Source organism: Pongo pygmaeus, chromosome 6 (genome assembly GCF_028885625.2).
Source record: "Pongo pygmaeus isolate AG05252 chromosome 6, NHGRI_mPonPyg2-v2.0_pri, whole genome shotgun sequence".
NCBI lineage: Eukaryota > Metazoa > Chordata > Mammalia > Primates > Hominidae > Pongo > Pongo pygmaeus.
The window spans coordinates 31,101,885-31,237,446 of NC_072379.2; the positions used below are offsets into that span (position 1 = coordinate 31,101,885).

General features: G+C 46.3%; 1 protein-coding gene across 1 annotated transcript; it reads left to right on the forward strand.

The window, feature by feature from the left end:
* The first annotated feature begins 5,876 nt into the window (after positions 1–5,876).
* On the forward strand, positions 5,877–107,557 carry VOPP1 (VOPP1 WW domain binding protein). The gene is made up of 5 exons (XM_054495017.2): positions 5,877–6,264; positions 57,200–57,258; positions 80,649–80,726; positions 86,012–86,148; positions 105,115–107,557. The coding sequence occupies exons 1-5, from the start codon at positions 6,211–6,213 to the stop codon at positions 105,303–105,305; spliced, it is 519 nt and encodes a 172-aa protein (XP_054350992.1). The 5' UTR covers positions 5,877–6,210; the 3' UTR covers positions 105,306–107,557.
* Positions 107,558–135,562: the final 28,005 nt, after the last annotated feature.

Genomic DNA, 135,562 nt, shown 5'->3' on the forward strand with positions numbered 1-135,562 from the left:
AAACCGCTTGATACTAGTACCAAAACAGAGATATAGACCAATGGAACAGAACAGAGCCCTCGGAAATAATACCACATATCTACAACCATCTGATCTTTGACAAACCTGACAAAAACAACAAATGGGGAAAGGATTCCCTATTTAATAAATGGTGCTGGGAAAACTGGCTAGCCACATGTAGAAAGCTGAAACTGGATATCTTCCTTGCACCTTATACAAAAATTAATTCAAGATGGATTAAAGACTTAAACGTAAGACCTAAAACCATAAAAACCCTAGAAGAAAACCTAGGCAATACCATTCAGGCCACAGGCATGGGCAAGGACTTCATGACTAAAACACCAAAAACAATGGCAACAAAAGCCAAAATTGACAAATGGGATCTAATTAAACTAAAGAGCTTCTGCACAGCAAAAGAAACTACCATCAGAGTGAACAGGCAACCTACAGAATGGGAGAGAATTTTTACAATCTACCCATCTGACAAAGGGCTAATATCCAGAATCTACAAAGGACTTAAACAAATTTACAAGAAAAAATCAAACAACCCCATCAAAAAGTGGGCAAAGGATATGAACAGACACTTCTCAAAAGAAGACATTTATGCAGCCAACAGACACATGAAAAATGCTCATCATCACTGGCCATCAGAGAAATGCAAATCAGAACCACAATGAGATATCATCTCACACCAGTTAGAATGGCGATCATTAAGAAGTCAGGAAACAACAGGTGCTAGAGAGGATGTGGAGAAATAGGAATGCTTTTACACTGTTGGTGGGACTGTAAACTAGTTAAACCATTGTAAAAGACAGTGTGGCGATTCCTCAAGGATCTAGAACTAGAAAAACCATTTCACCCAGCCATCCCATTACTGGGCATATACCCAAAGGATTATAAATCATGCTGCTATAAGGACACATGCACAGGTATGTTTATTGCAGCACTATTCACAATAGCAAAGACTTGGAACCAACCCAAATGTCCATCAATGATAGACTGGATTAAGAAAATGTGGCACATATACACCATGGAATACTATGCAGCCATAAAAAAGGATGAGTTCATGTCCTTTGTAGGGACGTGGATGAAGCTGGAAACCATCATTCTCAGCAAACTATTGCAAGGACAGAAAACCAAATGTTCTCACTCACAGGTGGAAATTGAACAATGAGAACACTTGGACACAGGGTGGGGAACATCACACACTGGGGCCTGTCGTGGGGTGGGGGGAGCGGGGAGGGATAGCATTAGGAGATATATCTAATGTAAATGATGATTTAACGGGCACAGCACACCAACATGGCACATGTATACATATGTAACAAACATGCACATTGTGCATATGTACCCTAGAACTTAAAGTATAATAATAAATAAAACAAAAACAAAAACTGAAGTCAAATTAAATTTAAATGAGTTTAATTGAGCAACGAACGATTCGTGAATCAGGCGGCCTTCTGAGCCAGGGTAGGCCCAGAGACTCCAGCGCAGCCACATGGTGGAAGATTTATGGATAGAAAAAGGAAAGTGATCTACAAAAAACAGAAGTGAGGTACAGAAACTGCAGGATTGGTTGCAACTCAGCGTTTGCCTTATTTGAACACAGTTTGAACACTTAGTTACATTTGATTGGCCAAAACTTGTTGATTGGCACAAGTGTAGGCTATGGTTTGTTTCCACCTCCACTTGTTACAGTTCACCATGAACAGAAAAATCTTTAGGTTGAACTTAAACATGTATGAACTTTAGGCTAAACTTGATTTAACACAACAAGTCACCTCATCCCTTGCCTGGAATCTAATTGGAGAAATAGCCACTTAAACAACTATGATACAGAGTGCTGAATGCAGACACCAGGGAGTGTGAGTGTAAATCAAAAATAAAATTCTAAGACTCCAACTAACTGAATGGATCCCTCCTCTCAGCCAAGGGAATCCCAAAGGAAACCTAAAAAACTAGTTCAGGCAATGATGGGACAGGAGGTGGGACAAGCCTCATCTTAACCCAGACACGACTTTCTGTTGTTTCCGGGTCTTTAGATAATAACTTAACTTTTTCAACCAATTGCCAAACAGAAAATCTTTGAAAATATCTATGTCCTGGAAGGCCCCCTAATCCCCAGTTCAAGTTTTCCTGCCTTTCCAAACCAAACCAACGTACACCTTACGTGTATTGATTGATGTCTGCCTGTAACTTCTGTCCTCCTAAAATGTATAAAATCAAGTTGCAACCCAACTACCTCAGGCACATGTTCTCAGGACCTCTTGAGACTGACTTGGGCTTTGGCCACTCATATTTACCTCAGAATAAATCTCTTCAAATATTTACAAAGGTTGACTCTTTTTTGTTGGCACAAGGACCACATTGACAAAATAATAAAACAGGGTGATCACAGGAGAATAAAAATATTCCAGGCAGCAGTTTCACATGACTAGAGGCTATGGGCTGTTAAGACCCCGAAAAACGAAGGTGTGGACCAAGCTGGCTAAGACTGACTGGATCCAACATAGCACTGGGTTTGACCCAGGTTTCACCTAGGACTTCATTATACACTCATTAACATACTAAATCACACACTCACCAGTGTCATAACAGTTCCAAGAACACTCATATTTGGTGTACAAATGGGTTGCATCACAGTTCCAAGAACTCTCCACGTTTTCCCAGAAATTTTCATGAATATTCCACCTCTTGATTAAAGAAACCCATAAAGGTAGTAGCAGCCCCAAACTCCATTTGCACAACTCTCTCTTGAGTATGCCAGCTATCGCTTTCTTGAGTGCTTTTTGCTTTGCAATAAATCATACTTTCACTGTTTTCGACTCATCCTTGAATTCCTTCTCATGATGGTGTCAAGAGCCTGGACACTGGCTGAGGTCAAGGTCCCCTGGCATTTGGGGGACCTCCCCTAGCCCACTGGTATCAACATCACATCCATCTCCTCACTGCTCTTCCAGCCTCTGCCCTTCCCTCCACCCTTCCCAACGCTGCCCTAGTCTGTTTTCTACACAGCACTAGGGCTGATGCTTTGAAGGCTTAAGCCAGATTACATTACTTTTCAGCTCAAAATCCTCAAATGATATCCCATTTCTTTCAGAACTAAATCCAAGATCCTTATAATGGACTACAAATCTGAGCGTCCATTTCTTCTTTGAATTTAGGTTCTATCCCTGGTAAGGGAGCACAGAGCTCCAGCCTCACCGATTCCGTCAGGAAATTCCTCAGGCCTGTTTTTCCTGCCTCAAAGCTTTGATTAATAGTCTTGTTTTGCCCCCTTTCCTACCTTTGGGTCTCTGCTCCTGGCAATTTGCCATAGGGGCCTGGCCTGGCCCTCCTATTTTTTCTTTCTTTCTTTTTTTTTTTTTTTTTTTGAGACGGAGTTTAGCTCTTGTTGCCTAGGCTGGAGTGCAATGGTGCGATCTCGGCTCACCAAAACCTCTGCCTCCCAGGTTCAAACGATTCTCCTGCCTCAGCCTCCTGAGTAGCTGGAATTACAGGCATGCACTACCATGCCCGGCTAATTTTGTATTTTAAGTAGAGACAGGGTTTCTCCATGTTGGTCAGGCTGGTCTCGAACTCCCGACCTCAGGTGATCTGCCCACCTCGGCCTCCCAAAGTACTGGGATTACAGGCATGAGCCACTGCGTCCGACCGACCCTTGTATTTTTAATTACACTCAGTCTTACCTTCCAAATGTTTCACTCAATTTATTTTTTTTTCTGGCACTTATATACATATTTATTTATTTATTCTATTCTGTGTTACCCCTCACTAGATTGAAATCTGCATGACAGCAGCCACTCTGCCTTTTATGCCACTGCTTTGTCTATTTTATTCAGGGCTGTATCCGAAATGTCCAGAATAGTGCCTGGCCCAAAACAGATGTAGATAAATATTTATTGAATAAATAAAATACATGTTCATCATTCATGTAGACGCCACAGTTTTGCAGGGAAGCTACAGGTCAAGCCCAGGCTCTCTCTTATTTGTTTCCTTTGGCAACACACATGCCCCAGGCTCTGGGTCCTTACTCCTCAGGGGCAGCTGAGCAGACCAGGACATGTCCAGTCCTGCCCCAAACAACTCATCAAGAACTTTCTTCTAACCCCAAATCACACTCTAACAGTTGTTCTAGTGAATGCAGCTTTATCTTGTAACTTTTTCAGTGGTATCTGATGCCCTTATAATTTGTGCTCAAGGAAACAGCCTGGCTGGTTAGCCTACACCCCATCCTCCAACCATGCCAAGCAACCACCACATCATTCAGGACCAAACAGAGAGCACACAGGAGAGGTATCAGACTGAGGTGAAAGCAGAGTCACAGTTCTAATTTTATACCTGGAAAAAAATATGCACAAATTACAGGAAGTCGAGCTCAGCAAAACAATCTTCTAGGCAGAGATAGAGATGCAGGAGGGAGGTTATGTCAGACACTAGTAGGTTGCTCACAATGCAACAGAACCACAATTTGCACACGAATACATCGTGGACACATGTCAAAGTTCCATTTTAACCCATTAATGATGGAAACAGTGGGATGACAAAGGTGCTTCAAAGGAGAATGCAGGCAACTGACCTACACACACAGTCAAAAGCAGGGAGAAAAGAGAAAGGAAACGCCGGGAATGAAGTGGCTCAATCAGATAGGAAGCTGGTTATGATTCTCACCTTAAGCAGGGGTCATTTGTCTTATACACACACACACACTCACACACACACACGTTTTAATGGAGACAGGGTCTTGCTATGTTGCCCAGGCTGGGGTTGGCGAACTCCTGGGCTCAAGCAATTCTCACACCTCAGCTTCCCAGACTGTTGGGATGATAGGCATGAGCCACCCTGCCTGGCCCATTTGCATTTTTACAGGACGAGATCACTTCTGTCCCCACTGGAAAAACATTTGTCTTGCTAACACACAACAAGCTTTCAGCTTAGTTGTCCTCATTGTAAATAGTAAATCAAAACTACTAGAGTTCAATGGCGTTTGGCAGGCTTGTCAGATAGGTGCCTTAGCACGACTGAAGGCCATAGGCATTGTTTCTGTCTTACTTGTAAGTTCTGGCTCTGACAGGTATAGTCAGGTGGTGCATGCTCTATATTAATCAAATGAGGCTTTGAAAGCTGGGAAAGAGTTGGGGACTTGCCTCGGGTGACATCTGTGTGACCCCCTCCTTCCACCTCCTGTGCTGCGCAGTTCATGTCCTTTATGACCCTCTGTGATGCACCCACCTCCTGGTCTCCGCACTCAGCATTCTGCATCAGGTGGTTTAAGCGACTCTCTCTCCCTCTAGGCTACGGGAGCAGTTTTCTAGTCCTCCTCTCGGCCTCCAACTCAGGATCTGATATATCTTACAAGTTTAATAGTGTTTGTTGAATAACCTCATGAAGAAGGTGGGATCTGAGCTGTGTTGTGAAAAAATAGTGTCTGTGAGGACGTGGAGGTGGGGTCAGCGGAGGCGAGGACAGCGCGAGCTCCGCACAGTTTTCTGCTGCGGGAGGGTGGCCTGCAAGGCGGGGCCGGTTGCGGTCAAGTTCAAGTAGGGTCAGCGCAGGAGGACACTGGCATAAAAAATAGCCACATCCAAGGGAGCAGTGAGGTGTGGGGACCATCTATTTCGGTGGGCCTTCCCACCCCCAGGCCGGCCTTCCCATCACGCGTGGGTGTGCAGGCACTGCCCTCGCTGCGCGCAGGAACAGCAGGGACAGCTAGGAGCGCAGCAGCTTCGGGATACCAGACTGAGCAGTGGGTTCGTCTATGGCCACCTCTCAGGGAACAAGCTTCCCCCCGCGGAGACTCTGCTGCTTTTAAAAGCCTTCCTGGGCGTAGTCAAGGGCGACAGGACGACCTCCCTCGGGAAGGGAGAGCCTGGCAGTCCCCCTCCCATTTGCCAGGCGGTGCAGCACCTCCTCCCGCCGGGGGCGCGCGCACCTCAGCTCCGCGGGCCTCTCGCCCAGCAGCCGCGCCCCAGGCCGGGCCTCGGGTTCTGGGAGCCCGCGGGCGCGCGCCCGGCCGGGCGTGTCGGGAGCGCGCGGCGGCCGGGGGCGGAGCGCGGCGCGCTGGGGCTCCGCCCGCTCCCAGCCGGGCCCCCCAGCGCTCGCCGGGACGGCTGCCGGCTCCAGTCTGCCCGCCCGCCCCGCGCGGGGGCCGAGTCGCGAACCGCGCCTGCGACCCGGCGTCCGGGCGCGCTGGAGAGTACGCGAGGAGCCATGAGGCGCCAGCCTGCGAAGGTGGCGGCGCTGCTGCTCGGGCTGCTCTTGGAGGTAGGGGCCGGGGACCGGGCGCTGCCGGAGGCGCGGCGCCCACCATGCTGGCGGCTGGGGGCGCGCAGTTCCCAGGCACCCCAGAGGACCTTGCCTGAGAGCGCAGACTGTGGAGCGACGGGGACCCACAGCCCTGCGCGCCTCCCGGAGCTGGGAGGTGCGGGACCCTGGTGACGGGGAGGCTCCCGCCCCGGTCCGCGCCTTCCGTCGTTCCTTCGGTTTTCGCACCCCGCCCCCACCCTGCGGGTGAGCGCGTTTCCCGCGCCGGCCGCCTCCGTTAGCTCGGGGTGACCTTTGTGCACCGTCCGCCCCCTCTCCCCGCCGCTGAGGGCCGAGGATCGGATGGACCCGGGGTTGGGCGGGGGTGGTCCTCGGGCGCGGCGCAGGCGCGGAGAGCCCGGGGCGCCGGGCAGTTCGGGGTTAGGAAAGGATGGGTACCGAGCCGGGGTGAGGAGAGCGGGCGGAGGGGACTGTGGGGAAGTGTCGCGGGAGTGCCAGAAGTTGGGGAGGTGAGTAGCGGGAGGAGGCGTTCCCGCGTGTGAAAATGAAGTGCAGCCTTTAGGTGCGGGGAGGAAATTCCGCGGAGAGCCTGGCTGGGGGGGTTGCGGAGCCGAAGCCGGCGGGGAACTTGTTGAGCGGCTCCCGGGTGCGAGGGCCCGTGACCGCAGCCCTGGCGGGGACCGCGGCTGCTCCTGGCTGTGAAATTGCATCCTTGGATGCACCTTGGATCCACCTACTTCTCACTAAAGCAGGTTCCTTAAAATGCGAACTGGAGGAATTCTGGGGTGTCCAGTCTGAATCAGGGTTTGTTCAGCTTTCTCCTTAGCTTCATTATTCTGAAGGAAATTTGCATTAAATTAATGAAGTCAAAGTAAATAGGTAATGAGTCCCATGCCTCTGTTTTAGGAAGTTGTGAAACTGTCTTCCTTAATAGTTAGAGACTGGTGCTGGAAATTTCTAGTTTGTCTTCGCCCTTTATTAAAAAGTAATTATTACAAAATGTTGGCGGAAAAGTGTTTTCCTGAAAGGAAGGCTGGTGGACAAATTTCTCCTTGCTCCAGGCTCCGCCATAGCCGAGACTTCCTGTTTCTGTTCGGAAATATCCCCCTAGCTTGGTATTTAATGTTTTTGTGGAGTGCCTCTGCTTGCATTCTTTCCATTTATTCAGAATTTTAGAACCTTAGGAATCACATTCTCTGAGTGACTCACCATAGAGAACAAAGAAGTGAATCAGAGACCACTAATCGCATGAAAACAGATGTGCGTGTACCTTAATGTGTGTACCTATACTTGCAATCTTTATTTTTTATCTTTATTTATTTATTTCTTTAGTTTTGAGATGGAGTCTCGTTCTGTGGCCCAGGCTTGAGTGCTATGGCACGATCTTGGCTCACTGCAACCTCCGCCTCCTGGGTTCAAACTATTCTACTGCTTCAGCCTCCCCAGTAGCGGGGACTACAGGCGCCCACCACCATGCCCGGCTAATTTTTGTATTTTTAGTAGAGACGGGGTTTCGTCTTGTTAGTCAGGCTGGTCTCGAACTCCTGACCTCAGGTGATCCGGCCGCCTCGGCCTACCAAAGTGCTAGGATTACAGGATGAGCCACCGCGCCCGGCCCTGCAATCTTTTTTTAATCGGCACTTGATGAAATTATTTAGCGTTTCTTTCATTCTAGTTTGTGCCACCCATGTCTCCCAAGCCTTCTGTGTGAGTGGTTCTGTGCCCTATATGTAGCCTAGACGGCGTCAGTGACTCCATTCTTTCCCAAATAGCTGTTTCGTTGCATAGGAGTGTATCCTCTTAATAGGAGTTCAGATCATGTCTGCAAAGTTGAAACGACCTCAAAGGCAGAAGTGTGATGTAAAACTGAAACCTAAATGCCTCAGATGATACTTTCACAGTCAAATATTAGATGATTGTTTCAGAGGGGACAGTGCGATGTCACCTACTTTGACATGATTATCCTAAGTACCACCACTTTGTGCTGGAGAGGCATCTCTCTGAGGAGTTAAGGAGAGTTCTTGATCATTTATCACAAGAAATTTTATGTATGAGATTTATATTTGAGATTTTTTCATCTCTGGTGGGGTGCTCTGATGAATACCTGTGATGCTTCTGAAGTCCTGAATCACATACATGGATGTGCAGTCGCAGGTGTGGAGCATGTGCCATGGCAAATGGCTCTCTTCAGGTTGAGTGCATAAAAGCAACCCAGGGAGCTATTTGGTGGCTTCTGGCTTCTGACTGCCGGCTGCAACCTGGGACATTTGTCTTTGTTCCTTTGTTCTGCCTGAGCTGGTTTCAGTGTATAAATTTGCCACGTGGTTGATCATAAACCACCTGAAATTAAGGGGTGGCCTTGTGGCAGTGGTGACTCTGTTCCCACCCCCAGCACCCTGGCCCTATCTAGCACCATCCAGAATCTCACATGCACAGGGGTTTCTGTGTTAGTGAGAGGTCCTTGAGTAGGAAGGGCAATCCAAAGACTGTTTTGAGAAGGGCTTTCCTCCCCTGCCTCACCATCCCTTTATAGAAATTTACTTACCTGTTAGACATAGAACTGCATATTTAGGTTTGCTTAGCAAACATTCATAGAGTGCTCTAGGGTAACTGCCAGGCACTGTTCTATAAATGTTACAGGTTATCTCATTAATCCTGCTAGCAATTACTTTTATCTTCATTTTTGTTTCAAATGGGAAGTGAACATTTAACGCTGCTGTTAAGTGTGAGGGCTTAAGATGCTAACCCGGGCATTCTGGTTCCAGTGTGTACCCCGCCTCGATGCTCTGCTTCGTCTGCCGTCTGCGCACACAGGAACATGTTAGGAATTTGCATGCTGTACATCGCGAGGGCAGTGGTGGCCTTAGAAAGTGTATTCCCCTTAGAAACTCAGTCAGCCTTCCTTAGAAAGACTATGTGATTTAGCCTACAAATGGTGACACTTTGAAGAGTGAAATCGGATGTTGTTAAGAGCTGTGCCTGGACAGTGGGCATCACCAGGACTCTCCTGAGAAACCCTGGTTGTGTTCCCCTCCTGAAGCCCAGGTAGGGCTTCAGGGAGGAACCGGCAGCAGCTGACAGCACCATCCCTCTCCTAGGGAGGCTTCTTGGAAGCTCATTACTGGACTGACCTTTCTTTTCTATTAACTCAGAGTTTCCTGTGAATTACATGCACAGCCAGTGAGGGCCCTGATTTTATCTCCCTCTCCCCTGTTGCTCTGTGCCAGCTGGTTATGATCCAGGGACCCAGGCCACGAATGTGGCAGATTCTCAAGGGTGGCTAAGAGTAGGGAACCTCAGAGGCCTTTTTGGTTCATAAAATGCTAAGGTTCTATGCTTCTGTTCCGCCAGCTGGCTGAAGTGAGATCCTGCAAACAATCCTTACAGGAAGAGTAAAAATACTAAGCTGTCTCCTAGTAGCCCTGCTGAAGTTATTCCCAGTGGCCTTCACACAGTAACTCCTTAGAAACTAAAAGGAAAAAAAAAAGGTTTTAAAACTGACTACACTTCAGTTGAATCCTGAGAGTAATGATGCCCTGAGCATATGCACCTCCCTGGGGCTTTTTGTTGTGTGCATTGTTTTCTAGATATTGTCACTGCATTCTCTTTCTAGAGGTTTGGTTGGTTACACTTTTGAAATCTACTTAGTATTTGTTTCAAGGGCTCTGTTCTTACTGAAGTGAGCCCAGAAATGTATAGTATGCTATTTAGTGTAAAATTCACCAATACCAGTGCCTCTGCTTCCAAAGAGGTAGACTCATTTTAGTTAAGGGACTGCTCTCATTATCTTTCTGATCTTTCCCAGGAACCAAGAGCTGGAAACACTTAAGCCACGTTGCCTTGTGCTTCAATGCTGTTGGGCAAAAGAACAGTTCTTGGACTAGAAAAAGGAATGGTCGTCAGGCCGGGCGCGGTGGCTCATGCCTGTAATCCCAGCACTTTGGGAGGCCGAGGCGGGCGGATCACGAGGTCAGGAGATCGAGACCATCCTGGCTAACACGGTGAAACCCCATCTCTACTAAAAATACAAAAAATTAGCCGGGTGTGGTGGTGGGCGCCTGTAGTCCCAGCTACTCGGGAGGCTGAGGCAGGAGAATGGTGTGAACCCGGGAGGCGGAGCTTGCAGTGAGCAGAGATTGCGCCACTGCACTCCAGCCTGGGCGACAGAGCGAGACTCTGTCTCAAAAAAAAAAAGAAGGAACAGTTGTCTCTTAGAGAGGGTTGCAAAGTGGACATTATCTTTGAACTAGGGAAAAATAATAAGATTACTGAGTATTTTTCTGAAGTTCTGTGTATTTTGATGCCTGGGAGTCTGGAAATTAGAACCGAGTTATGTTTAAGAGTGTATTTTGTCTCTTGCCAAATGTCTTTTGTGCCCTGGAATTCCAACAAATCTGGCAGTCCCTGGCTGCCAATTTCCTGAAATAAACCTTTCAGCCCACCCACTCTTAGAGTTTTTAGAAACCAAGCAACATGCAATTTGAATGAAAAAGAATCCTGCAGGGAGTTTGCTGTCTCTGGAAACTCCATGGGAGGCCAGGTGGTCATGGGTGAGAAGTGGCAGCAATAAATGAACCGGCTGGCAAGAGCTCTGCTCTGAAGTGGGGAAAGCCTGGGTCCAGGTGTCTGAGGAGGCCTGTGGGCTTTGGGCCCAGACCTGGGGCTTTCCTTGGTTTTTGCTTTCTTTTACTTTGGGCACAGCTATAAAGGCTAATGGGGGGTAAATGACTTAGAAATACATGGCAAGGATAGGATTAGGCTAGTGCTCACTTGATTAGCTCTGCAGGGCAAGGACATTTCCTAGAACTCACTCTATCATGTCCTTTTAATGAAGCTTCTCAGATGTCACCTTCTCAGTGAGGTCTGTCTTGACCACCCTATTTAAAATTTCTTCTCAGTTCTTTCCCTAGTCTACCTTACTCTGACCAGTATCCTCCTCTTCTCATAACTGTCTTTAAAATATGACAGAATTTACTTTCTACCATGTAAGCAATTTAGGGGCAAAGGTTTTGCTCTGATTTATTGATTGACATATCTTTAGTTGCTGGAACCATGCCTGGCACAGAGCAGGGACTCAATGGAGACTTGAATGAGTAAAGCGGTCAGTGGTAAGAGCCCTGTGGGCAGGAGCTGAGTAGATCGGCAGTGGGAAAAGAAGAGGCAGTTGATTAGGGGCTGGAAGGCAGCAGAGCACCTCTAGTGATGGAAACCCACTGTGTCTTAAGACAAAGTATCACTTTTTGGGGCAACTTCAGTTGTTAAAGTTTTCTGTAATATTGAGGGGAAATGACAGTATTTTCAGCCTGGTCCTAGGTCTGCACTCATGGGCTTTTCAGAAATATCACAATGACAGGCCCTCAGTCTTCTAACACAGCTGTGTGGTCCCATTTTGTGTGTGTTCTTTTCCAGGCCTCACCTTCTGTTGTTTCAAAACATGGTTTTAAATCATCTCACCATCCTCATAGCTGCAGTTTGAAAATTTTGGACTGGATGGTGACAAGGATGTCCTCAATATCTGAAAATGATTGGTCCTACAAAAAGGCCACTGAGCCATTAATCCATGTGAATCAGGGATCAATATTTCCTAGTCAAAGTGGAAAAAAAGTTTGGTTGGGACTTTATTTTGAAAAAACAAATATCAAATTGTAAACATAAAAGTTAATTTCATCCTGAGTACTCATTTTATTTTATTTTAAATCTATTTATTTATTTAGAGACATGATCTCTCTCTGTTGCCAAGGCTGGAGTGCAGTGGCACGATCTTGGCTCACTGCAACCTCTGCCTTTTGGGTTCAAGTCATTCTCCTGCCTCAACCTCCTGAGTAGCTGGGATTACAGGTACACGCCACCACAGCCCAGCTAATTTTTGTATTTTTTTTTCTTTAGTAGAGACAGGGTTTCACCATATTGGTCAGTCTCTGAGTACTCATTTTAGAATGATGAGTCCATTTTGGGGGGACAGTGTAATTTTCCTGACAAAATTCTATAATGCACATAGGACAGTCTTCACTTGATGTTGGACTTCAGTGGCATGATCATAGTGAAAGTTTTTTCCCCAGAATTCGTTGCACTAATCTGGAAACTCCCACCACCCCCACCTCCAGCTTCTCTTTGTCCTTTTTATTCATATCATTCTCCTTTGGCCACCTTTTGGTTCATATTAAATGGCTTGACTGCCAGATCTTTTGTCACTTTCATTGGCTTCATGAGCTGCTGCACCTTTGTGAGGTCTGCAGGGCCTGTTTGCTGTCTGTTTGTGGTATTTGGGTTGCACTCTCCTGTGATCTTGGGATCAGAGATTGGTTTTGGAGCTGCCAGTGTTAAGTGGGCTGGGGTGAATCCAGTGTTTCTTGTGGTTTGTCTTGAAACCTTTGGTTCCCCTCCACGTCCTCCCCATTGGCACTTATTGAACAATAGGAAGCTCTGTTCTGTGGGTGTGGTCTGACTGGCAACATCAAAACCTTTGGCCCTTGTCATTAAGCAGATAAAATTATACTAGTGCGTCCTCCCACCTCCACCCCTGCAGCCAGGAGATTCACCCAGAGTTTGCAGTGAGACCGAAATCTTTTTAACATGTGCTGCTGCCAACCCACCACACCTCACAATAGTTGTAGAGCTGTTTATTATTTTTTAAAAACCTAAATTGAGGACTTTACATTGTTTCCAATTTCACATTAATCATTCATCTCATCTACTTAAGCCTGTCAACATCTGTCTGAACACTATTTTTTAAAATCCAGTGTCCCGTATTGTTTTGTACCATGGACTGATTTGATTATACTCCTGTTGGTTTTATCCAACTGATTAACAAACATGTTGAATAGAGCAGAGTCAAATACAGAGATTCTGGGTGGAGATGGATGACTGAAATTTTGACTTGGAGAGTAAGGATATCCTTAATTTTAAAAAGTCAGAGTTTAATTTTAAATGCTGGTTTTGAAGTGTTTGATGATCTGTCCTTGGTGAAAAGAGATCCAACAAATGAGTCTAGAATGCGGGAGGAGGGTGTCTAAATGCGAAGGTGATCTGCATTCAGATACTGTGGAGCAGTAGAGAAGAGGCCTTGCAGAAGGCCATCGGATTCGATAATTGGCAAACAGTGACCTTCCCTTGTCAGGGTTAAAGAATCAAATGGTCAATGAAGACAGGAAGGCAGTGACTAATGCATATATATATAAAATTTCAGGAAGTACAGCTGTATACTTCAAAACTGTCAACAAGAGAACGATGTCCTCAGACCAGAACAAAGAGATATTATCCTGTAAATCAGGTTTGAAATCAATCAATTGCTTGCTTCAAGCATAGGGCATATCTGGTGGTCGTTAGGAGTCACGTTTGGATGGTGCCATGACCATGTATTACAGAATCCCAACTCCTTCTGAGTTGCCTGGGAGTCTTTGAGTAAACCTAAGCTCCCACTGACGTTCACCTGTAAAGAGAAATCCCTCAGTGTTGCTGGAGGCCCTTTGGAAGATTCCCTACTTGGTCTGGAACTTGTGGCCCAGGGTGGATTAACAGAGTATTTATATTGTCAGTCATTCCCAAGCAAGTTTGCTGTGCCCAGGTGGCTGCACACCTCGGACAGGAGGGAGGGTTTCCTTATCCTGTTGATTAAAAAGTGGGCTTGCTTGTTATTATCTGTGACTAGATTAAGAAGAAACTGTGTCACAAGCGTCCGTAACAAGGGAAAGCAAGACTGTGATTATGATCATAGTTGGCTCTTAATTTCTGCCCTAGGTAAGACAAAAAAAGGGTCCGTAGCCATCTCTTTTGCTAGGATGGTTGAGCAGCCACTCAGGTGACGGCTTGACTTTTAGTACTGGGAGGAAAGATGAGTGAAACTCTTTAGCTCTTTAGTTGGCCTCATTCTCTTGGTGTTTTGTGATCTGAGTGTCATCAAGGGCCAAAACATGGCATTATGGAGAGGGTGGGGACAGATCCTAAACCCTTATGGGGAGTGGGGAGAAGAGGAGAGCGAGAGAGAGCGAGTGAGAGAGAGAGAGAGAGAGAGAGAGTGTGTTGATGAGATTATTATTGAAGAAGGTCCTAGTTCCTAGTTCCTCCTCCTTCCCTTTAGTTGGAGAGAAAAGAAGCCAGGCCTGCGGTGAGTGAAGCTGTGAAGCCAGGTTCCTATAGCCTAAGGGCAGCTGTGTAAAACAACATGGTGTTCCCTTAGATTAAATCTCTGCAACCTCTGTTCTTCTCTACTGCCCTCAAGATAAATTCCAAACACTGTTTTTCCCCCTTAGAATTTCTTCAGGAATTCTCCTTTCTTTCCTTCTTATTTCTTTCCTCCCAAATCGAGCAGCTTTCTCTAGCTCAAAGGTTGTCAAAATTTTGGCTCTTATACTCTTTTAGGGAATTTTCAAAAACTATATACCCTCTCACATAATTTTAAGTGGAACATACAGGTTAAGCAACCCTAATCTGAAAATCCAAAATCCTAAGTGTTGCAAAATCTGAAACTTTTTGAGCGCCAATGTGATGTTACAGGTGGAAAATTTCACACCTGACCTTGTGTGACAGATCACAGCCAAAACATTGTTCCATGCACACAATTATTAAAAATATTGTATAAAATTACCTTCAGGCTATATGTGTAAGATATATATGAACATAAATGAATTTCATCTTTAGACTTGGGTCCCATCCCCAAGATACTTCACTGTGTATATGCAAATGTTCCAAAATCCAAAGAGATGCAAAATCCAAAACACTTCTGATCCCAAGCATCTCAGGTAAGGGATACTCAACCTGTGTGATCTTGTTTATCATAGATTTTAAATGGTTACAATAGATTTGATTTCTCATGTGAACATTGTTAAAAATTAAACTATAATATCAGTCTTTTAATGTATTCAGTGGAATCTAAATACCGTTAGCAATTTGATACTGATTATTTTATTAAAAATATGCAAATAATCTTCTCTAATGGTTGCAAATATAGCATTCCTTTTTTGAATTTCTACTTTATAGAGTTTTCTTCTAATAAAATATATTTATGCTTGAAAGTCTAGTTTCGGTCTGTCGTTTTTTGTAACAAAATCTGTATCCAAGTTAATTTTTAAAACATTTCCTCAGATATACCTCCAAAAAATTTAAAAATGACTAATTGATTTATCATTTTTATTGCACATTTGATTGACGCTATACATGTATTACCAATTGAATATTATTAAACATAAACTGTAAAATTTACTGGAAATAAATTTCTGAGTGAGATGGACAAGGATGTTTCAAGTTAGGGCATGTATAACTGATGGAAATGGAAAAAGTTTCATGTTGAACTTCCGAGTGATGTGCCCAAACCGCATAGTAATCTACAATTAGGTCATCTTTCAATTTAATTGAAAGCAAAGAATTTGAAACCAGTTGAGATGCAAGGCATGCGATGACAGAAACTCTCCCCTTGACCAAACTTTGGTTAGGATCCTCTGAGCCCTCTTCTCACTAGGCCTCCACCTTGCCCTCTGTGTCTGTCCTCAGTGGAGCTCCGTTTCAGCAAGAGTCCTGCCAAGTCATCCCCTCACCCTTAATATCTGATCACCTTAGGCTCTCTTCAGCAAGAATTCCTCCTTACTTCTACCCATCATGCCTCTCCTCTTAGCAATTTTGTATCCGTTGACCCCCCTCACTCTGCTCCTTGGCTGTGAATTCACACTCATTTTGGTTGTATTTGGAGTTGAGGTCAGTCTCTCTTCTCTGTTGTGATAGATTGACCCCTATTGCAATAGTCTTGAATAAAGCCTTACCATTTTTGACAAGTGTCAGAACAATTTCTCTTTAACAGTGTCACTACCAGTATTTTCAGTGGCCTTAGATTGATACTTGAGAGAGTTTTTAGTTCTGGACCAGCACATCCCAGTAAGACTAGAAATGGGAGGGAGGTGTGCCTTTCTTTGTAAAAGGAGAGAAGGGTGACTGTAAACAGGGAATTAGCACTGTCACTTGACCAGCATCTGGACCAGGGCCTGTGTCTCAGGCAGTCAGCTTTAGGAAAGCAGACCCATGGAGGTTGAAGGTTTGGAATTCGAGTCCTTTAGCAGTGTGGAGGAGTGCCCTTGGAAAGCTTTCAGTATCTACAGAGACTTCCTTGCCATTCTCAGCTTTGGCTGTGCATTAGAATGAGGTAGGGAGTTTTGAACAATTACCTGCACCTGGAGCCTAGTCATCTTTATTTTTTAACAGATGCATATTTCTTCTGATGGATAGATGAGGATCAGAAGTCTTCATCCAGTCCAGCAGACTGAACCGACTGCTGTGGGTCCTGAAGGCACCATACTTTCACTTCCTGTTTTCCCATCCCTTTGACTGTGCCATTTCAACTCCCACCATACTTGAAGACCCTCAGGTGGTGTCATGGAAGGCTACTCTCATTGTCCACTTAGGTATGAGTTAAGTCCCTGACTTGGGCATGCTACTCCCCCGGCAAGCTACTCCCACGTGCTCTGAGCTCAGATACTGTAACTGCCTGGTTTTTTTTTTTTGGGGGGGGGGGGAGGGTGTGGGGGTCTGTGAATTATTCTTTTTTTTTTTTTTCTCCAGACAGAGTTTTGCTCTGTCACCCAGGCTGGAGTGCAGTGGCGTGATCTTGGCTCACTGCAACCTCTGCCTCCCCCTCTCCTGCCTCAGCCTCCCGAGTAGCTGGAACTACAGGTGCCCGCCAGCACGCCTGCTTAATTTTTGTATTTTTAGTAGAGACGGGGTTTCACCATATTGGCCAGGCTGGTCTTGAACTCCTAACCTTGTGATCTGCCCGCCTTGGCCTCCCAGAGTGCTGGGACTACAGGTGTGAGCCACCGTGCCTGCCCTGGTCGGTAAATTCTTTAGGCCTTAAGCTCCTAGAGGACCTTTCTGTTCCAGAAGGGTTTGGCACAGTGAGGGGATGGGCTTGGGAGCTTGGGTGTAGAGGTTAGCCTTTGGAAGGGGAGTGGGGATGTGAGGAAGGAGATGAGGAGGTCATCAAGAGGACAGGTGCACATAGACTTGAAGTTCAGTGGGGAAAGATTGGCGACCCGGGTGGGATGTCAGGAACTTTGCGTTGAAGTAAGCCACAGAGGTAAGCTGGGAAGGACCTGGGCCTCCAGGTCATGGTGAAGGTCACACAGCGGTTGTGATGAGGGTCCTGGGAAGCTGTGCATGTGCATCTCAGAACATCCATAGTTGGGGTGCAGAGTGAGCATTTCGGGCAGTCCTGGATACAGTCAGCTGCCCTGACTGGCCCCCTAGCAGCGTGGAAGCAGGGAGGTAGAAAGGTGGCTGCCAGACTGGGGATTGATGCAGGATGGCAGTGCATCATGAGTGAGAGGATTTTGGGGAATTATTGTTATGATGGCTATGTTAGGGTCATTTCTTGAGTGTGTAAAATTAGAAGAGGGTTGATGGATTGGAAAATGAACACGGCGTATTGGTAAAAAAGTAGAGGTTGACATGGGAGTGAGGTGAGGGTATGGGACAGGTGCAGAGAAGGGAGAGTGAGGCTACTGGCCTACTAGAGAAGAACTTGCTGTGACCTCTGTGTTCATTACCTGTTGTTGCTATAACAAGTGACTACAAACTTGGTGGCTTAAACCAATCCACATTTATTATCTTCCCTCTCTGGAGGTCAGAAGTCCTAAATGGCTGTCAGTGGGCTCAATTCAAGAATGTCAGCAGGCCGTGTTTCTTTTGGAGGCTCCGGGGAGGATTCATTACCTGGCCTGTCCCAGCATCTAGGGACTGCCTGTGTTTCTTGGCTGGTGGTCCCTTCCTCCCCTTCAAAGTCAGCGATTCTGCGTCTTCTAATTTCTCTCATGCTTCTCTCTCTGTCACTGTAAAGACTCTTGAGATTACATTGGGCCCACCTGAATTACCCAGCATAATCTCCTCATTGTAAGATCCTTAACTTAATCACGTCTGCAAAGCTCCTTTTGCCACCTAAGGTGACATTCCTGGTTCTGTGGATTAGGACGATGACACCTTGTGGGCAGGAGGTGGCATTACTTTGCTTGCCACAAGGTTGAAAAAAAATACTGCTTAAAATGGATATTTTAGTGAAATCACTGTTGTAAAGGTTTTTTTGTTTTCGTTTGTTGTTTGAGACAGTCTCACTCTTTTGCCCAGGCCGGAGTACAGTGGCATGATCTCGGCTCACTACAACCTCTGCCTCCCAGGTTCAAGCGATTCTCCCGCCTCAGCCTCCCAAGTAGCGGGGACTACAGGCGTGCACCACCATCCCCAGCTAATTTTTGTATTTTTAGTGGAGATGGGGTTTCACCATGTTGGCCAGGCTGGTCTGGAACTCCTGACCTCAGGTGATCCGCCCGCCGCGGCCTCGCGCGGTGTTGGGATTACAGGCGTGAGACACTGCGCCTGGCCAGTAAAGGTTTTTATACTCCATTGCCACGTTCTGAGGTTCTTCTTTGGGGCTGACATGGGCAGTGGTGTGAGTGAGAACTTGCCAGTTCCACTGCATGTGCCCTGGGTTGGGATGGAGTCATTAACATAGGTTGTAGGTCTGTTTCATGCTTTGAGTTCTTGGTAGAATGACACAGGAAAAATATGTGTTGGTTTTATTAATAGCTGGTCACCCCAGTGGAAGCTGAGATTCACCTCTGACTTTCTGAATTGCATGAGAAGTTAAATCGCAGATAGGGAGAAGGCTTTCTCTCATAATGAGAGCCTTGGACAAATTGAGATCACAGGTTACATGATACAATTGATGCTTTTATCACTTCCTGGCAGAAAAGGAGCTGGACTTCAAAATCACGACATCTGGGCCCTGGCCAGCTGAGTCAGGCATCAGAGTCCTTCCACTGTGGTGGCCTGTTGGTCGGCCCATTGGCACGGTCAGCTCTGGGGGCAGCGGCTGCTCTCAGGGGCTTGCTAATGGGCAGTGCTCACGTTCCTCCATAAGATGGGAAGGGTAGGTATCCTCATTAGGAGTCTCTGGTCCCTTTCTGAGTGTCAGCATGACCTAGTGATGTATTCAGAGAAGCTGCCAAGAGTGGAAGTGGATTTATTTAGTGATGATTGTCACCACTAGAATCAGTACCTTTTTAAACTCCACCCTGTTTATCTGAATTCCGTTGTGTGTATGGTTCTTGTTTTGATGGATGCCTCAGGATCTCATTGAAGCCATCAGTCCAGAGGATGAGGGACCAGACTAAAAAACCCTTACTATCCACTGGATACTTAGTGATTTATATATAGCTAAGTTGTTTGCAAAGCTTTGGGCACAAATAAAATTAATACAGTTAGGTCTTCAGAAGGAAATGCAGGATGGTATTAAACTTTTCAGTGAGGCTATCTTGTCACTAACCTTGAACACTGATCTTTCCTTTGCTTTCTTCTTTGGTTTTTAGCAACTCTGCATTACTATTGCTGAAGAGGTCTCAGAACACTAAAATAGCTCTTTGTCAGTCAGCTTTACTAATGATAATGATGCCAGGGTTTGGTGTTCACCCTGTAGCCATGCTGTGTTTGACGCTGTATGTAGTCTGAAGTTTTTACTCTGTCTTTTGGGTCTTTGTCTGCAAGGAGCCTGGGGTGGGATGTGGATGGATGGGTGGGTGGATCTGGGAGGTGAAGAGACTTTACAGCACCTGACACAGCACAGTAGCCTCTGGACAGGGATGCCTGGGCTCTCTGGAGGCTGAGCAGAGATGGTTGGAATTGGCATTAGCAGGGTGTCTCTGGGGTGGCAGGGTCCTCTCCCTGATTAAAGCATCATCTGTCACCCCTGCAGGTGTGCACACCTGAACAGGTTAGCAGGTGAGAAACACATTATTTGTATGAGTTTTCATTTAGTTGTCTGATGGAAGTTTAAAGAACATGTTAAAAATATGAAGGATATTCTTTTTCTTAAAATTCATTCTTTTGTATTTAATTGTTTTGACATACAACAAGCTGCACATAATTAATGTATACAGCTTGATGAGTTTGGAGATAAGTATGCACCCGTGAAACCACCTCCACAATTTATGCCATAAGCCTCTAAAAGTTTCCTCCTGCTGTCTGGTTATTATTATTATTATTGTGTGTCATAAGGTCTACCCGTTAGCAGATTTCTAAGTTCACAGTAGAGTAGTGTTAACTGCAGGACCTCTGTGGCACAGCAGCCCTCTAGGGCTCACTGATTTGCATAACTGAAACTTTGTACTTTTTGACAAATACCTAATTTCCCCTCCTCCCAACCCCACGCAACGCCATTCCACCCTCTGTTGAAGGGTTTTCTTGTCTGTCTCTACTTACAACGCCCCACAGAGTACTTACTAAACCGCATATTGATTAGAATGTTTTTGGCCTTCAGTGATAGGAAACCCAATTCAAGTAGTGCAGACTTGGAGGAAGTTCGTTATCTGGCATGATTAGGAGTCCTCCTGTTGGAGGCCCCGGGCCTGGGTTGTTCAGAGGCTCTACACACCCTCGCATTTGCTCCACCTTCCATTCTGCCATTCTCTGGGTCGGTCCTGCCCTTGTGGTCGTGTGTAGGTTGCAGCAGCTCCTCACAAAATGCAAATCAGTCAGCATCCAGCATGTCTTTCTTATGTATGTGTTTTGTTCTGTCATGGCTGGGCAGTGTTACTTGGCCCCTTCCTTTTCCCATCCCCACAATATTCCAATATTTTCTAATGGGGCACTCATTTTGGGTGGGGTTGGTGTTAGATGGGTCCTGAAGAATCGGAATTTTCAGATTGGAAGTCAAGCCAGCGATTGAAATACAAACAGACATAGGAGCCTTCTTGCTAGCATATGGGGTTTTTTTAAGACCTTTTTTTTTTTTTTGAAACATGTTATGTTTGAGTATTTTTTTTTAAACTTTCCAACCTTATTTTATTTCTCCAGATGATGGTGGCAATGTGATAACCAGCGCTTGGCAGGTGCTTGCTGTGTGGCAGCATTGTTTTAAGTAAGCACATGGTGTTTCATCTGTGCAGCCTTCCCACCCCTGCCCCAGGCTCCGTGCTGCCCTCCTGTCCATTTTGCAGATGAGTGGACTGTGGCTCAGGAGACTGGGGCTTTCTCAAGATTTTCTGTAGTTGGACCTAGCATTTAAACCTCAGCAGATTGACTTGCCAACCTAAAATAATGAAAGGGGTCAGAATGTGATTTAAAGAGCATTTAAATAAGTGCAAAGCGTGAGGTAGGCCACCCAGAAACACCAACTCCGAAGAAATGGAGTCAGTTTTCTGAAGTAGGAAGTGAAGGCTTCATTTATGTGGGCTGAGACAGTGGAGTTTTTAGCAGGATTACAACATTATTCATACAAGGTTGGTGTGTATGTTATAGCAATTTGATTGGCTGTAGGTGGTGTTTCTTTTTGGGGAGGGCATATTTAACATTTTCTTAACAGAGTGTGTAATAGTCCTGGGTTTTCTTTCATCTGGTCTAAGCGAAGCAAGGCAATGAAGGGGGAGTTAATCTACAACAAGGGTCATTAATTCAGAGGGCAGGAGGCTTTTGACCCTGACATGGTTTCTCTTTAGTCAATGTACGGAGCAAGAAAAAGAAGAAAATGAGTTATCTATAATCTGAGAAACATAAATTGTAACCATATGTGACTCAGATCACATTCACATTTCTCTCAAAGCTTGTTTTGGGGGGGTTCCAACAGCTTTTAGGTTTATTTGTTTTCACAGACTTCAGAGTATGTTCTTAAAGGCCCCAATGTGTAAAGTTTATATAATCATAGCATTTTCCTCTTTGAGGTTCCATCATGGCCTGTCCCAGAGGGAGTTCCTGTTGCTGGTTCACATTATGCATTTTGGTTATTAAGAGACTGAGAAACTCCATCATGTTATCCTAAGTAATGTGTCTTTATTATAAATAGGCTGTGGAAATTGGGAAGATGAGAATTTTGGCTCATGGAATCCAGAAGTGGATGAACAGGTTTGTGAACTGGAGGGTGGCTTAGGAAGGAACTGGCAAGGCTCACTGTGGCCTTGAGACCTGGTGGAATGAGTCAGGGTCATTGTCCTGCTGGTCTGAGCCCCTGCCTCTCCCACCTCCTCCTGCCTTGCTAGGTAGCCTGCACTTGCCCAGTCCTTTGTGGCAGGCTGGGCTCAGAAGGTCTCAGAGGAGCTCAGCAGGTGGCTGGGAGAGAGCAGAGGCTGCCCTTAGGGGCACTAGGTGAGTGCAGCAGCTTTCTGCTTCATACGTTGAGTGCTTGGGGCCCCTCATAGGTAAGCAGCAGAGGGGCTTCCAGCACACACCCATGTTCTCATTATCATATACAGGTTATTAGAGAGGGGAAATCTATGGGGAAACATCTTAGAACACATGGAAAAGAAAACAAGTGAGTTTTGCTGATGGCTATTGGGGTTATTCATTCGTTTATATTTATTTGCTTTGTGCTGTGTTCATCAACAGAGCTCACTGAAGGGAGTCCAGCATAAGCAGTCTCTGTGATACTGCAGTCCCCGAAAGGTTTTTGTAAGCAGGAACTATGTGAGCAAAATTTAGTTTATTGTTTCAAAATTCTCATAAAGAACTATGTTCCCAGCAGAGCCTCCTGCTGTGTCAGTGGTAATTGATGACTACTACCGTTTTCAATAATAATGAGGTGTGCGCTAGCGAAATGAAGAGGAGCCCATGCCTGAGGAGCTCTTGATACTTAGGAAAAGGAGAAGGGCTGCTTAGAATAATACCCTGGACCCAAATGGCATGCCCACTAAGAGCTGGATCTTACCTGGCACCTAAAATGTGCTGGGCAGTGTCCTAGTGGTTATCCCCACTGTGTCCCTCATGGTAGCCCCAGAAGCTACATGTTGCCGCTCATTTTACAGATGCACAAAGTGAGGTTGAGAAGTTAAGGGATTTAGCAAAGGTCATCTGTGCAGTGAAAAGAGGCAGTAGTTGTTCTTTCCAGCTTTCATGTGTGAGGAAACAGTAGTGCTAAAAGTGAGCGATTGTCATGCAGTCTGCTTCCCTGGGGCCAGCGATTGAGCTGGGGGGTGGTCGGGAGGGCAAGCTGTCCATGCAGAGCACCCTCCCTCTCCTGTCCCTTCCCCCTTCAGGCTTTGGTCCCCGTCCTGGTCCTGCGCTTTGCTTCCATCTCTCCTTTTCCCTCCACTACTTCTCCAAGTTCTACAGGCAGATTGGAAATTTATTTTAAGACTGGTTCCTTTTTAAAAAGTATATTTCTCTATGTAACTTAAGTTTCTGATGGATTTTTCTTTTGGCCTAGAGGCATGATTCAGTGTAGTGGTTTAATTTGTAAACAGCACCTTTCACCTGATTTTCTCTTTCGTGAGATGCGGCAAAAAGCAGCCACCTCGGAAGCTTTCCTTCTCCATTCCCAGACCCTCATCTCAGCCTCACATGCTGATATCTCCTGCGCTTGGGTGAGGTCTTCCTCCTCTCCTCATTCTGTGAAAAGTCCTGGGGAATCTCATCTACATCTAAATCTTCAGTGACAGTTGTTTATGTGAATGTCTCCAAAATCTATATTTCTGGCCCAAGAATTCCCTGCTGAGCTCCAGCCCCTGTCCACCCAGTTGTCTAACAGACACCTCCTCCAGGGTGGCCCAGAGGCCTCAGACAGTGTATCTGAAGCAGAGCTCACCCTTTCCCCAAAACTCCGCCCATTGGTACTATGTCAGTCCATGGCACTGCCTCCCATCCAGGACAGTGCTCCAGAAACCCCACCATCCCTACATCCTTGGCAACCCAAGTTCTGCGATTTTTTACTCAAAGTTTCTAGAATGTGCCTCTCCCAGGCCCCGTTTTCTCTATTCCTGACTCAGTCCAGGCCATTTTCCTCATGTACAGTCCTTGGGATGTTTCTTCTCCATTCTGCCTATGTGAGCTTTTGAAACCTTTCTCTGGTCTGTTACTTTTCTTCTTGAAATCCACTAATGGTACCCTATTGGCTGTGGGAAAAATTCCAGCCACCCTCAAGTTAGTTCCCAGTGCTCTTCAGTGCCCTGTGAGATCCTGGATGGAGCGAGATAGGGCTGCCCTCTCCCGACCTTGGCAACTCCACAGCCCTTGCCCTGAGCCAGGTGCTATATTAGATAAGGAGGCAGCAGGCATCACACATATGTATCCTTGTTTCATTTTAGGATTGACCAGCCACTTGGAAAGTTTTAGAGCCTATCTCTCAATAAGAGATAAAACTCTTACTGGCATACCTCTCTGTCTCTCTTCTTTACCAGTAATCACAATTTTGGATAAGCTTTTGCATTTTGGCAACCATGAAGGATGGTAAGTAAAGAGGTCTAATGTCGTTAAGTGTTGAGCAGGGCAGGTAGCAGCTACAGTTGCCACGATGGATCCCTCCAGGACATGCCTTCCTCAGTGTGGTCTTTGTAAATGTTGTCCTCTGAGTTGTGCACTGCAAGCCTGTGCCGCTGAACAGAAGAGACTTGGGAGCAGCCCTGCTGTGCGGCTGCAGTCTGAAAGGAAATGATTCCTGGTTGCTAGGCCTAGGAAGAGGGTGAGTGTCTGTGTGTGTGTGTGTGTGTGTGTAGAGTGCAGGAGAAGGGAGCACAGAGATATCAGGGGAACCAGGGCTTGAGGATGGAGCTCTTTATCTGGGATGTGATGGAAGGAAGCAGTCATGGTGTGTGTGTGGTAGGGGTGGGGTTGCAGGGATTGAGGTCAGGGAGTGGGGGCTTCTGGAAGGGTTGAGAAGAGTATTTACTTTTGACTCCTAATTTGTATCATTGGTTTCATTAAGGGATATATTTAAACCAAAACCAGAAATGTTAGGCCTAGATCTATAATCTAAATACTGTTTATTTTATGGTAAATGAGTTGGAGTTTATAGCCAAGCCTAGTGACCTTTGGGTCTGTATCATGGGAAAACAGCCCGTTGCTCCCCGGGCTAGTCTTTTTATTTTCCTCACTCTGGGAAGCAGTCCCCTTAAAGAGGTTTTTACTGGTGACTCCTCCCAAGTACTGCAAAAGTAGAAATGAAAATGTATCCCCAATAAAATCCTGTTAGGTGTTGGAACTAAAATATGAATCTAAAATATAAAAATAGCCTGTATGACAGACGAACTGCAGCTCCTTTCCAACAATGCCTCCTGCTAGGGCAACACATATATTGGAAATGAGATTATGAGATATAATTAACTTGTCTGCCTATACTGTTACTCTTTGAATGTTTCCAAGTTTATTTTAGGAAGATTGACAGTCATAATTATATTGTCAAGCATTTGTCATTTTTGCTGTAGCAATAACACTGAAACCCAGACAAAAATCTCCCACCTGACTTTGATTGGAATGGTGCAGCAGACAGATTTTGGTTGCATGTCTTTTCCTAAAGCGCCTTAGCATTTGTCAGCAATTTGCAGCTAGCAGCATGTATAATTTTTTCTTTGGGTTCAGGAGTTTAGTCTAGGAGGAAATCCTGTCGTGTTGCCATAGTGCTCCGTCACCTTTCTGGGTTGAGCATGGCTGGGTGACTCAGCCCATGGGAGGTCTCCTAGGAGAACAGGCTCCACTTGCTGCCTCTCTGCATGAACTCCGTGTGCCGGCAACCTGGCGACCAGACTCCTGCCTTCGGTAGGGCTGGGGCTCCAGGACCTGAGTGCCCCCCATTGTTGGAAGGCGGTGTCATGTGGTAGGAAAAGGGCAGCTTTGGAGCCACACAGACCTGGTTCCAGCACTTTCTTTTGAGGCATCAATCACTTAGCGTTTTCCTAGACTTCATTTGTCACCCTGGGAAAATCATGCTTGTGTTGCTGGGCATGTGTAAGCATGGAGATCCATCCTGTGTGAGTGTGTAGGTCTGAAAAATATTGGGTGTCTAATAAGGGGTAGCTGGCATCCTTAATATGTGTCATCTGCTTTCTGATAGAGGCAGCCATTTGATTTAAGCCAGGAATGGGAAACTATTTCCCACCCCATTCCTATGAAGAGAACAGCATTTTGCGATAGTCTGAGCTTCTTGGGAGGAGAGGCATTTTGTACGGAGGTTTTAAAATCAGCTAAATTACCTTCTTTCTGTCATTGCTGTTTCTAAATCCAAAAGGTGCTTATATTTGTCCATCTTACCCAGTCCCTCAGTGGACTGCCTTGCCCATGCAGTGCATGTTAATAACTAGCAGAGGCACAGACCTTGACCCTTGTAGGCCCACTGCTTCCTTTTCCATAGGGTCACTGGTCCCTGACCTGGCTAACCTGGCTCCTAGGGCTTTCCCTCCACCTCCACACCTTGTCAACACCTTTTTTTTTTTTTTTTTTTTGGACACAGTCTCACTCTTGTTGCCCAGGCTGCAGGCTCACTGCAACCTCTGCCTCCTGGGTTCAAGTGATTCTCATGCCTCAGACCCCCCCAAGTAGCTGCGACTATAGGCGTGCGCCACCATGCGTGGCTAATTTTTGTATTTTTAGTAGAGACGGTGATTCACCATGTTGGCCAGGCTGGTCTCGAACTACTGACCTCAAGTGATCCACCCGCCTGGGCCTCCCAAAGTGCTGGGATTACAGGCATGAGCCACCCCGCCCAGCCTTCAACATTTATTTTGTATTTGATAATTTCCTCCTTCAAATTTTTTCTGCTTTCCTTCCCACTGTGTGTAAGATGAAAGAGAGGCCCTCTTCCTCCACCTCAACCCTGACCGTGTTGAACCCTTCCCCACTTGGAGTTTCTTTCCCTTTTTCCTAAGGGAAGGGGGAAAAACAAGGTGACCTATTCCATTTCTAGAAATGGAATAACTAGACCAGAGCTTATTGACAGATTTCCTGAGGGAAAGAAACACCAAGTGTTTGTGCATTTAATTCTTTGCGTCTGATGGGAGAATTGACTTTCGAGGCATGCTTTGGGGAGCACTCAGAACCTGATTTTGAAGGGAAAGCATTTTGTGCTGTTTCAGCCCTGCCAGACGTATTTGCCAGCACAGGTGTACGGTGTGCACATGGGGTTCTGGTGCTCCACGTCCTAACATTCCAGGACATTACTTTGATGTCAGTGAAAATTTCCATTGACTCTAGGAGTGATGAAACAGCAGCAAGCATGGCAAATAGGTTTATTTCACATGAAGCCTTGCTCGTCTTCTTGGTAGCGACAGCCCGGAGTGCCTTGCTGTAGAGAAGTCTGGAAGAATGCCATGGCTGATGAGGGAAATTATGTCTGCAGGATGGTAGGGCTCATTGTTTGTTGTTTTCTCTGCGTAACAGGGAGATAATTTGCCAACCCAACCGGAGCACTCAGTGTCTTCATGCTGTCATGTCATGTGCCCCTTCGCCTGTCACCATGCCCTTCCCTCTTCTCAGGCTGTCCTCACTGTGTGTCTCTCAGTTCTCATTTTAAATACAGCCTTCTCCAGGAAGCCTGCCCTGATTCCTTCAAGCCAGTGTAGTCTCTGACTCTAAAATTTCATTGCTTTATTATGAAAATAAGCCTAATGCATTCTAATTATGGAATAATTGGAAAGTAGAAAAATATAAAGACACGAAAATAGGTCATGTTTTCCTTCCAGCCATTTTCTGCGCAGTTTTCATACACTGGTCGTTAACATATAGTCAATCGTGCATCCTTCTGTCACGAGCACTTCCATTCCGTTAAAAATTACCCATCAGCCCGTTAGCGGCTGTATAATACTTTGCGATAGGGCTAATGATGGACTCGCGAGTGCTCCTGCCATTGAATATTTAACTTGTTCCCATTTTTGTATATTGTGAGAATGCTGAAATGAACATCTTTGTACATTTTGGACTTTTTTAAAGGATGGATTTCTAGAAATGGAATGACTAGACCAGAGCTTACTGACAGATTTAAAGACATCTGATATATATTTCCAGACTGCAAACTTTCAGAAAGCTTTTTTCAAACCAAATTTATATTCCCTTCAGCAGTGTACGAGACCATGGGGTTAAATATTCTATCATTGCTTCTTACGGCAAAAATAACTGTTGCCTATGTTACAATGTTTGGATCTTCGCCCTTATTTATGTACACTTATGTACGTTTGTTTACAATCTGTGTTGGCAGATTTTCTCTCCAGACGGTGGCACCTGCCGGACTGCGGCACCTAGTGGCTGCTGTTGGGCTGGTGTCGCACCTTCGGCTTTTATGGTGGCTTTATTGCTATGCCAGGAAGTGGATTCTGCAAGGAGTCCTTGGACTGATGCAGTGAAGGAAATGCTGTTCCCTCTCCCAGGCGCTGGCGTTTCCAGGACCCTCCCTTGTTCTGGGGAGTAGCGCCTGTGCATGGCTGTGCAGTCCCCTTGGCCCGGCCCATGGTGGCACTCAGGCTATCATGCTGAGGAGAGGCCTGGCTCATGATGTGGATGACCAGGGACTGTTGGTTTTCCTGGTCAGGGTAGGCAGTCTCTGCAGTGACCATGATGGGGATGGGGGTGGGAAAAAGTCTTTTTCCAAGCAAGATTTGAGAGCACCGCTCATGGAGGAGGGGAGCAATGGCATTTTAATATGTGGGATTTTTGTAAAGGGGGATCTCTTGCAGAATGTGTGCATACTCTCTTGTCTGGAAAGAAGGAGGTGTTCTTTGTCTAAGTGGATGTGTGCCTAGAGCGTACTGTTTGGGGAAAGGAAGTAAATGAGCTTCTGCTCATTGCAGGTGCTTCCTCCGCTTGTTTCTGTTCCCAGGGTAACTGCCCAGGGCCAACGGTACACAGCTGGTCACACTGCAGAGTGTCCGCCAGTGTGTCCTGCTCCTGCTGGCCACCTGCAGCAGACGGCTGAATGTGGAGCCGAGCCTTTTTTTGACAGTGGAGAAAGGGAAAAGGTCTCTGTAGAATATTGAGGTCTGGTTCAGTCCCAGTTGCAGAAGCAGTGTTTCAGGTTCACTTGGTTCTCACCTTTTGTCCAGACTCCAGACTGGCTACAGATTTGGGGATCTTAGGAGAAATTAAGCCATGGGCTTGTGCATGTGCCGTCAGTCTAACTAGTCCAAGGGAGTCTGTATGCCTGATCGTGAGGGCCACTTCCCCTGAGAAGGGCAGATTATTGGGAAGCTTAGACCCCTTGTTCATCTTTTTGCCCCATGACTGTCTATGTAAATGGCCCTTGGATGCTTTCAGTGTTTTGGAGTGGTTTATGATGAACTGGTCCTATCTCCCCTGTCAAACCTTTAGGTAATTTAGGCACATTTGGAGTACCTGGTCTCTAGCTGCCTGGACTGCCCATTGTCTGTTGGCAAGCCTCTTGGAAGTGGTGTTTTCACTGCTAGGCACGCCCCTCCCTGTTTTTCTCCTGTGTTTAAATCTCCCAACTTCCATGCCTCATAGGTGGGTCTGCCCTCAGGCCCTGTGCCTCCAGATGGCCAGTCTCACTGTGGTCACCCTGGGCTCTTTCTAGATATAAATGATGATAAAACAACATCCCCCCAGGGTTGTGGATTTTGTTGGGTTTGGGAAATGCTGGGATCTCATGATCCTGCAATGCCTGTTATAGAACCCAGTTGCTTGCCAGTTTTCTTTCATCTTTCGTCTACTTATGATCTACAGAGCAAGAGTGCTGGTGATTATGGACTATATTTCCCAGATTTCTGAAGGTAGTCTTGGGCCAAGAGGAATGTGGTAAACCCAAGCACAAGGCTAATAAAAGTAAAGATGGTTAGAGCCCATTAGAAACTGTGCATGAAAGAGAGCTTTGTACTCCCCAGTAGCAGGCGTGTTCACCACACCCATGCATCTTGCTGGATGGCCTGCACAGAGCAGACAGCATGTTTGGGAGTGTGGGACTCATCTGAATGCTAAGTAAGTAGTAGGTTTGCCTCTCGTGGAACGAATGCAGGTCCCTGTAAGTGAGGACAGATACGCGTCCCAGCTCTAATGTGAGAAAACAGGGAGGCAAGCCAGGGATCCCCCGGGGTATCCCCGAGTCCTGAGGGGCAGAGGGCGGAGCCTCTGAGGACCAGGTGGTCAGCAGCTGCTCTTCTCAAATTAGTCATTGCGGTGTGCTGGGAGGAGGGGAAGACACAGGCAGCATAAACCTGGCAGATCTTCCTGGAGGCTCCATTTTATTTGACATGTTTAGGGGTTGGGCATTAAAGGCAACCTTTTAATTGATAAATAATTGAAAACATTATGTGTGAAATTTAATGCAAATATGTAATGGAGTAGAATACAACATGTGTAAACGAAATAGAATGCAAGGGCGTGAACTTCTAAGGTAAAGCTTGGGGTGTCAAAGAAATTTTGCATCCCACTGAGTGTGATTTAAGACCACGTCTCCATTCACCTGGCTCCCATTCCCAGAATCTGCGGTCACAGTCTTAGGTGACTGTCAGGGGTATTTTGGTGGAAATTTTTAGAAAGCCCTTGGAGGGGAATCAAACAGGTGACTGAAACTGCTGGTGTACTTTTAAGAGAAGTTGGAAGAAGAGACATTCTCTGTGCAGAGGGTGGTAAATGCACATGCCTGCAGGCTCAGGGCACAGCCTGCCCAGCCACATCTACTAGGGAGTGATGGGAAGTGTGGTAAAATGGAAAAGATCTCACCATGTGAAAGGTATGGCGTGGAAGAGGGAACCAGGTACCACTCAGGTCTAGCTGATTGTTAATGAGTCTTTGGATTTTTCAGGAAAAATTGAATATCTAGATTTTGTGTAAAGTTTCTTTATCTCAAAGCTATCATGGGCCAAACAAAACGTGTCTATTGGTAGCTAGTAGGAGACGATCATTCCCAACTCGACTGGTTTGTCAGTCAAGTAAAGGGTTGCATTGATGGGCATACTTAGTTCCGTGTTCCAGAGCTCTCTGTAAAAGGTGTGTTCCTGTTGTTTCTCAAGTTTACATGAGATTCTGTAACTCCCAAAAAGTTGGCAAGGTTTATTGGTACGCAGAGGCTTATGTTTAAATTAAAGATTCCTGTACTTACGTGTCGCTGTTAATTAGCCCAAATTTCACTCCCAGCCTTGGTGCGTGTATGGCATCAACCTTAGAAAGCCTTGGAGCCCACCTTGCCTGCTACTCTTCCTATTCATTTCTACATGAATGAATGTAGCCCCAGGGGGAAGGTAGCCTCAGTCCTGTTGGGGTCCTGTTATCTGTGGAACCCCTGGAGCCTCTTTGTCCGCCGTCCCCAGCCTCAGAGGTGGGACAGGGTTGGATCTGGATGTTAGCTGGCATTAGGTGAGAACAGTGGAATCAAGACCCAACCCACCACTCCCTCCTACAGCTCTGTCGGCTTCTCCCAAGTCTTAACAGCTGACCTGGGGCTGCTAAAATTCAGGTCAGAGGGATTACAAATTGCATGGCCTTCTGCCAGTCTGGGCGGTTGGCAGAATGTGGGTCGAGAGAGCTGTGTTGCTGAGTCATCTCTGCTCTGGCTCGCTCATCAGTGAAATGAAGGCTGTCCTTCTCCATGTTCAGGGGCACTGGGGACAAGGCCTGTAGCTCCCATTTGTGGAGGTGCTTCCTGTTGGTTTTAGGATACAGACCTGATCCGGTGGCTTAGTCTCCTAGGGTCTGCATGGCCTGAGCTCTCAGCCTGCTCGCCTCCGCTCCATTGCCCCTCCCTTTGGGCTCTGTGCTTCAAAGCTGGGGCCTTAATTCAGGGGTGGTGGTGGTGGTGCTGGTATCACTTATTTCTTGGCGGGGGAGCACAATATATTTGTATATTTTTTAAATCAACTTTTAATTTTGGAATAAGTTTAGATTTATAGAAAATTTGCAAAGCACATTTGCAAAGCAAATACAGAATTGCTGTATAACCCAGTTTCCACTAATTTAACAACTTACATTGCCATGCTGCATTTGCCTAAAAAGGAAACCAACATTGGTATATTGCTATTAATTAAAATTGCTTTATTTGGATCTCTCCAGTTTTTCCATTGACGTCCCTTTTCCTGTTGGGAGATTCAGTCCATCATGGTGTATTGATTTAGGCCAAAACTTCTTGCGTCCTACCACCTCACGGTCCATAGAGCATATAATTCCACCTTTCCCTTGAGTGCTCTCTTTGTACAACTATTCTCAACTTAGTGAGCTACCTGGGAATTATATCTTCATTCATGGGCCACATCCTGTCTACATCGCCCTTGACTGTCTTGTAGCTCAGGAGATGGCACCACCTCTGCCCTGCTCATGACTGAGTCCTTGGCTTCTAGCACAGGCCAGAGCTGTGGAGTGCTTAGTGAGTATCTGTGAGCTGATTGAACAGCTGGGCTCAGTAAAGCCTTCCTTTTTTTCACTTTTTCTTTTCTTTATTTTATTTTTTTTAATTGAGACAGGGTCTCATTCTGTCACCCAGACTGGAGTGCAGTGGTGCAATCACAGCTCACCGCAGCCTTGACCTCTCAGGCTCAGTTGGTCCTCCCACCTCAGCCTCCTGAATAGCTGGTATTACAGGCACGTGCCACCACGCTAATTTTTGTGTTTTTTTTTGTAGACGGGTCTTGCTGTGTTGCCTGGGCTGGTCTCAAACTCCAGGGCTCAAGGGATCTGCCTACCTAAGCCTCCCAGAGTGCTGGTGTGAGCCACTGCACCCAGCCAAATCATTCCTTTTTAAACACAAGAGCTGCAGCTCTCCACAAATGACAGATCTGTGAGCTTCCATGGGGCTTGCCAGACAGGGAGCCTTAGGCACAGAGCACGAGCAGGTGGTGTTCAGCTCAGTGGATCCCTCTTAAGTCCCGGGGGATGTGTAACCAGTGTGGCGCACAAGCTGTGATTCCAACTGCAGTCAAGCCTGTGTTATTTTTCTAGTCATACTGGAGTGTAGTCATACCTGTGTTTATCCTAAGGTGAATTCAGCCATGCATGCTGGGCCAGAAAGAGGAGGGGGAGAGCAGGCTTCTTCCCTCCTGGCTGCGCCTCTGAGTGCCTCCCTCCTGCCACGGGTCAGTTGTGTGCTGCTTTGTCTGGGGCTGGTGGGATCCTGACATCAAGACAGGCCTCCCAGGGGAGAGCAGCACGTTCTTGGACCTCAAAGCACTGGGGGCTTCAGTGACCCAGTGGGATGTCCCGCCTGATGAAAGAGTTTTCTTCTAGCATGGTCTTACCTGTGCCCCTTTGAAGAAATAGTGATCACAGGGAACATTGACCATAAGTGACTTTTCCTGTATTCAACAAGTTTATTTCATTTTTAAATAAAGTAATATATGCATATAAATGGAAAGTTTAATAATGTCAGAGCTTAACACAATCTTCCCCATGCCCCGCCATTGTGGTCTGCTTCTCAGAAGAACTACTTTCAACTCTTATTTAGCTGGTTCTTTTGCTATTTGCCTCCACATTTTAAAATAATACATATACCTTCTAGCTCTTGATTTAACAGTGCTAGACATTATTTAATCTCTCTTCCTCTATCCTCTCAGTATATATGTTTATATCAGTACCTATTACGAGAAAGTAAAATGTACATAAAATATCTGGTTAAATCCACATTTAGTATCATTATGATGACTACGTTTTGCTGACTGTTGAGCTATGTAGAACACTAAAATTGCGCTTTTATTGGACAACTTTTTTTATTTTCCTTGAGTTCAAAATGGCCTCGTGGTTTCATTAGCTTAGTTTATTTCAGATGTTTGCTTGAGTTCCACGGTCTCCACCAACTCTGCGGAAGCCTTCAACAACACTTTCCAGAGTTTTAAATGTTAGATTACATTCGTCAGTTTCAGTTTCCCCTCTGGTGAGGTCCTCCCTGAAACCCCCACTCTTCCACGCCACTTGGAGCTGTGTTCTTTTTGGGAAGACCCAAAAAGAAGTTTTCAGCACATTCCAGTATCAGAAAGACTGTTTTCTTAGGAAACACTATCTTTTCTCACAAGTTTTTTTCATCCGATGGACACCGTGATGTTGTGACTAACAGCGTTCCCCGTTCTGCCTTGGCCCTCAGGAGCCTGGAGCTAAGTGTGGGGCCATCTCCTTCCCCCACCAGCCCTACTGCCCCAAACCATGAAAACCATGCCATTGTGTGCATTTCTTTTGTTCCAATTTCATCATATTTTCTTCTTCTTGTGTCGCTTTTGGTCAGCTAAAATCTTTTAAGAATGTGTTTTACAGATTAACACAGAAGCATGCTGGGCCACACATTTACAGCCAGTTGATTTTTGACAAAGGGGCTGAGAACATCCATTGGGGAAAGGACATTGTCTCTTCAATAAATGGTGCTGGGAAAACTGTATATCCATATGCAGAAGAATGAAAGTAGACTTCTATCTCTCGCCATGTACAAAAATCAACTGAAAATCAAACAAAGACTTAAATGTAAGACCTGGAACTATGAAAGTACTTTGGGGAAATGCTTCAGGACATTGTTTTAGGCAAAGATTTCTTGAGTAAGTCCTCAAAAGCACAGGCAACCAAAGCAAAAATTGACAAATACGATTACATCAAGCTAAAAAGTTTCTGCACAGCAAAGAAAACAATCAACAAAGTGAAAAGACAACCCACAGAATGAGAGAAAATATTTGTAGGCTATTCATCTGACATGGGATTAATAACCAGAATATATAAAGAGCTCAAACAACTCAATAGCAAAAAACCAAATAATCTGATTTAAAAATGGGCAAATTATTTGAATAGACATTTCTCAAAAAAAAAAACCATATAAATGGCCAACAGGTATATGAAAAAATACTCAACACCGCTAATCATTAGGGAAATGCAAATCAAAACCATGAGATATCACCTCATCTCAGTTAAAATGGCTATTATCAAAAAGACTGAAAATAAATGTTGGTGAGGATATGGCGAAAGGGGACCTCTCAAACACTGGTGGTGGGAATGTAAATTAGTACTATGGAGAGCAGTATGAAGGCTCTTCAGAAAACTAAGAATATGGAACTACCTTATGATCTAGCAATCTCATTGCCAGGTATTTTAAATGGACAAAGGATTTGGACACACATTTCTCCAAGGAAGGACATGAGCATATTGAAGAGATACTTGTACTCCCATGTTTGTTACAGCACTGTTAATAGCCAAGATAAGGAATCCACCTAAGTGCCCATCAGTGGACAAATGGATAAGGAAAATGTGGTTTTATATACACAATGGAATATTATAAAGCCATAATAAAGAATGAAATCCTAGGCTGGGCGTGGTGGCTCACGCCTGTAATCCCAGCACTTTGGGAGGCCGAGGTGGGCGGATCACGAGGTCAGGAGATTGAGACCATCCTGGCTAACACGGTGAAACCCCGTCTCTACTAAAAATACAAAAAATTAGCCGGGCGTGGTGGCGGGTGCCTGTAGTCCCAGCTACTCAGGAGGCTGAGGCAGGAGAATGGTGTGAACCTGGGAGGTGGAGCTTGCAGTGAGCCAAGATCATGCCACTGCATTCCAACCTGGACGACAGAGCAAGACTCTGTCTCCAAAAAAATAAAATAAAATAAAATAAAAAAACAAAAAAGAATGAAATCCTGCTAGTTGCAGTAATGTGGATCAACATGGAGAACATTAAGTGAAATAAGCCAGGCATAGAAAAACAAATATTGCCTGTTCCTGTATTTTTTTTTTTCTTGGAGATGGAGTCTTGCTCTGTCTCCCAGGCTGGAGTACAATGGCACGATCTCGGCTCACTGCAACCTCTGCATCTAGGGTTCAAGTGATTCTCCTGCCTAAAGCTTCCCAAGTAGCTGGGATTGTAGGCGTGCACCACCACGACCGGCTAACTTTGTATTTTTAGTAGAGACGGGCCTTCACCATGTTGGCCAGGCTGATCTTGAACCCTGACCTCAAGTGATCTGCCCGCCTTGGCCTCCCAAAGTGCTGGGATCACAGGCATAAGCCACCATGACAGCCTGCCTGTTCTTAATCATAAGTGGGAGCTAAAATATTTGATCTCATGAAGGTAATGAAAAGAAGAATGGTTACCAGAGGCTGGAAAGGGTAGTGGGGAGACAGGGGTGGAGAGGGGTTAATTGATGGGCATGAAAATACAGTTAGAAGGAATAAGATGTGGTGTTTGGTAGCACAGTAGAGCAACTGTAGTTAACAAAAATTAATTATATATTTCAAAATAGCTGGAAGAGAAAATTTGGAATGTTCCCAACACAGGAAGTGGTAAATATTTGAGGTGGTAGATATTTCTATTACTCTGATTTGATCATTACACATTGTATGCTTGTATCAAAATGTCATGTGTAGCACATAAATAAGTACAACTATTAGGAATCCATACAAATTTGTTAAAAAAAAATACATGCTGGATTTGTCTTATGTTTTTAAACAGCTTTGTTGAGATGTCATTCACATGCCATCATCTCACCCATCTATATTGTATGATTTAATTTTTAATACAGTCACAGGGTTTTTCATTCATCATCACAATCCAATTTTGGAATATTTTGTTCCTCCTAGAAGAAACCTTGTACCTTTAGCAGTCACTCCTGATTCTAGCCCACCCTACCCAAGCCCTGAGCAACCATTAATTTACTCTCTGTCTCTGTAAATTTACTCTTTCTGGACATGTCATATAAATGGAATCATGTAACACGTGGTCCCTTAGGACGGGCTTCTCTTGTGTTATAGCATGAATCAGTACTTCATTTTCATTGCTAAATAACTGGATACACCATATTTGTTTATCCATTCAGCAGTTGATGGACATTTGGATTGTCTCCACTTTTTGGCTATTGTGAATAATGCTGCTGTGAACATTTGTGTACAGGTCTTTGTGGGCATATGTTTTCATTTCTCCTGGATAAATATCTACAAGTGGAATTGCTAGGTTATGTGATGACTGTTTAGCCTTTTGAGGAACTGCTAGACTGATTTTCAAAGCTGCTGCACCATTCTGTTCCCAACAGCTGCACCATTCTGCTCCCAACATTTGAGGGGTCAAATATTCCACATTTTCGCCAATACTTGTTATTGTCTGTCTTTTTTATTATAGTCATATTAGTGGGTGTGAAGTGGTATTTCACAGTGATTTTTACTTGTAATTGCCTAATGACTAATGTTGTTGAGCTTCTTTTCATTTGTTTATTGGCTATTTGCATTATCTTCCTTGGATAAATGTGTATCCAAATCCTTTGCCCGTTTAAAAAATAACATTTATTAAGATAGAATTTAAATATCATATAATTCATCCACTTAAAGTGTACAATTCTGAGGTTTTTCATATAGTCACAGAGTTATGCAAGTATTGCCACAATCAAGAATATTTTCATCACCTCACAAAGAAACCCTGTACCCACTAGCAGTCACTCCTTTGCCCATTTTTAATGGCTTCTGTTTTTGATATTGAGCGGTAAGACTTTAAATACGTTCCTTATCAGCTAGATAATGGGCAAGTATTTTTTTCCCATTTCTGCGGGTTGTCATTTTACTTTCTTTATGGTATTGTTTGCAGCCCAAGAATTTTAAGTTTCAATGTAGTCCACTTTATGTATTTTTTTCTCATTACTTTTGCTTTTGGTGTTGTTTTTTTCCTTGTATTTTAAAATGGTATTAATTTATGTAAGTCTTCTCAGACCCTTTTTGAGATCTAAGCCAGACATAAAAATAAACAATGCCGTAAAATGGTGGCATCGACTCTGTCTCAGTGTTGTCTTGGCGGTGAATTCAATAGTAAATTCCCTGCGTTGAGGCCGCAGCGGAGGTGAAGACCTGACGCTTAGGGGAAGCAGCCTGCAGGTGAGTGCTCTGTGAGGGCAGCGCCCGTGGTGTCTGGAGGAGCCCTGAGTCCATACACATGTAACTTATGCTCCACGTGTGTACTCGGCTGGGCACCAGGTGGAGGTCAGCCCTTGAAGCTGCTGAGAACAGAAGCACAGCAATGTTGATGATGGCCAGAGGTCTAAACAGGCAGCCTCCCTGAGGGCACGTGGGGTCTCCTCAGCAGACAGTCTGGGGCAATCAAGCACAAGGATGGAATGGGAGTTCATTTATTTTTATTTATTTATTTATTTATTTATTTATTTATTTTTGAGACGGAGTCTCACTCTGTCGCTAGGCTAGAGTGCAGTGGCGTGACCTCAGCTCACTGCAACATCCGCCTGCAGGGTTAAAGCGATTCTCCTGCCTCAGTCTCCCGGGTAGCTGGGACTACAGGCACGCACCACCACGCCCAGCTAGTTTTTGTATTTTTAGCAGAGACAGGGTTTCATCATGTTGGCCAGGATGGTCTCGATCTCTTGACCTCGTCGTGATCCACCCTCCTCGGCCTCCCAAAGTGCTGGGATTACAGGCGTGAGCCACCGCACCTGGCTGGGAGTTCATTTATTTTATGAGCTAAACAGACATGTGTTATCTAGCCAGGGAAGTTCACCAACATTTATACCATCATTTCCGTGAGAAAATGAGCCCTAAATTTTAAACCATCCCTAAGTTGGGGATTATCTGTCTTAATTCATGAGTGTTCTTGCTGTTTCCTTATTTGGGAGGCTGTGTGTGTGTGTGTGCAGCGCTCATGTTATGCGCCCGTTTGTTATGTTGTGTGTATGACAAATATGCATATATGTGTGTATATATAACATGTTTATCCATTGAGTCTTGGTTCCTGTCCATATAGTTGGTTCAGCAACCACTTACTGAGCCTGCCTGTGGCCACCTCTGTCCCAGGTCCACGCAGGAAGGCAGTCTCCCTTCAGCACGCCACCTCCAGAGGGACTCAACTCCATCCGTGTCAGGGGCTGTTGAGCTCACAGCGGGGCTGATGATCCAGTTGTGAATTATTCACATGCTTTGTTTCCTTCCCTTTCAGCCTCACATGTGGCCCTTTAACAGCTCATTAGTTTTGTTTTAAGGACAGGCAGAGAGAGAGGAATGGGGAGAAGCTGAATTCAGTTTGGTTGAATCTTTGGGGTAAAGGGGTGAATACCAACTGGAATGGAATTCTTAAATCATCTGGGGATTTCGTGTGTTGATCTTGTTCCTTATTCTCATAGATAATTGATTTGGTGGTTTTAAGTTTTTAAATACAATGAATACGCGTACTTTTTTTTTTTTTTGGTGGGAGGGATCGAGTTTCGCTCCTGTTGCACAGGCTGGAGTGCAATGGTGTGATCTTAGCTCACTGCAACCTCCGCCTCCCGGGTTCCAGTAATTCTCCTTCCTCAGCCTCCTGAGTAGCTGGGATTACAGACGTGTGCCACGATGCCCGGCTAATTTTTGTATTTTTAGTGGAGGAGGGGGTTTCACCATGTTGGCCAGGCTGGTCTTGAACTCCTGACCTCAGGTGATCCGCCCGCCTCGGCCTCCCAAAGTGCTGGGATTACAGGCGTGAGCCATCACACCCAGCACCCCGCCCCTCCCTTTTTTTTTTTTTTTAAAGGAATGAAACCTTTCCCTCCCCAATACCTTCTCAATCCTAGACCCTCTACAGAGAAAGAGGCATACCTCTCTGATAAGCTTCTTGTGCAACTCTTTTTTTTTTTAAGATTGTATACCCAAATATTTGGTTAAAAGTAGACAGATGGGTTCATATTATAGACAGTGTTCTGCATCTTGTTTCTCCTTTTTTTTAAAGAAATGTTGCTTGGAGATGTTTCCTCATCAGCAGCTCAAACCCAAAGCATTCCCCTTGGAGTTACAAAGCGTTCCTTTATAGGAATGGTCATGACTCATTTTAATCCACCCTCTCTTGATGAACAGCTAAGTCGTTTGTAGCTGTTTTTGTCATTACACACAATGCTTAGGGAAAATCTTGGGTATCTGTCTTCTGTGCTTTTGCAAGATTGTATAGATGGATTATTATGTTTGTCATTAAACCATGTAAAGCAGTTTACAGTGATCCTCAGTTGGACTGTGGAATCCTCAGTCTTTGGACCACAAGGTTGTTCTTTTTGTGTGGTTTGTGTAGCCTGGCAGGAAGGGCTTGTGTTTAGATTTTGAGAGGGTATTTGAGCATGGAGTTAGCAAAGAACGAAACGTTGTTCATTTCAAGAATAAGTCTGAATAAGATGTTGGATTTATTCTTTGCGGCTTCATAATGCTTTGCAGACTGGAAGGACTGTGGCTACATCTTTACCTGGACCTAGAGAAGGACCAGAGAGTGTAGCTCAGTTGGAGAAGAGAGTTCCCAAGTGCGGACTGCATAAGGGACAGTGTTTGCAAATCGCTACTCAGGGTGGTTTGTAGCAAAATAGACTGACTTTGCAACACTTCATGTTCCAGAAACACTTCTGCAATGAGAACGGTCTCTAGAGGGGATCAGCAGGAAGAGTTTTCCACCACTTCAGCTGGTGAAAGAGGTGTCTCGAAGCCCTAAGGTGGGAGAGGCAGAGGGCAGCTTAGTGTGGTCGGGCCAGGCTGGAGGCAATGTTTGGGTCTGGGTGTGTGAGCTGAATGGGGGCTCCTGGGGCCTCCTCGCTGGCTGGTGGAGAGGAATGGCAGGTGGGCAGGAGACAGCCCAGATTCACACTGGCCTCCATCTCTGCCTGGTGGGGCCACTTGGCACTTAGTAAGTGGTTTGGGGGAGAATGAACTTTTGTGGGCAGTTCCCCCTTTCATGGGTTTGGAGTAGTGGAAGTTGGAGGGGAAGTGGGGGCTGTGGGAAGTGCATGCTCCTTGGAAGCCTGGGCCTGGGGGCCGGACCTGCTTTTCACACTGTCACAAACGCTGGCTTCTTGAATCCTTGTAGCACCCTCCATGGTAGATGTTCTCACCACTCAACAGAGGAGGATACTGCAGGGTCTGCGGGCGCCAGAGCTTTATTTATGTGTGCTCCGTATTGGAGGGCTGCGTGGACCCAGCAGTGACAGGACCTTGGGCGACTGGCTGCAGAGGAGGTGCGCTGCCTGCATCCTTCCGCCTAGCAGAATGCGAAGGACAGGCTCACACGCTCAGGTCCTTGCTCGGCTGGTGGTTCAGTTTGCTGTGAAGCCTGGCCCAGAGTTTGGGCTTCAGTTCTGGGAAAGGAGCATGGTGGGCAGTCATGTGTTTCCTCCAGAAGGCTGGAGCACGAAGTCAGTGGTCTGACTTGTCGGCCTCTGCTTGCTCCAGAGCCAGCGGTGGGGGCAGAGTGCCAGCTGAGGTGTGTGAGAGACGTCAGTGAGATTCCTGCTTGGCTTCCCAGATGTTGCTGCACGCCGTGGGTGTTCGGGGTACAAAATATGTGTATTCAGCCGAAGGAAGTGAATGCAGGCCTGGTTGGGACAGGGCAGGGTCAGTGCTGCCGGGATAGAGGGGCAGAGCCTTCCACACAGGCACAGACCAGGGTCAGGGAATTAGACAGGTCAGGTCGAGGGATCTTGGACTCACCATCTGCATTGCGTTTCTCGTCAGAAAATGTCCGGCCCCTCCCCAAAGCCCCTTCCTTAATCCTCTCAGCCTCTCAGACATGACTTGAAGTCTTAGGTTTTGTGGCCAGGCAGGCCCCACCTTCCCCTGGTGGTGCCTCAAGAGCTCTGCATTTCATGCGGTCTGGCTGCCATTCTGTTCACTGTCTCTTGCATTTGTGGGCACTTACATTGAATGCCCTATTGAGTGAGGCTGGGTGCCTACCTCAACCAGACTGGGTATGGTGCGCCCTTCCATGTGGCAGATACGCTGCCCCTGTGGTCACGCTCCGTGCCTGGGCCAGTGCTCCTTGGTGTGAACACGAGTTGTTTTTATATCAGTGTCATTGTTCAGTCCCACTGTGTGCCATGTGCTCTGCCCTCATTCTCTCCCATCTTCCTCTAGGAAAATGTTTTGAGAGACACAATGAAGTTCTCTTTGTCTCCATTAGCATATTGTGCTCCTAAGTTCTCTATCCTCATGGTGGTAAATCTTGCCTGAGTTTGTTTTTTTTGTTTGAGACGGAGTGTCACTCTCACCCAGGCTGCAGTGCAGTGGTGCGATCTCGGCTCACTACAACCTGTGCCTCCAGGGTTCAAACAATTCCCCTGCCTCAGCCTCCCAAGTATCTGGGACTATAGGCGCCCGCCACCATACCTGGCTAATTTTTGTATTTTTAGTAGAGATGGGGTTTCACCATGTTGGCCAGGTTGGTCTTAGACTCCTGACCTCAGGTGAGCCGCCTGCCTTGGCCTCCCAAAGTGCTGGGATTACAGGCGTGAGCCACCACACCTGGCCTTGCCTGAGTTTTAATCAGCCTGTGTAGCCTGGCAGTCAGGGCCAGTCTCCACACTTCAGGGTGTATAGTCAAATCCAAGTACAACTTTTGAGCAGGCAGAGGAGGAAGCGGATATATGAGCATTTCCACCAAAGGTTTCCTGAACACTTGGCCTGGGTCAGACACTGGGGCCAACAGGGTGGCCGAGGCAGGGCCCTTACTCCTCAGGAGCTCCTGAAGACCCAACCCTGCAGGAGGAGCCAGGGCCCTGAGTGCATGATCCTCGCTTGGCACAGAGTGTGGGTCAGGTGTAGGAAAGAGTCGCTTGTCATCAGGGAAAGAACACGGTCTTTGGAGATAGTCTCAGACCTGCCGTAGATTGGTGTCTGCCTGCCCAGCCTCTGCACAGAGGGACAGTGCCCCTGACTGCATCCTGGGATGGCAGACACAGTGCTGAGGATGTCTGCTGGCTGAGGGCAGCCTGCTCCTTCCCATGGTCTCATTAGGACCAAATAAGTTCACAGAAGGGAAGATTCCTTGTAAGCGGAAGTGCTGAGAGTTAAATTTAATCAGAGCCCCAAGGGGAAAACTAACAACTCACCTTCTGGAAGTCTCAAAAATTTTCATCCAAGTGACACTGAGGCTGAGGCTCCGTTGGTGGAAACTGTGAAGAAGTGTGTTCCAGATGGAAGTGAATAGACCTAGGGTTCTCTAGAGGTGCACGGATGGAAATGGCTGCGGGGCAGGGGACTGGGAGGAGCGGCAGAGACAGGAAGAGCTGATGGCATGGGGGGCGGCCAGGCCAGAAGGACACTCCCTGGGGTCTGTACTTCACCCTCAGTGAGGCAGCAGGGTTTCCAGGGGGAGCCTGCCCTAGTGCCCTCTGAGCTCACTGAGCTTTGCCCTGATCAGTCAGCCCCACTCTTTTTGCTTGTTTGTGTAATGAAGCCCACTGAAGATAAAATTGCATTCAGAAGAAAGGAACTTGTGACCTCAAGGGGAAGCAAAGAGAAACCCACAGTGAATGGGGAGCCCCTGGAGATTTTCTAGCAGGAGTTGGTGTGCTGTGTGCCCTCCTTTCCTGTTCTCTTTGACAGAGCCCTGCATAACCCCCTGAGCTTTGTCAAGGCTGCTGAGAGGTTTAGGGGCAGGTGCAGTGTCAGGAGTCCCCCAGCCAGGCCCTGGGACTAGAGGCCATGTGGCCAGGCTTGGATGTGGCAGTGGTCTTGGGGCAGGTGCTGCAGGCTCTACCACTCTTTAACTGTGTCTTCCTGTTCTCCTCTTCTCCCATCAGCAAGCTCACCCCCTGGCTTTTGATGCCAGCAACGCTGGCCTCCTTGATGGCCAAGGCAGGAATGTCCTGGGGAGAGACAAGGCTTGACCACGTGGATGGAGTGGGAAGACAGGAGGCACTGGGGACAGCATGTGGCTGGAGTGAGCTAGTAGGCGGTGGTACTTTCCCCAAAGTCCAGAGCACTGGGTAGGAGCAGCGCTCAGCTCTAGAGATGTCTGGTGTGAGGTTCTTCTGGGCACCTGGCAGAGATCCCAGGTGGCAACTGGCAGAGGGTCCCCAGCTCAGGGTGGGCCCTGCATGGCGTTGTATGCTGGTTTTCTTTTGTGGGCAGGACACCTGCAAGAGGGCTACAGCTGGAGAAATGGGTGGGGAGGAGTGGCTGTTGACAGCTCCCTGGGCCCAGAGAGAATTGAGTCAGATTTGGGGAAATTGCAGAGCGAGCTCAAAAGTAGAAACCCAGTTGGGGGAAAGTACTGAGCCCAGGGCTCTAAATGACTAATGCAGAAATGATGTTAAGTTTATCTCCAGTCAGAGTGAAACTTTGGGCAGTCCCCGCTCCCTACACGCAGCTGCCCTCCAGGGGAAGTGAGAATTGGCCCAAGCCACAGGTGACCATGACAGGACCTTGCACTAGCTGAGACCCAAGGGTTTAGGAAATTATATGAGAAATGAAGCAAGAGATGATTATCTTTTGACAGCCAAGTCCCCCAATGGAATTTAGATATTTGAACTAGGCCTAAGGAATGTCTGTCTATTAAGTGTTTGTAGAAATTTCTGTCATCTGCTTGCACTTGCTGTTTTACTCTGCTACCATTCTTTTCTCTCTCCATCTCGTTAAAAAAAAAAAAAGCTACATGAAATGATTTCCTTCACGGATTTTAACAAGCCAGGACACAGTGACAGCTATTAGAAATTATAGCTGAACAGTTTGCTGGTAACCTTGCACAAATGAGTTGTTTTGGGTGGAAAAGCTGTTGCTTATTTACAACACTGAGGCAGAGTTGTTGCTTTTGGACCTGAGTTTTGCCATCCTCCTTCCTGTGGGTGTTTTCACTCATCTACCTCCCTACCCACCCACCACACACTGGGTACGAGAAAAGGTAAGAAGAAAAGACTGGGAGGATCAGAGGATATGAAGGTCAGTCCCCAGACAACATCATCGAAGTTCACCCCATCGCTATGTTGATGACGGAGGAGGGAAAGCCAGGTAGGGATTTAGGACTAACCTTAGTGCCGTTCTACATTCAGCCTGCCTTGCTAGTCTCCCTGATGGGGACTTTCCTTTGGTGGGTAGTATGAGGGGTTCTTTGAGTTAGCAGAGTCCCTCCCATCTGAAGAAGCTGAAGCTCAGGGGAGTTTCCAGGCAGTGAGACCCTAGGTCCGGAAGGTTCCCTGATGTGGTATCCCACATAGCTGCTTCCTCTTTCGTGGTTAAAAGCAGATGGCAGACAGCACAGTCAACCACGGTCATCTCTGAGGCTGACTCAGAGCAGGCAGGTTTTTTTTTTTTTTCTTGGCACAGGGAAATCTAAATGAGAGAAGAAATATTTATAAGTGATGGCTCTGGAAGCTGCTTGTGGGTGGACAGTGGTGCCCTTCCTGAGTCGGGAAGGCAGGGGCATCTCTGCTGCTGTCCTTGGGCACGGCCTTTCAGGAGCACCACACTGCCCCTTCCGTGCACTCACAGACAACACTGAGTGACCGGCCTCCATCCTCGCTGGTCTGACCTGGAGGCGGCTGACTGAACCAGCTTTTAGGAGGCACTCGTGTGAGTTTGTGTTAAACAGAAATGATTGAGTTGATTGGGTTCAGGAGAGAGACAACTGGCATCAAAATCACCTTCCTGGCACATATGTTCTCAGTCCTCTTGGTTTTAGCTTAGGCCTCCACACCACCAGAGACTCCCTGAATATTTTCTAATACACAGATGCTGCTTTGGGGCAACACGTGAAACTGACTCTCTTTCTCCCCAAATTTGCTGTAACAGCTTAGTCCCTTAACATTTATAACAAATCAATTCATGACAAGAAATAGAAAGTCTCCTAAGCACCAGAAATCGCTTTTTGACTCCAGGTTAGATATTACCAGATTTAATGAAAATGCATATTACCAGAATTGAGGGGCTGTGGAATTTGATAGTAGTGAAAAGGAATGAGAGGAGTACACGTGGCAGTGCTTCCCAGTACCTTCCTGGGAAGAGAATGCTGATAGGGTGTGCCAGAAGCCATGAAAACTTCCATGGAAAGGGGAGGAGGCTCCCTCAGATTGCTTTGAGCTATATTTTTCCACTCCAGGGTATCATTTCCAAGCTGGTGGTTGTAACTAGTGTAGTTTCTAAACTTCTGTTTTTTTGTTTGTTTGTTTTTCTGATTCATTTTGGATCACAGGTTCCATATTCTCACTCTCCATAGAGACACAAAAGTAGGTTGTAGAGAATGTTAACTGCATCTTTAGGTTGAGCTTTACTTGACCATGATTCTCAAGAATAAATGGACACAGCACACAATGTAACGACTTAGCAGGAGGCGCCTAGAATAGTGGGCATGAGCCAGGTGGTTCGCATGCACTGTTTCATGTAAACCTCAAGGCAAGACAGAAATACCTCTCTCCATTCTGTAGACAAAGAACCAAAGCTTAGAGACCTTCAGTGACCTGACCGTGGTTGGGTCACTGTTCAGGCACAGAAGCAGGCATGCGGCAGGTGCTGTGTGTGTTTATTCTAGTAAGTCACATTGTCTTTAACTGTGGGTGGCACCATCATTTATTCAGCCTTTAGTCAGACTTTAGTCACATCTCAGCTTTTCAATTTCTTATGCTCTTTACAGTTAGAATCTAGATTTACAGAAATATATGTCATCAGAGAATCCAACACACTTTTCTTCTAAAATAGAAGTCAAATAGGTAGGGTAGTGCACAACCTGAGTGCAAAAATCCTTATGCATTTTTTGGCATTTTGCTCTTGAAGCTGCTCCACTTATTAATCTTTCTGGGCATTTCTGTCTGCAAAAGGTAAGAAGTTGATATTTTCTCTTAAGTGTGGTGGTTGAGTTTTGGATCTGCTGGCCAAGATTTAGGCCCAGCTGGAGGAGAGTAGTCTTTTGGTACATATCTCAGTTATTTCATTTTGGGGGCATAGTAGTTGGAAACAACAAGCCTGTTACTCTTCTCAGACATATATGAGATCATCAAAGCCGGGTGCCCAAATCATAGATTAGGAGGTGGCAGAGCTGATCTGTTGACTTTTTTTTCATAATGTTACTCTTGCACTCCACAATTACATAAAAAAAAGATGACTTTTTCTGGGCGCGGTGGCTCATGCCTGTAATCTTAGCACTTTGGGAGGCGGGCGGATCCCCTGAGGTCAGGAGTTTGAGACCAGCCTGGCCAACAGGGTGCAACCCCATCTCTACTAAAAATACAAAAAAATTAGTTGGGTGTGGTGGCGCGTGCCTGTAATCCCAGCTACTTGGGAGGCTGGGGCAAGAGAATCGCTTGAACCCAGGAGGCAGGGAGCCAAGATCGCACCACTACACTCCAGCATGGGCGACACAGTGAGACTCCCTCTCAAAAAAAAAAAAAAAAAAATTCTGGATTAGGCCTTTAAGGAGAGCATTCAAAGGTTTGGTCCGGTTCATTGCTTTTGTTGGAATTGAGCCCATAACAAAGGTTTATCATATTCATTTATTGCCAGCAGATAACAGTAGCACTGATATTTCCATCTGTTATCGCTGCTTTCAGGCCATTCTAATGAAGTCTCCCACTCATCAGTTTTTTGAATGAATGATGTTTTGTGGCATTTGGAAAATTTGTCACATGAACCTTTTTGGCTGCAGGCCTTATATTCATTTTATATAGTTCTGTGCCTAAAATGGCACCTCTAAGTATTTTTGGCAGCTAAAAAGTGATTTCTGAGAGTGAAAGGATGCTTCATGGTTTGCATCCTGGTGGGCTTTGGGCTCCTTGACTTTGCTCCTTTCCTTTCTCTTGTGGTTTGTTCCTGGTGGGCTGGCCATGCTGATTGCAGAGACAGTTTCCTTAGCAAAGCTGCTGGGCACACTTGTGTTTGATTTCTGCTCCTGGAGATGTAGTAATTGACAGTGTTGAGAGTTGAGGAATGCTGAAAGGTACAATTCCTAATAACTCATAAAAGGTTATTTTGGGGGCATGGAGATAGGGTCTTTCACGTGGATTCAGTCATTTTAGTTTTCTTCTATACAGCAAAATAATGCCTACAATAAGTCTCATTCCAGTTCCATGCACACGATGTGACAGACATTCCAAAGGGTGGATCGTGGATTATGATGACACAGAAAACTGCAGCTTCTAGACATTGCCACAGAAAGCACACAGACTTTGGAAACCAACAGACCTGAAGTCAAATGCCGACTTTCAGCTTGCTCCTGTGTCACCTTTGCAAGTCAATTCACCTCTTTGAGACCTTAGTTTGCTCTTTTGTAAACCACCTAACTCTCAGGGTTGTTACGATCTTAATTAAGTGAGATTTCACATGAAAAGCACCTAGTGGATCACAGGCATTCCATGTATGGCAGCTACTGTTTTTTGCCTTCTGATTGAGCTGGAATGAAAAGAGTCTCTACATCATTGGTCATTAGGGAAATTCCAACTAAAATCACGATGAGATACCAGTACAGTACCAGATGGCTAATATCAAAAAACAGATAATAAGTGTTAGTGACGATGTGAGAGACTGGAGCCCTCTTAAATTGTTGGTGGGAAGGTAAAGTAGTGCAGCTGCCTTGGAAAATAGTTTGACAGTCTCTCAACAAGTTATGTAAGGAGTTACTGTGTGACCTGGAAGTTCCACTCCAGGTCTTGGAGTGGAATGTACATACCCATTCCGCTTTTCTTGGTGTGTACCCAAGAAATTAAGATATCTGTCCATGCAAGGACCTGTATGCAAATGGATATAGCAGCATTATTGATAACAGCCAAAATGCAGTATCAACCCAGATGTCCATGGGCTGGTGAATGGATAAACAAAATGTGGTGTCTTCATAGAATGGAATATTGTTCAACACTAGAAAGGAATGAATTGCTGATACATGCAGCAACATACAATCCAGACATAAGAGACTGTAAGTTGTATGATTTTCTTTAATTGAACCGTATAGCAAAGGCAAGACTATGGATAAAGATAGAAAGCAGATCAGTATTGCTTGGGGGCTGGGGTAGGAGTTGGAATTGACTGCAGAACAACATGAGGGAACTCTCTGAAGTGAAGGAAGGGTTCTGAAGCTGGATTGGGGTGTTGGAGGCACAGCTGTATACATTTCCTAAAACTCATCAAACTATATCTTGAAAATGGGTGATTTTATAGTGTATAAACTAAACCTAAGTAAATTGAGCTAGAACTTGGATCACCTGATCCAAGTATCATAAATTGTGATTTATATTGATAATTATGTTTTAAAAGATAGCATAGTTTTCAGAACGCTTTTGTTCAGCGGGCATGAGTAGGAGCTCCTGCACATGTGTGTTGGGTCTCGCAGCGAATTCAGTCCTTTGCACTCATTGAGGACTCTTTTCTTTTTTTTAAGACGGAATCTTGCTCTGTCACCCAAGATGGAGTGCAGTGGCGCCATCTCAGCTCACTGCAACCTCCGCCTCCCAGGTTCAAGTGATTCTTCTGCCTCAGCCTCCAAAGTAGCTGAGACTACAGGCGAGTGCCACCATGCCCATTTTTAGTAGAGATGGGGTTTCACTGTGTTAGCCAGGATGGTCTCCATCTCCTGACCTTGTGATCCGCCAGCCTTGGCCTCCCAGAGTGCTGGGATTACAGGCATGAGCCACTGTGCCCGGCCCATTGAGGACTCTTATGTGTCCCTTGTCTCTTGCCACAGCAGCCTCTATCATCAGAATTGAAGGCTTCAGTAGAGAGATATTTTAAAAAGAAATCACACCATCCAAATATAACACTGTGAATTTAGGCTTATGCTGTTACATTCTTTCTCCTATGAATGTTTATTTTTACATTGTTGAAATTAAATATATATAATGTGTTTTAAATTAACTATATGAAATAAACATTTTCCATGATAAACTTTCTATGAATACAGCTTTAATTGCTGACTCTGTATTTGTTTGAGTACACCCTTTCTAGCCTTGTATATTATTTCAGAAACTTTATCTATTAGTTTTTATTTCATTCCTAGCTGGAGAATGTTCTTTCTTGTTAACAGTTATATTTTCTTATTTTAAATATTTTTCTTTTTTTTTTTTTGAGACAGAGTTTGCTCTGTTGCCCAGGCCGGAGTACAGTAGTGCGATCTCAGCTCACTGCAACCTCTGCCTCCCGGGTTCAAGTGATTTTTCCTGCCTCAGCCTCCCGAGTAGCTGGGACTACAGGCATGCGCCACCACGCCCAGCTAATTTTTGTATTTTTAGTACAGATGGGGTTTTACCATGTTGACCAGGCTGATTTAAATATCTTTTCATATCCAGTTTTCACTTCTTTTTTGGGTACTAAGTGGTCTGCATTTTAAAGTAAAATTTAATAGAGATTTAAAAATAAAATGTACAAGTTCCATACAGGAAACTTGGAGACTAACAAAATGTATAGTGGAAAACAATCATCTCTAGTACCAACTAAAACATAATTAGTTGTTGGTATTTCTGCACATGGCCTTCCATATTATTTTCTGTTTCCTGTAATGTATAACAAAAAATACAATTCTAGATGTACTATTTTATTTACCTTTTTTTCTTAGCAAAATATTCCTCATTATGTTTGTCTACATTCTGACAGTAAATACCTACAAATACATCTTTTGGATGTCTTATAATTTTGTTAGCAAAACCCATTTTGAAAATGTTGGTTATTTCTAGTTTTTTAAATAACATTTGTTCTCAATTGTTTAAACTTGCTGAAATTACGTACATTTTAAAGATTTTTGATATATATTGAAAAATTGTCCTCTTGAGGCATTTTATTTTCCCAACAATTATGTGATTTTTTTTCCCTTATGTCTTGTCTACAAAGGGTACTATGGAATTTTTTTATTACCAATTTGATGGGTTAAAAACCATACTATTGTAATTTATATTTGGTTATTAATGAATATTGTCTCTTAAAATAGGTTTATTGGCCTTTTGTGTTTCTTTGAAAAATTCTCATATCTATCACTTTTCCTGTTGGAATTTTTCTTTTGCTCATTGAATCATGTAAAGTCTTTATTGATAAAACATATCAGCCCTATTATATTTGGATAGTTTCCTCTGCTTCTACCTTTTAAGTTTGGTTACTGATTAATTGTCACCTGCTGGGGATGAGGCTTTTTACCTACCGGAATGAGGGGCCGTGAGGAGGTCTCCTCCCCTGTCCTTCTATTGAACACGAAAGCAGGTAAAGCAGACCAGCTGTTCAGAGTCTAGGAGAGTTGACAGAATTTCCCCCGGGATCTGTGGTTGGGATTCATTTAAGGTTTACAGCCTGCATCCCCGGATCTCATCTCTGATCGTTATTTGCTGGCTGTGTATGAATTTCAGGTGTGGTTTCTTCTATAAGACGGGGATCTTTTATTTTCTGTTATTTTCTTAAGAGTTTATCTGCTTTCTTCCCTCTAAGAAATGGTGCTTGTGAGAATCCTCATACTCTTATCTCTAAAAAATCAAGGTTTCTTGGAGATAAGACATTCCTGAGAAACAAAATGTCCATAAACCTGGGGATTAAGTAATTAGCATTTAGGGAACTGATTGAAATTCCAGTATAGGAATTTAAAGCATGGTCGGTCCTATTTATTAATTGAAATTCAGAGACCTTGAGATAATTGCCTGTCATTCCCTGCATAGATTTTCTCTCTGCATTGAGCAGGCTACCCCCTGCCCTCTGCTTCTGTCCCTGGTCCTGAGCATCAAGACTGCCAGCACCCGCGAGGCTCCCTTTGTTCTCAGCCTGTGCGGAGTGTAATGAGCCCACTCTAATTGGGCTCAAGCTGAAAGCAGCTGGGATCTCATTGCCTGTGTGTCAAGTTCTGCTTTTGATGAATGCAGAAGCAGTGTGAGGCACAGCAGGGGGCCCCTCCCTTTTGAAAAAGATGGAGTCCTTGAGCTGATCTTCTTTGGGGCCGTCCCACCATCCTGAAGCAAACCCTGGACTTCTGGCCCGGGACAGACTGTTGGCCAAAGCTGTTGCTGTGATAAGTAACATAAGGATCCTTACTTTCCAGAGGTCAGTGAGACAAGTCCTGTCAGTGAGCTGCTGGTTTGCAAGTTTGTCTGCTATTTATCTAAAGATCTCACCTTATCCCCTGAACTTAACAAAAGCAGAACAGGTGGAATTTAGGTAAAATCTATGTTGTTTTGGATCCTTGACCCTGCTGTCCACTCCCTCACGTCCCAGAGTCACAAGCTTCAGTTCCTGCCAAGTCAGCTGTGCCTGCCTGTGGTGCGGCTCTGTTTTAGCCTGGGATAGAAAAGGGAGAAGCACTCATCATCAGTGTTGTCCTGCGTCCTTCCTCACTCAGCACACATGGAGGAGTAATTTATGTCACTATGAGGATTACTAGTGGAGATCAGCAAGGGTTTATTCTCTGGGGCTTATTTAGATCCTGCCTAAATAGGGATAACTATATTTGGGATGGCTTAACTACATCTATAGATACCCTAGTCCTTGAACCACGGGCGTCCAGAATCTTCCTTGAGCAGAGACATCTTTCAGGCCTCTCCAGTGTGAACTGTTGATCCCCTCAAGGGAGTTGCTCCTGAAGGTTTCCTTGTGAGCCCACACCCTCTGCCGTGTTCATAGTTTGTAAGTTGTATGTTACTGTTTTCATGAGCTCTTCAAGAAGCATGTGGCTCTGCATATTGTCTCTGCTCTGCACACGGAGGGAATATCCCCCAGGTGCTTATGCAGGGCTGCTGTTTTCCCAGAGCCCAGGACAGCGTTCTGAAAACTGAGGATGCCTGCTAGGTAACAGAAGGCAGTTGACCTCTCCTCACACACATAATTTCTGTTACCAGAGATGGTTGATCCTTAAGAAATCATGGTAGTAGTATCTTCACAAAATGTGGGTAGACTGACTTTTCAGAGTGGGCATAAAACCTGGAAATTCACTTTTTTCCCCCTTAGTTCCCATACATTTTAAGGTTTTTTTTTGTTTTTTTGTTTTTTAGAGAGGTTTGTTCCTTTTAGGGAGATTTTGGAAAACTAAATACTGTACACATGTAAGGCATTACATATTTAGAACCTTTGTTCTCGAGAGGTTTGGTAGCGTTGCTTCTGCTGAGATGATAGAGTACCACGTAAGATGAGCCTTGGAAGTTGTTTGTTCCAGAGACGACACAATTAGGGACAGAGGTGCTAGCTGGTGTGGGATCAGGAAACGATGCCCTAGTCTGGCCAGGCATTTTGATGCAATCTCAGTTTCTTCATAAAGCAGGGAAGAGAGTCCGTACTCTTTTTTTTTTTTTTTTTTTTGGAGACGGAGTCTCACTCTGTCGCCCAGGCTGGAGTTCAGTGGCGCGATCTCGGCTCACTGCAAGCTCCGCCTCCCGGGTTCACGCCATTCTCCTGCCTCAGTCTCCCGAGTAGCTGGGACTACAGGCGCCCACCACCACACCCGGCTAATTTTTTTGTACTTTTAGTACAGACAGGTTTCACCGTGTTAGCCAGGATGGTCTTGACCTCCTGACTCGTGATCCACCTGCTTCGGCCTCCCAAAGTGCTGGGATTACAGGCTTGAGCCACCGCACCTGGCCGAGAGTCCGTACTCTTACAAACGAGGAGACTGAGACCCAGACTGGCTGGTGGTGTGGCTGGCAGGTTGCAGTCACGGTCAGAACCCAGAGCTCTGGTTCTTTAGCTCCTCCTTTCCCTGTGGGTTCCCCTTTGCCCGTTGACTCTGGTGCTTCCATGTGACCCAGCACAGGGCCTTCTTTCTGCCTCCTCCCGCTTGCTTGTGAGGCCACATCTGCGTGCCTGCTGGTGATTGGGAGTACTCTGAAGATCCCTCTTATTTGTCCCTGGCAAACTCCCCTTTGACCACAGCTCCAGCTATCTGGCTTTGTCCTGAGTCCTGGTGCTGGTGCTGGATTTGGAGCTTGGACTTGGTAGGCAGAGACTGCCTTTCTCATCAGACTTCGACTTGGCAGCACCCGGCTCTCAACCCTGGGCTCCTCGGGCAGGCGTGTGCCTCTCCACCTCCTGGTCTCCGTTCCCATCACAAGGCTGCGTCCTCCTGGATTGGGCAAGCTGACTCTGACACCTGGTGTTCAGTTAGCAAGCATTTATTGAAGGAAAGCCTCAACAACAACAATTATCAGGACTTCTGCATCCTCATTTTGGCGTTTTTCAGTTGAATAATGAGACCTGTGACTTTGCATTCTTCATGTTATCTGGCTGTCAAATGGAATCATGCCATGCATTAACTGTAGTGAGATAGTATATGTGTGTATTATTACGATGTTGGCATTCCTCAGGAGAAAGCTGCTACAAAAGTCCAGCTACCAAAAACAGTGAAGCAGTTTCCAGGATATTAGCAAATTTCAAACACACTAATTTCAGCAGCAACAAAATGGAACTACACTTTAATGTAAGGTAACTCTGTTTAAAGGTGCTTTCTGTTTCAAGAAGTGTAGCCTTAATATTTTCTTAAGAATAGTTTTTGTAAAGGAACAAACTGGGGTTAAATTTTTCAAAATATGATTTATTTGGGTAGCTTAGTGAGAAATGATAAAAGGTTGTTAGCAAGTAACTGAGCAAGGGTAACCAACAAGTAGGCAGCTCTGAAGTTAGGGAATATCCCAGAAAAATGCGGGAAGAAGAGTAGGATGGAAATGGTGCCCTTCACCTGGGAGGGCCCCAGGAAGGGCCCCCAGAAGAGTGAGTGTCTGTGCGAGTCTCCTGTGAGCACTGACCTCACAGGCATCTACCCTGCTTAGTTGCCCCTGGCCTAAAGGGAACATGTGTGGTCATGTCATGATAGTCTTTTATAAATCTTTTCAGTCTGAGAAGTGGTTTTAAAAAATACTTTCTACTTTATTATCTGAAAAAACATTTCAAAAGTCAAACTACATAAAAAGATATACTCAGAAGAATTTCGCTCTTGTCCCTGTCTTTTCCACTCCACCCCACCCACCCTCCACAGGTAAGCATTTTCATTAGCTTTTACAGAGACAAATCTCTAAATTTAAAACATTTTGTTTAGGAAGTGAGCATTGCAGTCTGGGCCATATACTGGGTGGTCTTCAGTATGTGTGAAAAACAAAGAGAAGTTTGGAAGTTTTATAAAAAGGAGAAATGTAAGGGATTGTTTTGAAAGAGAGTTGTTCATTGGCACTAAGTAAAGTTTTGGGGAGCTGGCAAGCTCTCATTGGTGTGCAAGCTCTCATTGGTGTGTGATGGGGCTGGGTAAGCTAGTCTGAGAGTCAGGGCAGGCAGTTTCAGCAGCCAGGCTTGCCGAGAATGACCTGAGTGCTTTGCCCCTCTGGCCTCGACTCTGTTAGTTGGGTATGACAAGAATGACCCAGTTCTTATGATCAATTTTCACCTACTCTGTCCTTCCTGTGATTTTTTTGAAAAAAAAAAGTATTGGTATGTAATAATTGTACATATTTATGGGATACATGTGATGTTTGCAAACTATGTGATGTTTGATGTGTGCAAACTATGATTCTTTTTGTGTAAAGCAGGCCAAATGTACACGTTTCCTTTTGCATCAAGGATGGCATACTGGACGTATGTTTTTGTTTTTGCCTATGCTTTTTCACTAACACCGTATCTTGGGGATCATCTCACACCAGTTTTCAGAGGCCTTTGTTCTTGCTGGAGGTGGGCAGAGTGGGTTCCTCAGGGGAGCTCTCGTGAGTCCAGAAGACACTGCGCTGGGGGCTCTCTGTTTTGCCACCACAGAGAAGCTGTGTGACCCAGAAGAAGACACCCACCAAGGGCCCTGGTGCCTTAAATTTGTAAAGTGGTATTCCTCATATACCTGTATCCCAGAGACAACGTGCATTCAGAAGTGCGGCATTATTTTGTCTGATTGGAAGAAAAAGTCCTTTCTGAAATGCAATGCATTAGTGATGGAGATGTGCTGCCAGAGTATCAAGTGGCCGTTTTGGATCTGGGAATGCTTTAGACCAAGAGGAATTGCAGAAAAGGCCTCTGTGGAGGCCAGAGCCTGTCCTTATTTCCAGTGCCAGCCCGTGCGCCTGGCTCTGGCTGCGTGGCTGTGGCCTGTCTCTGCGGAGCAGCCCTGGAGCAGCCAGGCCCCAGGCAGGTGGGGGGCTTCAGGCTTGAGTTCTGATGTTCCCTGGCCTCACTTCTTGATTGTGTGGAACTTAAGTGTCAGGTTCCAGGAATGTTTGGCTGTCGGTGGCGGTGATGGAGAATAAGGGAGACCCGTTTAAAGTGACACATGGAAGGCAGACCTGGTTTCTCTGTTTGTCACAGAAGATTCTAGTGAAATGAATTATAATTTGGGGCAGAGACCTGAAATTGCTCTTCTGTGCCAAAATAAATTGATTTTGTCAGCTGTCTGAGCTTCATTTCTTAAACTGGACAGGAGCTAACCTAGTCTAAATAAAACTCATTTTCCATTAATAAAACTAGGTCACTCCAGGCTGCCTGAGTATGCTTCTGAGTGTCTTAAAGCACATTCTCCAAAATCCAGGGGTTCATGTCATTTTCATTACCCATCGAATGTCGCTGGCGTGACGTTGGCACTCACCTCTCCCATGGCATGCCACTGTAGATGTGGGGCCTGTCTCTAACTCCATTCCAGCTGCAGGGCAATCGTGGCAGGAGGGCATTGCTGTACACCTGCTGGGGCTGTGGACAGGCTAAGAGGGAGCTGATCCAGCCACCCTCCCACCGGAGAAGGGGCTTTGGGCAGGACGGCCCTGCCTCGCCCAAAGAAAGCTTTGTTTGCCGTGCCTTTGCCAGTGTTCCTGCTGCTGAGAGCTTTGCACCATAATGTTTTGAAGGTTTTATTTACACGTGGGGGCCAATAAACTAGATCATGGAGGCAGGAAGTTGTGAATGTAAAACAAAAATGACAGCATGAATGGAATAATTTTAGAAAAGCCTTGTTCAGATAGGAAGAGCATCTCTGCATAGAGAGCTCCCTGAGCAGTGGGGGTGCTGGCCTGCCTCACTTGCTGGAGGCTTGTGAGAGCCTCCAGGTGGCATCTGGCCCCTGCTCCGATGCCTGTGCGCACCCTGCCCTGCCCTGCCCTGTGGGGCTGGGCCCTGCCTCTGGGATGTTAGGAGCTGGACTTACCTGGAAAGCCCAGGAGAGGCTCCCATTCTCTTTCCTTGTTCCTTCTTTCTCTTCCTGCACATGAGAGGGCAACGAGTGAACCGTGACTTGCAGCATCTTGCAGACGTAGGTCGGAATGCGGCTTTAGCATGTTCTGAAATATACAGCTCTAGAAATGCTAAATCTATTGGAGATGTCTTTCTAAAACAGAAATTGGCGGGCAGTGGCAATCTTTGCAGTGCTTTATTTCTAGCATTCTTGTGTGATCTGAAGTATCATACCAAGTACATTTTAAACAGTGGATTGTCTTTAATTTACCTTTTTAATAAAATGCTGACACTCAGTGTATATAGAGATGTGAAAGGCTACGAAAAAATAGAAAAATAGATGTTTTAAAGAAATAGAAAGTCATGAGAAAGGGGGCGGCTCTCCCTGTAATGCATTGTCTGCCCCGATATCCCAGCTTTTCATGGGTTAAGCTGTGTCTTCTCATCCTTCTTTGCTGCCTTTGTGAGAGCTTCTCAACAACATGCAGATTCCTGAGTACTGACAAACTTTTTCTTGCTTCTATTTGCAGTGCACAGAAGCCAAAAAGCATTGCTGGTATTTTGAAGGACTCTATCCAACCTATTATATGTAAGTATTTGCACCTTTCTGTGGTTTCATTCTGTGGCCACACCTTTCTCTGGGAATTGTCTTGCCAAAGTTCTGGGTGTGGGATGGGGAAAGCCCGGCGTGGCCCAGCCTCTGCTGTGGTGCCAGCCTTGCCTCGCTGGGGGATGAGCAGGTGACCTCACCGTGGTGTCTGGCCCACTCAAACCAGTTACGCTGAGGACAGCCTGAAATCCTGTGCCCTGTTCTGTGGTGCAGGTGAGCTCACATGTGAGGGTTTAAAGGGGGCGAGATGTCTGTGGAAGGCAAATGTTATGTTGGCTTATACACATTTTCCTAGGCAAAGAGAGCAAGGATCAAAGGAGCAGACTTATGACCTTGAGCGGGACAAGAAACAGTCCTCAGCGGAGCCACTGTGACAGTGTGTGTGTGTCTGTGCGTATGTGTAGGAGATCACGATGATCGCCTGTCTCTGAGGCCTCCTTGCCAGAGAGCTGCTGTCACAGCCTCTCGTGGCTCTTGGCTCAGAATGGGTTATAATCCTTCCAGTGCCCTGTCAGTGTCTGCCAGTCTTTCTGTAATGAGGGCATTGCTGCATTTTCTTCCTGTCGTTTTCATGTGTTTGTAATATCTGCTGTGGTAGCCACCAGCCCTGTGGAGCCACCTGCCTCGGTGACCACATTAACTCTCCAGGTTATCAGTCACTGTTTTTGATTCTGTTTTGAAGTTCCTTAGGTATTGAGTCGAATGCCCTAACCAAATTTTCCCGAAAGCTCTATTATTTTTAGTGTTGAATTTTGTAAAACCTGAGATTCTTCAGGCATATATATTGTAGTCTAGCAGAAACACTGTATTCTAGCATATAGGGTAATTGGATAGGAGATATATAATAATAGGAAAAAGGGTTATTTTTTTAATCTGCCAGAACATACATTTTTCTTACCTGTCACTATTATTATTATTATTATTATTATTATTATTATTATTTGAGATGGAGTCCTGCTGTGTCACCAGGCTGGAGTGCAGTGGCACAATCTCGGCTCACTGCAGTCCCTGCCTCCTGAGTTCAAGCAGTTCTCGTGCCTCAACCTCCCTAGTAGCTGAGATTACAGGCGTGTGCCACCACGCCCAGCTAATTTTTCTATTTCTAGTAGAGATGGGGTTTCACCATGTTGGCCAGGCTGGTCTCGAACTCCTGTCCTCAAGCAATCTGCCCACCTTGGCCTCCCAAAGTGCTGGGATTAGAGGTGTGAGTCACCTCGCCCAGCCTCTTACCTGTCATTCTTGAGGAGCCCAGTGTAGGAGGGAAGGGCTGTGTATCTGTGAGTGGGGGGTAAAGCACGCGGAAGCTGGCCATGTTCGTCATCTTGGTTTCATACTGACAAGCAGGAGTCAGTGTGCCCCGTGGCGTGGGGGCCCTGGAAGGAAGCCTCTGCAGCTGTGGAAAGACAGACCCCACTTGGAAAATAAAGCAGCAGCATAAGGACTTGGGCTGTAATTACAGAATTGTCAGGTTGAAGAGAGGTGGTTGTGGGATAACAGGAAGAGAAAATATTTTGGTTCTTCTCAGTGTAATGAATTTTCATCAGTACGCCTTATTTCCTTGTTCAGCTTCTTGCGCAAATGTGGACCTTTCGCCTCCTTCTGTGTACTCTTCCTTAAAAACCTGTTTCTCCAATTGTTTTATAGATCAGCTTTGTCAGAGCTGGGGCGTCAGAGGTCATTGCTGTTCTTGTATTGACTTATTCATTTGTTCTTTATTCATTCACTCGTTCCCTGCATATTTTGAAAGTGTTTTGCATTGCATTGAACTGCAGACAGGGAATACAAAGACAAGCCCTGCTTTTGTCACTCAGGCCTGTGGCCCAGTTTCCTTTCGCGCTTTTCTCTTCCAATGGTGGGGAGAAGGATCCAGAGCTCCCTAGGTGCACTGTCCAGAAAAATGGAAAAGTGAAGTCACCGTGAGAACACGAAGTTCAGGGTTAGAGTAACAGCAGGTAACAAGTTATTAAGTACTTACTCGAGGCCCCGGCATTGTCCTGTGCCCTGTACGTGAATTAAGGTCTTCTGATCTCATGATGCCAGGAAACCCCAGCCCCACCCACTAGTCTTCTCTGTTCTGCCTCTGGTCTTTCTGTTTCTCCCCTCTGTTCCCAGTGTCCTCACCCGAATCCACATCTGCGAATGTCCCTCTGAACCATTGCCGAAACTTTCTAGCTAGTCTCCTTTCAACCTCTTCTGCCATCCAGTGCACACGTCTTTGTAAATTTCCTTGTCACTTTTTTGCTTAAAACCATCAGGAACAATGTCCTTTTAACAGTAGATTTTCAAGAGAGCGTCTGGCTTTATCTTCCTTCTTTATTATGAGTCTCATGAGTGCAACAAGTTATAAATACTTGGCTTCCCAACAAAGCGTAGAATAGTGCCTGGCACACAGCGGCCATCCTTGATGTTGAGTGGATGCATTTCCTTGCAGTTCCCACCATGCAGTCAGCAGCGCCAACCCATGTAGGGGACCTTTGATCATTCCTCAGTTCTCTGAGCCTCTTCTGACTCAGTTCCCTGTCCCCATAAGAGTTTGTTCCTCCCCTGCTGTTTTGGCTGTGAGAGAGTGCTGACAACACCAGCAAACTGCACCACTCAGTGAGTGCTTCAGGATGGGGCTGTGGCCTGTGCATTCCATAACCCTGCTGCCTGGCCCAGCGTGTGCCACCTGATGTTTGTAATCATGTTCGTGCAGAGTTCACATATTTGCTCTGTTACTTTTTTATTTAACTGAGGTGAAATTCAAAGAACAGAATTAACCATTTTAAAGTGACCCGTGCAGTAGCATGAAGCACTTTCCCTGCGTGTGTGGTCCCCACCTCTGTCTAGCACCAGCCTTCCCATCCCTCCACTCTGTTGTTTACCAGCTCCGTGACATTGTCAGCTGCTTCCTCTGTAAGATGTGACTGCGAATTCTGACCTGCCAGGTTTGAGGCACAGGGCTTGCACACAGCCAGTGGAGAAGTCCCATAAGAACATAACCTACCCAAGGCCAGCTCACCTTTCTGTTACATATGCTCATGAGATTAGTGCTACAGACTTAGTGTGCCACTTCCCTGCACATGTGAGGGACGACAGTGTCCTGACACAGCAGTGAACCCAGTGTGGTACCAAGGAGAAAGTTGTTTTTTTTGGGGCCAGCCAGCACACATGGGGTGGCTTGTCCAATACCCTCACCGGTCCAGATATTTAATACTCAAAAACTGTCTTCTCCAAAGCTGTCTTCTCCACTGTCCATCAAGTTGGGGTCATGAAGCATTTTTCTTAAAGGGAAATGAGTAGAAATTGCTTAGCTATATTCTACTCCATCCAGTCTTGCTTAAGGAGAGGTCTGCTGCAAGCAAGAGACGGTAGCTACACCCCCACTGGAAGTGCTTGACCTGCAGGAGGCACAGCTGCCCTAGAGTTAACCTTGAGGGGTACGTTATTGTTGATCTCTGAAGCCCCCTGTGGTTTCTGCTGCCTTGGTGGAGAAGGCAGTGCAGGTACTGGAGGCTCACACCCAGCCCAGGCTCGCCCTGCTGCTGGGGGCCTCAGGCGGTGGGGATGCAGGGGAGGCTGGCAGGCTGTCATTGCACACTGCTGCCAGCCTGGCCTCTGGACACATGGCCAGTGTGCAGGGTGCTGTCCCGGGGATGGTGATGACTGCACTTCATTCATTCCATCCACAGGTGTCTGTGGAGGGCCCACGACGTGTCAGTTGTGGTGCGTTGTGGTGTGCAGGACAGGGAAGGGACCTATGCCTCATGCAGCAGTGGTATAGTCATGTGAGAGTGACTAGTCATTTCTGAAGCATCTTCAACATCACATTAAAAAAAAACTTAAATTAGGCCGGGCACGGTGGCTCATGCCTGTAATCCCAGCACTCTGGGAGGCCGACTCGGGCTGATCTCCTGAGCTCAGGAGTTCGAGACCACCCTGGGCAACATGGTGAAACCCTGTCTCTACTAAAATAAAAATATGTATATATATTAGCTGGTCATGGTAGCACAAGCCTGTAGTCCCAGCTGCTCGGGAGGCTGAGGCACGAGACTAGCTTGAGCCCCAGAGGCGGAGGTTGCAGTGAGCCACACACACCACTGTCCTCCAGCTTGGGCTACACAGCGAGACTCCGTCTCAAAAAAAAAAAAAAAATATATATATATACATATATATATATATATATATATGTATATATATAATGGATCTCATCTAAAAAGTACATTTCCAGTATATTCTACATTTCATTTCACCTGGGTAAAGTGCTAAGATTCTCCAAAATAGATATTCCTTACAAATATGTTGACTCAAGGTGGCGTCCTATTTTGTTGGAGGTTGTTTTTTTTCCTTCTCCTGCAGAAAATATATTTCAAACAACATCTCTGTTTTGTGAGTGTAACTCACCATGCGGAATGCATTGAGGAGGGAACATCTAGGTTGCAAACTTGTTGTAGAGATTTTACTCCTATATTTGATCATTTTGTCCTCACCGGATTTCATTTTGTCCTCCTGATTTCATTTTGTCTCACCGGAAATCCCAGGTGGCAGCCGCCTTCTCCCCACTCTGCCTGTCCCTGCATTTCATTCCAGCGTGCCAGTTAGTAAGCTAACAGAGACTGATCTCTTTTAATGAAATGTAGGTTTTCTACTGTAGCTACCTAGACATACAAAATTACTCTTACCTGTTCTGATTTCTTTGTGCTAAATGGTCTCTCTCTTTCTACCCTGTCCCTGCATCAAGGTTTATTTCATTTCCTTAATTTTATATTTTTCCATTTCGTCTGGAAGACTGTGTATTACATGTATAAACAAGATATTCTTATTTTTGAAGAAAAAGACCCTTCGGGATCTGAACAGAAAAGCAACACATTCCTGTTCCCTCCAATAATGTTTCTTTCCCCCTTCACTTCCCTTCACTACCTGCCTTTCCTGTTGCAAGCTGCCCTTCCAAGAGCTCTGATTAAAATGTGCCTTTCTGTGCTTTGGTTCAGGGCTTACTAGGTGTCTACTCTTAGTAACATGTGGTTTAAAAATAGCAAGTGGCTGTGTGGCCTCAGCAGCTCCCACCCCTTGGCTTGCCTTCTCCTCGAGTCGAGCTTCTGCTTGGGCCTCGCTCCCTCAGCTCCTTTGCCAGCACGGCCTGAAACAGGGGCCACCGTGCGAGCTTCCTGGAGCCCAGAGATGAGAAGATAAAGGTAGGAACTGACCGAGGAGCATGTCTTGCAGGATCCAAAGCAGCAAACAGCACACTTCCCTGTCAGTCCAGAAACTGCTGCCGACTTAAGGTGGCGTTTGTCAGAGAAGAGCCTAGACACAGGTCCACATCCGGGAACTCAGTCCGATGTCCAGGTGTCTGCAGGGAGCACTGAATCCCCCTCATCCGGTGACAGGGAGCTCCTGCCTGTCACAGAGTCTGTGTCTGCTGCTCCTGTGGCACAGAGGGGAAGTGGAGTGGCATGGGAGGAGGTAGCTCCAGGTACTATTCAGCCTGCGGCTTCAGTTTTCTTAAAAAAGGTGTGGTCGTGGTGCCTGCTGCACTGGGTTGCTGTGCAGTATAAATACTACTGTGCATGTGAGATACAGAGTAAGGACTCAGTCACTATTTGGGATGCCTGTATTCTCCCTAATATTTGCAATTTCATTTGGCACATTTTAACACTGAGCTTGGAGAAGACCGGGGGTTCTGGGCCCAGAGGTGGCTGATGGGTCCGCTGATTTTACCTGGGGACCTCTGCCCCAGGGGACAGACTCACCTCGCTGTCAGTCATGCTCTTGGGGATGCTGTGGGAGGCGGCCTTTCCCAGCCCGTCTTTGATATCTGCCAGAGGTTACCTGGGCCTTCCTCGGTGCCTGAATGGACACCACCACCTCTTTGTGGGTAGTGGGAGGCCTCTTGGGTCAGGAGCAGTGACTATAAGAAACGTCACCATCTCCACTGAGATTTCCAGCCCAGGTGCTCCTCAGCCCCCCAGAGGCCACCCGGCTTACAGCCACCACCCCTGAGACGACTTGGTGCGCGGAAGAGCAGAGAGAGGGCGGTGGCTTGGGAGGCAGCAGCAGGCTGGAGGTGACAGGGCGTGCCTGTATGCCAGGGTGTGGACAGAGACCTCGGGAGGCTCCTCCACAGCTGGCAGAGGTGCAAGTGTGTCACACAGGGTCCAGGGCTTATCCAGCAGGAGGCAGAGCCCATTCCAGCAGCACTGCACGGCCCCAGCTCACTGCAAGGACAGCTGAGACTGCCCACTGCTTTGCATCTACCTTTGCAGCAGGACAGAGCAGAGGACGGCCCTGAGTTGTCCCAGGCTAGCTGAGACACAGAGTCTGCCAGATACACAGCCTGGGAATGCAATGGCTGACATTTGTGGAGTGCTTGCCTAAGCACGCTGCAGTGTCATCTCCAGAGAGCTGGGGATGACGGTCCCTCTCTGCGGCCCATACCCCTCTTTGGTGCATGGGTACCATGCTCCTTCACTGGACTTACTGTTGCTGAAATAAAACACCTGTGTGTCTCCTCCCTAGACTGGGAGCCTGTCTTGCTGATTTTTATACCTTCTGTGCCCTTCAGGGCCTGGCCCATAGAAGGCACTCAGTATACCTTTAGTAACGGAGACAAATGGTGGCCTAAGGAGGGTTGGAGACGGAGTGATTCTGAAAGCATTCTTTGGGGATGGAAAATATTTAAGGGGCTGGAGTTCAAGAGATCGTCTCTAGACCTGCTGTGCCATCAGGTTGCTGTGTGATCTTGGGCAAATGTCCAACTTCTCTGGGCCCCAGTTTCCTGTGCTAGATCACCTTCAAGGTCTCATCCCGCTTATTCCACAACACCCTGTCTGGCTGCTCGGAATAATTTATAGCCTAGAGAATAAAAGATGAATGGCTTGGCAGGCATGTGTGTTGTAGCAGAGACAAGCGACAAATGGGAGATGGATTTTAGCTCATTAAGGGTCCAGCCTGCTTGCCAAGTACAAAACGACCACCTCATCTCTCCTTCCAAGCCAGTGAGTCTTCTTTCTTTTGCAGGTTTTGGTACTGATATGATGGTGTGAGAAAGGGCGCTGCTCCCAGTCAGGCGCTAGGGTGGATCTGGGAGCCTGGCTTCACTGGACCAGATCTCGTGGCTCCTTAGACATATCAGGTGCTTTCTGACAGTTACCCAGACTTCAGATGATGACTGTTTCATGTGACTTTAATAAGCCAGAGAGAGCTGGCTATTTAGATGTGCAAATTTCTTGTTACTGTGAATTGAAATGAATCTCTGTCCCGCAGAAAATTGAGGGTGGGTTAGAAATGGTTGAGTATTCTTGACACCAATGATTTAAAAGTGAAAATAGCCCTGTGGCCCTTTGAAGAGCTGGGAAGAGGAAAAGATTTGGCCCCAAAGATGGTTCTTTACTTACCTCCGTTCTCAGAATGCCGGGAAACCCTAAGACCATCCTCATCTAGTTTTACTGACATGGCAGCTGACACCAGGAGATGCTAAGTCTCCCTGGGCCTGCAGCATCTTTAGAGGTCTTTTGCATGACTTGGTCATATCTCTGGCTGCCACATGGATGGGGCAGAGCTGCAGGGCATTTGGGTTCTGGGTGTTCTGTTTGCTCACTTATTTTAGTTTTTCCGTCAGATCTAGGTACCACTGAAGGAAAGAATGTGGGGAAGCATCTCGGAAGTCAACTCCACTGAGACGATAGGGAATTCACACACTGCCAAGCTCAAAGGAGAGCATGGAAGGGAAAAAATGGATGGCTGCGTGTTGTCAAACCGCTGGATAAGGGGAAGATAGGATCCATGAAACAGAATCAAGGAATATGATCATCAGTGTCATTCATGCCTTACTGAGTACCTGTAATTTCCAGAGCACCACTAAAGTGGGAGGGAACCAGTGTGTAGGGATGATGGGAAGTTAGCGATGAGGGAGGCAGGGCCTGTCCTGGAGGAGCCCAGGGTCCAGGGCTTATCCAGCAGGAGGCAGAGCCCATTCCTGCCAGCACTATCGATTTTGACCAGGCTGCTTTCAGGCCCTATTCCCAAGTCTCCTGTTGGAGCGTAAAGCTTCTTTTTAAAGTGCTTACATTACCCTGTGTTGTTGGCTGCCTCTGGGTTCATTTCTCTGCTGTGAATAATTAATGCTGTGAGTGGATGAAGTGCTGTTCACAGGTGTCAAATCAAGATCCAGAGACAAGGTTGGCAGAGCCAGCACCGCTGGGCCACTTTACCTGCCTGCTAGGGGCGCAGGTGCCAGAGTCAGTCCCAGGCTCCCTGGACACAAGGTCACCTCTGACCAGCAGGCGCCCTTTATGGCTCTGCGGACAGACTCTGAGCCTGATGGGGAGGCCCCTCTGTGCAGAAGTCAGCTGAACTCCTTCGCTGAGCTCTCTTCCTGCAGCACTGGGGTCTTCCAGGATGCGTGGAAGAGGGCAGTGGGGGCGGGGGCGCTTCCCTGGCTGAGTGCTCCATACACCTGCTGCAGACCCTCACTATTCTGCCATCAGGAGATGGAGCACAGCCTTCGGGTTGCAGCCTGGAGGGGGCAGATATTCAAGAGCAGAATTTCTTTTCTCTCAGTTCTTGTTGGATTTATCAATGAAGATTCCTGGTGTAAGTTGAAGACACCTTCTCTATAACAGGGAGAAATTTTCACTGATCTTCTGCTTAAGAACTTTAGACCCCTAAAATGTGACCTTGATTTATTTTTCTTTTCCTTTTTTTTTGAAATGGAATCTCACTCTTGCCCAGGCTGGAATGCAGTGGCACGATCTCGGCTCACTGCAACCTCCGCCTTCCAGGTTCAAGCGATTCTCCTGTCTCAGCCTCCTGGGTAGCTGGGATTACAGGCATGTGCCATGATGCCTGGCTAATTTTTGTATTTTTAGTAGAGACGGGGCTTCACCATGTTGGCCAGGCTGGTCTCGAACTCCTGACTTCAAGTGATCCGCCTGCCTCAGCCTCCCAAAGTGCTGCGATTACAGGTGTGAGCCACTGCGCCCAGCTGAACTTGATTCCTTTTAACTATACATTGTGAATATGCTTCTAAATCAGTATACAAAGCCCCTCATGCTTTTTGATAGTAGCAGAATATTTCCTGGGGATGCCTCATCATTCATTTATACAGGTAGTGCCTATATTTAGGAGTTTTTGTTTTGTTTAACTGTTGAAGGTTCTCAGTTCCTTGTCTATAATTCTTGTAAACCCAGAAAATCTGAGACGGGTCTCAGTTAATTTAGAAAGTTTATTTTACTAAGGTTGAAGATGTGCACCCGTGTCACAACCCCAGGAAGTCCTGACAACACGTGCCCAAGGCAGTTGGGGCACCGCTTGGTTTTATATATTTTAGGCAGACATGAGATGTCATCAATATATGTAAGAAGTACATTGGTTCATCCAGAAAGGCAGAGACAACTGGAAGCAGGGAGAAGGCTTCCAGGTCACAGGTAGGTGAGGGACAAGCGGTTGCATTCTTTTGAGTTTCTGATAAGCCTTTCCGAAGGAGGCAATCAGAATATGCATCTATCTCAGTGAGCAGAGGATGACTTTGAATGGAATGGGAGGCAGGTTTGCCCTGAGGAGTTTCAGCTTGAATTTTCCCTTTAGCTTAGTGATTTGGGGATTCAAGATATTTTTCTTTCACATTCTAAAATTTTAAGCTGTGCTCATAAACAAATTTTTAATAATTCACTGGGTAGCAAGAACATATTTGAGCAGACATGAGGCTATTTATAGTCTTTAAAAATTCCATTTGGTATGATGTCTCATATATTTAAATGCTGGCTGTATTATATGGGGTGAATTTGCAGAAATTGAATTGCTGAATCAAAGCTTATACTTATTTTATGTTCTACTAAATACTGTCCGACTGCTCTCCCTGAGGGTCATCATGATAATAGGCCATCATTGCCTGGGAGCACCTGTTTCAAACTGTCCCCACCAGCACTGTGTTAACATTTTAATCAGTGTCCTTTGTATGCTTTGAGTTCATATTGTTTCCATCTTTGCTGATTTCCCTTTCTGCTGCAACATCCCTTCTGTTTAAGTCATAAACCTTTACAAGGTTCCGAAACCAAGGTGGATACCCAGGCTATGCATAGAGGAATGAGATGGGGTTGATCTCAAGCTCATGTCTGGTGTAGAAGACAGAGGCCTCTAACAGTTAACCACAATATTGCACATGGTGAGAACTGTAGAAATGGGGGTCCGGCCAAGGGTGGAGCAGGACAGATCGGGGAGGGCAGGGGATGGTGTTGGGAGAGACCTCACAGGGCTGATCTTTGAAGCGGGGCGAAGCAGTCAGAGACTTTGGGAGGAGTGCAGGCATGGGAACATGAAGGTGCAGCGTGCAGTGGGGACCATGGTGCTGGAGTCCAGAGTGCCTGGTGGATGGCAGGAGATGAGATGGGAAAAGGAGGGAGAAGCCTAGCAAGAAGAGTCTCAAACGCCGTCTGAGGGGCTAAGACTCCCTCCTGCATGCAGCATTGTGGCAGGCCAGGTCTCACCAACACAGGCCTCCATAACAAGTGTTTCAGTACTGACTGAGTGGTTAAGTTAAATATTAAAAGCTAAAAAAAAAAAAAAAAAAAAGCCAGTGCCCTTATATAAAGGCTGGGGTGTAACAAAAGCCCACCAGGAGTTTTGCCTAGGCCTTTCCTGGGCCTTAAAGCATGACAAAATAATGAAGGAATTCTTAACATGACCCATTTAGGATTAAATAAGTTTTATTTGGTGTCTGAAGAAACTCCCCAGGCCTCCACAAACAAGTTTATTGTGGGTCTGAATGAACTCCCAAACCTCTGTGATTTAGTAGGAGACAAGATAAGGGTAATCACCCCAGCACCTGGACCCGTTTAGATTAAGTGAATTTACTGAGGCTCCAGAAGAAGGTCTTGAGGACTCAGACATTAGTTATAATTTAAAAGAAGTTAATCACTTATGTCTTTAGATGAATGCACACTTACAGGTAGACATATAGCTTAGAAGGTATATGAGCTCTGGAAAACTTTGTAATTTTGAGTTGGTCTGGCCATAATTTCCAGGCCTTCTACCAGTAACTGGTTGCAGAAATAAAAATTCTCTTCCTCTCCAGTTCATCTGCATCTCATTATTGGGCCACAAGAAATAGCAGCCTGACCCTCATTTTGGTCTAGGAACAGTATGACGACATGGTCCTCTGGTCTAAAGGGGAGGAGGTTGTGGTTGTAGTAAAGGCAAGACAGAGTCGGACTCCTGTAGAAATAGGGCAGAGGAACAGGCGGTGGGCATGAAAAGCATCTCACAGAAGAGTCAATATAGAGGTGAAGGGGGTCAAATAAATCAGAGGTTTCTGGTTGGGAGGACAGAGAGAGACCATGAAAAGAATAGGTTCTGGGAAAGATTCAGTAGAAGACTGAGTAGAGAATGTCGTATATGCATGTGGAGTTTGGAGTTCTTGCAGAATACCCAGGAAATGGAGCCAGTGAGCAATTCACTTTTGCAGCAGAGGTGGAAGAGGGCAGAATGTAGTCCAGAGCTGGAATGTAGACTTAAGAGTTCTGAGCATTTGCTTATAACAGCAAACCAGCTGCTATAGTCTGAATATGTGTATCCTTAACAAAATTCCTATGTTGGAACCTAACACCCAATGTATTAGTATTAAGAGGTGGCCTTTGGGGAAGTGACTTAAGTCATGAGGGCTCTGTCCTCATGAATGGGATTACAAAAGAGGTTGCAGAGAGCTCACCTGCCCTCTTTTGCCCTGTGAGGACACAGCAGCAAGACATCATTTATGAAGCAGGGAGCCCTGACTAGATACTGAATCTGCTGGGCCTTGATCCTGGGCATCCCAGCCTCCAGAACTATGAGCAATCAATTTCTGTTGTTTATAAATTACCCAAGCTGTGGTATTTTGTTATAACAGCCTGAATGGACTAAGACCAACTCAAGTAAAAATAGACCTGAGAAAGTAAACCAGGTGTGAACCTCAGTGTAGGTTTCCAGATTTTTTAGGTACTAGAATCTTATCTCCCTTCCTGATCTCATTGCCAAACTCAGCTCATTACTTTAGTATTTATCATGCCTGTGTGATTTCAATGATAGGAAATGTATTATAAAAATAAAATTGATAATAAATTTGTGACAGGGTCTTGCTCTGTCACCCAGGCTGGAACACAGTAGTGCAGTACTAGCTCACTGCAGCCTCAAACCCCTTGACTCAAGCGATCCTCTCACCTCAGCCTCTGAGTTGCTAGGACTATAGGCATGTGCTACCATGTCTGGCTAATTTTAAAGATTTTTTTATAGAGACAGGATCTCACTGTGAGCTCATAGGCAGACTTCTGAGCTCATAGGCAGACTTCTGTTTTTCACTTTAGTATGGAAAATGAAAAACACCTTCCAGAGGAGGTGGTTTCTGGTAGTAACTGTGTTTCTGAAAGAGACATATGGCCAGAATTTATTTTTTAACCTTATATTTAGTCAACCAGAAACTAGGAGGATTGTTTTTCAGGATGGGATTGAATAGAACTAATTTTAAATGACCAGCAGTTTACTGAAAGGAGACAGAGGGAAAACCTCTACCCCAGAAACACAAAGGTGGAGTTTCAAAAACTCTGGGCCAGGTGCAGTGGCTCACACCTGTAATCCCAACACTTTTGGGCCAAGGCAAGAAGATCACTATGGCCAGGAGTTAGAGACCAGCCTGGGCAACATAGTGAAACCTCATCTGTACAAAAAATTGTTTTAATTAGCTGGGCATGGTGGTGTGCACCTGTAGTTTTAGCTACTTGGGAGGCTGATGTGAAGGGATCACTTAAGCCAAGGAATTTGAGGCTGCAATGAGCTATGATTGCACCATTGCACTCCAGCCTGGGTGACGCAGTGAGACCTTGTGTCAAAACAAACAGAACAAAAAACTCCGTAGTTACCAAAGTTCAGCAGTAATTTAAGAGCTTCTTGGCCCATCTTACCTCACCTCTTCACTTTAACTCTGGGTGCATCTGGGCTCCAAGGCAGCAGCTACTCAAGGGTTAAAATAGCAAAGAAATGAGCACTTTCTACCCCCTTTGGTCTGCTAATATTAGTGATTTTAGTAAGCATTTATAATGCTTTCTCCCGTGGTAGAAATACAAGTAAAATTTCCCTAGGTAAGTCCTGTATGCCACCCTGAATGCAACTAGTTGGGGTTTATACAAGTCAGAGAAGATATTTTCTGGTGATAACTGTGTCTCTGAAGGAATGATTGACAGGGCAGCCATCTTCCCACCCTCAACGTCTCGGGCTCAGGCCTCATCAAAGCAGTGATGGCCCCCTCCTTAGAACCCAGAGATGTTTGACTTTGCCGTGGGATGTGTTGACCAAATCAAAGTTGAAACATCATCAAAATGAGACCATACGTCTCAACACACAGGCACCTCCCTGCCCATCAGGGAAACCATGTTAGGCCAGGAGGACAATTCTGACATCATGTGGATTACCAACTGAGGTTGACAGGAAAGAAAGAACCATGAGTTCATAGTCAGGTCTGTGAAGTTTTTGACTTGAAAGCAAGACAGATAAAATGGTCTAAAATCTTGTGTTTGGAAAGATGAAAGTTCTATTAAAAATGTTGTTTTCTTGCAGACGTACAATATTGCAAGTAATCAGATTATGCCTAGACTTTCATTGTGGTGGTATCTTGGGTGTTCACATATGACCAAACTCATCAGATTATACACAGCTCTTTGTATATCAAGTATACATCAATAAAGCTGTTAAAACAAAATACACCTGCTCAGAAAAGCCAGAACAACACCCCCCACCCACCAGCTCACCCACCACATGTTCCTTCCCAGCACCAAGAGTCACAGGCAAGAGGGCTCCAGATTTAGGTCCTTGGTTCTCAGCCCTGCTGTGTACTGAAAACTCCTGAGGAGCATGTCCCAGCCAGCAGGCACGGGTGTTTTTAAAGCTGCTGGACAGTTCTGATGTGAGCCCGTGCTGAGAGCCACTGCTTTCCACAGCACTCCTCACAGGTGTGTCTTGAGGCTGCTGGAGTTCTGCCCAAACCACCTCCTCCTGGTTTGAGTTTTATCCACATGTATGGGCCGGGACTTCTGCTGCCTCATTCAAATGAGAGAGCTTTCCTGGGGTAGGATGGACTCCTAAAGGCAAAGCCAGGATATGACCCAGGAGGTTATGCCACATTAAGGCTGGAAATGCATAAGTGTATTAAGTAATGTTATAAAGAAGCTTGTGGGGCCGGGCACAGTGGCTCAAAGTGCCTGTGATCCCCGCAGTTTGAGAGGCTGAGGCTGGCGAATCACCTGAGTTTGGGAGTTCGAGACCAACCTGACCAACATGGGTAAACCCCGTCTCTACTAAAAATACAAAAATTAGCCAGGCATGGTGGCGCATGCCTGTAATCCCAGCTACTTGGGAGGCTGAGGCAGGAGAATCACTTGAACCTGGGAGGTGGAGGTTGCGGTGAACCAGGATCGCACCACTGAAATTCAGCCTGGGCAAGAAGAGCGAAGCTCCATCTCAAAAAAAAAGAAGCTTGTGGCTGGGTTCAGTGGCTCATGCATGTAATCCCAGCACTTTGGGAGGTCAAGACAGGCGGATCACCTGAGGTCAGGAGTTTGAGACCAGCCTGGCCAACATGGTGAAACCCGTCTCTACCAAAAATATAAAAAATTAGCTGGGCGTGGGGGCGCACATCTGTAATCCCAGCTTCTCGGGAGGCTGAGGCAGGAAAATCACTTGAACCCAAGAGGTGGAGGTTGCAGTGAGCCGAGATCGTGCCACTGCACTCCAGCCTGGGCCACAAGAGCAAAACTCCATCTCAAAAAATGGTGATGAGTAATACATTTTTGCATAATAGATTTATCATTGGGAGAGATGAGTGTGAGGCAGTGATGTCATCTGAAAGGGAAGTGAGCTTGCAAGAGTTAGTGGGAGAATGTCCTGATGATCACAGATGACTTGTCTAGGAGAGAAGAGGCAGGAATGCCCAGGGCACCAGTGTGCCCAGAGACAAACAGCCCACCAGGCTGAGATTTTAGAAGGACCTGGGCGAGAGATGGGAGGTGGGCTTGTCAGGGCAGTTGCCAGAGCAGTGGGGACCTCTCGAAGGCATCGAAATTATTAAAAGGGTGTTTTGTGCTCGATTGAAATTAATTTGGGTTTGCCTCTCTAAGGTCCTATTGGGTTGGTCTTTTATGGGACCGTGAGACGGGACATCAGTGATCTGACACTGTGTCCTGGTTTAATAGAGACGTTTGATAGCATCTTTGCTGAGGTCAGTAATAAATAGTCCAGTTAGGTGGATTTGTAACTGTTATAATAGCTGTATTTATAAAATTATGATTAGTAAAATCTCAACATAGAAGAAACGTCTCTAATGGAATTCACCATTGACTTCATCATCAATACTTCAGCATTGACTTGAATGAAAATAGGGAAGGCTTGCCATGTTGATCATAGGTACAGGTTCCTTCCCTCCCTCCCTCCCTTCCTTCCTTCCTTCCCCCTCTCTTTCTAAATTAAGGTACAATTCACCTACCATAAAATGCACTTGCCCATTTTTTTAATCCCGATGCTGAAACTGATCTGCTCCATCTGAGTAGAGAGCATCTGGCTGTGAGTTGGGCTGAGCTCATGGGCCCTCACCTTTCCGTCTTCCCACCTTACCCTCCTTTTCTGCGCGCTCCTAGAGTCCTTGCAGCTAAGCCAGGACTCACTTCGTGGTGCAACCTTCTTTCTTTCCCTTTGGTTTTCTTTCTGCAGGCAGACTGCTGGACTTTGGGAAGGTCTCAGGTTTTGGATTTCAGCTTCAGGGCATGGAAAGATTCCTCTTCATTTTCAGGTCCCAGTCTCGTCTCTCCCTGACCCGACTGTGGATTATTGGACGTGGCCATTCTAAGTCGTGTGTGATCGTCGCAGAGAGGAGGAGCAGAGTTGGCTGGGTGGCCTTCAGCAGTCCTGGGTCCCAGCAAAACTTGACTCATATCCTCCATGTCAGTGACAGAAAACTGGAAGGAATAGTGAATGCCTTGAGTGACAGAATGAGGATCCAAAGGCCCTTGATAGGATAAAAGTAATGGGCCAGATTGCATAAGTTTGCCCTTTTTATGGATAAGCATAAGGTCCTATATTTGGGTCCCAGACTGTACTGCATCCGTACAGCATGGGAAGACAGAACTTACTGAGAACTTGGAAGTTTTGATGGAAGGTTTATTAGGATTTGGCTGTGTCACAGTTGTTAAAAAGGTTAATCCTGCCTGAAGCTCCAGTAAGTGTGGAAATGAGAGTAAACTGGGATTCTTCCTAATAAAGAGAAACCATAATTTTGCCCAAGCTAGGCATTATTTCCTGGAGAAGAGAAGGCTTGGGAAAATATGCGAGTCCCTTTGGATATTGGAAAGAAAGACTGGCTGTGTGAGTCATGAATCAGCCTAGTGGGGCCTGCCTTGGATTCTGCACAGGGAACAGTGCCCATGGTCATGGAAGGCACTTGCCCTGGGGCCTTGCTGCAGGGAGTGGCAGCATCTGCCTGGGCAGGTTGGAGGGGAAGGTCAGTCACTGAATGGTCGGGTGGGTTCCTTGATCCAGGTGAGGCACAGAGCTCTGCAGTCCTTACAAGGAGATTTGCTGGGGCACTGGGTAGCTAAGGACCGAGCCCTCCTCTGCTCCCCCAGAGGCTCACGTATCCTTTGGAGTTTTCTGCTGAAACTTTATAGGGCTCTGTGTTTAGTTTCTCTGGAGAGCCCAATTTCTCATAGGTAGCTAATCTCGAAGGCCAGTGATAAGCCTGAATGTACTTCCTGCTTCTAACTTGGGAAGCCTCCTTCAAGTATGTGCTGCGGGCTCAGCTTTGTGGAGAATGCAGGTGATAATGAGGAGCGTGAAAAGCAGGGTTAGCTGACAGGGGCAGTGTGATTGAGAAGAACAGACCAGCTGTCAAATTGAGAGACTGGGACTGGACGGGAGAAAGGAGCTGTTGTACCAGCAAGTGCTTAGTGAAGAGAAAGGTTTGCTGAGGGTTAATCTTGCAGGCAGGAGAAAGGATTGGATTCTCGAACTCCCCAAAAAAGTTACAATCCCCACCAACTCTGTCTCCAGACCCGCACCCTGAATATTTTACTCAGACTTTAGCTGCTCCACCAGATGCAGAGATGATTTTTCTATAAATCCTTTTAAATACAATTACTGCTAAAGTGGTGCTTAAGTTCAGGCTGCTGTAACAGCAGTACCAGAGGCTGTGGGGCTTAAACAATGTGTGTTTATTTCTCACACCTCTGGAGGCTGGAAGTCCAAGACCAAGGTGCCGTCAGCTCTGGTGTCTGGTGAGGGCTCTGTCCGTGGTTCGTAGGCACTGTCTTGTTCCATCTTCACGTGGTGGGGAGCGGAGCAAGCAGCAAGCCCTCTTCATGGCTCTTCTTATAGAGACCCCAACCCTGTCACGAGGGCTTCACCTTCCAAAAGCCCCACTTTTTAACACCATCCCATTGCGGGGTAGCCTTTCAACACACCAGTCTGGGGGAGACAGTTTCCATCCATAGCAACGACACATGGAAAGGTTTACAAACTGACTTTTGGCTTTTTTCTTTTTTACATAGAAAGATTTTGTGACTTTACTAACACTGAACATTCCTTGACCTAGTATGTTATCCTTTCATACTCTTGAGATCTATGTAACCCAAAGGCTAAGAATTAAATGTGTCCAGTGGCCATACCCTCTTTCCTCCTGTGCAGTACTAAGCATAACACATGCTTCCTTCTTAGGCTCCAAAAACTCCCACAGCGACTACCTGTTGTTTGCATTTGTTTGTTGCTCTGACACCTGTCCAAATCGTGGCCCGTAGACTCTCAGACATACATTTCCTTTTACATGACGAATCCCAGGGACTGCAGGTCCTATCATTGACTAGGGGAGAGAAGCCAGACACCCTGATTTTATCTCTGTAATATACCTAATTACCTGTCAGCAGCTGCTCAGAGTGGACTACCCATTCTCTGACCTCAGCAGAAATCTACATTTGTATCCAGGGGTACAGTAAGGAATACTTGGCTAACAGGCAGTAAGTCCAGGGGCCCATGTCTGCTGCTATACGTGATCTTTTCATTCTTTTGAAGTCTCATGTGTATTTCAGAGTCTCAGGACTATAATTAGATATGCTGTGGAGCGGATTTAGTTAAGAGTAATGTTTCTTCCTTTCTATGGCAAGTCTGACAGTTTATGCATCTGGCACACAGAGAACGAGATGAAAAACCCTTGCTGTTTTCTCCATCCTGATCTGTTCTGCAAAGGTGTAGTCTTGCGACGTCCTTGGGAGCAGCATTGCCGTTCTGAGGCTTAGGGCAGTAGGAGTATTTGACTTGATGCATCCATGATAGGCATCTTCGGTGTGCTCGACTGCCTGGTAATGTTTACTATTTTAATTAAGCTCAGTGTTGCAGTGAATATCTCTTTGTAATTGCAGCTCTTTGGAACATCAGCAGGTGTGTGTGCTTAGGGCCCCAATTTACCAGCAGCTTCAAAAGGAAGAAAGCAGCAGAGAGAAAAGGGGTAACAGTGTCAGCACCTGGGTAATTGTGTGCTCCTTCGAGTAGCTGGGGCCTGCCAGCATCCACAGTGGGAGCCGGGCCAGGGCCACAGATGAGCTGCAAGAATGCAGAGAGTGAATGGGTCTTCAGCTCATGGAAGGAGCATAAAGGGTTCCTGTGTTTTGAGAGAAGAAAGAGATAATCAGTTGACAGCGTGTATTTGCTGCTGGTGTTCCAAATTTGGATTCTGAAAAGTGAGCTAGAGCACATAGATGTTGTGTCTTGCCAAGAAAGAGGAACTTGTAATCCGTTATACTCCAAATATTCTAGGACGGATATGTTCTCAGGCTGAGGGGTGTATGTGTGTTAATTCTGGATGAGGGCTCTACATATGTCTGAAAGCTGGTAGTCTGCTCTCTCCAGCATGGGAAATAGAATGCCATAGGGCTTAGGTTTCCAGGCAGCAAATGCTTCCTTACAAGTGTAAAGCTGAAAGGGAAGCATTTTAGCAAATTCAGCTCACGAAAAATGATTCAGTGACTGAATTTATTAGTGTATACCTGTTTTCCTCTTTTATATCAAGTGCATGGCTGCCAGCATTGGAGGAACCCAAGTATTAATACCTCTTAAGCATTGGCTGTGCTCGGAACTGGAGCACGGACTATAAGAGCTGTTACAGTCGGGAGTAAAACCCAAGAGGGAGAGACACAGGAGCATCATGGTGGCAGAGGGTGGTGGAGCAATGGGAGGGAACTAGCAGGAGCTCAGAGGATCATGGCCAGTTCTCCCTAAGCTGCAGGTGTCTGTCGTCTCTGTTCCGCACCCCCCTCACTCCCTTCCCTCACTGTCAGCACGTGCAGAGGAGGCTGTTCATGGCTAGGCAGTGAGCTGAGTGTCCAGTTTGAGAGGGTCTTCATAAGAGTTGTATCTTCTAGAATTTGATCACTTGAGGACAATATATAGTAGAATCAGGCGTAAAAATGCCAAGAGCCATTTGACTAAAGCCAGTGCCACCTAGACAGAAGACAAGGACTGAAAGACCTTAGCCCAGCACTGTTAACAGCAGAAAGTGACCTTACAGTCAGGGAGACCTGAGCCTGAGGGCCACCCAGAATCTTCCACGAGGATGAATGGAGCCAGTTCTGGATAAACCAGAAGCTTGAGCCTGTCCACTTTTAACTTGGGGCTTCCCTGGCAGCAGCTGTGAAGAAGTGTGCCTTATGTCAGCCTGGCACACATAGATTTTTGTGCATGTGTGTGGATGTCTGCTGAAAACAGCTAATGTTGTGGGGGCATCCGCCATTGACTACAAATCGACACCGTCATTTCACCTAATATCGCATCTTACTTTATTATTTGTCTCTATGATTAAGTTATCTGCTAATTGTAGCGCATTGCTGACATCAAATGTTACAGGCTTTTCTGGAAATCTTTCTGGTCAATATGCAGTTCCAAGCTGAACAAAGAACCGTGCAAGCACTATTAAAGAGTGGTTGCTGAGTTCCTGTCTGTGGGTCCTGTCTCAGGGACCTCCTGTCGTTTGCCCAAGGGTCTGTTTTTTTCACATTGTCTCTGTTACCATGGTCTTTGAAATTTCCACAGCAGGTTATAAAAGCAGGGCCAAAGAAGAATAAGAAAATCAAGTGGGGATAGAGAAGGTGACCCTTTGGTCATGAAAGGCTCCATGTTACTGGAGAGGCAGCGTCTGTGCAAAATGCTTTACTGAAATGCTGGCCAAGTCCACTCTTCGCTTCTGCAGACAGTGACCTGGGCTGGAGGTGCAACATCTCTAATGTCTTGCTTCTAAGCTTATTTCAAACATGGCACTAATAATACTTTTATCTTGTATGTGGATGTTTTGAAAATTAACAAGACGTTTGTGAAGCACTTAGCCTGGTATAAGGTAAGAAGTGCTGATAACCTGTAAGCTGTGTTCGTCTTGACTCTGTGGCTGTGTAGTAAATCACTATAAACGTAGCAGACTGAAACAGCACACCCTTATTACTGCACAGCTCTGTAGATCTCAAGTCTGGGAAAGCACATTTGGGTTCTGGGCTCAGGGCCACCTCACGAGTCTGAGATTAAGCAGTAGGCTGGACTGCATTCTCACCTGGAGCTTAGAGTCCTCCGAATTGATTTGGGTTGTTGGCAGAATTCGGTTTCTTGTGGTTGTAGGATTGAGGTCCTGCTGGGATTGCTCCTGGTGACTGCAGACCACACTCAGTCCTGGCCACATGGCCCTCTCACGTGGCTGCTATTAATACTATTTCAAAGCCAGCAGGAGAATCTCCAATCTGCAAGGGCAGAGACTTAGATAACACACTATCTCGTTGAATGTTCTGTGATTGTGGGAGTGGCCATCCGGTATTCACAGGGTCCTGCCCACTGAAGAGGAGGGGATTATGCAGGGTGTGTTCTCTGAGGGGTGCAGTTCTTCGGGCCATGGTTGCATTCTGTCTTCCACACTCCCAAACTCACCATGAACCTCACTGGAGTGCTGAGGACGCCTGTCTTTGCACACTCATGAGAGGAAACGGTCCCACCTCTTTTAGTTTACAATTAATTGTCTGAACTCCATCCACCCTAAAAGCAAGAAGTCCTTCATCTCCCTCGACTGCTCCCTTCTCTTCCACACACACAGGCACACACACATTGATCAGCCGACACCAGTGAGATTCTAGGGGAAGGCCTAGGAGAATTGCAGAAGGTACTGTTTGTGCAGGGCTCTGGCCTGCAGAAACAGCCAGACCAGGTGTCTCACTCCCCCTCGCACCCTGTGCTCCTGCACTCATCTCCAGCATGCAGCAGTGGAACCAGGGGCATCAGCATTCCCCCCCGCCCCCAAGCGCTGAGACCCTGTGCCAGCTTCCCTCATTGGCAGACTGGATTCCTGCGTGCTCTCTGTTCAGACGTCACCTCCCGCACACATCCTCCCTGAGCACCCTGCTGCCTCGTGCTCTCAACCTGCTAGTGCTGGCTCCATTTTTCACCACAGAAGAACTTATTACTGTCTAACACAGTTTCCGTTTTCTTGTTTACTATTTTCTCCCCCTTCTAGAGAGAAAGCTCCTCCCCAGCAGGGGTTTCCTCTGGGTTTTCCCTGCTCCACTCTCAGGAAAGCACAGAGCAGGCTCCTAGTATCCCCTTGGTGGATGCATGGAGTGTCAGGAGTGCAAGTGGCACGATCTTGGCTCACTGCAACCTCTGCCTCCTGGGTTCAAGCAGTTCTCCTGCCTCAGCTCCCTGAGTAGCCGGGACTACAGGTGCACACACTATGCCCAGCTAATTTTTGTAATTTTAGTAGAGACAGGATTTCACCATGTTGGCCAGGCTGGTCTCAAACTCCTGACCTCAAGTGGTCCACCCGCCTCGGCCTCCTAAAGTGCTGAGATTACAGGTGTGAGCCACTGCACCTGGCCAGGACCAGCAGCATTCTTGAGCACTCATTTAGGTAACTCTCAGTGGGAGCCAATGGGAGCATTTCACGGAAATCACAACACTTTGGGTACTGGGTAGGAATTCATGTTCATGGGCCAGGGGAAGACTGTACATGAATGCTGCCATATTGTCTGTGGAATGGCGTGGGGGTAGAGTGGGGAGGGAGTGTCTCTCAGCCCAGTTTGTCCTTGAAACAATAGAGGATTTAGCTGCCGTTGGGTGCAGGGTGTTTACAGAGAGGCAGCACCACCTCCAGGAGCTTTGGGCCTACTGGGTGCACAACCAGGGAAGAGCAACTTTGGAGCTTGGGTCTGCTGAGTTCCAGGTCGCTGTTATCTCACTTCGCATCTTAACTAGTTTTCTACACATACTTTACATAAAACAAGCCTATTTGTACTGCAGTAATCTACACATTCAGTGCCCAAGACCTTAGACTGAATTGTATATTTCTCCCAGGTACTTTTTTTTAAAGGAAAAAAACTGGCAGGAACCTAGATCACAATTAGGTAATGGTTTAATATTGTAGAGAAGTGGCCCTCCCCACATCCCTGCCAATCCATTGCCGCTTGGGCTCAGAACACTCTAGTGAAAACTTCTCTGTAAAACGGAAGGGTTTGCGCTTTCATGGCATCTTCTCTCTTCAAGGAGGAAATGGGGTTGGGGCAGGGCAGGGACGTTGAGGGCACCGAGTGCCTCACCTGAGACCTTCGCAAGGGCCCATGCTCAGGTAGCTCTCTGGGAACAGCTTCTGAGCACACCCCCGAGAGCTATGCCCTGCCAGGGGCCCGGAAACCTCAGACACATTGGGGGATGAGGGGAGGGAGGCAGCGTGAGCAGTAATAGTGCCATCAGCACTTTATATGGTGATAAAGGCCTTAAAACTTAAATCAGTGCTGTGCAGGGCCCCTGCGGTTCCACCCATTTTGCTGATGGAGAAACTGAGACTCACCAGAAGTCCCCACAACTAGTAAGTGGCAGGACCAGGACCACACCTGCAATTTATCTAACTCCACAGCCTCTGCTTTTAGCCTCAGTGGATGTGGTGGAGTATTTCCATCTTTTCCCCATAGTTGGGGACTGAAGACAGCAGAGATGAGCACCACATGGGTGCTGGGCCCCTGTGGAGCCTCCTCCCAGCAGCATTCCTGGTGGGCTTTAATGTCTGTCTTTGGTTGTGCCACCTCCCGGAAGGAATCCATTGGATTTGGCACACAGGATGCTTGTTAAATGCAGGGCTTTGCATCACACTGACTGTGCCCACCTCAGCACCTTGCTTTGGGCCACGGGCTGATGTCATTCTGCTCTGCTGGTTCTGTGAAATGCAGTGGAGGCAGTTCTGTCCTTTTTGCTCTTACTGATTTCTTCCTTCAAGAATGATTACATTGAAGCCCAGCCTGGACTGCACGGCTGGTCCGGTGGCTGCTTCCAATTCAGTGCTGACCAGCCTGTGTCTCTCTCCACAGATGCCGCTCCTACGAGGACTGCTGTGGCTCCAGGTGCTGTGTGCGGGCCCTCTCCATACAGAGGCTGTGGTACTTCTGGTAGGTCACAACTCCTCCTTGTTCCCCACCCCGAGAGCTCTGCCTCCCCGTCAGTGTTGTCACAGCCTTGGGTGTGACACCTTCGCTTGGGTGGTGGCCTCAAGGACAGCCTTGGTCAGGAAAATGGGTATGTTTGGGTTGGCTTCATGACCGCAGTTGCATCCACGGAGTTTGTGGGAAGCCTGTTTTTGTTTTCACGGATTTTGGAGTGGGAAGAAGAGCTCTGCTTCTGGTGAGGTGGCTGGACAACAGCCTCATCCTTCAGCAGCTCCTTGGCTAGTTTCTGAAATGGAGCCAAGGCTGATTGTCTTGAAGAATCAGAAAATCACCCACCGGAGACTGGCAGGCAATCAAGTTTTCATTGCCTGGACTCTTCCCCATCCATCTTGTGTTGGCTGACTCTTGGCTTTCAAGATAGGCAGCCTGCACGCATGTGCTTCCTCCAGCTCCTCTGGGGTGCATACAGAGCAGTCCAAAGTCGGCTCCTTGAGCAGGAACTGGTTTGATGCCTGCAGCATCCTGGAAGGGTGGGAGCGCATTCCATGGGGGGAGCCTCCTGTGGGCGGGAGCCTCAGGACGCCTGCTGGAGTGCCCCGAACAGCTGTTAAGACTGTGGAGATGACAGGTATTGCTTCAGATGAGAGGATGGCAGAGCGCATGTGGAAAAGGATTTATAAACCAAAGCAGCATTTCTTGTACCCGCTTGCTCCTCTTCTCCCATGCAGTGGTGATGCCCTTCACTAAACTTCAAAAAAGTTTAGAGTTTGCTCTCTGCATGATGCAAGCTTTTTTATGATGTTAAGATTTTGACTTTACTGACCTTTTGAGGCTTTAAGACCTTACTGAGCATGTGACAGCAGCCGCCTGAATTTTTGTGCGGTTTTATCTTTCTCCCTTAACACCTAGGCCCAGGGTTTGATTAGGGAAGCCTATAGGGAGTGGGGACTCCACGTGTTAGGTGACCAGGATGTTCTTTAATAGTGATGCCTTCTTTCATCATCACCTCACCACCTCGTTGGCCTCACCAGACCTTACAGCTGCTGGCCAGGCCTCCCTTAGTACCAGCCCGGTAAGCCCCACCTAGGTGTACCCCCATAACAAGGGAGCTGGTGCCAGGTCCCCACACTGCAGAGGTGCCATTGCCTAAAACTCTGTAACAGAAGAATTGTTGTAGCCTAAGACTGTTCAAAGGTTAATGGCTCTGTGTGCATCTCCAGATGGAGGGGCCAGTACCAGAGATGGGGAGTGCCCAGTGTCGGGGGCAAGGCCCAGCTTCAGGGCAGGCCTTGCCTCCGGAGCTTCCTCCCGGGACCTTGGGGTGGAAGGAGGCGGACCGTCTGGAGTGTGAAACCCTGAACTGTGAACGGGCTTGTAAGGATGTTGGGTTGGTCTAAAGCACTAGGTGAATGATGATGAGGGTGTGAGAATGCTTGTAAAAAATGAAAAAGCTTGTCAGTGTTCAGGCATTGTATGATCAAAAAGAAGTTTGAGAAAGTCCAGCTGAACTGTTAGGGCCTGGCAGCTTCTGTGGGGCTGCCCAGAAGCTGTAGCTGCACTGGCAGCCAGGTGCTTCCTAGCTGCTGGCCAGGGTCACCTGTCAGAGGCAGGGCAACTTGGCGAGGCAGCACACGACGACTTGGTGGGCCCCATTTGGAAAAGCTCCCACAAGTCCCATTGCATAAGGTCAGACTGTTGCAAGATCTGAGTGCCAGATGCCAGAAGATGGGGCTGAGTCATTAACGTTGAGATTCCGACACAGGGTTCCGAGCTGGCGATTTAGCCAGGGACCACCTGGGGGTGTGAGCTTACAGTGCCTCACCTGAAATACAAAGGGCACCTGGGTTCCACCCCATGCATTTTCTCTCTCAATCAACATCGGGTCTGATATGCACCAGGCATTGTGCTGGGGTTTTATGGAGAGGGCTTTAGGCAGGCAGACTCCTGAAGAAGATGATGTCTAAGCAGATAATGAGGTGTGGATACTTTCAAGCCAGAGCACAGAACTTCTGAAGCCAGAAAAGTTGGAGAAAGCTACAAAGCTTTTGACTGGGTCTTCAGAGAGGGCGTTTGGGGGAAAGGGACAGCACCTTGCAGGGCCAGAGCGTGAGAAGAGTGGGTGTGTGAAAAGGTGATGGGAAGCTTCTGTGGTGAGGATGGGCATTTGGTGGAGAAGAGGAGAGGCAGGATGGGAGGTGGAGAGAGGGAGGAGCTGCTCTGCCGCCTGGGCCCCACAACGTTTGAAGGTGTCTCCTGACCATAAAACAAAGGTTTTGAAGGGAGAATGCCTTCAGAGTTCCTGCCAGCTCTTAAGATCTTGAGGATCTTTTCACCAAGGAGGTCTGGATGGAATCATCAAGAGTAGAGAAGGTGGACCGATGGCACCCTTGAGTGGACTCAGAAAGCAGAGTTGGCCCGAGCGAGAACTGGCCTAGGTGGCACTGCGGGTGAGTCCACAGCAGGGTCCCATGTGGAGTCCTGAGTGGGGTCTGGGCAGGGCTTGCACAGTAGCTGCACCAGTCCTTGGGACTGCAGAATTGAGAACTGCTACACTCGGGGCTGGGGGGTCGGGGGGAGGAATCAAAAACAAATTGAATTAAAGTAACCAGGTAACTTCTAATGTTAAAAAAAAAAGGCACAAACCTTCCTCTCTTAATCCCTTTGAAAGCTTCCAAAACCTGTTGAGCAACCAAAGAGGACATCTAGGGAACAGCCAGCCTGTACCCCCAGCACTGCAAGAACTGCCTTTCTTACTGCTACTCCTCTCCCCCAGCCAACACCCTGCTTCGTCTCTTTCCTTGTTTTTAGAAGCGCTTTCTCCTGCCCCTTTGTTAGTTTCTCTCTTTTAAAATAAGTTCTTGGCCTAGCACAGTGGTGCACTTTGGGAGCCCAAGGTGGGAGGATCACTGAAGCCAGGAATTTGAGATCACTGGGGAACATAGTGAGACCCCGTCTCTACCAAAAATTATTTTAAATAAATTTTTAAAATAAACATAAATGAACAGAATAAGTTATCAGACTATGATTTCAGTAAGGGATGAAGTGGATCCCGTGTGACTCTGTCCAGGGCTTGCCTTATGCCTGCTCTCCGGCAGACTATGATTTCAGTAAGAGATGAGGTGGATCCCGTGTAACTCCATTCCAGCCTCACCTTATGCTTGCTCACCATTAGTCTAAGGTGGGAGCTGCAATGTCATTTCCTTTTCTCTAGAAAAACAAAATGTTCTTACTACTGTTGGCAGTGGAACCGACATTTTAGCTTATTTTTTAGACAAGACTAAGATCTCAGGTGCCTTCTGCATTTTTCAATCCAGGGAGCCTGGTCTCTTGGAAGTGGCCAGTGGCTCTGAGAAAGTAAACCCTGTACACATCCATCCTCTCTGTGCTTTGTGTATTTCTACCCAGATACTAACAGCAGGACTCAGTGCTGAGTGTAAGACTGTCACTGAGCTCACCTGAGGGAAATCGATTTTAGGAGAAGAAGCCGTTCCCTTTGGGAACTTAGCGAGTGTTCTTGATGCCGAGGACATTAAGCCTTACATTGCCACACTCCTGAACGGTTTGGGTCTCCTGGCTCCCCATGGCTGCTCCCTCCGCCCATCATGGGGACTGAGCCTCCAGGCCTCCTACTCCAAGCTTCTCCAGCCCTAGTACCTGCTAGGTACTTTCCACCCAGAATGCCCCTTCTTCCCCTTCAGCTTGTCCTTCTCGTTCTTCAGAGCCCAGCCCAGCTGTCACTAAAAGAAATGCAGTGTTCCCAGTCTTGCTCACCACCACAGATAACCTTGTTCAAACCTCTTGGTGCACTGAATTATACACTTAAAAATGATTAAAATAGTAAATTATGTATATTTTACCCCCCCCCCCACACACACATACAATTCTTCTTGCATCCCTTGTTTTTCTTTTTTAGCACTTACCAGGTTGTAGATAAATAATTGTATAGGTTGGTATCTGTCTCCCTCCTCTGTAAGCTCAGTGTTGGCGGGGGGGCGGGGGTGGCCATCACCTGTCTACTCACTGCTGTGATCAGTGTGATGACAAGGCATAGCAGGCACCTGAAGATGACTTGCTGAATGAATAATGAATTAGACGGCAGATGACAGAGGCCACAGTTTCAGTCTTTCCTGAGTCATTCCTGTCTCATGCCTCTGGCTTTTCTCCCTGCTCAGCCTTCCAAGGTTATCCAGTAAATACTTTTGGACTGGCTGAAGGCCTTGACATCACGTTAATATTCTCAAAGGCTTTGTCGTACGCTCTTTAAGCTTCTTTTATATGTGGACCGGTGCCACTGACTGCGACCCGCTCTGCTGCGTGCCCATCCTCACAGGGCAGCAGGTGCCCTCACCGTGTGGGTGTCTGCATGGCTTCTGGACAGTTCCATGGGTTCCCTCATAATTTCAGTTCAGAGATGGGCAAGAGTTTGCCAGTTTTGCCAGTTTGCCAGTTTTGTCTATTACTAGTTCTTCTCAAAGTGACTCTCCTCTTTTTCTAGAAACAAAAAGTATAGTGCAAATGAGGAATGGAGGGAGGCCATTCATGTGTTCAGTCTGCAGTCATTTACTGAATGCTGATGAAGTGACAGTCAATGAGAATTCACAGATGGGTTGGACAAAGGTGCTACCCTTAAAGCGTTCAGCTCTGCTTCTGTTATTGTTTGTATTTTATTTCTATTGATAGATTGTATTTCTCTTGATTCTATTTTTATTGATTGTATTTCTGTTCCATAGTTTCTCTGTAATTAAGGTGTGCTCCAGGAAGGGTACTTCTGTTTCCTTGTGGGTGTTGATGTGATAATGGAGACATGGTCTGGAGGATAAATGTGCTCTGTCTTGGTGCTTTGACAGTGAAGAATGGAAAACAGAGACAGACAGCGAGGCCAAGGCTGGATTGGCCATGGCGTTCAGACAGGATTTAGACGGCATCTCCTATTCTAGCTGAAATGTCGGGCTGAGGTCAGAGCCATGGACAGGGAAGTGACTGCGTGAGCTTTTTTTTTTTTTACGGTGCTTTTCAGTGTGGGTGGCCTCACCAGGGGCTGTCCCAGAGGCCGCAGGTCAAGCATCTACTTGTTGCTATCCACTAGAGGAATGTCCCTGGGTAAAATGGGCCCAAGAGGACCAAGTCTGAGGTGCGAGCCTCACAGCTTTGCCCTTGCCTTCTGATCCGTGCATTCGGGAGTCATTGGTCCCGGACCCCCGAGGAGTGCATGAGGCCTTTGAGCTGTAGGGCCAAGCCCTCAGGGCCCCCACCTGCGAGCACCACCCTCATGTCTGTACTCTCCTCAGGTTCCTTCTGATGATGGGCGTGCTCTTCTGCTGCGGAGCCGGCTTCTTCATCCGGAGGCGCATGTACCCCCCGCCGCTGATCGAGGAGCCAGCCTTCAATGTGTCCTACACCAGGCAGCCCCCAAATCCCGGCCCAGGTCAGCCAGCCTTGTCCTTGTCTCTCCTCCCCACAGTGTGTGTCCTCTGCCAACATTTATAAAGGGTACTGCTGCAGAATGTGCCAGAAGAGAGAGCTCAGGTGTGTTATTCATTTTTTTAGTTTTGATGATCAGCTCCATTGTGCATTTGTGCAGATAACAAATGTAACGTATATCGCATGCCCGTCACCTCATATTCTTACAGTTATCAGTGTGCCATATATGCACGTGATGTGATGCAGTTTGTATAAGTGTATTATTTGCTGTCTGCCCTTTTCCTTAAACATTATTTCACATATAAATTTCTGTGTAGGAGCAGTAATACCCCTGCCATTTTTAATGCTTCTGGACTAGATACGAATTATGTTACTAAATGGTAATTTGCTTAGATATTTTATTATTGCTGATAATTTGTTTTGTTTTCTCATGTTTTGTCTTTTATTCATGCATTCAACAAGTATTCATTGTGCAGTTACTAGTATTCCAAATACTTACAAAGACCGTAGCAATAGACGTTTTTGTACAGGTCACATTTAGTCTGTTTAGTGCATATCACCCAAAGTGACATCCCAGGGTCAAAATGAATTAGCTGTTTCTTAATTCTTGTAAAACATTGCCTTAGCCATCTAAAACTCCTACATACTGTGGTGGGTGGTGTGGACTTCCTTAGGACACAGGCCAGGGAGCTCTTCTGATGACAGCGGGGAGCCAAGGGTCCTGGAGGGCTGGGCTGGCTCTGCTCATCAGAGCGCTGGTCTTCTGGCCAGGTGTAGAGTGAGGCTGGGCAGAGGGGTGTTACTGGTGTCTGCGCCGCCCTGCTCCCAGCCACAGTTTCCACCTGGGAGCCAGGGGATGGGACTCTCTATTGATTGCACACTGTGGATAGGTGGTCAGTTCTAGGAGCAGTGGTTGCCTTCGCTTTTACAAAGTTTCAGTTAAGAAAAATGAATAAGTCCTAGAGATCTATTGTACAGCGTAGGACCTACAATTAATACAACTGTAATATATAATTAAAATTTTGCTAAGAGGGGGTAGATCTTATGTTAATATATGTTCTTATCACACAAAAATAACAAGAAGAGCAGAGAAAACTTTTGTAGGTAATAGAGATGTTTATGGAATAGAGTGTGGCAATGGTTTTCTGGATGTGCCCCTGTCTTTAAACTCATCAGGTTATAGGTCTTAAACATGCACAGCTTTTTGCCTGTCAATCAGACCTCAATAAAGTGGTTTTTAAATAGGAGAGAAGTAGAGGGATTGAATGTAAAAGGAGAAAATTATCTTCTCTCTTCTGTTTTCCTGAGAACAGGCTGTTATCAAGATGCAAAGTCATTTGCATATTTGTTCTTTTACAGCTTTTTTCCACCAGATACTCCACAGGGTTTTCCTTTCAGAAAGAATTTTCTTTATTTTAAAAATGTTGCTCAGAAAAATATAAATATATATTTTCCACAGCAGTTCACTGAGAGCTGTGCCTTAAACTTTCAGTCAGGTTAGTACCATTTTGAATCCGTAAGTGGATTTTAGCCTTTGATATTTGGAAATATTTGAATTGTTTCAGATTTGTGCTGCATCATAGGGTAAAGTGCAAAATTTCTGTTAAAATGAGAGATGAAAGCCGCCACTCACTGGGTCTCATCTGGATCAGTCAGAGAGGTTTTAGTACAGGGAGGAGCAGCCCCTGCCCCACTTGGCATGGGAGGCCTCACTGCCCCCAGTGCAGAAGGCCACATGTCCCTGGTCCGTGGTCCTGGCCGAGCTCAGAGTCTACCACTCATGTGAACTGGGGCTCTTGTGGTGAGTAGGTGAGGTGCTGAGACTGTGCCTGCAGCTGCATAATTCTTTTGAACCCTGGCATGCCAGGGTTTCGAGAAGAGAATGCATCCCTATGTGCACTCCTTTCTGGCCCCATCCCTCTGTTCTGCACAGCCCCACACCCCACCTAACCCCGCTCCATCTGTCTGGGAGAATCCCCAGCAACCAGGCCATTAGATCTGCCACATCCCTTATCTCACCCTGGAGCAGTGTCGGCTGGCCACTGGTCTCCGCCAGCTCCTCTGTCTTCCACTTGGCTATCAGAAGGGTCTTAAAAAACAAAAAACAGAAGCACATCGGCCGTGCTATTTTTCTGCGGCAGGGTCTCTGCCAGCTCACCTGGCTCACAGTGTAAGTCCACAGTCTCTAGCTGAGGACCGAGGACGCATTCACAGCTTCCTCAGACCCATCCCCGCTCTTCTGTGTCCAGTTTGAGCGACCTCCTCTCTCTAGTCCTGCATCGCACTGAGGCCTGCACACGCCCTCCTTCTGCCTGGAAAATGCCTTCCTCCAAGGTGCCGCTCTGTGTTGTGCCCATAGTGAAGTTGTCTCTGGCTGCTTCACATCCTCCACTTTCTCCCTGGGTCCCCTGCCAGGGGCTTTACCAGCTTTAATGCTCCATGTTTACACTGGGCTCCCCACGGGGCTGTGTACAGGACTCATGGTCTCAGGCACCAAGTAAATGCCCGGCCCTCATCCTCAGGCTGGATGAACTGCGGGAGCTCCCAGGTTTGCAGCCTGGTAAACCAGGGTCAGGATACATCACAACCATAGTCACAGCCTGGAGCACAGACCTGCCTGAATTGCTGTCTTGGCCCGTATTTACTGCACACCTGCTGAGGCGCCTGCAGGAGCTCAAAACACTGCACAGCCTGGACACCTGCCCTCAGTCACCACTGCATGCACAGCTCCAGCACCCGTGTGAGCTTTCGCGCAAACAACTCTATAGTGACTGACCATCATGAGCGCGAGGGAGAGAAAGTTGAGAATGCTAGGAAACCATGTAAGTAGGAGACTGCATCTGGTGCACAACTCCAGGAAGGCTTCCCACGGAAGAGCCATTTGGATTAAGAATAAGTAAGCCCCCAGCTCTCTACAGCGAGTAGCTGCTGGTCCCAGCGCATCTTCTCTGACCAAAATGTAGACTTGGCTTGCCATCCCTTTTTCATTTTATACTTCTTGCAGGCCTGCAACGGTGTGGCTGATCCCAGGATATCCAGCCTGTCATATGAAAGCAGGCTCCCAGGGCTCCTGGTAGTGTACAGTTTCCATCATTTCCCTGTCAGGTCCAGGGCTGGATCATTTGTTAACAGTGCTGAGCTTGGGAAGAACTCAGCTGTTTCCTAGACAGAGTAATAGTGAACACAAGAATGGGGTCTGCAGCGTCCTGGCTGTTGTTGGTCTGGACACCCGCCTCCCCTGAGGGTGGCTTCACCCTGCTGCAGCTGTCTACCCAGATCCCAGACTATCTGCGGCGTGGGCCCTGGGAGCATGGGGACTGAGAGAAGGGCCACACAGAGTTTGGCAGTCCAGGGAGAGAGAGGAGCTGAGGGATCCCAATGTCCCATGTGGTCCACAGGGTAAATGTCATGCCCAAGGCTGTCCGGGCAGTGCCAAGGTGTGCAGGCATCTCTACAAAGCAGGGTGGGTGTTAGTGAATTTTCGGCAGAGCCCCGTTTTTCCTCTGCTGGTCTGAGAGGGGAAGTGGGTTCAGGCGTGGGATGCCTGTTAATGAAGATGAAAAAGCAGAGGGATTTAGAGGACCCAGACTCATCCACTGGGGCAGGGGAGTGCAGTGGCTCATATTCTGGGGTGTAGGGGGGCCTCGCGTGGCACTCCTGCTGGGACCAGCATCACTGATGAGCATGGGAAAGCAGAGAATCTGTGCATTGCAAAAAGGCTCCTGGTCGGGGAGGGGAGGAAATTGGCAGCATTGTGGTCCTGGGGGTTGGTGTGGGTTGGGGCAGGACTCTGAACGTGGTAGAAAGGGGCTGGCAAAGTCAGCATGAGGCTGAGGTTCAGAGGTGTGGTGCTCCAGGCCAGCCCAGGAACCAGGACCCAAAGGCTGCAGCTGCTGGCCGAAGGGCTCAGGGCCTGGCCGGGTTGTGCAGAGGCTGGAAAGTGGGAGGAGTGTGGAGTAGCTGTTGTTTGAGGAAGAGGCCCTGGTCAGGGAGTTAAGAGGCCTGAGGTCTGTGAGACCCAGAGTAGGCCATGGTCCCTTCTAAACCTCAGCACCTTAACTGCAAAATGAAACGGTGTACAGAAAAGCACTCCTCATTCTGTGTAATCTGTGCATATAGTGTCAGCCAAGATGCAGCAGCAGCAGCAGAAAGAGCTCCCTAAATGCCCAACCCCAAATCCTTCCCCATCAGGATGCTGGCAGGGTCCCACCAATATGTTTTCCTGGGTAGAGAGGAAAAAATTGTCTTCATTCATTTATTCACTCACTCTGAAAACATGAGCTAACTAGCTCCAGCCACTGTGTTCACACAGGTGGAGGGTGTAGGTGAGAATCCTCCCTGCTCTAGGAACTGTAGAACGGTGGAGAAAATGTAAAAGCCTAGGCTGAGGCAGCACTGTAGGCCTGGGGGAAGGAAGGGCTGGCGGGCGGGCTGGCTGGCTGGCTGGCTGGCAGGAGGTGGCCTCAGCTGAGTGTGGTGCCCCTGTGATTGAATGTGGCAAGCGGGTGGTTAAGGGAGCTCCAAAGAAAACGATGATTGAATTATGGTCCATCTTCTTTGTGGAATATTATGTGGCCACTAAAGTTCATAGTCAAGATCAAGACAATTTGCTGGTACGGTAAGACCATCAAGGTGCAGTTAGGGAAGAGAGCATTGGATAATGTTTCTTGTGAAATGGTCATGAGGCTAGCCAGGCCCAGTGACATACACCTGTAGTCCCAGCCAGTCAGGATGCTGAAGTGAGAGGTTGGTTTGAGGCCAAGAGCTCAAGACTGTAGTGTACTGTGATTATGCCTGTGAATAGCCACTGTCCTCCAGCCTGGGCAACATAGCTTGACCCTGCCTCTAAAAAACGGTCATGAGTTCAACTATGGAATCCCACAGATACATAGAGAGAGATTGCAGAGGACAGTCAATAATGAAATCTGTGGTGTTAATGTGATTCAAGTTTTCTTTAAAAATGATTTCCTTTAATGTGACTGAAGTGGATGGGAGTTTTCCCATCGACAGATAGTTTTCTTCCTTTCCAGCAGCCATTTGTGGTGAGTTCATTTATAGGTTTCTGACTGTTCATTCTCATGTCTCAATCCTGTAATAAGTCTGTCAGCCTGCAGTGACTAAATGACACCAACTGCAAGAAAATGGAAATAGTAGGGAGGGTGTTTTGACAGTTTAATTACCCTCAAGTCATAGCCCAAGCACAAACAGGGCTGCTTCGGTTGTGAGGACATCTGGCTTCAGAACTGGTGGAATGAGTGTCATTCTTTTCCAACACGACGGTGCTTCTGACGTGCGGGGATGATGATGGGACAGCCTTGCAGGCCACCTCTCCCCCGGTCTCCAGCCCCTGGGGCTCCAGCATTTGGAAACAGCAGGGCAGATGGACCCAGGGTCTGTGGCCGTGGGGGGTTTGTAAGGGTCTGTTGCATTGTGGGGTCTCACACTCATTGCCTGCCCTGGGCAGCGGCCTTCAGGATAGAGATTTTTGAGTTTATGGTTTTGCTGAAAGAAATTAACTGGAAATACTTTTTTGTTTACAAATCACAAATGCCAATCTATTCGTACGTTCTCATAGCTACCAGAATATTCCTTACCTGTTCATCCCTGATGGCAGAAGGGAACTGGTTGATCAGGGTCAGGGTGAGGGGGTGTGGGTGTGGGAACTGTCTTACCTTGTGACGCCCAGGAATTGAGATGGCCTCCCAATATGGCGGGCCTCCTCACCAGCAGGAATGTGTTTCCACAAAGTCCTCCAGCTCTGTCCATCTGACATTCTGTCTCTGTCTCCGTTATTCTTACTCAGCACTTCTCTTTCCAGCCCCCGTGCCGCCTCTCCCCTCCCTGTGACGTCTGCCTTGCTATTACGGTTTGCACAGCCCAGTTTGCATAAAGTGGATACATCTAGAATGTTCTGCCATACAAAAGCGGCAGCTGTTTTTTTATCCATGTGAAACATTTAATGTCCTTAGCCACTATAAATAATGACAGATAACACAGTTTGCACAGACTGTATTTCAAAAAGAATTTTTTACAGCCTGCCCTATTGGTAGGCAATTCCTGTTGTTACATTACTCACAACAAAGCTTGCACATGTGTGATCTTTGATCAGTGGGAACAGAAACTTACAGCAGATTTAAGTCCCTTGCCCACTGTCCTCTGCTTCGCCAGTGATGGGGCTGAGATGGAGCCCAAGCCCCTGGCCCGTCCTGGTCCACTCATAGGTACCTGCATCTGGAGGGACACACTGCACGTACCAAGGGTCTCCCTCACATTTGCTCACGCGGGCTCTGGGTCCAACAGGCCCCCCCGCCCCGCCTCGCTGGCTGCATTCCTCTCCCCTTGGGAAGCAGAGCCTCCTTGAGATCCCTTGGCTCCCGAGTCTACCATTGCACTTTTCTCCCTAAATGTATTAATATTTGAAATGGCTGCTTCCAGCCCTTCCGAGGGGCGGATGAGGGAAAATGTGGGCCAAACAAGACCGGAGGCCCCTTGTTGCAATGAGGCCTGCAGCCCCATGTGAGGTCCCTGTGCCTACACATCCAACCTGCCGTCTGTCACTAAGTGCTCTGTGAACGTACTGTGTGCACGTCCCGTGTGCAGGCGCCCTGTGTGGGCCCTGTGTGGCAGCACAGTGCAGCCACAGGACAGCCGGGGTGATGAGGCAGCTGTCCCCGGCCTGCAGCTCTGGGATGAGGACAGGGCAACAGTGACTTCCGACCTCCTCTCATAGAAAAACGTGGGTGCTGCACCACCCAAAGTGAAAGGCTGAATTTGGAAGTCCCTTTTATCATACACATTCAGATTGCCTGTGGAAATTCAGCAAAAATATGACATGCATTTCCATTCTATCTGCCTTTTACCTTCTCAACCTTAAAGCAACTTTCAGTTCTCTGTCACGTTTTCTCTTTTTTTTAGAAGACTTCTAATGACTTGGGAAAACACTTTTAAAGGATGTGAAGTGGTGTTTTTCTGTCTGCTGTTTGTTGAGTATCAGTATTTTCAGCCTTGGTTCCCTGTGGAGGAGAAGCTGGCGGGTGGGGAGGTGGGCTGGCTGCTTAGGTGAGGCCTGCACACGTGATGATGATTACTGAAAACAAAGCCAGGAGCTTAATTGGGCATGTGGCCATGGGGATTTGTTATTAATTACCTTTGATCTAACTTAGGCAAAAAGGGGAGAAAAAAATTATAGGGTCACAGAATCCCAGGGCTAATCCTAAACAAACAAACAAAAAGAAGCCCTGCACAGTTTTAAAATGTTTCCAGTAATTATGCTTCTGGGAGCGGTGCTGGTTTTGTTGTGCTGAGACTGCGTCGCATGCTGTGGGCTGACGTGGGCTTGTGCTGTTGACAGCAGGAGAAGGTGCGTACTGGATTCATGTCCCGGGGCTGCCCTCACAAAGTACTACACAGACTGGTGGCTTAAAACAGCAGGAATGTGTCTTCCCCCAGTTCTAGAGGCCAGAAGTCAGCGTGTCAGTAGGGTGGGTTGCTTCGGGAGACTCTGAGGGAGTATGAACGCATGCTTGTTCACAGAATTCTAAACGTCTTTTACAGTAAGCATTGTCTTTGTAGTTATTTCTCTCTCCATTCTATTTCTGGGGTGCCTTTTCTCTCTCTTTTTTGTTAATTAGTTTTGCTACATGTTCATTATATTATTTCAAAGAAAAAATGCCAAAAGAATCTCAAGGTGGATAGGATTCTCAAGGGCACCCATCCCAAGCTCATCCCATGCGAATAATCTCCTTACTCCACACCCAGCTGGCTGGCACAGAGACCACTCCACTGAGGACATGGTGCTGTCCTCAGCAGCTCCAGCCGGCACTGCTGCTCACCCCCACCCCACAGCGACTGTAGGTTGGAGAAGTGCGTGATGAGGTCACAAAGGAAAGCGCCTGTGCTTCTCCAGGTTCAGTGAAGAAAGACTGGCGAGGGGATGGAACGAGGCTCACGAGGATGAATCTCCACAAAGTCAAGTCTGTTGTGTTTGACAGCTCCTGGGATGTCTCTACAGTAGCTCCTCTTGAAATCTAAAGCAACATGTCCACGTTCTAAACCACTGTCAAAGATAGTAATAAAAGTTAAAAAGTGGGGGGAGGGCAGGGAAACAGACTAGATAAGAAACAGCAAGGAAACAAAACAAAACATGACAGAGGAAGATCATCCACAGTCTATATTATGGCAGTGAAGAGGAATGTGTTAACACTCCTCTGTAAGAAGAAAAAGACGGCTGGGTGCGGTGGCTCACGCCGGTAATCCCAGCACTTTGGGGAGGCTGAGGCAGGTGGATCACCTGAGGTCAGGAGTTCAAGACCAGCCTGACCAATATCATGAAACCCTGTCTCTACTAAAAATATAAAAATTAGCCAGGCATGGTGGCATGTGCCTGTAATCCCAGCTACTCGGGAGGCTGAGACAGGAGAATTGCTTGAACCCAGGAGGCGGAGGTTGCAGTGATCTGATTGTGCTGTTGCCCTCCAACCTAGGCAACAAGAGCAAAATTCCATCTCAAAAAAAAAAAAAGGACGAACATGTTGTGTTAAAATCAATATCCAAGTATATTCTGCTTTAATGAGAGAGGCTAAAGAGCATGACATGGGAAAGTAACAGGAATTCACCAGGAGGGATTAGCAAAGAAGGGGCGGGGTCAAAGGTGACTTGAGAGCCGCATAAGAGAACTTTTGGAGAGAATCATAAACCTAAGCAAAGGAACCCAAGAGAGAGCTGTAAGAGGCACTGCCCCACTTGGCCAGGGTGGGGCATTGGGGTGGTGAGGACAGAGCAGGAATGGGGTCCTTCCTGGGCCCAGAGCTCATGGAACTTACTGAAGGGTTGAGTGAAGGGAAGGACCTACCCTTCATGACTCAGATTCCCACTCTGTAATGAGGGATGGTAATCATAACATGTTATCAGGATCCATAGACACTTACCAAGTGCCTCGCACCTGCTGCTCAAATTACAGCCTGAAGACATGCATGGTCCCTGGAGCCTATTAGAAATGCAGGCTCTCCCTCACCCCAGCGCCACCCAGAGCCGCTGAGTCAGGGTCTGTATTTCAGCAAGGTGAATGATGAAATAGGTGATGCAGGATGCCCCCTGCACTGAGAAGCGCGCTACAGGTTTGATGAAGACACAAGCATTGAAGGATGGGCTGTGCTGGCCACAGTCATACAAGTTCAGCCTTAAGAATAGCATGAGCACCTGTGAACTCTGCAGAGCCGGAGTGAAAGTTAGTGCTCGTCTCTTGGAATAACATGACTGCTTTTACTCTAATTTCTGGCAGATGCTTGAGGATCTGCTCTATGGGATGCACTGGAATTCTCTTTATTAACACAGTTATTTTTGCTTTTGTTTTAAAAAAATCAGCAGCAGCAAGCAAAACTGTTATCTTCACTCAGCTTCTGATTTATACAGCTAGGAAAGAAAAAGTGAAAACTTAGTGTGGGGGTTTCATTTTCTACTTAATCTTGCTCACTAAGTTTGTCTGTGCCTTTTCTTGTGGGACATTAGGGCCCTGATGTCTTAAAGCAATGTTCACATGCATCTCAGCTGTGTTTCAAGCGTATGGTCTCTGTAAACCCTAACAGGTCGGCCTGAAGGCTGGGTGCCTAATACCCACATGTTTTTAACTCCCTTCCTCCTCTTGGCTGGACGCGGTGGCTCACGCCTGTAATCCCAGCACTTTGGGAGGCTGAGGCAGGCAGATCATGAGGTCAGGAGATCGAGACCGCCCTGACTAACACGGTGAAACCCCATCTCTACTAAAAATTAAAAAAAAAAAAAAAAATTAGCCAGGCGTGGTGGTGGGTGCCTGTAGTCCCAGCTACTTGGGAGGCTGAGGCAGCAGAATGGTGTGAACCCAGGAGGTGGAGCTTGCAGTGAGCCTAGATAGCACCACTGCACTCCAGCCTGAGCGAAAGAGCGAGACTCCGTCTCAAGAAAAAAACAAAAAACAAAAAAAAAAACCTCCCTTCTTCCTCTCTTCCCCAAAAGGCAGGAGGTTCTTTTTTGTAATGGATAATGTATGTACCTCAAGAGGCAATGTACAGTGTATACAGTGGAAGAAGAAATATACAGTCTGCAGTCCAGTTCCCTTCCTCCCACTTATCAGTTTTTTTGTGTATTCTTTGAGAAATATTCCGTAGATTTACTAATATATGCATATGAAAAGGAAGTCCTTTTAATACTGATAAAAATCACCTTTTATAAAAGGTGAAGATATAATAGTCATGTCTTAAATTAATTTTCAAAGTATGTAAAACAAAAATGTAAAAATATGACAGAGTGATGGAAACTGTAGGAGTGTCAATGCATTGCCATTAATCTGATCAAAATATAAAAATAAATGGAAATTTGAAAGAAGCGCTTAGATTTTGCACTACAAAGGTGTCTGAATACGTTTATAGAAGTAGAAGCTGCATACCTCCGGATACTAGGGGCTTTGTTTCAAACTTCATGCCTCTCTGGCAATTTTGGGAAAGTTGCTCAGTTCTCTGAGCCTCAAGCCCCTGAAGCTGGGATCCTAAGAGTACTTCCTTTGTGTCCCCTGCTGAGCACAGGGCCAGAGAGTCAGCACTCACTGAGGGGCAGTAGTTACTACTCCCAGTAGGACACCTGCAGTTTGTAGATGTCTGTAAATGAACAAATGCATGCTCTGTACCCACTTGGAAATAAAAGACTAGTCCCATAAATGATGTATTGAGTCAAAAAGGTGGGAGTGGAGGACCCTGCAGTGCTGGTTCTTTCCTCCGCCCTCTTTCCAGGCCCCACCTCTGTTCTTGCAGGGCTCCAGCCAGGAGCCTTGAGGCCAGTTGGCCTTTTCTCTCGACACCACCCTGGCTGCCACCACCCTTTATTCAGACTCTGATGAGAGCCTCCCTGGTGGTTCTCTTGCTGCCCCTTGCTTCCAGCAAGGCAGCCAGAGTCACAACAGGAGCCAGGGCTTGTGCTCCCAACACTCCCATGGGCCCACTGTGCCACAGAAGCACTTTGAGAGGCCAAGGAGGCCCTCTCTTCTCTCGGCACCCCTCCTGGCTGCCCAGCGGGCTCTGACCTCTCCTGTGGTCCCTCCTGGCTCACTCCCCTGCTGCCACTCACTGGCCTGTGGCTTGTCCTGAGACCCTCCAGGCAGCCATTCCTCTGTCTGAAAGGCTCTTTCTCCATGGACACGCCCAGGTACACGGCGCGCTCCTCCAGTACCTGCTGCCTGCCCCTTCTGCCCAACAGTTCCATTTCCTTGAGGTCCTTCACCTCCTCATGAGGCCTGCAGACACAAGGAAAAATGGCACTGCCCTTCCCCCTCCCCTGTTGGCTTTTCTTTTTTCAGTTTTCCTGCTTTATTTTCATCTTTAGCACTTATCACCAACTAACCTATTTTTCTTACCTTGCTTATTGTCTCTCTAAACTGCAGGTAACATGAGAACTGAGATTTTATGTTTTTGTCATTGTTACATCCTCAGTGCCCAGAACAGTGCTGGCACTCAGTGAGAATTCAGTCTTTGTTGAATACACAAATGGACACAGGCGTCAGTGAAATGAATGCAACAGCATATGCAGTACATGTTCAGCCAATTTTTAGAGGTATTGATAGATTCATAGCTTTATTCTGTTAAAAGTTTATGAAAAAGCAAAAGAACTGAGCTGTCCTCAAAAGAGGCTTAGAAATTAATAAAGTCACAGAAATATATAAAGAGTGGGTAAAATTAAGCCCGGGAAGTAGAGATGGGAGAAATTATAAGTAAAATACAAATTCACTGTAAAAATCAGAAAAATATAATTATAAATCTAAGTTAGCAGTTGATAAAAAGCAATAGAGCAAATTACATTGCTTGTTCCCCTCCTGATAAATCAATAAAGGAGAAGAACACAAAAATAAAAGCATAAATTAAAACAGTACAGATTCAAAGGAGTTGAAAATCACCAGGAAGTATTCATGAATTGGAAAGTCTGGTAAGATGGCAAAGTGTACGATACCAAAGTGCGTAAAGACATTGAAAATTTCAATAACTCAAAAGGCAAGCAAGAGCTTGAAGGCATTTTCAAAGAATTATCTCCCAGAATGTCTTTAAATTCATATGGCTTTTTTGAAACTTTTAAGAAACAATTCATTTTAATGAGTGTATCAATTACTGCAAATCATAGGAATGCTACGTATTCATGTTGTAAAGTTAGTATAACTTGGGAACAAACACCAAAATAAAATTATATCGAATCATATTTAGGAAACTGAATTAAGCAATGTGTCAAAATAGTAAACCGTCATAACCAACCATGATCTTCCTAACAAAAGATCGTTTTATTTTAGGCATGCAATTAACATTATAAGTTATATCAAAAAGCAACGATTGTCTTAGTAGGTGGTGAAGAGGCTGTGAATACAATTTGATATATATTCCTTATCAAAACTTTCTCAAAACTAGCCATGTAAGGCCTTTTATTAATATAATAAAGACCTCATGTAAATTCCTGGGTTCCAGGCTCAAGCCTTCCACTGCGTGCTCCATGTTACCAGCTATGCCTTTTGAACGGGAAATGTTGCATAAGTAATTGTTGAGTATGCACTTTAGATTCTTTGCTAATATCACATTTAGTGAAACTATAAAAGAATTCCCATGAAAATTGGATTGCTTAGTATCATAACTGATATTTAATAATATTTAATATTGCTCTAAAATTTCTGGCTAAAATGAAAATATTCAACCATCAGGAAGCAGAAACAAAACTATTACTATTTGTAAACAGTTTATCAGTACTTACCTAAAAATCCTGGAGAATGAGCTCAGAAATATTTTTAAGAGTTGAGACAGTTTAGCAAAATGAACAGATACAACCTCAAACCAAACCCAACTAGAAAGCTCAGAGGACACAGAAATGCCAGTACTGAGCTGGCAACACCTCTATTGTTTGTGAAAATGTTCTCTGGAAGAGGTAGTTCAAGGCTTTTGGCTACAAGTAACACATACCCCAATTCAGCCAGCTTGAAAAATAAGAAAGAATTGTCTCTTATGCTAGAAAGTCACATAGAGGAAGGGCCATGGTTTAACTGCATGGCTCAGCAGCATCCTCGGGCCGGGCTCCTTCCATGGGCCCCTGCTGCCCCCCTCAGCTCCTCCCCCTCCAGCTCTCCTTCCTGGATGAGAGAGGTCCGCCTGAGTCCTCACAGATGCAACAGTGTCCACTGGAAGGAGAGTCCCTTGAGCACATTGTGTAATTTATTTGGACTTCCGCTTTTGAATCTGTAAAAATGAAATAGTGTGTATCCTATAGCATTCCTCTGTGTCTAGAATGACAGGCTGTATGTGAGATACATGGATCTGTGAGGAAAATGCACTTAGCATGTCATAGGACCCTGAGGTCCTGATTCTATTCCACGCTTCCTGCACTGAGAGGTACTTGGTCAGAGGCAGGCAATCTGAATGCTCTCCCCAACATCCGGTCAGTTCTCATTTATCTTGGTCTTTCATTTTCCCTCACCCATTTTTTTTTCTCTCCCTTTCAGTTTGCAAACCATTCTCCTTGGGAGAGAATACCATTTAAGGTAGTGTCTTTTGCTATTTGTTTTATTTCTTAATCTTCTGTATTCTCTGTGCACATGCAAAGCCCCCTTTTTTGGTTAGAGTCATTGCTTCAAGCTGCAGCTCCCTTGGGCTTTGTTTTCCTGACTTCATTCTGTATTTGCTCCTGGTAATAACCTCATTTTGTAATTTTGCTTTTTAGTCACAGGGCTTCATTTGGGACACTCACATTTTTGTTCTCACCATGCTTATTTGTGATTAAGGAGTTGAGGTTATGACTTTAAGGTGCTTTCGATTCCAGAGCCATGTGCCATAGAATCATCCGTGGTTTGTGGGAACGTCTTTGCTGTGATCTCTGAAGTCTGTGGGCACATTCCAGGCCCTGCTGGTCTTCTGTCCACAGGCTTCATGCAGAGAATGAGGTGTCCTTGCTTTCTCTTTCCTAAATGAGTCTCTGCCTCTGTGAGAACTGGGTCCACCTTCTCTCGGTTGCTCTTCTTTGTGGGAGCCTGAATGGTAAGCATGGCCAGTGTCCTGTGAGGAGTTGTTGTAGCCAAATGAGCAGAAGCTGAGCAGCTGTCTGGGTGGGTGCGGCCTCTGCGTGCTGCTTCCCCCGCCGTGCTGCCTCCACCTGGCCAGGGTCCCTCAGCTACTCACATGAGGCTCCGGCGTCCGGCCCCGCTGCCCTTTAACCTCAACTGCAGCCTCTCCAGTGTGGTCACCAATTTTTTCACCTAAGGCTTCATATTCTTGACAAGTACACAGTTTATTCATTTTCTATCCATTCTCTTTTATATTCCAAATACCTCTCCATCTCCATGTTCAAATATTTCAATACCATCCCACCAGTTCCTGGCAGGATCCGTCACTGTGGCTATGAACACAAAGATACTGATTAGACTGGATGCAGATGCTGGTGTTTCTGGTTCTGCAGCATGAGTGGCCGCATTGCAAACATAGCCTGGCTGCCTCTCTTCTACAAAGACCACACTCCCGCCCCTCCCTCACCTGCAGCAGGGGGTTGGGGTCCTCCCCTCGACAGGAGCCACGGCCTTGGCACAGGCTTGCTGAGTGGGGCAGCCGGTCACTCCTGTCATATCAGAAACAGGTGTGTCTCAGGAAACCCATGCACACCCAGCACAATCTGGCAGCGCCAAAGTCCAGATCCAAGTCACCACTCGTCCCCCCCTTCAGTCACTCCTCCCATGTATTTATGGAACGTCTGCCACATGCAAGGAGCCATTCTGGGCTCTCAGGGAACCAGGGTGAGTGATGCTCTGTCCTCGTGTTCAGAAGGCTCAGAAAATCATACCATACTAGGCAACTGCTGCATACTCACAGACGTGCCTTGTTCTGGGTACCAGAGGACAGGGGTGCCTGCTCAGCTGGAAAGGCAGTGACAGGCAGCAAGAGGGGGCTGTCTGGTGATTCTGAGCTGAGACTAAAAGATACATGGGAATTAGCCAGACCAGAGGCTAGGAGGAGCCTGGCATGAGGTGGTCACAGGCATTCCAGGAGACACGGTCTGCATGGTGAAAGCCTGGGATGTGTTATCTAGTGAGGGCCCAGGGAGGGCAGACTGGATCCAGGCAGTGTGGTTTCTGCTGGAGATGGAGAATAGGGCAGACGGTGAGACACAAGGCTCTGAAGTGGGCAGGAGCCCCTCATAGCAGGCCCTGTCCTTCTGGAGAGCTCACTGTCCCATGAGTGATTGGTGGGGAGGAGTGTAGGGCCAAGCCTGCCACAGCTTGGGTGACAGGAACGAGCTCTGCCCCTGCTGCCCTGTGTTGAGGCTCCTGCCCATGGCTGGAGGAGCAGCTGGGCCAGAGGGAACAGAGCAGGGAAGCCAGGGCGTGGCTGGAGAGGAGGAGAGGTGAGACCAGAGACCCACGTGCCCTGGGTTGGGAGGAGCTGACTAAAATGATGTGGGGATCCTGGTGGAACTGGAACGCTGTCAGGAGTCAGGCCCCTGGGCCCCTGGCCTCTGTCCCTCCTGGGCCACATACTCTGTCAGCCGCCTCTCCCTCTCCCTGCATTTCCACCCCTCCCTCTGCAGCCTGCTGGACTCTCTTGCATCCCCAGGAAACATTGGCCCAGCCCCCTCCGACACGCCATTGGCCAGTCAGCTGGGCTAGAGAGGTGGCAGGTCCTGCTAAGAATACAGGCTGCCTGGCCAGCCCGCTGGCACCCGCGGAGCTGGGCCAGCTCACTGAGAAGGGGTGATTGTCAGTTAACATCACAGCGTGTCCTCCCAGTCTTTGCTGAGCCTGGAGCTCCCTTTCAAACCATGCCAAGACTCCCAGTGAGGAGGAGATGATGACGTTCAGAGTAAAATGACTCCAGCATTGTCCGGAGACGGATGACATGCCGAGGGTGTGAGTGCAGCCCGGCTGGGAGGCTGGCTGTAGCGGCCCTTAATTCTTAGACGGCGCTCCACACAGGGACCCGTGATGCCCCCAGTCTCCTGTGGCTCTCCCATCCCACCCTTGCCTGAATTTCTTCCCCCACTTCACCATCCCGTTTCGAGAGACGCCTGTCATCGTAGGAAGAGTCTGACTTTCTGGTTCACTACTGGGTTCAAGTCCTGGTGCTGCTGTAGCGGTAGTGTGACCTTGGTGAGGCACTCAGTCTTGCAGAGCCTCTGTTCTCCCGCCCAATCCCCATCCCATGCCATTCCCCACTGTGCACACATGGCACAGGCTGGCCTGATGGACACTGGTGACGTGAGGGGCAGCCATGGTTTTACTCACCTCTCTTTACCCTTTCTACCCCATCTTGTGGAGAAAGTCTTCCTGCAACCCCAGCCTCTTCCTAGAATGTTTTGTGTATTTTCTTTAACCGAACCGTCAACCACAAACCAGAACTGAAGGGCTCCTCCCAGGGCACACCCCGTGTAGGGAAGGGAGGGGTGGTGGAGTCCCCTTGCTCCTGGCTGTCACCTCTGTGCAGATTGTCCCCACCACATCGAATCCTGCACCAGTGGGCCTGTCGCTCCTTGTCACTATTTTGGCTTCCATCTGTGACCGTCACGCACTGCTCCCTTCGTCCTTGAGGCTTTTGGTCAGTTCTCCTGTTGCCCTTTCCCACATCCCTGTCAGCAAATGAATCACCTGGACCTGCTTCGCCTGGCAGTGGAGGCTGCCGGCCATGTTCACCCGCCGCTCTGCCAAACCCGTGGTGGCCAAGTCCCTTGCTGTGCTTTTCAGGGCCACACCCCACATGGCTCTGCCCACCTGGCCCATTGTCTCGGGTGCCTTCCTGTGCACCAGCTCCCAACTAGTGGGCTCCAAGTGCTTTACCAGAGGCCCTTACCCTCACCGAGCTGTGTTCTCCCTGAAAGTTCTCTCTGTCCTGTGTGTCTGTCCCTACCCCTGCCCATATGCGCGAGCGTTTCCATCCTTACAAAGGCACCTTCCCTTGCCCTGCGTGCCTTCCAACTGCCACCCGTCCCATCCTACAGTCTTCACCCCCACCCTGGACTGTTTTTCCCTACTGCAGCAGGGACCTGTGTCTACCATGGTGTGAAACTGCAGAGAAAGAGCACGGCAACCCCAAGGCCACAGCCATGCCTATTTCGATCTCTCTTCAGCTGGGGAGAGAACATGACTTCTTCCCGAAAATTCTCCCACCCCTTGCTGCCCTGGCTCCTGGTGCACCACCTCCTGCCACATCTTCCCATTGCCTGTGCGTCCTTCTCATCAGCCTTAGACACTCCATGCTCCTTTCCTGGCCTCAGTGCTGCTCCTTCCTGCAGCCTTCTCCTGGGCACGCCCATGTTTCCACCACCACCTTCCCACAGGAGGCTCCAGCTCCAGAGCTGCCTCCGCCCTCTCCAGTCCAGCAGGGACTTTTTCATCTGCCCCGCCCTTGTCCTGGTGCTGCTGTAGCAGTAGTGTGACCTTAGTAAGGCGCTAATTCTTGCAGAGCCCCTGTTCTCCTGTATTGCCCTGCTTGTTGGGGGGCCCTTATTGAGACCAGAACCTAGGGCCTTTTCTTCTCAGCCCTTGTCTCCCCCACTGTGCGCTCCCCATCGAGTCAATCCCAGGCCAGTCATTGCCGACAGCCCTCAGTTCCTCATTCTCTCTTCTCCATTTTTTCTCTAATATTCAGAAGCCTTCATCATGTCTTGCCTACACTATTGCAATGCCCTCTTTTTAAAAATCCTTGGTTTTTAAATTGTATAACATATAGCAGGATCCAGATCTAAATAAAACATAATCTCTGCCCTTGGGAAACTCATGGTAATGGCAGTAGGTCGACTTCTAAATAGAACACACCCAAGGCAGCGGGCGAGATGCATCAGAGCAGCGCAGGTGGCATCTGTGGGACCACACGGCATCTCACTCAGGTGGTGTCTGTGGGACAGCACAGGTGCAGGGCGAGGCAGCCTCTTACACAGGTGGCATCTGTGCCGAGTGCCCTCCTGGCAGGTGAGAGCGCTCAGTGAGAGACAGTGCAGGCCTGGCCTGTGCTTCTGTTCTACATGCTCTCCTTCCGCACATGCGCAGATTCCCATGGTATGACTTATGTGGGCTTTGGGACATCTTGTGTACCTTGATGGGCATGTTTCTAGAGTCAGAACTATATCACACTGTGTCAGGGGGAGAATTGCAAAAAAAAAAAAAGAACCCTACACAATATTCACACAGGGGCAGCTTCTTTGACACTTGAGTGTCTCCCTGAGCTAAATGAAGCCTCACTGAGTCCTGTCACAAAATCAGCTATACCCAGGGAACACCCAGCACTTTCACGGTTTTGTCTGATTCTTTATTTACATATGCATAATTCTATAGTGTTAATCTGCATGATCACAGTAAGCATACTAAAAACAGCACTTCAGAGTGAGGGCTAGATCTGGGGTCGGGTGTCCAGCCTGTGCCCTCCCGTGCGCTGCTCCTCAGCTTGTCACTAGGGAGTCAGTCTGCAGCTCTGCTCTTGACCCATGGAGCGTCGATCAGCTGCAGCCCGGCTATGTGTGCCCAGGTGCACGGCCTCCCTGCCTGTGAGTAACTCCCGCCCTGAGGACACGCTAGCCCGGCAGGGAGAATGGAGACCTTACTGCAGAAATGGTCACCAGCCAATGGCGTGCCCAGAGGGGTTGTGGAGCTCCTGCGATAATGCCAGGCTGAGTCACGAAGCCTGGGTGGTCTTTGCAGCTCTTCCGATAGTTCACCGCAGGCGGCCTCACCTTACTGTGGCCCAGTTTCCTCCACCCTAATGTGGGAACTGGTAACGTGGAGTGTAGTCCAGTAGAATCAAAGCCCCGAGAGGGCAGGGACCTGCCTGTTGCGTTGCTTGTCACCACAGCCCAGGTGCCCCCTTACCGGGCATGTTGGGTCCTTCATACACTGTCGCTGAGTGAACGATGGGGCGTGGTCTCCTGGCCCTGCAGCCTGCACATACTTGGGGTGTGATGGGGCTTTCCCTTATGTGCTCACCTATGTTCGTCTGTCTTTCAGGAGCCCAGCAGCCGGGGCCGCCCTATTACACCGACCCAGGAGGACCGGGGATGAACCCTGTCGGGAATTCCATGGCAATGGCTTTCCAGCTCCCACCCAACTCACCCCAGGGGAGTGTGGCCTGCCCGCCCCCTCCAGCCTACTGCAACACGCCTCCGCCCCCGTACGAACAGGTAGTGAAGGCCAAGTAGTGGGGTGCCCACGTGCAAGAGGAGAGACAGGAGAGGGCCTTTCCCTGGCCTTTCTGTCGCTGTTGATGTTCACTTCCAGGAACGGTCTCGTGGGCTGCTAAGGGCAGTTCCTCTGATATCCTCACAGCAAGCACAGCTCTCTTTCAGGCTTTCCATGGGGACAATATATGAACTCACACTGTGTCTCCTCTGTTGCTTCTGTTTCTGACGCAGTCTGTGCTCTCAGGTGGTAGTGTGGTGACAGTCCCCAAGGGCTGATGTCCTTATGGTGGCGTGACCAGATCTACAGGAGAGAGACTGAGAGGAAGAAGGCAGTGCTGGAGGTGCAGGTGGCATGTAGATGGTCTAGGCCGAGCATCCCAGGCAAGCATCCTTCTGCTGGGTATTAATAGGAAGCCACATCGGTGGCTCAGCCGATGAAGCAGCAGCCGACTGAGCTGAGCCCAGCAGGTCATCTGCTCTAGCCTGTCCTCTCGTCAGCCTTCCTCTTCCAGAAGCTGTTGGAGAGACATTCAGGAGAGAGCAAGCCCCTTGTCATGTTTCTGTCTCTGTTCATATCCTAAAGATAGACTTCTCCTGCACCGCCAGGGAAGGGTAGCGCGTGCAGCTCTCACCGCAGGATGGGGCCTAGAATCAGGCTTGCCTCGGAGGCCTGACAGTGATCTGACGTCCACTAAGCAAATTTATTTAAATTCATGGGAAATCACTTTCTGCCCCAAACTGAGACACTGCGTTTTGTGAGCTCTTGGTCTGATTTGGAGAAAGGACTGTTACCCGTTTTTTCGGTGTGTTTATGGAAGTGCATGTAGAGCGTCCTGTCCTTTGAAATCAGACTGGGCGTGTGTCTTCCCTGGACATCACCGCCTCTCCAGGGCATTCTCAGGCCCGGGGGTCTCCTTCCCTCAGGCAGCTCCAGTGGTGGGTTCTGAAGGGTGCTTTCAAAGCAGGGGGCACATCTGGCTGGGAAGTCACATGGACCCTTCCAGGGAGAGAGACTAGCTGAGGCGTCTCTCTCTCAGGTTGTGTTGGGTCTAAGCGGGTGTGTGCTGGGCTCCAAGGAGGAGGAGCTTGCTGGGAAAAGACAGGAGAAGTACTGACTCAACTGCACTGACCATGTTGTCATAATTAGAATAAAGAAGAAGTGGTTGGAAATGCACATTCCTGGATAGGAATCACAGCTCACCCCAGGATCTCACAGGTAGTCTCCTGAGTAGTTGACGACTAGCGGGGAGCTAGTTCCGCCGCATAGTTAATAGTGTTGATGTGTGAACGCTGACCTGTCCTGTGTGCTAAGAGCTACGCAGCTTAGCTGAGGTGCCTAGATTACTAGATGTGCTGTATCATGGGGAATGAGGTGGGGGTGCTTATTTTTTAATGAACTAATCAGAGCCTCTTGAGAAATTGTTACTCATTGAACTGGAGCATCAAGACATCTCATGGAAGTGGATACGGAGTGATTTGGTGTCCGTGCTTTTCCACTCTGAGGACATTGAATCGGAGAACCTCCTGGGGAATTTTGTGGGAAACACTTGGGAACAAAACAGACCCCCTGGGAATGCGGTTGCAAGCACAGATGCTGCCACCAGTGTCTCTGACCACCCTGGCGTGACTGCTGACTGCCAGCGTGGCACCGCCCATGCTGCAGACCTCCATCTAAATGAGACAACAAAGCACAACGTTCACTGTTTACAACCAAGACAACTGCGTGGGTCCAAACACTCCTCTTCCTCCAGGTCATTTGTTTTGCATTTTTAATGTCGGTTTCTCCCTTTATTTTTTGTAATGAAAAAGCACACTAAGCTGCCCCTGGAATCGGGTGCAGCTGAATAGGCACCCAAAGGTCCGTGACTAAATTTCATTTGTCTTTTTGATAGCAAATTTATGTTAAGAGACAGTGATGGCTAGGGTTCAACAATTTTGTATTCCCATGTTTGGGTAAGACAGATTTTGTTTTCCCTTGAACTTAGTTAGAATTGTGCTACTGTGAACGCTGATCCTGCATATGGAAGTCCCACTTCGGTGACATTTCCTGGCCATTCTTGTTTCCATTGTGTGGATGGTGGGTTGTGCCCACTTCCTGGAGTGAGACAGCTCCTGGCGTGTGGAATTCCCGGAGCGTCCGTGGTTCAGAGTAAACTTGAAGCAGATCTGTGCATGCTTTTCCTCTGCAACAATTGGTTCATTTCTCTTTTTTGTTCTCTTTTGATAGGATCCTGTTTCCTATGTGTGCAAAATAAAAATAAATTTGGGCATGTGCTTTGATTGTTTTGTGGGGGAGTGGGAAAGAGGGTGGCGATGAAGTTTCTAATGAGGAAAGGTATACAGCAGATCCTTGGTTCAGTGGGGTGGGGTGGGTGGAGGATGCACCTGGTCTCAGGGGAACCAGAAACTAGATGTTATTTGAGAATGTAAGATACAAGCTATGGAGACAATTGTCCCCAGTGGGTAGGAAGACAGAAGCATCGCTAAAGTAATGTACTGTTGATATTATTAGTTAACCTTGAGCTACGGCTGTTTTTCACAGGTGGGGGGAGCCTTCATTTTAAAACACAGCTCTGCTTGGTCAGAAATAACACTTCTCTCACAGATGCTACTGAAAGGTGTAGCTGCTACAGTTAAACTGCATTTTAATTATTGTTATGTTATGTTATGTTATGTTTGTTATGTTATATGTTTTATAGATGGAGTCTCACTGCGTTTCCCAGGCTGGTCTCAAACTATTGGCCTCAAGCAATTCTCCTACCCCAGCCTCTCAAGCTGTATTTTAGATGTATCACTAATTGACATAATGTTTGCAAAGAAGCATTTTCTAGTTTGCTTCCTTTTTGTTTTTTAGAGACAGGGTCTTGTTCTGTCACCCAGCCTGGCATGCAGTGGTTCAATCATAACTCACTGTAGCCTCAAACCTCTAGGCTCAAGCGATCCTCCCACTTCCCAAAGCCGTGGGATTACAGGCATGAGCCACAGTGCTTGGTTGATTTTTGCCTTCTTAAAGCACAAGTCCTAGAGCATGGTCCCTCCCCTAAAAGTCTGTAGAGCATTTGGGGATCACAATTGTGTCCATCCCCGGGAGACTGGCAGTGCACACCAGTATATTGAACAGTCTGAGAAGCATCTTAATGCTGTTTAATCCAACATTCCCCCAAATTAGTAGGCCATACAGTTCTTTTCCTTGTAGCAGGCAGTGCTGGCAGTAAGCACACCACTTCTGCCCACCCCATATTTGAGGACGGCTGCCCTGAAAGGCAGAACAAAGAAAGGGCAGCAGTGCTCCCAACTCTGTTATTCTGCACCCTTGCAGCTGGGCCTTTTATCAAAGTGCTGTTCTCAGGCAGGGCGCCGACAAATCCACTGACTACTTGGCACTGTGTGTGGTTTTTGAAAGTCTGTTTGATTTTTTTTATATATTTTGCATCTGTTTTCACCTTTAAAAGGCAGCTGCAAATGACCTATTTTTATGATAAAACTAACTCAGAGTACAGGTGCAGCCCCACTGATGTAAACAGCTTTTGAGGCTTTGAGGTTTTAGATGATAGTCATCTAAAATACATCAGCTTCTCAAATACATCAGCTTCAGGCCGGGCTGAGCCTGAGGAGCCTCCTAGGAAGGCAGAGATTTTCGAGCTCAAAGGGCTCAGGAGAGGCCCAGTAGTTGTCATGCTTCATTAACCCGAAGGCTTCCCGACAGTTGTCCAGGGGTTCCTCAAATGCTCGACTACAAAATAAAATGTTATTTGACCACCTCTAGGCATTTTGTCCTGAAAAATTTAAAGCATACAGAAAAGCTGAAAAAAAATTACCGTGAACACTCATAAACCCGCTACCTAGATTCTACAACTATTTATACTATAAAAACTAGTGTACTTTAAAAGAAAAAACTAGTGTACCTTTTCTGACACTTTATATACTGTATTTTAAAGCATTGATAGTCACTTTGATCCCAGAATAAGGTAAAAATTAGTTTATCCTCAAATACTGTGACCTGCCTCTCCCTTTTCATTGATCCTAAACACAGTTCTAGTCAAATCCTTCCAACACAGGTCTGACCTGCCCATTTTAGCAGGAAAACATTATTTTCCTTCCTGTCCCATGGTACCCTGGGGCTTCACTGCGCCCTTAGGCCACAGACCTATCTCCACATTGGTGTCATTGACAGCCACTCCTGTGGGGTCCCATGCATGCTTACCTGCAGCTGCAGCTGACGCGGCCCCGCCTAGGCACTTCCAGAGGGGTTCCATCCTGGGCCACCTGCTGGGCCCATCCTCCAGCCCATCCCATAGTTGCAATCCAGTCGCTCATCCAGGCAAACCTTCAGGTCCCTCCGAGGTGTGTCTGCCACCAGTAACCATGACCGTTGATCCATCTCATGAGTTTCCAGACCATTGCACCTCCGGCTGGGAAGGGCCAGGCCTCAGCCTTTCCTTGGAAGCTCCTTGGTGCCTCTGCAATTTGCCTACCTCCTCTTGGGGCAGCCAGCACTGCCACCATGGGCCACTTAGAGGGGAAGAAGGGAGCTGTGGGCTCCAAAAGCCCCATCACGTCTCGTCTCCTTCTCAGGGCCTTCTCTTTTTTTTCTTTCTTTTTTTTTTTTTTTTTTTTTTTTCTGAGACGGAGTCTCACTCTGTCGCCAGGCTGGAGTGCAGTGGTGCAATCTCGGCTCACTGCAACCTCCTCCTTCCGGGTTTAAGGGATTCTTCTGCCTCAGCCTCCCAAGTAGCTGGGACTACAGGCACATGCCACCACACTCAGCTAATTTTTGTATTTTTAGTAGAGACGTAGTTTCACTACGTTGGCCAGGATGGTCTTGATCTCTTGACCTCGTGATCCGCCCACCTCAGCCTCCCAGAATTCTGGGATTACAGGCGTGAGCCACTGCCCCTTTTCTCCTATTAAAAAATGTTTTAGTTACTCTTCAGCACTTAAGTACGTATTCTGTAAAAGAAAATGCCAGTTTAGTTTGTTTTATATACTGGAATCCTGCCATCAATTTTACCTGATAGAAGTGGTATATTACAGGAACAGGTTTGATGGATACTAATCTCATCCAGGAACCTTGTCATGTGGACAGAAAGTAAGCCAGAAGAGGCTGAGCAGCTCACCTGACATCACAGCCACCTATGGGAAAGGAGACCCCACCTGGCCAGCTTCCTCCAGTAAAATGGAAGCAGACGTCATTTACAAGGCAAATGTCATGACTTGAGATGCAAACCAAATGCTCACTTTTATCTGTCCTTCCCAAATGTCATTGAACTCCAAAAAATCTGTAACAGGCCAAAAAAGTGCAAGAACAAAAATGTTGAGTAATTTTCGAAATAGGAGAAGGGAGGTGGGTTGACTGATGGGGAAGGAGATCTGAGGAGGTAGAAGTTGAACTGTATACAGAAGGTGGCTGGCGAGGGAGGAGCTGTTTCTCAGAGAGGCTCCGCATTGAGGCCAGCAGGTACAGAGAGCAGAGGGGCCGTGGAAAGGACCGGGGAGATTGACCAATGGCCATTGCGAGAATAGCTGTGCCAGGCACCAGAGGTCTCCTGCCTGACTCCCTCCTGCCCCTCACCCCATGTGCACAGAGCAACTGGCTGCAGGAATTAATGGCCCAGAGCTCGTTTTCTCACAAAGGGGGTGCTTTACATCAGGGGTTCCTAACCCTCAGGCTGCAGACCGGTACTGGTCTGTGGCCTGTTAGGAACTGGGTCGTACAGCAGGAGGTGAGTGGCAAGCAAGCATTACCACCTGAGCTCTGTCTCCTGTCTGATCAGCAGTGGCATTAGATTCCCGTAGGAATGTGAGCCCTATTGTGAACTGTGCAGGAGAGAGGTCTAGGTTGCATGCTCCTTAGGAGAATCTAATGCCTGATGATCTGAGGTGGAAGTTTCATTCTGAAATCATCCCCATCACCCCCTGGTCCGTGGAAAAATTGTCTTCTACAAAACCAGTCCCTGGTACCAAAAAGGCTGGGACCACTGCTTTACATGGTAAGGCTCCTGGCATGGGTGAGGCGGGCTGTTGGCATCACTACCCAATTTTAAGTGTTTTGAACATTTTCTAATTTATCAATTAAAATGTTCATAGTTGGGCCAGGCACAGTGGCTCACACTTGTAATCCCAGCACTTTGGGAGGCCGAGGCAGGAGGATCACTTGAACCCAAGAGTTTGAGACCAGCCTGGGAAACATAGTGACATCCCATCTCTTTTTAAAAAAATTAAATTAAAAAAATAAGATGTTCATAGTCTGGGGCTCCTATGGCTTTCCCACAGCCCCTGGATCTCAATCCAAGGTCATTCACCACAATCCCAATCCCACCTTGGAAAATTTCTCTGGCACTAGAGGAAAGAAACTCAGCTTCTGGTTTCCCCTTCAGTCCCCGAGCCTCGGCCCACATTGTGGCTCTGCATCCTTTTCTAGAGGATCTGCGTGCTATTTAAAATGCTTTGTCGTAAAGCAGAACTCTTCCCTCCTTTCTGTCACTCTGTAGGAGGGGAGAGGAGTCCCTCCATTTTGACTCTAAAGTTTTCTCCCAACTTGCACTACGCCAGCCTTTCTACCCAATCGCCCAAGCATTTCTCAGCTAAAGTGATCCTTAGTAGTTTGAATTCTTGTGACAATCTGTTCAGGCTGCTATAACAAAATACCATAGGCTGGGTGGTCTATAAACAAAGGAAATGTATTTCTTAGAGTTCTGGAGGCCGTTGGGAAGTCCAAGGTCAGGAATGCAGTAGGTTCGGTGTCTGATGGGTGTCTGCTTCGTGGTTCGTAGATGGCTGTCTTCTTGCTGCACAGTCACTTGGCAGAAGGGGTGAGGGGGTCTCTCTCTGGGGCCACTAATCCCTTTCATGAGGGCTCCCTCCCCCTCATGACTTCATTTCCCAAAGGGCCCACCTTCAAACACCATTGGATTGGGGGTTCAATTTCAACTTACGACATTTGGGGGGACACAGACATTCAGTCTGTGTCGGTTCTCAGTGCCTAACATTCTTTGGATGCCAAGAATGAGAGCACAGAGTAGATGTGAGAGAGTCCCTGTGGACCTAACTGTCCATTGCTGGTGTCATGGAAAGACCATGGGCTCTGAAGATGGATAGTCTTGCTCAAGTCCTGAGTCTACTAATTACTGGCTTTGTGTCTTCCAGCAAATGATTTAATCTCCAGTCTCAGTTTCCTCAACTCTAAAATGGAGATTATACTACCTATTGTTTATACCAAGCTTGCACATAGTGGATAATCAGTACATATTAAAAATCCTCTGCTCTCTCTCATTCCACAATTCCTTGAGAAGAGAAGTTGAAGCACAGTCAGAGAAGAAATGAACTCCCACCCAAGCTTTTGCTCATCTGTGAGGAGTCTAGGTCTGTGGTATAGTCAGAGGAGTGTGAAAGGAGGAATTTTCTTGAGACATTCTCCATGTAGTCTCCATCTTTCAGACTATGATCATGTAAAGGAAGCCAAGGGTTTTCACATACACCATCACCACTCCACACATCACCTTCCGTTCTCCTTGTCTTGAAAGGTTGATGTGTGTTGCCCAGTGGATGTTGAGCCAATCAGAGCTAGAAGGAGAAACCTTAGGCAACCACCTCTTTTTTCCCTCACTACCTGTATGGGATGAGATCTGCGAGCATCCCAGAACAAACCTCGAAGTGTAAACAATATTTTGTACATCCAGAGAGAAGAGTTTCAAGATAGCTGACTAGAGACACCTGGCACTTCTGCACAAAGGACCAAAACTGAACAGTCACATATCAAGTGGAGCTTCTAAGAGAACAATGGAATTCATCAGAGAAGTGACAGGGAACATCTGAGGCTTGGAAGGAGAGGGAAGCAAAGCAGCTGGCCCAGCTGCGATCAGCTCTGAGCCAGGAGAAACTCCCCAGTGCAGAGAGAAGGTAAGCAAGAGATCTTCAGCAGTCTACATTGCCACTGCTGACTCTTAAAATCCTAGCCACAGGAGAGCCCCTCAGCCCTTGTGGGCCCTGAGACTAGTCTAAAGAGCATCCTCAAGTCCTCCAATGCCATTAGTCTAGAGAAGAACTTCACTCTGGGTCCCCCACACACCCCTAGACCAAGGCACCTGCATCATGGCACTATTTGAGAGTCCAGCCTCCACCAGACTTCCCTGGGACTCAGCAGCCCCTGTATCTCCACGTCCCTCTGACATCCCCCAACTGACATCCATCCAGAAGGCTGCAGCATCACAACACTGGCTGGACCCAGCAGTATAGCCAGATCCCCAGGACTCTAACTCATACAGTATTCTATGCCTCAGGGAATCAGTGGTACTGTGCACGGGGGAGGCAGTCACTAGAACAAAGGGAACTGAAATTCATGCTCCCCAAAGCCTGAGAGCTGCCTGGGTTGGGCCACTGCCATCGACAGCAACCCCATCCCCTAACCTCCAGCAGAAGGGCCACTGTGCACCTGCACATACCTTCAAGGGACCTGGGGACTGGTTTGCCAGGCACCATCCTGGAAACTGAAAACAGGTCTGCTGCACCTGTCACCACCACCGGCACCCAAACATGCCATAAAGGGAACCTGAGGATCAACCCGCCCTGCCCACCACAGCTGGCAAGTGCATGCACCATCAGGTAGGCCACCTGCCCACGACCTCTGCCCACACTAATGCATGTTGTTAAGATGACCATGGGATCAGCCCATCCTACCTGCCACTTCTAGTGCCTGCACGCACCATTGTGGGTTCTGCTGACAGGCCTGCCCCCTACTCTGCCACCACTGCTGGTACCCAGACATACCATCTGAGGGCCTGGGGATCAGCCTGTTCAACCCACCACAGCCTGTGCCTGTGTGTACCCTTGAGAGAGCTGAGGATAGGTCTATACTGCCCAGTGTCATCCCTGCCAGTTGCCATGTACATTGTCTGGGTCCTGGTGATCAGTCTGCTCTACCTGCTGCCATTAGCATCTGCACATGCCTCTGCCAGTCTGAGAAGAGACCTGCCCAGTCTGCCGGAGTCTGCACATGTTGTCCAGGCATCTGGGGATTGACCAGCCCTGCCTGCTGTAGCCTGCATCTATGTGCATTATTGTGGGGCCTAAGGGCAGGCCTGCCCTGACTGACACAGCCCCTATCAGTGACCACATGCAATGTCCAGGGTCCTGGGGATCATTCCACCCCACCCACTGAGCAGGTCATGCACACTGCTGGGGGGTGGGGGTGGGGGAGGAATATCATCAGGCTTGACCCACAACTGCCACCACTGGGCCCCAAAGACTGCCCCACCTGGCATCCCCATCCCCCGCAAAGCCTCGCCACAGCCTCCACAAACAACCACAGCCCAATCCACTGAGGAACTCACAGATGCCACTGACACTGATTATAGCTGAAGAAATTATATGGAAACTAAACTACTGCCCCCACCCAAAATAATAGCCAAAGCATCCTACCCAACCAATACTATAGATACATCTATCAGGAAAAGTCTTTTCCTATGAAAGCCAGTCCATAAAATTGAAAGAAGAGACTGTTACACCAGATGCACAAGTATGAGTGTAAGGATACAAGAAACATGAAAAAGCAAGGAAACAGAATGCCTCTGAAGGAACACAATAATTCTCTAGGAACAGGTCTGAATGAAAAAGAAATACGTGAAATGCCCAAAAAAGAATTTTAAGTAGTGTTATTAGACAAGTTCAGTGAGATACAAGAGAACATAGAATAAAAACTGCAGAATACATTCTTCTTGTCAGCACATGGAACATTCTCCAGGATAGGCCATATGTTTGGCCACAAAATAAATCTCTACAGATTTTAAAATTAAGATAATATCAAGTACCTTTTCAGACTACAATGGAATAAAACTAGAAATAAATAATAATACAGAGAAATCAGAAAAACAATTTATGACCTGATTAAGAAATTCAACAGAGATAGATACCATAAAAAAGAACCAAACAGAAATCCTGGGACTGAAGGGTTCAATGAATGAAGTTAAAAATATAATCAAGAGTTTCAGCAATAGACTAGACCAAGCAGAAGAAAGAATTTCTGAATTTAAAGACAGGTCTTTTGAAATAAGCCAGTCCGACCCCCCAAAAAAAGAAGAAGAAAAGAAGAACAAAGAACAAAAGAGAAAGAGCCTATGAGACAACATAAATGAAATTTGGATATTGGGTGTTGTAGAAGAAAAAGAGATGGGCAAAGGCATAGAGAACCTATTTAATGAAATAATAGCTGAAAAATTCCTACATCTTGGAAGAGATCTAGACATCCAGATACAGGAAGCTTAAAGATACCCAAATAGATTGAACCCTAAAAAGTCTTCCCCAAGGTATATTATCGCTTGAGGAACATTTCAGCTTATAACTGTCGAAAGCCAGACATAAAAAGAATTCTAAAATCAACAAGAGAAAAGTGTCCAATCACATATAAGGGAACTCGCATCAGACTAATAGATTCCTCAGCAGAAACCTTACAGGCCAGGAGAGAATGTGATAATACATTAAAAGTGCTAAAGGAAAAATAAAACTGTCACCCAAGAACACTATACTCGGCAAAGTTGTCCTTCAAAAGTGAAAGAGTAATAAAGTCTTTCCCAGCCAAGCAAAAACTGAGGGCATTCATCACCACTATACCAGCCCTACAAGAAATGCTTAACATGTTCTACATCTGAAAGCAAAAGGATGATATTTCCATCATGAAAACATGAAACTCACTGGTGGAGCAGATACAAATGAGAAAAAGAAAGGAATCAAATGTTACCACTACAGAAAACCACCAAACCACAATGATAACCAATAAGAGAGGAAGAAATGAACAAAGGCTGCACAAAACAAGTAGAAAACAATTAATAAAATGGCAAGAATAAGTCCTCACCTATCAGTAATAACCTTGAGTGGGAACTGATTACATTTCCCACTTGAAAGATATAGACTAGCTGGGCCGGACACAGTGGCTCACGTCTGTAATCCCAGCACTTTGGGAGGCTGAGGTGGGTGGATCATAAGGTCAGGAGTTCAAGACCAGCGTGGCCAACATGGTGAAACCCTGTCTCTACTAAAAATACAAAAATTAGCTGGGCATGGTGGCACATGCCTGTAATCCCAGCTACTCAGGAGGCTAAGGCAGGAGAATTGCTTGAACCGGGACCCAGGAGGCAGAGGTGGCAGTGAGCCGAGATCGCGCCACTGCACTCCAGCCTGGGCTATGGAGTGAGACTCCGTCTCAAGAAAAAAAACAAAGATACAGACTAGCTGAATCCGTTTTTTTTTTTTAATTTCCATAGGTTATTGGGGAACAGGTGATGTTTGGTTACATTATTAAGTTCTTTATTGGTGATTTGTGAGATTTTGATGCACCCATCACCCAAGCAGAATACACTGCACCCTATTTGTAGTCTTTTATCCCTCACCTCCTTCCCACCCTTTCCCCCTGAGTCCCCAAAGTCCACTGTGTCATTCTTATGCCTTTCATCCTTATAGCTTAGCTCTCACTTATGAGTGAGAACATATGGTGTTTGGTTTTCCATTCCTGAGTTACTTCACTTAGAATAGTAGGTCTCCAGTCTCATCCAGGTCACTGCAAATGCCATTAGTTCATTCCTTTTTATGGCTGAGTAGTATTCCATCATATATATAAAATATATATTATATAACACACACATATATAACGTATGTATATATAAACACAGTTTCTTTATCTACTCGTTGATTGATGGGCATTTGGGTTGGTGCCACTGAATGCATTTTTAAAAATAACCCAACTATATGGTGCCAACAGGAAACTCACTTCACTTGTAAAGACACATACAGACTGAAAGTGAAGGATGGAAAAAGATATTCCACATGTTTCACACAAATGGAAACCAGAAGTGAGCAGGAATAGCTATAGTTATATCTGATAAAATAGACTTTAAGTCAAAAACTATAAAAAGATAAAAAGGTCATTATATATGACAAATGGATCAATTCAGCAAGGGGATATATTAGATTGGTACAAAAGTAATTGTAGTTTTTGACATTAAAAGCGAGAACTGCAATTACTTTTGCACCAACCTATAACAATGCTTGATATACATGTACCCCACACTGGAGCACCCAGCTATATAAGGCAAATATTACATCCTTAGGGAGAGATAGACTTCAATACAATAATAGTTGGGGACTTCAACAATCTACTCTCAGCATTTAACAGATCACCTAGACAGAAGAATCAACAAAGAAACATTGGATTTTAACTGGATTTTAGTAAGAACAGAAAATAAATAAGCTGGACTTTAGATCAAATTTGACTTAACATTTACAAAACATTTTATTTTATCCAAAAGCTGCAGAATACACATTCTTCTCATCAGCATATGGAACATTCTCCAGGATAGGCCATATGTTAGGCCACAAAATAAATCTCAACACATTTTAAAATTAAGATCAAATCAAGCATCTTTTAAAACTACAATGGAATAAAACTAGAAATAACAAGAGGAGCTTTGGAAACTGTACAAATACATGGAAATTAAACAATATGCTCCTGGATGACCACTGGATTGATGAAGAAATTGAGAGGAAATTTTTAAAAATATGTTTAAACAAATGAAAATGGGAATGCAACATACCCACACCTATGGGATACAGAAAAGCAGTGCTAAAAGGGAAGTCTATAGCACTAAATGCCTACATCACAAAAGCAGAAATATTTTAAATAAACAGCCTAGTGGTACACCTCAAGGAACTAGAAAACCAATGACAAACCAAACCCAAAATTAGTAGAAGGAAAAGTATAGTAAATATTAGAACAAAAACAAAACAGAGACTAAAAAACAATACAAAGGATCAATGAGACAAAAAGTGTGTTTTTTTAAAAAAAGATACACAAAATTGATAAACCTCCTAGCTAGACTAACCATGAAAAAGGAAGAAGACTCAAATAAAATCAGAAATGAAAAAGACATTATAACTGATACCACAGAAACACAAAGGATCATCAGAGATTACTATGAACAACTGTATGCCAACAAAATGGAAAAGCTAGAGGAAATGGGTAAATTCCTGGACGCATACAACCTTCCAAGATTGAACCTGGAAGAAATAGAAAACCTGAACAGACCAATAACTGGTAATGAAATTGAATCAGTAATAAGTCTCCCAACAAAGAGAAGCCCAGTAGTGGATGACTTTATTGCTGAACCCTACCAAACTTATAGAGAAAAACTAACACCAATTCTTCACAAACTGTTTAAAAAACAATTGAAGAGGAGGGAATTTTTCCTAACTCATTCTACAAGGCCAGCACAACCCTGACACCAAAATCAGAGAAGGACACAACAAAAAAGAAAGCTACAGGCCAATATCCCTGATGAACACAGGCATAAAAATCATCAACAAAATGCTAGCAAGCTGAATTCAACAATACACCAAAAAGATAATATACTATGATCAAGTGTGATTTACCCAAAGATGCAAGGGTGGTTCAAGACATGCTAATCAATAAATGTGATAGATGACATCAATAGAATGAAGGAAAAAACTATATGATTATCTCAATAGATGCAGAAAATTGTTTGATAAATTTAGTATCCCTTCATGATTAAAAAAAAAACCCTCAACAAATTAGACATACAAGGAACATACCTCAACATAATAAAGGCCATATATGACAGATTCACAGCTGACATCATACTAAATGGGGAAAAGCTGAAAGACCTTCTTCTAAAAACTGGAACCAGAACAGGATGCCCACTTTCACCACTCTTATTCAACATAGCACTAGAAGTTCTATCCAGAGCAATTAGGCAAGAGAAATAAATAAAAGGCATCTAAATTGGAAAAGAGTAAGTCAAATTGTCTCTTTCTGCAGATAGCATGATCTTATATATAGAACAACCTAAAGACTTTACCAAGAAAAACCCTTACAACTGATAAATTCAGTAAAATTTCAGAATATAATATTAGTAGTATTTTGATGCATCAATGATGAAAAAGCTGAAAAAGAAATCAAGAAGACAATCCCATTTACAATAATTAAAAGATAAAATACCTCGGATCTAACCAAAAAGGTGAAAGGTCTCTACAAGGGAAACTACAAAACACTAATGAAAGAAATAAACAAATGGAAAGACACTCCATGTGCATGAATCAGAAGAATTAATATTAAAATGACCATACTACCCAAAGTAAACTTGATTCAAAGCAATCGCTATCAAGATACTATTGTCATTTGTCACAGAAATTGAAAACAAAAGTACCAAAGTTCATATGAAGTCAAAAAAGAATCAGAATAGCCAAAGCAACCCTGAGCAAAAAAGAAAAAGCTGGAAGTATTACACTACTTAACTTCAAAACATTACAGGGCTACGGTAACCCAAAGAGCATAGTATTGATATAAACAGACACACAGACCAATGGAATAGAATAGAAAACCCAGAAATAAATCCATATATTTACCACCAACTGATTTTCACCAAAGGTGCCAAGAATATGTATCGGGGAAAGGATACCCTCTTCAATAAAGGGTACTGAGAAAACTGAATATTCATCTGCAGAATAATGAAACTAGACCCCTAATGTCTCACCGTATACAAAAATTAAATGATTAAAGACATAAGTATAAGACCTGAAATTATGAAACTACTGGAAGAAACCACAGGGGAAATGTTTCAGGACATAGGTCAAGGCAGAAATTTTGTGGCTATGATCTCAAAAACAAAAATAGACAAATGGGACTATATTAAGCTAAAAAGATTCTGCAAAACAAAGGAAACAGTCAACAGAGTGAAGAGACAATCTGTAGAACAGAGGAAAATATGTGCAAACTATTTATCCAACAAGGCACTAATATTCAGAATACAAGGAACTCAACAGCAAAAAAAAAAAAAAAAAAAAAAAATCCCTTTTAAAAAGTAGGCAAAGGACATGAAGAGACATTTCTCAAAAGAAGACATACAAATGGCCAAGTATATGAAAAAATGTTTAACATCACTAGCCATCAGGGAAATGCATATCAAAACCACAATGAGATATCACCTTACCCCAATTAGAATGACTATTATTAAAAAGACCAAAAAAAAAATGCTGGCAAGAATATGGAGAAAAGGGAACTCTTACACACTGTTGGTGGTATGTAAATCACTACAGTGATTATGAAAAACAGTATAGAGGTTTCTCAAAAAAACTAAAAGTAGAACTACCATATGATCCAGCCATCCCCACTACTGGGTATTTACCCAAAAGACAGGAAATCGGTATATCACAGAGACACTTGACCTCCATGTTTACTGAAGCACTATTCACAATAGCCAACATATGGAATCACCCAAGTGTCTATCAATGAATGAATGAAGAAAGAAAATGAGACATACTTACACAATGGAATACTGTTTCACCATTAAAAAAATGAAATTCCATTATTTGCAGCAACATTAAAAAATGAAATTCCATCATTTGCAGCAACATGGGTTGGAACTTGAGGTCATTATGTTAAGTGAAATAAGCCAGGAAAACAAATATCACATGTTCTCAGCAATATATGGGAGCTAAAAAAGGTGATCTCATGCAAGTAGAAGGAAGATTGATAATTACCAGAGGCTGGGAAGTTGCAGGGGTTGGGGCGACAGGGTGTCACGAAGAGAGGTTGGTTAATGGGTACAAAGTTACAGCTCGAAAGAAGGAATAATTTATATTGTTCAACAGCACAGTAGGGTGACTATAGTTAATAATATATTTTATAATAGCTAGAAGAGAACATTTATTATTATACTTTAAGTTCTGGGGTACATGTGCAGAACGTGCAGGTTTGTTACATAGGTATACAGGTGCCATGGTGGTTTGCTGCACCCATCAACCCATCATCTACATTAGGTGTTTCTCCTAATGCCATCCCTCCCTTAGCCCCCCACCCCCCGACAGGCCCTGGTGTGTGATGTTCCCCTCCCTGTGTCCATGTGTTCTCATTGTTCAACTCCCACTTATGAGTGAGAACAAGCGGTGTTTGGTTTTCTGTTCTTGTGTTAGTTTGCTGAGAATGATGGTTTCCAGCTTCATCCAAGTGCCTGCAAAGGACATGAACTCATCCTTTTTTTATGGCTGCATAGTATTACATGGTGTATATATGCCGCATTTTCTTTATCCAGTCTATCATTGATGGGCATTTGGGTTGATTCCAAGTCTTTGCCATTGTGAACAGGGCCGCAATAAACATAGGTGTGCATGAGTCTTTATAGTAGAATGATTTATAATCCTTTGGATATATACCCAGTAATGGGATTGCTGGGTCAAATGGTATTTCTAGTTCTAGATCCTTGCGGAATCACCACACTGTCTTCCACGATGGTTGAACTAATTTACACTTCCACCAACAGTGTAAAAGCATTCCTATTTCTCCACATCCTCTCAAGCATCTGTTGTTTCCTGACTTTTTAATGATCACCATTCTAACTGGCATGAGATGGTTTCTCAATGTGGTTTTGATTTGCATTTCTCTAATGACCAGTGATGATGAGCTTTTTTTCATATGTTTGTTGGCTGCATAAACGTCTTCTTTTGAGAAGTGTCTCTTCATATCCTTTGCCCACTTTTTGATGGGGTTGTTTTTTTCTTGTAAATTTGTTTAAGTTCTTTGTAGATTGTGGATATTTGTCCTTTGTCAGGTGGATAGATTGTAAAAATTTTCTCCCATTCTGTAGGTTGCCTGTTCACTCTGATTATAGTTTCTTTTGCTGTGCAGAAGCTCTTTAGTTTAATTAGATCCCATTTGTCAATTTTGGCTTTTGTTGCCATTGCTTTTGGAGTTTGAGTCATGAAGTCTTTGCCCATGCCTATGTCCTGAATGGTATTGCCTAGGTTTTCTAGGATTTTTATGGTTTTAGGTCTTACGTTTAAGTATTTAATCCATCTTGAGTTAATTTTTGTATAAGGTGTAAGGAAAGGACCCAGTTTCAGCTTTCTGCATATGGCTAGCCAGTTTTCCCAACACCATTTATTAAATTGGGAATCCTTTCCCCATTGCTTATTTTTGTCAGGTTTGTGAAAGATCAGATGGTTGTAGATGTGTGGTGTTATTTCTGAGGCCTCTGTTCTGTTCCATTTGTCTATATATCTGTTTTGGTACCAGTACCATGCTGTTTTTGTTACTGTAGCCTTGTAGTATAGTTTGAAGTCAGGTAGGGTGATGCCTCCTTCTTTTTGCTTAGGATTGTCTTGGCTATGTGGGCTCTTTTTTGGTTCCATATGAAATTGAAAGTAGTTTTTTTCCAATTCTGTGAAGAAAGTCAATGGTAGCTTGATAGGGACTGCATTGAATCTGTAAATTACTTTGGGCAGTATGGATTTTCACAATATTTATTCTTCCTATCCATGAGCATGGAATGTTTTTCCATTTGTTTGTGTCCTCTCTTATTTCCTTGAGCAGTGGTTTGTAGTTCTCCTTGAAGAGATCCTTCACTTTCCTTGTAAGTTGTATTCCTAGGTATTTTCTCTTTGTAGCAATTGTGAATGGGAGTTCACTCATGATATGGCTCTCTCTTTGTCTGTATTGGTGTATAGGAATGCTTGTGATTTTTGCACGTTGATTTTGTATCCTGAGACTTTGCTGAAGTCGCTTATCAGCTTAAGGAGATTTTGGGCTGAGACAATGGGGTTTTCTAAATATACAATCATGCTGTCTGCAAACAGAGACAATTTGACTTCCTCTTTTCCTAATTGAATATGCTTTATTTCTTTATTTCTTTCTCTTGCCTGATTGCCTTGGCCAGAACTTCCAATACTATGTTGAATAGGAGTGGTGAGAGAGGGCATCCTTGTCTTGTGCTGGTTTTCAAGGGAAATGCTTCCAGCTTTTGCTCATTCAGTATGATATTGGCTGTGGGTTTGTCATAAATAGCTCTTATTATTTTGAGATATGTTCCATCAATACCTAGTTTATTGAGAGTTTTTATCATGAAGTGCTGTTGAATTTTGTCAAAGACCTTTTCTGCATCTATTGAGATAATCATGTGGTTTTTGTCATTGGTTCTCTTTATGTAATGTATTATGTTTATTGTTTTGCATATGTTGAACCAGCCTTGCATCCCAGGGATGAAGCCAACTTGATCATGGTGCATAAGCTTTTTGATGTGCTGCTGGATTCGGATTGCCAGTATTTTATTGAGAATTTTCGCATTGATGTTCATCAGGGATATTGGCCTGAAATTTTCTTTTTTTGTTGTGTCTCTGCCAGGTTTTGGTATCAGGATGATGCTGGCTTCATAAAATGAGTTAGGGAGGATTCCCTCTTTTTCTATTGTTTGGAGTAGTTTCAGAAGGAATATTACCAGCTCCTCTTTGTACCTCACAGAATTCGGCTGTGAATCTCTCTGGTCCTGGACTTTTATTGGTTGGTAGGCTATTAATTGCTGCCTCAGTTTCAGAACTTGTTATAGGTCTATTCAGGGATTTGGCCTCTTTCTGGTTTAGTCTTGGGAGGGTGTATGTGTCCAGAAATTTATCCATTTAGAAGAGAAAATTTTTAATGTTCCTAGCACAAAAGAAAGATAAATTACTGAGGTGAGAGATACCCTAAATACCCTAGTTTGATCATTATACCTTGCATATTTGCCTCAAAATATGACATATACCCCATAAATGCATATAATTGTTATGTGTCTATTAACAAAATTTTAAAAATAAGGACAGGATGTGGGTGATGAATAAATGAGGATTTGGTATACTATTTTCTCTACTTCTTATGTTCAAAATATTTTATAATAAGTTAAAATGAATAATAAAATAACCAAAAAAGATCTCAAAAACCACTATATTTTGTACATTCATATTACAGGCACACTTTATTTTATTGTACTTCACTTTATTGCTCTTTGTAGGTATTGGGTTTTTTACAAATTGAAGGTTTGTGACAACCCTGTATCAAGGAAGGCTATCAGTGCCATTTTTTTTCCAACAGCATGTGCTCACTTTTTATCTCTATGTCTCATTTGGTAATTCACACAATATTTCAAACTTTTTCATTAATAAATAACTGTTATGGTGATCTGTGATCAGTGATCTTTGATGTCACTGTTGTACTATAGGGTGCCAATAACTATGCCTATACAAGATGGTGCACTTAATCAATAAATGTGTATTCTGACTGCCTTACCCTCCATTCCCTCATCTCTTTCCCACTCTATTCCCTGACACACAATAAACAATAATGAAATTAGGCCAGTTAGTAACCCTACAATTGCCTGTAAGTGTTCAAGTGAAAGGAAGAGTTGTATGTCACTCATTTTAAATCAAAAGCTAGAAATGGTTAAGTTTATTAAGGAAAACATGTTTCAGCATGTCAAAAGCTGAAACAGGCTGAAAGCTAGGCCTCTTGCACTGGGTAGCCAACTTGTGAATGCAAAGGAAAAGTTCTTGAAGGAAATTAAAAGCGCTATTCCAGTGACACACAATGCTGATATAGTCTTCAATTCTATGGAGGCTGAAAGAGGTGAGGAAACTGCAGAAAAAAAGTTTGAAGCTAGCAGAGGTTGGTTTATGTGGTTTAAGAAAAGAAGTCATCTCCATAGCTTGGAAGTACAGGGTGCAGCAGAAAGTGCTGATGTAGAAGCTGCAGCAAGTAATCCAGAAGATCTAGCTAAGACCACTGAGGAGGGTGGCTACACTCGACAACAGAGTTTACATGTAGACAAAACAGCCTTCTACTGGAAGAAGATGCCATCTAGGACTTTATAGCTTGAGAGGAAAAGTCAGCGCTTGCCTTTAAAGCTTCAAAGGAGAGACTAACCCTCTAGTTAGGGGCTAATATAGTTGGTGAGCTAAGTTGAAGCCAGTGCTCATTTATCATTCTAAAAATCCTAGGGCTCTTAAGAATTATGCTAAATCTACTCTGCCTTTATCCTATAAATGGAACAACAAAGCTTGGATGACAACACATCTTTTTACAGCATGGTTGGCTTAGTATTTTAAGTGCACTGCTTCACAGCAAAAATTCCTTTCAAAATATTTTTGCTCATTGACAAAAGACCTAATCACCCAAGAGCTCTGATGGAGACATAGAAGATTATTGTTGTTTTCATGCCTGCTAACACACATTCATTCTGCAGCCCATGGATCAAGGAGTCATTTTGACTTTCAAGTCTTATTGTTTATGACATACATTTTGTAAGGCTATAGCTGTCATAGATAGTGATTCCTCTCATGGATCTGGGCAAAGTAAATTGAAAACCTTCTGTAAAAGATTTACTATTCTAGATGCTGTTAAGAACATTTGTGATTCATGGGAGGCAGTCAAAATACCAGCATTAACAAGAGCTTGGAAGAAGTTGATTCCAACCTTATGGATGACTTGAACCCCTTCATGGAGGGGTTCAAGACATCAGTGGAGGAAATAACTGTGGATGTGGTGGAAATAGCAAGAGAAATATAATTCGAAGTGGAACCTGAAGTTGTGACTGAACTGCTACAATCTCATGGTAAAACTTTAATGGATGAGGTATTTCTTCCTATGAATGAGTGAAGAAAGTGGTTTCTTGAAATGGAATCTACTCCTACTAAAGATGCTGTGAATATTGTTTAAATTACAACACAGGATTCAGAATATATCATAAACTTAGTTGGTAAAGTAATGGCAGGGTTTGAGAGGTTTAACTCCAATTTTGAAAGAAGTCCTACTATTGGTAAAATTCTGTCAAACAGCGTCGCATGCTACAGAGAAATCTTTCCTGAAAGAAAGTCAATCAATGCGGCAGACTTCATTGTTGTCTTATTTTAAGAAATTGCCACAGCCAGTCCAACCTTTAGCAACTACCACCCTGATCAGTTAGCAGCCATCAACAATGGGAAAACACCCTCCACCAGCAAAAAGACTATGACCCACTGAAAGCCCAGATAACCGTTAGCATTTTTAGCAATAAAGTTTTTTCGTTTGTTTGTTTTTAGACAGAGTCTTGCTCTGTCGCCCAGGCTGGAGTGCAGCGGCACGATCTTGGCTCGCTGCAATCTCTGCCTCCTGGGTTCAAGTGATTCTCCTGCCTCAGCCTCCTGAATAGCTGGGACTACAGGCGCCCGCCACCACGCCCAGCTGATTTTTGTATTTTTAGTAGAGACGGGGGTTTCACCATATTGGCCAGACTGGTCTCAAATTCCTGACCTTGTGATCCGCTGGCCTCTGCCTCCCAAAGTGCTGGGATTACAGGCATGAGCCACTACGTCCGGCCACAATAAAGTATTTTTTAATGAAGCTATGTACATTGTAGCTTTTAGACATAATGCTGTTGTGCACTTCATAGACTACAGTATAATGTAAACAACTTCTATATGTAGTGGGCAACCAAAAATTTGCATGACTCACTTTATTGCAATATTCACTTAATTGTGATGTTCTGGAACTGAACCTGCAACATTTCCCAGGTATTCCTGTACTTCAGGCGTTTCTTTTGCCCCCTACCCCATAACTTTTTATTGTAATGTTCCTGTCTCAGATGGGCTGTGTGGAAGTGTCCAGAAAGGATCTCATTCCACTCCTGTGCCTGTGTGGAAGGGGCCCAGTGCCCTCCTACAAATGGTGTGGTGGGTGCAAGGATGATTGTCAAGACACCCCCCACCCCCAAGAAGAAGGTGAAGGGAATTAGATTTGAGTCCTGTTGAATCTCCTCCCTAGGAGATCTCCCTCTGATGCCAGCCCTGAAGATCCAGGCTTCACTTTTACAAAGAAAGACGTATGTTCTTGTGCAGGTGTCAAGAGTATAATGAAGGAGGAGCAACGTGGCTTGGTCTGTTTTCAACAGTGACAGGAATGCTGGAGAGCACTGTCTTTGTCTTTCTCCCTGGACTCCAGAAATCACAAACAGTGCTGGTATCATTTGCCACAGACCTAGTATTCAGTGCACATGGGAACAGAAGATTGATAACAAGTGTGTACCTGTGAAAATTGCCTGGGCGCAGCCCTTACTAATGACAATCCTTCATGTTTTTGTAGAAGAAAGGAATTTTGCATCTTACTTTAAAGCTTACATGGGGAAAAGCTTTTAGATGTATATTCTTTACCAGTGCTGTCCACTAAAGGTATAATGTGAACCAGTGCATTGCTTTAAATTTCCATTACAAAGATTAATAAATCAAAAAAAATTATTTTAATGATATTCAGCCTAATAAAGCATTATTTCAACATGTAATGATATAAAAATATATGAATGAGAAATGTTACTTTTTTCCATATTCAAAATCCAGTTTGTATAACACATACTCAATGCACACTTCCACTTGGAGCGGCCACATTTCAAGGGCTATAAGAGCTGGTAGTGCTGGTGAGTGATTTACTGGACAGCGCAGAACCAGAGTGCATAGGGAAATGCTCAGCTCCTGGGTTCTGGGTGGTTACACAACAAGATGCAGTGCTGGGTGGTCAGCCCTGAAATGGCATCCAGGTGCTGCTGGGGACACCCAAGAGAAGAGGCAGAGGACTGGTGGGACCTCAAGAGCACCCCCAGGTCGGGGAGGTAACACTAGGACCAGCCTGAGGTCTCTGGCCCCAAATGTGCCCCCAGCCACAAGTCGGTGACACCAACCTCCAAGGGGAAGCTCAGGGGTCCCTGGAAGGAGTGAGATGCTCTCAGCAAATGGAAGCAGGTGAAATGCAATCGTTGCTAGTCTTTTTCTTTATTACCATCCTTGTCAGCGTGGGTGCACAGAAGTGTAAGATGCAGAGGGCAGAAATCCTGGCTTCTCATCCAACCGCATTTCCAAAGGTCTGCTGACCACCTGGGTGCTACCCCAAGTTTCTCCCCTCAAGGGTGACAGGTTTGTACTTAAAGGTCTCTGGGACCTCTGGCACCCGTGACATCCCTGATGCCCAGAAGGAGGCGTGTTGAGGGGGCTGCAGGGGCCGCAGGAGGGTGGCAGGACCTACCGAGGCAGGGGCGGTAGAGGGCACAGTCTGCGGGGGTGGAGGGCTCCTGTCTCCTCGGGAGACCAGGCTGCTGGCTGCTCTCCTCTCCCAGGACAGGCTCGGTGGCCAGAACGCCTCTGCAGGAACCTGGTCGGAGCTCAGCTGGCTCCTTCCAGGTGACCCCAGCCAGTCACAGGGAGGGGTAGCTTTTCGTCCAACCTTCAGCTGCCTTCAGGGTTCCCCTGCGCCTGGGGAGGGAAGGCCTGGGGCGTCGTCTCCCTCTCTGTCCTGCAACCGCTGGCCGCGCTCTTCTCCGAGACCGGCCCCCCATGCCGGCGTAGTGCAGGCCTGGGCCCGGCGCTGCAGCTGAACGAGGACCGGGCACCGGCAGGCCCCGAGGCGATGGCAGACGCAGGTGGACGGGTGTTCCTGACCTGCGCGCCCCTGGAGAGGGGTTCGGACGAGGCGGGGCCGCAGTGGCGCCGCAGGAGGCTGGGATGGGAGGCCTTCCGGGCCCGGAAGGCCGGCGTCCCGGTCCACCCGGGAGGAGCGCGGGCCCTCCCCGGCCGTCCCCTGTGCCGCGGATCAGGACCGCCTGAGGCAGGGGCGCCGACAGGAGCAGGGGACCCGAGGCGGCTCCGGGAGCGGACACCTGCCAAGCACTTCAAGGTCTTTATTCGAAACCAAACCCATGCCTTTATTTTTTATTTAATTATGAAAATAGTTCGTGCTCATAGCAGAGAGAGGCGCAGAGAGAGGAAATGCACACTGCCTGCCACCCTGGCGAACAGCCCGGGACCCACACGGGAGTCTGTTTTTCTCCAATATTTTTCATGGTATTTCAAGGGTCCCCTCTTCCCTGCTAAGGATTACATCGCATTTCAGTGCGATTAAACTGTTCCAGTTTATTTAACCCCCTCTTTCCATTTTGTTTCTCACTTTTAAATAAAATATGTCATTGAAAAGGGTGGGCATGTCCTGCGCGTGGCTGCGGTGGCAATGCTGCTCCTCGCCAGGGGCGCCGCCTCTCCCTCGTCTGGGCCCACCATTCCCAGCGCCCTGGCAGCGAGCTGGGGCCGCGCTGGGCACTGGAATAGGATACGGGAGACCTGAGTCCCCCAGATCTGGCCCTGCAGCGGTGCCAGGCCCCAAGGGCTCTTCCTTCCCTTTCTGGAGCCTGGGTGTGGAGGATCCCGCGGAGGATTCCAGGCTATGCAAGATGACGGAGCCTGAGTCCCTGGCCGACTGCGTGGAGCTGAGATCTCCTGCCAACTTCCAGGACCGGGGCTCAAGCGAAAAATCAACCTTTATTGTGGTGCCCCACAGTTTGTTTGCATAATTGTGGATGATGCAGACCAAATACAATAACGTGAACACACTGTACGCCCATCCCACTTCAGAAATAGAAATGAGGTCCCTATGAGTCTTTCTCATTGCACTCCCATTATTATCCCATATTTTGTGTTTATAATTTCTTTGCTTTTATAATTTTACCATGTGTTTTGTTTCATTTTGAATTTTATGATATTGATACATTTCTCCAATCTGTTTTCTTGCTTGCACTGTTTCTAATTTTTCTCTATTATAAATAATGCTTTGCTGAGCATGCTTGTCACTATGTTTTATGTATATCCACATTTATTTCCTCAGAATAAAATACTGGATTTAAGTTGCTGGGTCCAAGTATATGTACATATTTTAGGGCTTTTGACACATATTACCTCCAGAAGAATTATTATGAATTCTGCCAGTCTTTGCCAACACTGTGTATTATTGGGAATTATATGTGGAAAATCATTATAATGATTATAATGATTTTGAGTGAATGATAATGAATAATGGTTTTTGAATGAATGACAGTGATTTGCCATAATTACAATGAGTTGTAATTATAATGATTTAGCTCATATATAATTGCCAATTTGAAGTGAGAAAAATCAGCCCCATTTTCTGTTCTTTTATTACATGAGTTCTTCACCACCTACACAAACCACCTTCTTGAAAGGGTCCATGGTTGGCAAAACCAACGCTGGCAGGCTTAAGCTGTCACAGAGAAGAGAGGGTTAGGGAGAAAATATGAAACATAGCATTAAATCTGTACTTACAAAATTTATATGAAATATTGCACTAGAGATACATATGTATATGTACACATATATTTATAGCATACATACTGCATTAAATGCATATGTATATGAAATATGGCATTAAACATATATTGAATGGAGAAAATAGTAGTTCTCTTAGGTATCCACTTCCCAACAACCATTCAGACAGCCCTTCTCTTGAATTGCCTTCAGTTCCTTATTTAGGTGGCAGCATCACTCTGGGGTCAGTCTCTCCCCTGTCCTTTGAGGACATACAGACCTCACGTGCTAAAGCAGATATGACAAAATGGTTTTCCCCCCTTCTGTTCTGTTATGCAAGATACATCTTCCAAGAGAGAACATAGAAAATGTACCTAATAAACCCAGTGACTTATGAGGAAATTTCCAGGCAGAAGGTCAAAGATGTTGTCTGGCTCCTCCTCTTTTTACATAAAGAGCAAGGAGAAATGTCAGAGAAAGAAGCCAAAGAGAGGGCTATTAAACATAAAGCAGTCAGGCTGGTTTGAAAATTCTCAGACCTTCCAGATGGCAAATAATGCCAAATTTAAGAAATGGCTTCCAGGCAAAAATAAAACCCAAGGTACTGTCAGAAAAATATGGTATAAAGAGAAAATCAAGGGTATGGCTTGTAAAATCTCTTGTTAAGAGTTTTGTTAAGAGAAAATTCTGGGGTCATGCCTCAGACAACTGTTTAGATTAAAAAAAAAAAAAAAAGAGTTTCTATGAAGCTGGCAGGCATTGTGCCCCAGCAACTGAGCAGAGGCTGATGCCACAGTGGGATGAATGCATGGGAGCTGGGGAGGGCAGAGTGTATTTTTCAGGTGGAGGGATATGAGTCCTGTATCCAGTTTCCAGAGTGGCCCTCAATCCTCTCTGCCTCCTGATATTTGTGCCCTTGTGCAGTCAATTCTACACTGAATACAATGTGGTAGAGGTGATGGTGTGTGACTTCTGATAAAGTGAGTACAATTTCTGCCTTGGACTCTCTTGGATCCTTGCCATGTCATAGGGACTCAAGCAGCCATGTGAACAGGCACACATGAAGAATGTACTGGGTTGGGCAGTGTCTCCTCAAAATTCATGTCCTTCCTGGCCTCTTAGAATGTGACCTTATTTGGAAATAGGGTCATTGCAGATGTAACTAGTCAAGGTGAGGACATACTGGAATAAGGTGGGCCCATAACCCAACATGACTCTTGTCTGTTGATCTCCAACTTAAGCTGATGACATGGGACAAGCCTCCAAACCATCATCAAAGCTCTAGACTACAGTAGATAAATTATAAAATAAAGAAGTTACGGCCGGGTATGGCAGCTGTCACTTATTGGGGTGATTTATCACACAGCAATAGATAAAGGGCCAGTCTTGTTTTATGGATCTACACTCCTTCTGGCCCTTCCCTGCATTATATTGAAGCAAATCCCGAACATTTCATCTATAAATATTTCAGCAGGCAACATATCAATCTGAATTAAAAATTACAATAGGCCAGGCGTGGTGGCTCATGCATGTAATCCCAGCACTTTGGGAGGCCGAGGCGGGCGGATCACCTGAGATCAGGAGTTTGAGACCAGCCTGGCCAACACGGTGAAACCCAGTCTCTGTGAAAAATACAAAAATTAGCTGAGCGTGGTGATGTGCGCCTATAATCCCAGCTACTCAGGAGGCTGAGGCAGGAGAATCGCTTGAACCCGCGAGGCAGAGGTTGCAGTGAGCCGAGATTGTGTCACTGCACTCCAGCCTGGGTGATAAGAGCAAAACTCCGTCTCAAAAAAAAAAAAAAAAGGGACAATAATTCCTTTATATCTTTACAGATCCAACCAGTATTTACATTTATCTGTTTTGTGTGTGTGTGTGTGTTTTTTATTGTTTTGCTTTTTGTTTTTTTGAGACAGAGTCTCTCTCTGTTGCCCAGGCTGGAGTGCAGTGGCATGATCTCGGCTCACTGCAAGCTCTGCCTCCTGTGTTCATACCATTCTCCTGCCTCAGCCTCCCGAGTAGCTGAGACTACAGGCACCTGCCTGGCTTATTTTTTGTGTTTTTAGTAGAGACGGGGTTTCACCGTGTTAGCCAGGTTGGTCTCGATCTCCTGACCTTGTGATCTGACCGTGTCAGCCTCCCAACGTGCTGGGATTACAGGCGTGAGCCACCGCGCCTGGCCACATATTTTTTTTTTTAAATTGTATCTGATTCAAATAAGGTTCATGGCATGAGATTTCTATATCTTTGTGAACTTAAATTTTCCGTCTTTGTCCCTTTTTAAATCCATTTGCTTTTTATATTTTGTTTTATTGTATTTATTTTTATTTTTTTGAGATGGAGTCTTGCTCTGTCGCCCAGGCTGGAGTGCAGTGGCACGATCTAGGCTCACTGCAAGCTCCACCTCCTGAGTTCACGCCATTCTCCTGCCTCAGCCTCCGGAGTAGCTGGGACTACAGGGGCCTGCCACCACGCCTGGCTAATTTTTTGTATTTTGTTTAGTAGAGACGGGGTTTCACCGTGTTAGCCAGGATAGTCTCGACCTCCTGACCTCGTGATCCACCCCCCTCGGCCTCCCAAAGTGCTGGGATTACAGGCATGAGCCACCGCACCCGGCCTGCTTTTTATTTTCTAAAGAAACCATGTCTATCTTGCAGCTTCACCCACTCTCTGGGCCTAGCCTCTTGCATCCATCCTCATGGTATTTTCCAGCATGTTCCTCTGCCCTCTGCCACTGTATTTCTTATAAATTGGTAGATAGAGAAGATTGATCAGATTTAGGTTTTTTTTTTTTTTTGGTCTACTTCAGAAGTGGTGTGTATTTCCATTAGAAGGTACGCATGTCTGCTTGTCTTCAGAGAGCCACCAACGATCACTGCCCAGACTCATTAACTGATTGGGTACAAAGCAGTACCAGTTGCATTCTATTATTCCTTCAGATCCTTGTCAGGTTGAGACACTGACAACCCGCTTGCCTGAACAGGCTATAAGACACGAATATATAGCTTGTGTACACAATTTAATGCTTTGACTTTAGCACGTCTTCTGGCATTGCTTTGCTCTCTGTCCACAGAGCTCTTGATGCTATGATGTCACTCTCCAGTCCACTCTCATAGCTTGGCTTCCTCCACCCTTCTGAGAATGTAGATTAGTTCCGTTTTTTATCCTTGACTTTGAAATGTCTGGATGCTACTCTCATAAATTAAGGTCTGATGGAACCTCTGCCCCACAACTCTCTAGCTGTGTGACCCTGGGCAATTCTAGCCACCCTCAGCCGCCTCACATGTCATAAACTGTGTCTGAGAAGCCTACGTACAGGCTTATAACAGGGCCAAACAGGATAATTGAATGCAATGATGCTTATCAAGTGCTTTGCACAGTGCCCAGCTCAATAATGGCCGATATTATTATTATACATTAGAAATGAAATGCACTCAAGCAATTAAACCCATTAAATGTATCAGAGCTTAGAATAAAGAGAATGAGGAATCCCTGTTGCTATATCCCTTGAGTAGGCCACTGGGAACATTACTGATGACTCAAAATGTGCTAATTTTAGATTAAATTCCACATCTCCCCAGAAGAGCCAGCCATGTGTGAGGCATGTGTGTGCTGAAGCTGCTTCATCTGAATGGGAAGAGCAGTTCCCTGAAGGGAGGGGCTGCTATTCCCAGAAGAACCAAGGAAGAGGGGCAGGTCTGGCAGAAAGAACCAATGACCTGGGAGGGTGAGGGTGGGGGTGCGCTACTGCTCTCTGATGGGGCGCAGCTACAGAAGCAACCAGTTCCATGATTAACTTTTTTTCCTAGAAAACTGTCTGATGTCCATCACTTAATCCTTAATTTAATCTAAAAGTGGCATGTATTGAACATTTGTACCATGCTAGGTGCGTTACTCAAATTATTTAATCCTCCCAATAACCCCATAAGGCAGTATTGAAGGTGGCAAAGCCCAGATTGGAACCCAGAGAGTCTAATGCCGGAGACCACTCTTGCCATGGTGAGTGAATCACACCGTCACCTGCCCAGGCACTTTAACTGTGCACTTGTCTCTGGGTGTGGAATACAGGAGTTCCAGGCATCAGCAGATGATGTCTGTGACGCCCTCATGCTTTTCAAGTTGGAGGAGGTAAATCGGAGAGAGGGGCAAGGCTTTTTGGTTTTGTAGTTGTACCACAGGCCATGGCAGTTCCTACTTCCTCCCCAGCCACGTCCTTCTGATGCTGGCAGCCCTTGAGGCTGTTCTTCCAGGAAGGCTGTGGAGACACAGCCATCTGCAGAGCGGGCGGCTCTGTGCCGGCAAGCAACCTAGAGGCTACGGGGTCTTAGAAACAGAAAATGGTCCCAATTTGTGAACTTTTCCATTTGACAAGACTGAATATAGGCTTTCCATATAGGATAGAATCACAAAATGAAGATATTAGCCAAATAATTCCATGTGAGAAAATTTCAGAAAAGTAGAGTCATCTGGGTGTGTTCCATGCCCCTCTCTGATCCCTGAACATGGTTTTGGCACAGGACAAGGAGGAGTGAGGGGCGTGGATGTTCTGCTCCGTGTGTGATGACTGTGCCAGCGGTGTATACTCAGTACGGCTCAGGAAGAGTCCCAGGAAAAGTACTCAGATGCAAACCCTCATGGGCTTAAATACATCCGGCCTGTCTCTGGTCCCCGAACCCAGCAGGCTATGGGGGCAGCAGGTCTGTGTGCAGGCCCAGGGACAGCCTGTGCTGGGCACACGCTTGGGGTCCCTCCCAGGGTCCATGAGACCTGGTAGGCCTGCCAGTGTACCCCACAGACAGCCTGGGGCAAGAGGGCAGGAGACAGCTGCGCAATTGGGGAAGCCGAAAAGCAGAGGAAGCAAGTGATGACCAACAGCTGAGCAGTGAGGTGGTGGGAGGACGGAGGAGCAGGTGAGCCCTGAGCCCAGCTGCTGTCAGTCACTGGAAGCATGGCCCCAGATCCCATGCCTCTGGCTGGCAGTGAGGAGGCTGGCTCAAAGGCAGGCTAGATATCAGTCAGCCCCCAGATGCCCTTTGCTAGAAAAAGTAAAATGGACGGTCTCTTGCCCAGAGTGAAGGTCAGAGTGCCACTGTGAAGGGCAGGTGGCTGGGAGCCTGCTCAGCAGGAGCTGCCAACCCCAGAAACTGATGCCAGGGCCCCTCTAAAAGGTCCAGCCAGATCATGCTTCACAGACATGAGCCACCCCGGCCAGCATTTCCACTCAGCTTTTGTCCCCACTCACGAATGTTCTGCAGCTTGTCACTATGTGTACCCTCGAGGGCAGCTGATGAGCCCACATGCAGGAAAAAGCAGGTCGGATAAACTAAATGGCAAGCTGAACGCCTGGCAAGGAACGC

Excerpts from the sequence above, each read along its gene's own strand:
- VOPP1 (XM_054495017.2), top strand. The coding sequence starts at position 6,211 with ATGAGGCGCCAGCCTGCGAAGGTGGCGGCGCTGCTGCTCGGGCTGCTC. Across the intron at positions 57,259-80,648 it reads CTCTATCCAACCTATTATAT|ATGCCGCTCCTACGAGGACT; the intron begins GTAAGTATTTGC and ends CTCTCTCCACAG. Across the intron at positions 80,727-86,011 it reads CAGAGGCTGTGGTACTTCTG|GTTCCTTCTGATGATGGGCG; the intron begins GTAGGTCACAAC and ends TACTCTCCTCAG.